This window comes from Eurosta solidaginis, chromosome 1 (genome assembly GCF_040869045.1).
Source record: "Eurosta solidaginis isolate ZX-2024a chromosome 1, ASM4086904v1, whole genome shotgun sequence".
NCBI classification, from domain to species: Eukaryota; Metazoa; Arthropoda; class Insecta; order Diptera; family Tephritidae; genus Eurosta; species Eurosta solidaginis.
Window position 1 is genome coordinate 113,595,581 of NC_090319.1, and position 144,179 is coordinate 113,739,759.

The 144,179-nt window shown below is 38.0% G+C and overlaps 3 protein-coding genes, 1 long non-coding RNA gene and 1 pseudogene across 6 annotated transcripts; 1 reads left to right on the forward strand and 4 right to left on the reverse strand.

Moving 5' to 3' along the window:
- The first annotated feature begins 6,257 nt into the window (after positions 1 to 6,257).
- Positions 6,258 to 43,883, forward strand: LOC137236739 (uncharacterized). Its single transcript, XR_010948604.1, has 3 exons — positions 6,258 to 6,556; positions 6,638 to 6,801; positions 43,754 to 43,883. It is a non-coding gene; the product is annotated as an uncharacterized lncRNA (long non-coding RNA).
- LOC137238610 (zinc finger protein 879-like) lies at positions 6,938 to 8,053 on the reverse strand (annotated as a pseudogene).
- On the reverse strand, positions 40,009 to 72,490 carry Ipo9 (Importin 9). Its single transcript, XM_067759706.1, has 7 exons — positions 72,268 to 72,490; positions 42,816 to 43,436; positions 42,332 to 42,750; positions 41,881 to 42,266; positions 41,659 to 41,824; positions 40,816 to 41,601; positions 40,009 to 40,749 (listed from the first exon to the last, which is right to left on the reverse strand). Exons 1-7 carry the CDS (start codon positions 72,398 to 72,400, stop codon positions 40,207 to 40,209), a joined length of 3,054 nt encoding a protein of 1,017 aa, XP_067615807.1. The 5' UTR covers positions 72,401 to 72,490; the 3' UTR covers positions 40,009 to 40,206.
- Positions 72,491 to 83,066: 10,576 nt separating this feature from the next.
- LOC137237522 (uncharacterized) lies at positions 83,067 to 89,734 on the reverse strand. Of its 3 annotated transcripts, XM_067761242.1 has the most exons (8): positions 89,649 to 89,664; positions 89,458 to 89,578; positions 88,926 to 89,380; positions 87,613 to 88,856; positions 85,762 to 86,117; positions 85,461 to 85,702; positions 84,362 to 84,696; positions 83,067 to 84,302 (listed from the first exon to the last, which is right to left on the reverse strand). In XM_067761242.1, exons 2-4 carry the CDS (start codon positions 89,460 to 89,462, stop codon positions 87,796 to 87,798), a joined length of 1,521 nt encoding a protein of 506 aa, XP_067617343.1. In that variant the 5' UTR covers positions 89,463 to 89,578; positions 89,649 to 89,664; the 3' UTR covers positions 83,067 to 84,302; positions 84,362 to 84,696; positions 85,461 to 85,702; positions 85,762 to 86,117; positions 87,613 to 87,795. The 3 variants fall into 3 exon arrangements, with proteins under 3 accessions (XP_067617343.1, XP_067617350.1, XP_067617360.1); XM_067761249.1 differs by having other exon boundaries at positions 84,362 to 84,667; positions 89,458 to 89,734; XM_067761259.1 differs by having other exon boundaries at positions 84,369 to 84,696; positions 89,458 to 89,734.
- A 24,455-nt stretch (positions 89,735 to 114,189) lies between these two features.
- Positions 114,190 to 118,370, reverse strand: LOC137237537 (uncharacterized). Its single transcript, XM_067761285.1, has 3 exons — positions 118,152 to 118,370; positions 116,474 to 116,601; positions 114,190 to 114,772 (listed from the first exon to the last, which is right to left on the reverse strand). The coding sequence occupies exons 1-3, from the start codon at positions 118,367 to 118,369 to the stop codon at positions 114,513 to 114,515; spliced, it is 606 nt and encodes a 201-aa protein (XP_067617386.1). The 5' UTR covers position 118,370; the 3' UTR covers positions 114,190 to 114,512.
- Positions 118,371 to 144,179: the final 25,809 nt, after the last annotated feature.

Sequence of the window (144,179 nt, forward strand, 5' to 3'; positions counted from 1 at the left end):
AAATATCGACCAAAATGTGGATCAGCGTAACCCACAACATCATCTGTTGGATACCGCTAATTTATTTATATATGTATATAATACCACGAACAGTATTCCTGCCAAGATTTCAAGGGTTTTTTATTTCGCCCTGCAGAACTTTTTCATTTCATTTTACTTAATATGGTAGGTGTCACACCCATTTTACAAAGTTTTTTCCAAAGTTAAATATTGCGTCAATAAACCAATCCAAATACCATGTTTCATCCCTTTTTTCGTATTTGGTATAGAATTATGGCATTTTTTTCGTTTTTGGTAATATTAGATATCGAAAAGTGGGCGTGGTCATAGTCGGATTTCGGCCATTTTTTGTACCAATACAAAGTGAGTTCAGATAAGCACGTGAACTGAATTTAGTAAAGATATATCGATTTTTGCTCAAGTTATCGTGTTAACGGCCGAGCGGAAGGACAGACGGTCGACTGTGTATAAAAACTGGGTGTGGCTTCAACCGATTTCGCCCTTTTTCACAAGGATTGGTAAATTTTTGTTCGACTTATGGCATTAAAAGTATCCTAGACAAATTAAATGAAAAAGGGCGGAGCCACGCCCATTTTGAAATTTTCTTTTATTTTTGCATTTTGTTGCACCATATCATTACTGGAGTTGAATGTTGACATAATTTACTTATATACTGTAAAGATATTAATTTTTTTTTTAAATTTGACTTTAAAAAATTTTTTTTTAAAGTGGGCGTGATCGTCTCCGATTTTGCTAATTTTTATTAAGCATACATACAGTAATAGGAGTAATGTTCCTGCCAAATTTAATTATGATATCTTCAACGACTGCCAAATTACAGCTAGCAAAAGTTTTAAATTACCTTCTTTTAAAAGTGGCCGGTGCCATGCCCATTTTCCAAAATTTTACTAATTTTCTATTCTGCGTCATAAGTTCAACTCACCTACCAAGTTGCATCGCTTTATCCGTCTTTGGTAATGAATTATCGCACTTTTTCGGTTTTTCGAAATTTTCGATATCGAAAAAGTGGGCGTGGTTATAGTCCGATATTGTTCATTTTAAATAGCGATCTGAGATGAGTGCTCAGGAACCTACATACCAAATTTCATCAAGAAACCTCAAAATTTACTCAAGTTATCGTGTTAACGGACGGACGGACGGACATGGCTCAATGAAATTTTTTTTCGATCCTGATGATTTTGATATATGTAAGTCTATATCTATCTCGATTCCTTTATACCTGTACAACCAACCGTTATCCAATCAAAGTTAATATACTCTGTGAGCTCTGCTCAACTGAGTATAAAAAAGAAAAAAATATAGAAAGTAATAATCTAGAAAAAAATAAACATGTGCAAATGGTGTCAGATCAAACAGAATCAATGTGAAGTTGGCCTTTAAGCTAAGGCCACACTGAGCTGCACTACACTGCGCTGCAAAATATTCTTCGCATGTATTCTTATGGAAAAATTCACACCTAGCGGCAGCAGCACTGCGCGACGCGGCCATGAGCGGCAATGTTGATCAAATAGGCAAAAAAGTGAAGCGCCGCTGCCGCTACATGTCGCGCCGCTTAGTGTGCACGCACCTTTAAGCTGCAGACATTGGTGCTTTATCGGTAACCGTATCGGTAACCTTATAACAGCTGATTCGACAAAACTTATGGGAATCAATGCAATCGATTATTGGTGCCGCTAAGGTCGTAACCGTATCGTAGCCAACCAATTGGTTTTTGGTTTACCGTCGTAACGATAAACAGCTGATTACGTTAGGGATACGACTACAGCGATACGACATACGGCACCAATGACTCCCGCTTTAAGATCAATGATTAAGTTGTAGTGCGAAAGGAGATCAGCACCTATAATAGCATATGGTACAGCGGCGATACAAAATGTCCCCTCGATTTGCCGACGAAGTCCGAGATCAAGTACAAGACGCTTGTCACCGTACGTAGGAATTGTAGTATTATTAGCTGCATAAAGTTTGAAATTGATTTGAGTTCTGTTGACTGAGTATGAAGCTGGAAGAAGAGAAAGTTCAGCGCCGGTATCTATAAGAAACGTTGAGCCGGACCGTTTGCCAGTTATTATCAGACGGTTTTGTACATTGCGAATTCATACAAGTGAAGAATCTTTCTATTCCTCCATTGCCATACCTATAAAAAAAAAAGAAAAATGTAAGGCGCGATAACCTCCGAAGAGATCTAAGGCCGAGCTTCTCTTCCAATTTGCGTCGTGCTCCTCTTGATTTTTCCCTACAAATTGGCCGGACGGGACCTACATGTTTTATGCCGACTCCGAACGGCATCTTGAAGGCAGATGAGTTTTCACTGAGAGCTTTTCATGGCAGAAATACAATCGGAGCGCTTGCCAGACACTGCCGAGGGGCGACCCCGCTTAGAAAAATTTTCTTCTAATTGAAAAATCTTATTTCTAAAATTTTGATGTTGCTTTGCCCGGGAGTTGAACCCAGGGCATACGGTGTGATAGGCGGAGCACGCTACCATCATTAATTTATTTAATAATTTGGGAAAAATTTAAACAACGTGACATCAGGACGGACAAGGCGACAGCTGTTTCGATTATACCTTGTAAATCTCTTCAAAGCCTTTTCTCCCGGGAGTGGGAGTCGAACTCGCACTCCTACGATAGTTGAAATGGTTATAAACGCATTCAGCTACGTCATGCCTGTTGTAAAGTTTTTCCCAATTGCCTTCTTTTTGCATATTTTAATCTTTTACACATTGCATACTTCGTATGAAATTATGTGTTAAAGCTATGCTTGGTACGGCGGTTTTCAAAGAAACTTTGGTTTTTGTTGCTGTTTTCGTTCTATTTATAGAACTACAACGATTAACCAATTTTGTCTGTTTGTATGATTTTAATAATCGGGGATTGCCCATATTGCTTTTTTTCAAATGTATGAAAACATTTATTTGAAGCAATTTTTTAAAACTTTACAACAGGCATGACGTAGCTGAATGCGTTTATAACCATTTCAACTATCGTAGGAGTGCGAGTTCGACTCCCACTCCCGGGAGAAAAGGCTTTGAAGAGATTTACAAGGTATAATCGAAACAGCTGTCGCCTTGTCCGTCCTGATGTCACGTTGTTTAAATTTTTCCCAAATTATTAAATAAATTATAAAATTAAAAAATTGCTTCAAATAAATGTTTTCATACATTTGAAAAAAAGCAATATGGGCAATCCCCGATTATTAAAATCATACAAACAGCAAAATTGGTTAATCGTTGTAGTTCTATAAATAGAACGAAAACAGCAACAAAAACCAAAGTTTTTTTGAAAACCGCCGTACCAAGCATAGCTTTAACACATAATTGCATACGAAGTATGCAATGTGTAAAAGATTAAAATATGCAAAAAGAAGGCAATTGGGAAAAACTTTACAACAGGCATGACGTAGCTGAATGCGTTTATAACCATTTCAACTATCGTAGGAGTGCGAGTTCGACTCCCACTCCCGGGAGAAAAGGCTTTGAAGAGATTTACAAGGTATAATCGAAACAGCTGTCGCCTTCCCTACAAGAATACTGACTATCATATGACTATCATCTGATTGTCAGCAATGTCAACCTAACGATCAGCGCCTCATACAAACTTTCTATCACAAACTTAAGGGGACTTGCGCAAATGTGATGTAAACAACTGGTTACGTGTGAGTTTTTGTCTCCTTCTTATACACTAACATGGCCTACTGATTAAGTATATAGCAGTACTGCTCACTCTCATTCATTTTCCTGAATCAGTGCTGACACTCTAACTATCAAAAAGTGTCATAAATGATAGTTTACTGTAGATATCAGGTTTGACTGTTATACTATCATAAATGACCCTTGATATATTCCGCCAAAAATGAAACAATGCTTTTTGCTTTTTATTTACTTTTGTTACGGTCTGCTGCTACGGTCTACTGCTACGATCCACTTGGGAGCATGTTCACGCGAACACACCTAGCAATGTGGCGAAAGTAGCGATACAAAAATATCGAAAAACAAGGAAAACACAGACCGGCCATCACTAGCGAAAAAAGATGGAATTGAGTTTCCGGCAAGATAAGTGTGTGGAGGTACGTAAAAATTTTAAGAATCGAAAAACATCCTCGCCGGCTGTGCACTTACCCAAGGAACTGTCTAAAAACGAGGAAAGAGTCAATAGCGCAAAGCACCGAAACAGTTCTTTGCGATAAATCTCGCTTTACGCGGCTATTTTGGGTGATAATAAACGCTGTATAGGTTATGTTTTGTGGACACAAGGTCCAGTTGAAGTAGGTCGGCATTCGCAGTCATACATAGCGAGATAAACCTCTTCCTCTACGTTTACTAAGAACACTACCACCTGCGGAAAAGCGTTCGACACCACCAACGGCGCCTACTATTATCACGGGCGTCACCATCAGTAGTGTTTACGTGTAGTTTGGGACGATGGGGATTCGTTCGCACGTAACACCAAAAAGAAAGACAAAAAGTAACTAGTTAGTGTCTTAAGGAAAAACCAACACTTTCACTAATCTAATTAATAACAAACTTTCTTTATTCAATAATTCAAAAGTAAGTGCAAAATTTAAATTTGAAAGTATTTGATTAATCATACTAGCTTAACTTTATCGAATTTTACACTTGAAAAAAAAGGAATTCTTACCTTCGGTTTGGTTGCTGGAGCTCACTTGCAGACGTTCAGAAAGAAAGTGAATTGAAAAGAAAAAGAAAGAGTTCATGGCACCCGCCGATTACTAACTTTCGTCGAGTTTTCCCCTACTCAATTAGTTCTCGGCTGTGCAAGGACAGTTACCGGTAATAGTTAAGTATACGGACCGCATTAGGGTGAACTAAAAGTGATTTTAAAAAATATTTAGGCTGGTGGCCTAAACATGCCGGCCCCCTTGCGACGAGCAAGCTGAGAACAAACAACCAGTCCGAATTGACATCTAAGATTATGCATGTAGCGATATATGGGGCGTACAGGATATGAAAAAAAGTAGGTGTAGTACGTTGTTCTCCATCGCCTTGTGGTGATGGCTCCCATTTCTCGATAAATGCTGTGGATGAGAGAAAAAATGGTTAATACATAAATACGTGGTTCTATTTAGTTCAATGCACCTTATAAGATTAAAATGTGGATTTGGAGGTATCTGTAGATATGTTGTAGAGATAAATGTATTCTGGGATTGGCTTATTGTTGGTAGGCCCCCGAGATGACCAGGCCAAAGATGGTGGCCTGAGCGAGTAGCCCGTTAATCGTGGATGGTGGCGTGCCGCTGATCATAAGACTAGCATAAACATCAGCGCCGAGTGTAAGTCGCACTGGTGCGGCGCGGTAAAAATCGGGGTCTGCCAACCGCATAAACTGGAAAGGCGTTGCGATTGTGGAGTCTACGCTAGCGATCGGGTTGAGACGGTTATGGCGTGTTATTACTGTAGCTTGGGTGATTACCCTCCCTGCTACCCCATACTTCCCGCGCAATATGAGTGTACATCTCGTTGGTGACGTGGAATCCATGCGCTCCAGATGGAGTTCGTTCGCCAGATTGAAAGGAAAGGACGTGTTTCAGAGCCACCGACGTGTGATTTCTGCTTGCTCCCAGTTGGTCGTACAGCTTCGGTTTATAATTGCCGTTGTTGTTCGTGCCGTAATAGCGGTCGGAAAGGACGTGTTTCAGAGCCGCTCTGTTGTTTAGGAAGGGTAGCCAATGCCGCTAATCTTGCTGCTTCTTCTTCTTCGGCATTCTGATCATCCATTTGTTGCGCCCAAGACTTGGTTCTTTCGGTGAGGGCCAGGGATAAGGCCCCGTCTGAGCTTTCTCCGTCATCGAGAAGGTCGCTTGTGGTTTGCTTCCATTCCTTGGTTTCGTCCAGGTGAAGGGTAGTATGATGGTGCTCGTTGCATCGATAGCACTTGTCCTTACTTGTGCATACCTCGTGACTGTGGAAAGGGGACAAACAGTTGATGCAGTAGTTATGTTTGCGAACCGCCTGCCACCTCTCTTCAGCGGACATCCTGCGGTATTGTGCGCAGAATCGTACGCCGTGATTTGCAGCGCAAAGGCGGCATGCTACGGAGAAATTTCTGGAGCGCTCCTCTGTCTTGACGCGAGTTGCCGTGAAACGAGTCATTCTAAAAACATAATCGAGCGTTATTACATTGATTTCGTCTACATGGATGGCTAGTGGGTTTATGTATGAGGACGTTTTTTAATATTTGCTATTATTATTTAATTCCCTAATTTTGTAGGTCTGAAACACATTTGTCGTATTGGTATCTGTATCGACTCGCTTATTTATCCACCCTAACTTAGGTTCGGAGTTATGATTTGACGAGTCACGAAAATCGCGTGACGACAATTTTGCTTACCGTACCGTAAGTGTGTTTATTTGTCACTAATGTGCGGTTAAAATGTATTCGCTCCTTAAGGGAAAAAATAAGACGTTAGTGGCAACACTGCTCGCTTTGACAATTCATTGAGCTCCTTGTCATCAATGGAAAAAATCGTATACCTACAAATGGCTGAGGAAATGCCATTTTTCGAAAAAACGTGGGTAAGTTAGCAGGAAATATTAGTAAAGATAGTAAAAATTCCTTTATTGTTCATTTTTTAACTCTTCTTTTTTTCTTTTCAGGTCGATGCAACTTTTGATCCCTCGCGGCACAACCCGGTTACTAACAAAGCAAAACTGTAGTTACCAAGCCTAAACACAAAACAGCGGAGCGGCTGGAACCTCACAAAAATATTGAACCCCATGGCGTGGCCCACGGACAACAATCAGTGACAGAATTGGTTGGGGTAAAGGAAGATTTATTTTATTTTTCTTCACTATGTGTTATTGTAGGTAGGCAATTGACTTTTTGCATCTTGTCATATATGTTTGTATGTAACTACTATTAGTTGTTAATAATTATTGTATAGCACAATTCCTATTTTATACATTTTTGCTTAAACACTGAGTCCTAACATGATTAATGAGTGTACCCTTCTGTCGGAATTGCTTAGGGCAATAGTAACAACTATGTATATGGCTTTTCACCAGTATGTGTTTTCATGTGGTTATTCAAGGTGGACAACTGTCGGAAATTCGATTCGCATACTTTGCACTTTAAGGTTTTTCACCGGTGTGCTTCTGATTATGATTAGCTAAAGTACTTTGTTTCGAAAAAGCCTTACGGCAAATTAGGCATGGAAATGGGTGGTCTGGACTCTCCAACATTAAACTATCTGCTTCGTTTTTGAACGTAGACTAATTGTAGGATTAAATGGCTCCTTCGTAACAAGACTGTTACAGTTGTATTACTATCGAGAAAATGCACTAATGGATGATATGTTTGTAATTGCTGATGTACCATATTATTGAGTTGGGATGTTCTCCTCCTTGTCACACGAGTGTAGTTGTAGTCATGGGATTTATGCCTTGCGGTGGTGCCATTGCTGTTGTTGTGGAAATTGCGTTTGCATGGCAGGCGACTGGGGTGTGTGTCTTCATGTGCTTGGTTAAAGTTGCCTGCTGTCGAAATTGCATCGAACAAAAGGAACACATGCGAATAATATTCACCAGAATGTATCTTTTTGTGGTTGGTTAATATGGCAATTTGACTAAATGATTTTTCGCATATTTCGCATTTATACGGTTTGTGATCAATATAAGTTCGTTCCTGATTTTGTAGTGTACTTAGCTGCGGAAAACGTCTTGTACAAACATTGCATTGATAGGGGTTAACTAGCTCATTTGCCTGCGGTGAACTATAGCTGCCAGTGTAAAGATTTTTCGTTATAGAACGATTTTGATACTCAATAGTTTGATTTGGAGGCAACTTCTGGTTGCGATTATTCAGTTTAGTACCTGGTTGATAGTTCAGCGGTGTGTTGGGGTGCTTGATTCTTTATGTGTTTTAATATGATTAATTAATGTACTCTGTTGGCGAACTTGTCTGCGCATTAGGATTGGCTGCTGTGGTGTATGCGGAAAAGGTTGTTTCACTATCTCATCATGATCAGCCCAAGCTGCTAAATACGATGGAGTCGAAACACCTATGTCAGGCATATCTGGTGCAGCGTTGTGAGCCAGTAGCAGTCGAACAATGTTATTATGACCGTTAAGGCCTGCATAATACAGTGGCGTACAACCGTTGACATCTTGGCTGTGTATGCCTGGACTTCGACGAAAGCTTGCAAGTGGTCCACTACTTCGCTTTGAAATTTGTTCTAGTGCTTTTCCGCAACAGCAATATTACCAATGCGTGCCGCTGCCAGTAGATCTTGATCTTTGCCCATTGCATTGCACGGTTTGCGGGGCACGCCTTAAATCAGATAAGTTTTACAAATTAACAGGCTAAAGAGTATCTCCTATGTTATTCAGGTGTACAATGAATAAATAAATAAAATTTTTCCCTGCCCAAAAACAACAAATCTAATTCATCGTAAAGTCGTTGATATTTGGGAACGTTTAGGTGATCTGCGGCTGAAGGGGGCTTGCAAGGCGTTGATTAGAAACGCAATGCCATGTTATGTTATGCATAGGCAGGTTTAATTGACAAATTGGTCATCGCTTGCCATAAACTAACAACGATAGAGCATCAAATAGCAATTACAAGCCAAGCACAGTTGAGTTGCAAAGGGAGTTGGTGGAAATCGTCATGTTAATGAGTAAATCTGTCGAACAGCAGGATGCGCTTGCAGCCTCTTTAGGTTATATATTTTGCATTGGGCTCTGCTAATAATGAATGTGTGTGTGGGGGGGGGGGGGGGCGGGCTTGGTGGACAAATGGTTTTGGGGTAAGCGTTAGTAGATTTTCACTACTCACACTGTGGTAGTTCGATAATTAATCAAACAAATTGGGAGCAAGTTGTTACGGTCTGCTGCTACGGTCTACGGCTACGATCCACTTGGGAGCGTGTTCACGCGAACACACCTAGCGATGTGGCGAAAGTTGCGATAAAAAGATATCGAAAAAACAAGAAAAAGACAGACCGGCCATCACTACGAAAAAAATCGGCCCCTTTTGAAGATTGAGTTTCCGCCGTATACACATAAGGAAAGAAAAAAATTGGTAAGGGAAACTAAATCAAGAAAAATCGCCGAGTTGCCGGCCAAATCGACACCAAATTAGATGATGGTGGTAAAACGTATTCACCGATGGTGTTTTTAAATGATTATTGGGACTTACAACGTGAACATTTTCCCATCAATGAAACAACGCCAGAATTAGATCTGCATTTGAACCTATCAACCATTAGGCATGTTCAAGTGGAAATTGTATGCGGCGCAGAAATAAAAAAAAAAAAGGGAAATTGGGTGGTAATATATCTTAACCTAGGAGGGCACCACCACCGGCGTAAAGGCCAGCACGAAGCTTTATCGCCACCTGGGTCTTTTGTTCACCTCGGACCACCGCGCCAACCACCACCAACGGTGCCTACTATTACCACGGGCATCACCATCGGTAGTACCTCCCCCAACTCCTTCATAAGCGCAACCACGAGCGCAACAACCATCAGACGTACCGCCACACCAGTTGCAACGCACGTAGCGGGGCCACGTACATAGGCTTGAGGCCATTAAGGTTAACACCAACAACAGGCGGTTCCACCGACCCCAAGACCAGCGCACCTTTATTAACTGCGCTCATACCGGCAATAATACCAGCCGCATCCTTACTAGCCGCGCTCATGCCGGCAATAACACTACTAGCGCATCTTTATTAACTGCGTCCATACCGGCACTAACACTACTAGCGCAACCCTTACCAACTACGACCAGATTGGGCTACAATAAACCTGCTACAATGACAATCACAGGACAGCGAATATAGGCCTGCGGGCATTCCAATTGCGATAACGAACATCAGCGGTTAAAGCGGTGAGTTCGTTCCACTACTGAACTAAAATTATGTATTTGTAGCCTTAACCTTTTTTTTTTAAATTATATTTTTGACTCCGTATTCGACTCCATATTCGAGTATATATCTCTGTAATGTTTAAGTCATAGTAAATTGCCTTTTTTCTACAAGAAAAAATTTTAACCAACAAAAAAACAAAGCATATTTTAATGGTCATGGGTGTGCAATTTATACTGCCTGTGAAACAAAGAAAAAGGTGTTTCAGGTATTAAAATCTGCTTTGCGTTGTGGTAAAATTTTACTAATACATTTTTTTTATTGATGCCATCGTGGCGAATATGATTTTGGAGTGAGCAAAAGTGTTGATATTGTTTCGGTAAGGAATAAAGTTTTATTGGTAATTCAAGCTCAGTTGCATTATCAGTAAAATGCATTAACTCTATATTAAGAGACGCAAATAACAAGTAATGCGGGTTGGCTTGCGCTAGCAAAACAAAACTTTTTGTTGTATACATTTTTTTTGGGGTGACTGAGTCGAACTAAACCCGAAACAATACCAACCCTAACACTTACTTCTAAAACAGTTTACGTTTCACTTGAACAAGTAAAACGATTTCAGTAATTGTACTATAAGTTTAAAAGGTTCATGTTTTACCTGAACAGGTGAATGACTTCGGTAATTTTTCCATGAAGCTAAAAGCTTACGTTTTGCTTGAGCTTGTGAAACAATATTTTTTGAGGGGTAGGATTTACCCCAAGTTTAGTCCTAGTTGCGTTTATGACTAATTTCTCAGCGCATAGTACATATTGCTGTCATTATACTATGTGTAATACCGAATTGATGTTTAGTTAAACTCAAAGTAATTTTAATACAACAACTATTAATTTTGTAAGGGGCCCCAATTAGCAGAAGTTGTATCCAAACTGTACAGCCCTAAGATAGAAAAAAGGGCATTTGACCAAAGTTCTACAAAAAAAAAAGATTTTCTTTCATTACATATATAGTATATTTTTATTTTAGTACATATATAGCCTTTTTGATTGCTATAAAATTTTTTTCAAAAAAAATTTGTTTATAAGCTTAAATAGGTTCCAAAACCCTTGTAGTAAGAAGTAAGAGAAAACAAAAGAGAAATCTATGTTAGTAGTAATAATGGGTCCTCATGGACCGGCCAGTTCAACCTACCTACCTAGTAGTAATAATGAGCATTGAATAAATTTGTTGACAATATGGGAATGCTGACTTCCTTACTTGTTTAGAAGGCACTTAGGGCACACAGGTAAAGGGCCACCGGAATTTTAGATGCGACGGTGGCCATGGTTATTTGAGGGTGGGACTAAGCACCGGGCGTCGCAACAACACCCGCGGCGCCCCTCTATATATTCGGCCCTTTTTGGTTATTTTCCTTTTGGTTCTTTTATTTTATTTTCAGCAGTTTTTTTTGAATTTTGATTTCAGAGTAGCAACCGGTCATGTCCGGTTCGGTAATTTTTTTTGCGTCAGTTTTTTTTTGAATTTTTTGAATTTAGATTTTGAATGCCAACGGTCTGTCCGTGACATCCGGTTCGGCCGGATGTTGTTTTATTTTGAATTTCAAGCGTTTTGAGTCGGTCTCTGCGCTTTTTGACAGCGTTTTGAGTCGGTCTCTGCGCTTTTTGACAGCTAGTTTTGATAGGCATGATAGGAACTTTTTTTCTGTTTATGGCGCAGGAACAGTAAGGTTGGCAAGGACCCGCCCCAGCCGACAATGACTAGCCAATGTGCACCAACACATCATGCCGACCGCCTTCCTTACTGCTTCCACCGTAGATGCGATTCCATAACAAAGTAAACCTTTTTTTGGGGAAAATTTGCCTGGAAATACACATGTCGCCGCTTCAATGCCGCGCTTTACTACGAGTTCAGGGATTATCCATACAAATCATTAACCGGCGAGATGGGTGTCTGTATGTGTTTGGATGACATCCTTTTGTCACCTCGAGATTATAATAAATTGTTTTTAATTAGGTCACATCACGAGTCTCTGGGGTCCGGAAACCATAGTTGATTTAGTTTGAGCTTCTCTTTGTATTGGTAATAATTTCTCCTAAAACTTGTTTGTGATTAGTTCTTCACTTGCAATAGTTTCCATTAATCATTTTTTATACCAAACCGTAAAGGTTTCCTTTTGCCCACTGGGTAATTTTGTTTTTTTGAAATAAAAGTTAAAATAAAAAATGATTGGAAACTTTTTGTGCTCCACGCACGTGAGAAAAAAACTTTGTGCACCAAGCTATCAGCTTTTAAATTTTAGGGAAAAACCTTTTTTGTCAGCCATGAAAGTCTCAGAGGAGCATCTTGAAGATATGCTATTATTATGAGTAAAATTTTGGGAACGTGTTGGTTTGGCCTCCATTTTTTTGTTTGTATGAATGTGACTCCGCCGCCAGATAGGAGGTGTGTGAATGGCTCCGCTAAACATAGGAGCGTACATTTCACTCATGCTAAAACATAGGCAGTTGTATGAATGTGACTCCGCCAAATAGGAGGTGTGTGAATGGCTCCGCTAAACATAGGAGCGTACATTTCACTCATGCCCAAAGCAAGGCCATGGGCGTATGAAAGCAAGTCTTGCGCCGAGGTGAATTAGTTAAGTTATATATATATAGATATGGCCTAACCAACGCGTTCCCACTTGAGCTCATATTCACCTTTATAACTAAACATTAGGCAATCTTAACCCAATGCCATCTGCAAAGGTGTACTATTGTTTAGATAAAATATAGGTTTGCAGACAGGAAATTTTCCTGTTGTATAATAATTTCATGGCTGATAGGAAAAAGCTTTTAAACCCAGACCTATTTTAAAGAGCAATGCAATTGGCCAACCGCATCGTTGTTTTGAAATTGATTCCTAAGGAGTGTTGCATGAAGGGTTTGCTGGTCTTGGATAATTTGTAATAGGTTAATAAGAATTATAGACAAGCTTCAGATCCCTAATTCGGTATCACACCCTGACTAGAAAAGAAGTGGAATTAGGGATAATGAGAAGTGGGATATTAAAGATCTCCGACCCTCTCCTCGCAAGGAGGAAGCAAGACCAACTCGAATGTCGGCTCCATAATGGAGTTTGGTTATTCGTCCTAATCTCCATTCGTTCGGAGGTAAATTTTCTTCTTTTATGACTACCAGGTCCCCTTGTTTCAGATTGGCTTGTGGGTGTTTCCACTTGGTGCGTTTTTGCAATTCGGTGAGATATTCGGACTTCCACCGTTTGCAAAACGTTTGATGTAATGCCTTCAGCTTCTCCCAGCGGTTGACAAGTGAGGCACGATTCTCACTGACGTCAATCTCTGGTTGGGCTAGTAGATGACCGCCAATGAGGAAGTGTCCCGGAGTGAGTGGTTCCAAGCTGGACGGGTCGTTGGAGGAGGGGCTCAGAGGTCTCGAGTTGAGACAAGACTCAACTCTGCAAAGAAGGGTACTGAACTCCTCCATAGTAAATTTGTAGTCCAACGCTATCTTTTTGAAGTGGTTTTTAAAACTTTTGACTCCAGCTTCCCACAGTCCGCCCATATGAGGGGCGGCTGCAGGTATGAAGTGCCATTGAAGGGTTTGGTGATAATACTTCGATAGGGTTTGGTTACGCGCATCGGCGAGGAAAGCTTTGAGTTCGGATCGAAGTGCTCGAGAGGCACCGACGAAGTTTGTTCCGTTGTCGGAGTATATGTTCTTCGGACATCCTCGCCTGGCGACAAACCGATTGAAAGCTGCTAAAAAGGCGGCGGTACTGAGGTCACTCGCGACTTCTAAATGAATCGCCTTGGGGGCAAAGCAGACAACGAGGCAGACGTAACCCTTTGATATGCGGCATCCTCTTCCGCTATAAGATTTGATGTCAAACGGTCCGGCAAAATCTACCCCCGTATTGGTGAAAGCCCGGGAAAAGGTGGTTCGCTCTGGAGGTAGATCTCCCATCAGTTGGGTTTGAGTTCGTTTGCGGAATATGGTGCAGGTTTTGCAATTATGTATGACCGATCGGATCATATTTTTTACCCTAGGTATCCAATATTTTGTGCGTAGGCGACGAAACATCAGTTGGTTCTCACCATGCAGGGTATCTTTGTGGATGAACTGGAAAAGAAGTCGTGTGAGCCGGCAGTCATACGGCAGAATGATCGGGTGCCGTTCACTGTAGGGAAGATCCTTGGCCCCTGAAAGACGACCGCCCACCCTCAATATGCCCCTTTCATCGACAAGGGGGGTAAGAGGCAGGATCTCACTCTTTGATCCGATGAGTTTCCCGGATTTTAAACTCGAAAGTTCCTCCGAATAATGCTTCCGTTGGTAGAGAGTTATTAAACGATTTGTCGTGGCCTGAATTTCATTGGGTGAAATGAAGTACGATTCCGCTTTAAAGGAAGATTTTGTTTTAGTATTGGTTCTTTGCGAAAACCTTATAATATATGATATGACCCGCAAGGCTCTTGAAAGTTCTGAAAACCTTTCTAGGATATCCTCATTTCCACTTATTTTTGATGTGGTAAAGGCTTTTACGCGCTTTTGCTCAATATTTGTTTGATACTCCTTTTCTTGATTTGGCCACTTTGAATTGTCTTCTTGTAACCAAGAAGGTCCCTGCCACCACAAGGAGCTTGCGGTTAGGTCTTTTGCTGACATCCCTCTGCTGGCCAAATCTGCTGGGTTTGATGCAGACTCTATGTGGTGCCAGGCACTGTTCCCTACCTTTTCTACGATTTTGGTTACTCGATGAGCAACAAATGTTGACCAAGAGCAGGGAGGTTTTTTAATCCACGCTAAAACGATCGTTGAGTCAGTCCATAGATGTGTATGGAATTTTCCCACGTTCAGGTTTTCGCGCACTGATTCTAAAGTTTCGGCTAACAAGACTGCTCCACACAGTTCTAATCTGGGTAGCGAAATTGTTTTTACGGGAGCTACTCTTGTTTTCGCAATTAGTAGGCTGACGTGGACCTCCTCATTAACCCTTGCCCTAAGAAATATTGTAGCCGCATAGGCTTTTTCGGATGCGTCGCAGAATCCATGTAATTCAACGTCCGCATTTAGTGTAAAATTTACCCATCTTGGTATCTGAATATTGTTAATATCCGGGTAGTCCTCCATAAAGGTTTGCCATTTATCTAGGGTACGCGTGGACACTGTCTCGTCCCAGTCAGTTCCTTCCAGCCAGATGTTTTGCATTATGATCTTCGCTACTATGATGACTGGCGCGAGCCATCCCAAAGGATCGAAGAGTTTGGCGATCGCTGAAAGTATTGCCCTTTTTGTCAGGGCCTCACGATTTTCGATAGGTTTTGCGGTAAAATAGAAATAATCAGAATTCGCGTTCCATCTGATGCCTAATGTTTTGACTGTACTCGCATCCTCGAATTCCCGAAAATCTTCGTTTAGCAAGTGGGATTTTGGGATTCTTTTCAGTATTCGGCTGCAGTTCGAAGTCCACTTTCGCAAAGAAAAACCTGCTGACCGTAGTACGTGGGTGACTTCCTCCCGAGCTTTAATTGTAGACTCGATGCTGTGGCCTCCTGCTAGCACGTCATCGACGTACATGCTTGTACGCAGAATGCTGGCTGCTATGGGTGATGACGTCTCTACATCATCTGCTAGTTGGTGCAGTGTCCTTATTGCCAAATACGGAGCACAGTTAACTCCAAACGTTACTGTCTTTAATTCATAGATGTTGATAGGATCCCCTGGATTATTGCGAAAAACTATTCTTTGAAACTGGGTTTGGTTGGGCATTACCCATATTTGGCGATACATCTTCTCTATGTCGCCATTAAAGACATATTTGAAGAATCGCCAACGAAGGAGCAGAATTGTTAGGTCGGCCTGCAGTACGGGGCCGGTGTATAACACGTAATTCAAACTAGTGCCATTGGCAGTGGGAAACGATGCGTTAAAAACTACTCTTACTTTTGTAGTCGTGCTCTCCTCTTTTATTACCGCATGATGAGGCAAAAAATAGCAATTTGTTGCATGGGGAGGGGTAATTGTGGGAACTTTTGTCATATGCTCTAGTGTTTCGTGTTCCGCTAATACTCTGTTGTATTCAGTTTGTAGGGCTGGCGTTTTCGATAGACGCGTCTCGTTTCGGTAAAACTTAGAGCAAGCGCTTTTCAGAGAGGGCCCTAATGTGATGCTGTTTGGAAACCCCTGCTTGAATGGTAGGGCTACGATGTATTTCCCATCGGTATTCCTTTTTGTTGTCGCTTTGTAAAGTGTCTCGCAATAGACATTATCCTCAGTGAGGGACCTTTTCTTAGGGATATCTTCTAGCTCCCAAAAGGCAGTCAATTGTTTCTCGATGCTGATTTCATTAAAAAAAGATACTCGGTTATTAATTGGCTGAGTTGCTTCTGTGCGACCGGTTAATATCCAACCGAAGACGGTTTCTTGGGCGAGAAGCGTATTTAAGACGTTCTTCCGTATGCCGTCTAGAATTACTTGAGGATAAATGTCGCCTCCTAGGATTAGGTCAACTGGTTCGTTAACGAAGAACCTTTTATCCGCCAGAACAAGATCAGGGAACTCTTGTCGAGTCATTGCGTCAACTTGACATGTTGGAAGATCCCCTGTTAACTGAGGTAGAACCAGAACGACTGTATCAATGCATACTAAGGGGTCTATGAGGGAACCCAGTCTTATGAAGCAGGATTCTTTCACCTGCGCAGATGGTGTATTATTAATGCCTGAAACTTGGACGTGCAATCGTTTCGATGGCAGATGTATTCTGTTTTTGAGTCTTTCTGTTATAAACGAACATTCAGACCCAGAGTCTATAAGTGCTCTCGCGGAGAAATCCACTCCATTATAGTTTATTTTCACTCGTGCTGTGCCTAGTAATACCCCCTTTGTTGTATGTGCATGACAGGAAGAGACGCTATTAATATTCTCTTTTCTCTTTTCAGAGTCCATCCTTGCCCTTGCCTGTTGTGAAGTGGAGGGTACGTTATCATTGTTATGTTGGTTGCCCCTTTGGGGCGTTGTTGATGTTGTTTTTGGATTAGCTGTCGGAAGGTGGAGCAAGGTGTTGTGCCTTGAGTGATATGAGTTGCAGTTGAATGGACTCGTGCATCTTGTCACTGTGTGCCCAGCCGACAAGCAGTTCAGACAACAGTTGTTGCTTTTCACATAAGCTATTTTGTCTGCCGTGGACAGCTTACGGAATTTTTGGCAGTTTCGTAATTTGTGCTCCTTATTGTTGCACATCTTACATGCCGTTTTTGGAACGCTGGCTTGGTAAACTCCAAGTTTTGTAGGCATTTCCTTTGAACTATTCGTGTGAGTTTTGGGCGGCTTGGATGTTTTGCTACCCTTTATGTCAGACACAGTTTCTAGAGTCTGAAAACGGCTTGACAAGAATTTATCCATATCTTCCCATTTTAGGATGTCCGTTTTCTTCTCTACGGTTTGTTCCCATAGCGCCAAGGTGGATTCCGGGAGCTTTGTGGAACATAAGTATGTTATAATTGCATCCCAGTTTGTAATGTCGATTTTGTGACATTGAAGCGCCGATATGCAATTATTTATTTCGCGTTGTAATTTTTTTATTGCTGTTCCGCATTCGTATTCGACTGCCGTAAGATTAAACAAAAGCTTCAATTGCGTGTTCACTAGGACACGCTTATTCTCATACCTGTCTTTTAAGTTTTTCCAGGCTGTTTCAAACCCTTCATTCGTCAGGGAGCACCTTTCTACTATTTCTTTTGCTTCCCCTTGAGTTTTCTGCCTTAGATAGTAAATTTTTTCAACATCTTGCAGATCCTTGTTGAGAATATATAAGGCCGTGAACATATCTCTAAAAGCCGGCCAAGAAAGGTAATCACCTTTAAATACATCGGTATCGCAAGGGGGCAGCCGGATTTTATGTCCATGATTCGGATTGGTTTCCACTTTTGTGGCAGGGGCATTTGCAGGTGGTGCTAATTTTTCCACTTCAGCAGCGATTGTAGCCATGCATTTCATATAGCATGCGAAATAGCTTTTATTTTTCTGCTTAATGCATTGCAGGTCCTCTTTCGTTATATCTGTAGAGTTGAGGAGACCTTCATAAAGTGACTTTGTCTTCTTCCATAGTGATTTCAGCTCCTCTTGCTCTATTGCAAGGGTGTGTTTGTTTTGTTCAGCGATTGGCTTCGCATTGAACTCCTGCTCAAACTCCACTATGGAGTCTGTCATTCTTATGTAGGTCTCCATTTTTTTATTATTTTAAATATCTTGTCTCTTTTAAGGAACGAGAGCGGAAGTAATGACTCTGGAGTATTGTGCTTGCAACGAAAGCGAAACTATAAGAATTGACACAGATAGAAATCTGTTTCAAGATTTAATGTGCCTAATTATGTGTGTATTGTTGTTGAAGTTTCTAAGAGTGACACAGATAGAAATTTGGATGCAAATTTAATGTGTCAAAATTGTTATTTGATGAAAAAATGAAGTGGGCTAATTGTGCAAAACCAAATTAGTATTCCAAGAAAAAAGAAATTGAATGCAATTGTGTACTTCTTCGACCGTGAAAAGCGTAATAAACTTATTTATTTTGATTTGTTTTCTTGTTTGATACACAATTTTGAAAATAACTTTATATGGACTGTAAGTAAATAGTGTCTGCTACCAGCCACTAGCCATCCAATGGTGTATATAAGTCGCAGTGGCTTGGATATTGTGTACAAGTGTATAAACTGAAGTGAATCTGTGACAAGTCTATAAAAAGCATCAACCAGGTGGAAATAAAGGTGTCGTGTACTTCTTATCGAAATTTCGAATGAAAGGAGACTATCCCTAAGTCTTATGTTGCACAGTGCAGTGGAGGTGAGGAGAAAAAAAAAAACAATTTTTTTGTATCACTGCCTGTCTGCCTTGAGCTGTGTCGGAGGACTCTTACTACTGGTGGGGGAGTCAACCGATAGTCAAAAGGCGATTGGTGTGTTTAAAAAACACGAAATTTCCACCTACTTTGAATTACAAACCTATCACAAGTTCACTTCTATACGTTCACGTATTGCAAAAAAAATGGTGGTGCATGAACTAATAAAACCAACGTACCTTGTGTCACTTAAGTGATGATGTGTTTTATGATATGTGGGTAGATGTGCGGACTGTACGAAGTGTTGAATGTATGATGTGCGGAATGTATGAAGTGTTGACTGTATGATGCGATGACTATATGATGTGCGGACTGTATGATGTGATGACTGTATGATGCGATGATAATGTGATGTGCGGACTTTATGATGTGATGGCTGTGTATATAGAATGCTCGCTATTACCACTCGTCGCTAATTAATGGCTGATCGCTGGTATTTCTTTTAATTCCCACTTATTTTCTTGCAAGTTTTCACCGTCGATTCTAAATAATTTGTTGAAAAATTTTTCGCTTTAAATTTTAATGCGCTGGCTGAATATTGTGTTCACTTCGATTTTCCTGGCGCGATAGGATCAATGTTTACGTGTAGGTCGGGACGATGGGGATTCGTTCGCACGTAACACCAAAAAGAAAGATAACAAGTAAGGAAGGTTAAGTTCGGGTGTAACCGAACATTACATACTCAGTTGAGAGCTATGGTGACAACATAAGGGAAAATAACCATGTAGGAAAATGAACCGAGGGAAACCCTGGAATGTGTTTGTATGACATGTGTATCAAATGAAAGGCATTAAAGAGTATTTTATGAGGGAGTGGGCCATAGTTCTATAGGTGGACGCCATTTAGGGATATAGCCATAAAGGTGGATCAGGGTTGACTCTAGAATGCGTTTGTACGATATGGGTATCAAATGAAAGGTATTAATGAGTATTTTAAAAGGGCGTGGACCTAAGTTCTATAGATGGACGCCTTTTCGAGATATCGTCGTAAAGATGGACCAGGGGTGACTCTAGAATGCGTTTGTACGATATGGGTATCAAATGAAAGGAGTTAATGAGTATTTTAAGAGGGAGTGGGCCTTAGTTCTATAGGTGGACGCATTTTAGAGGTATCGCAATAAAGGTGGACCAGGGGTTACTCTAGACTTTGTTTGTACGATATGGGTATCAAATGAAAGGTGTTAATGAGTATTTTTAAAAGGGAGTGGGCCTTCGTTTTATAGGTGTTCGCCTTTTCGAGATATCGCCATAAAGGTGGACCAGGGGTGACTTTAGAATTTGTTTGTATGATATGGGTATCAAATGAAAGGTGTTAATGATTATTTTAAAAGGGCGTGGGGCTTAGTTCTATAGGTGGACCCCTTTTCGAGATATCGCCATAAAGGTGAACCAGGGGTGACTCTAGAATTCGTTTGTGCAATATGGGTATCAAACGAAAGGAGTTAATGAGTATTTTAAGAGGGAGTGGGCGTTAGTTCTATAGGTAAACGCCTTTTCGAGATATCGCCATAAAGATGGGCCAGGTGTGACTCTAGAATGCGTTTGTACGATATGGGTATCAAATGAAAGGTGTTAATGAGTATTTTAAAAGGGAGTAATCCTTAGTTCCATAGGTGGACGCCGTTTCGAGATATCGCCATAAAGGTGGGCCAGGGGTGACTCTAGAATTCGTTTGTGCAATATGGGTATCAAACGAAAGGAGTTAATGAGTATTTTAAGAGGGAGTGGGCATTTCTGGACCAGGGGTGATTCTAGACTTTGTTTGTACGATATGGGTATCAAATGAAAGGTGTTAATGAGTATTTTTAAAAGGGAGTGGGCCTTCGTTCTATAGGTGTTCGCCTTTTCGAAATATCGCCATAAAGGTGGACAGGGGTGACTCTAGAATGAGTTTGTACGATATGGGTATAAAATTAAAGGTACTAATGAGAGTTTTAAAAGGGAGTGGTGGTAGTTGTATATGTGAAGGCGTTTTCCAGATATCGACCAAAATGTGGACCAGGGTGACCCAGAACATCAACTGTTGGATACCGCTAATTTATTTATATATGTAATACCTGCCAAGATTTTAAGGGTTTTTTATTTCGCCCTGCAGAACTTTTTCATTTTCTTCTACTTAATATGGTAGGTGTCACAACCATTTTATAAAGTTTTTTCTAAAGTTATATTTCGCGTCAATAAAACAATCCAATTACCTTAACATATTTCATCCCTTTTTTCGTATTTGGTATAGAATTATGGCATTTTTTTCATTTTTCGTAATTTTCGATATCGAAAAAGTGGGCGTGGTCATAGTCGGATTTCGTTCATTTTTCATACCAAGATAAAGTGAGTTCAGATAAGTACGTGAATTGAGTTTAGTAAAGATATATCGATTTTTGCTCAAGTTATCGTGTTAACGGCCATGCGGAAGGACAGACGGACGACTGTGTATAAAAACTGGGCGTGACATCAACCGATTTCGCCCATTTTCACAGAAAATAGTTAACGCCATAAAATCTATGCCCCTACCAAATTTCAAAAGGATTGGTTAATTTTTGTTCGACTTATGGCGTTAAAAGTATCCTAGACAAATTAAATGAAAAAGGGCGGAGCCACGCCCATTTTTAAATTTTCTTTTATTTTTGTATTTTGTTGCACCATATCATTACTGGACTTGAATCTTGACATAATTTACTTATATACTGTAAAGATATTAAATTTTTTGTTAAAATTTTACTTTAAAAAAAATTTTTTTTTAAAAGTGGGCGTGGTCCTTCTCCGATTTTGCTAATTTTTATTAAGCGTACATATAGTAATAGGAGTAACGTTCCTGCCAAATTTCATCATGATATCTTCAACGACTGCCAAATTACAGCTTGCAAAATTTTAAATTACCTTCTTTTAAAAGTGGGCGGTGCCATGCCCATTGTCCAAAATTTTACTAATTTTCTATTTTGCGTCATAACTTCAACTCATCTACCAAGTTTCGTCGCTTTATCGGTCTTTTGTAATGAATTATCGCACTTTTTCGGTTTTTCGAAATTTTCGATATCGAAAAAGTGGGCGTGGTTATAGTCCGATATCGTTCATTTTAAATAGCGATCTGAGATAAGTGCTCAGGAACCTACATACAAATTTACTCAAGTTATCGTGTTAACGGACGGACGAACGGACATGGCTCAATCAAATTTTTTTTCGATCCTGATTATTTTGATATATGGAAGTCTATATCTATCTCGATTCCTTTATATATGTACAACCAACCGTTATCCAATCAAACTTAATATACTCTGTGAGCTCTGCTCAACTGAGTATAAAAAGTAACTAGTTAGTGTCTTAAGGAAAAACCAACACTTTCACTAATCTAATTAATAACAAACTTTCTTTATTCAATAATTCAAAAGTAAGTGCAAAATTTAAATTTGAAAGTATTTGATTAATCACACTAGCTTAACTTTATCGAATTTTACACTTGAAAAAAAAGGAATTCTTACCTTCGGTTTGGTTGCTGGAGCTCACTTGCAGACGTTCAGAAAGAAAGTGAATTGAAAAGAAAAAGAAAGAGTTCATGGCACCCGCCGATTACTAACTTTCGTCGAGTTTTCCCCTACTCAATTAGTTATCGGCTGTGCAAGGACAGTTACCGGTAATAGTTAAGTATACGGACCGCATTAGGGTGAACTAAAAGTGATTTTAAAAAATATTTAGGCTGGTGGCCTAAACAAGTAGTATCTCCCCCAACCCATCCATTAGCGCCAACGTACCGCCACCGCCAGCTGCAACGCACACCGCGGAGCTGCGAGCATAGGCCTGCGGCCACTAATGTAACACCTACAACAGGCGGTACCACCGACAGCAATACTAGCCGCACCTTTATCATCTACGTCCATATCGGCTATAATAATACTAGCGCAATCCTATCAGCTACGACTGTAACGGCTACAACAATATAGCCGAATCTTTATCAGCTACGACCATACGGGCTACAATATATCGGCTACAGTGACAACCACCGGGCAGCGAACCTAGGCCTGCGGCCAGGCCAATATGTAAAGGCTCGTAGAATGTACCCAGCCAGCATTTTTTGAAAATTTTGATCAAAAAATATTCAAATATCATACCCTAAGATGATTAAAAACGTTCAAATTTAAAAGCATTTTCTGTTCGAATATTAGCGTATCGTCGGGAGAAAAATGTACCATAAATGTGATTATTCTTGAATAATCATTTATGATTCATATTTTGAAACGCTTTTTATTCATATTTGATATCATTGTAAAATTGAGCTTTAATTGTTTTAGAGTAATATTTGACTGCTTTTCACAGTCATTTTCTGGTGATATTCGTGAATACATATATTTCAATCGTTTTGGGTTAGATTTTTGACTCATTATTTCATCAGGGGAAGAAAGCATGCGGAAGTGAGCTATTTGAACCACAGGTCACTCGCAAACAAACTTTACCGATATTCACCTGCGACTACAACATCCAACATCAGCTATGATCGTCAATATCTTAAATTACGATACGGTACGGGATGTTGAAGACATATCCAGGTACATATGTCAAGAGAGTTTCGCTTACCTGGTCAAATAGCTCACAACTTTTGTATTGTACAACTATTATGTATTATCTGGGAAGGTGGAGAAATGGTTGGGGAAATCTTCGGGCATGAGCAGCATTTGCATTAAATTGTCTTGAAGAATGTCTTAATAATACAAATTTTATATACATATGTACATATTTTTTCTGAACTTCATGATTGAAAAAATGTGTGTATGTGAAAAAAATAAGTTTTTCAATGAAAAGTAAAATTTTAACAAGTATAAAACTCATTATTCAGTTAACAAATATAGTCAGAAAAGATTCAGAAAGCTGAATTAAAAATGATTATAAATGTTTGATCACCTAAAGTAAACACATTTGATTCAAATATGATTCCAAAATGTGATTGAAAAACTATATTCAGTTTTTGTTCATCGAAAGGTGAGCATATTTGATTATTCTTTTTGTTGACTTTTTTGAAATATTAAAATTTAATCATCAAAGGACTTCAAAAATTATTCAAAAACGTGATAGAAAAATGATTTTCAGTTTTTGATCATCAAAGGTATTCATATTTGATTATTTCTTTTGTTCAATTGTATGATAACTCATTATTTAGTCAGAAAGAAGAATCAAATTGTATTTATATGTAGGGAAATTCAAAATTTAATCATCTAAATGCCGTGTGGGTAGGATGTCGTACATACACCTGCGAGCAATAAAATTGCAGCAAAAATGATACGCAATTTTTATCATTTTCAAAGCAAAATTCTCATTGTTGTATGGAACGAAATTATATATATGATAGTTAATCATTAACCTTGGAAATCTCGTAAATTAGATGGGTTTCAACGTATTTTTACGAGCTTTATACGGTTAACTAGATTTGGGACTTTTCATTAGCTATTTTATTATTATCTCTATATATTTAGGTCTAAAATAAATTTTAAGAATAACGCAAAAAGAGCACTAGCCGCTATGGCTATCAGCTCGGCATTATTATATTAAAGTAATATACCAGTTGGATAAAAAGTTTTGACTGTTGTAAAGAATAAAAAAAAGTGTAGCTTCGGTGATCACTACTATAAATTTGAATGTACAGAACAAGAGTGCTAGTTTAGTGAGCATCACTGTAAATTTTAATATCTAATTTTGTATTAATAAGTCTTGCACATATCCTTAAATGAAACAAAAGTTAACAATGACCTTACTAGTTTAGTTGTTGAATGAAATTTCTTTTTTTCTGCCTCCATTACGAAATTTTATTAAGGAGGGAATTTAAAAATAAAAACAATGATATTCTACATATGCCCACAACGAAGTGAGCAAGTATAAGGAAGCTTCCATTTATATACATGCATACATTTAAGTTGTGATGGTCTAATCATTCTTGAATTTAGTACACAAATAAATATTACCTTGATTTAAAACAAGTTTTACGCCAACAGAAAGAAATATAAATATATGTGTTTATTTTACTAATCACTCCTGGTGAATCTCTTTTTTTTGTACGGCATCATTTCATTCACTTTTAACGTACCTACCTTTAAACTTATGTAAACTTAATCGTAATCATAAGGAATAAGCAGTAATTGCCATGAATTATATATAAATTTTATTTAAAATGGGAATGCTGACTTCCTTATTTGTTTAGAAGGCACTTAGGGCATACAGGTAAGGGGCCACCGAAATTTAGGTGCGTCGGTGGCCATAGTTTTTGAGGGTGGGCTAAGCACCGGGCGTCGCAACAACACCCGCGGCGCCCCTCTGTATATTCGGCCCATTTCTTTTTCATTTTAATTTTCAGCTTTTTTTTTTTGCAATTTTATTTTTCAGAAGTTTTTTTTTGAATTTGATTTTCAGCGTTAGTAACCGGCCATGTCTGGTTCGGTAGTTTTTTTTGCGTCAGTTTTTTTTTGAATTTGAATTAAAATTTTTGAATGTTAACGGTCTGTCCGTGACATCCGGTTCGTCTGGATGTTGTTTTATTTTGTATTGATAAGCGTTTTGAGTCGGTCTCTGCGCTTCTGTCAGGGTTTTTGATTTTGACAGCTTTCAGTTTTGATAGGCATGATAGGAACTTTTTTCTGCTTATGGCGCAGGAACAGTAAGGTTGGCAAGGACCCGCCCCAGCCAACAATGACTAGCCACTGTGCACCAACACATCATGCCGACCGCCTTCCTTACTGCTTCCATTGAAAATGCGATATCCATAACAGATGGCGCCCAACGTGGCGCCTGAGGCGCTGGCCGCGGGGGTCAGTCGGGTCAACCTGTGAAGTTGACCATCCCACCAGTCCGAGTGAGCAGCCACAGAAGCTGCCACCTACGTTGCGGTGGGATGGTTGGACGGATCAGGTTGTCGGCCGTTAGTCGGCATTGGAAAATGAATGTCCGCTAATTGGGATTTTTTTCTTTTAATGTTTAAAATATTTTTTGCCGAATTTGTGTCGTTGGTGTGAGTGCGTGTGTGTATGTATTGAAAGAACCCCAGCTCATCCCACGTCCCAGGTGGTAGTTTAGAATACCACCTGGACTGTGACGGGTTGAGCTGGGATTCAAAGTGGCACCCTTTTCTGCCCCACCAGACTGGGGGAGCGGCTCCGAAACCGCTCCACCCATTGCGGCGGAGGCAGGAGGGGTGTCCGGTAAGAATGGACGGGCGGCCTCAACACCCCCAACCAGTCCCAGGGGCGAGCCCCTGGAGACTGCCCCTGCGTTGCGGCTGGGCGTGTTGAGACCGACCCGTGTGTGCCTGGAGCGGACCCTAGTGGCCCAACCAGTCTCGGAGGGGGCCTTAAGCCCCCTCGCATTGCGGTTGGGAGCACTAGGGACATGTATGAATGTATCTGTGTGTGTTTTTTTTCTGTAGCCCTGCTGCCTTCTAATGATGGGATGTCAGCATTCCCATCACCACCTATATTGTATATTTTACTAACTACTTTTTTTTCCCAGCTTTGAATTTCCTTGTCGATACGATAGTCGAACAAAGGACAATATTACTTGTTCGCGCGATTTTTTTTCCGCTCAAAAAAATTTTTTTTTCGCATATATATATATACACATTTTTTTTTTTGACAAATCATTGTCTAAAATATAGGGTGGAAGGGGGTGAGTTCAGACCTTTTACCTAACCCCTAACGGCCTTACGTTTGGCAGTAAATGAAAGTCTTTTTCCGAATACTAGGATTTAACAAACTACGACCTAACAAATAAAATTTTTTTTATTATTATGTCACGCGAGCAGTCGGACGGCCAACCGGGCCGAACTACTCCGTTTGGGAGTGCGGGAAGCTTTCGTGGGAGCCAGAACCGGGGCGGTAGTAATAGGGGGGGCTTTCCCCAAGGCTAGGCGTCCCTTGGTGGTGCACACCCCAGTAGGTGGACCATATGTAGATCCCGCGGGGCCGAATATGGGCCAGGACCTGACTGACCCTCGCGAAAAATTGGACAGACCGGGAAGCAACAGTCAATTGAACGCGCCCCTATTAAACGCGCATGATATCTCGGGGCTAATGACCAATGTGTCGACCTACGCTCCAGATGGAGCTGGTGCTTTACCACCTAATTATGGAATGGGAAATATAAGAGAAGCTGCAAGTGACCGGACGAATACTCCAGGGATCCAGAACGAAGCTACTCGTGGAGGCTCGTGGGTGGACGTGCTACACCAGCTGTTCCAGGCTTCGCAGGAGGAAATGCGGAGAGAGATGGGGTCAATTAGAACCAATATGGACCAGCTCAACGCCGCTCTCGAATCCGAGCAGCAATCAAACCAGCAAAACAGGAACGCAAGTAGGATGGACCGTAACCCATTGCCAACGGTAGTACCACCAATGTACCCGACACCAAGCAGCATAGCAGTGAAACCGCAGGAGTGGAAAATCTCGTTCGACGGCACTGGGAGCGTGGCCGATTTCCTTTTTAAACTGAACACCTTGTGTGAGCGCACACAATGCACGGACGAACAAATAATGGTTATTTTCACCTGTTTCTTTCCGGGCGGGTCGAAGAATGGTACTGGCTTTTCACGAAACAAAACCCAAACGCGACTTATGCCTTTTTGTGCTACTCATTGAAAAGAGAGTTTAGCACTTTGAAAACTGACCACGAGATCATGATGGAGATCTCCATGCGAAAGCAGAAAGCAAGTGAGTGCTATGACGTGTTTCACACGGACATAATCTCCTTGAACGCGCGCTTAAGAGAGCCAATGTCGGAGCTTCTACTGATTGACATAATAAAAAGAAACGTCAACAGCAGCCTTAAGCTGATGCTTTTCAACGCAGATGTAAGGACCCTTCATGATCTACGCGATGTAGCACGCAGAGGTGAACAAGTGCTGAAAGAAAGCAAGCTGTTGGGAGCCGCTTACCCAGGACGGCATGTAAACGAAGCACGCGCGACAACCCCAGACATGAGGAGGGAAAGCGAGGACGGCGAAATGGATTCACAAATAGAGGCGCTGGAATATCGACGCCACAGAAGACCGGACTATTCGGGAATCCAATGCTGGAATTGCCAGGCAATGGGGCACTCCTATATATATTGTGAGGAACCCATAAAAAATCCCTTTTGTTTTAAATGTGGGTATAAGGGTGTATTTACTCCTAAATGCCCTAGGGACCATCGCAGGCAGGGAAACCAGTACCCGAGCGAGAAGGCGGGGGAACCTCGTTCGGCTTCATAGCTCCCACACCAGCCAGTGCTCGAGGCGTCATCCCGTGCACTGAACCAGAGGGTGAATCTCTGCATGGAGGTGGTGAGCTTCCGAGGTGCAGTAGTATCCTGGCAGAAGAACCCTCAAATGTGATAATAACTTACCCTGACAGTACGGACAATTCGAATAGTTCTGAATCCGAGAGTCAAACGTCCTCATCCGCTATGGGCGAACCGACCCGAATTCTGCAACGCCAGCATAGGGATGTCGCTTGTCAAACGCAATTTCCACCAAACCTAGAAGACAGGGAACATAGGTATGAACAAATAAGACATACCATTTTCGAACAATACCCGGTATCGGGCAATATTTTGAAGTGTAGGAAGAGATACCACAGGAGAGCACAGGAGCGTAGACTGCTGCAAGCCACCACGTTAACGCTTACAGAGGATGAAAGGCCTCTAGTAAAGGCTAAAATTAGAGATAGCTTTCTTGTAGGGCTGTTGAACTCGGGAAAAATGGATTAGAATTCCTAGAGGATAACGGCTTCGAATATCAGCCCTTACACGCGTTCGTATGTACCGCGGGCGGCAACAAGCAAAAAATTTTAGGCTCAGTATCCCTACCAGTCACCTTCAAAAATATCACAAGGGTTTTTCGTTTTTACCTTGTTCCCTCATTGCTCCAAGAAGCGTACTTCGGGGTAGATTTTTGGAGAGCATTTGCGTTAGCTCCCGAAATATTCCCAAGCGTAGAGTGCATAGATATCAGACTTGAAAAGGAAGAGGAACTCAACCTCCATGACTTGTCACCAGACCGGAAATTAGAATTACAAAAGGTCATCGAGACGTTTCCTTCGTACGAGAAGTTAGGCCTAGGGCAAACTAAATTAGTGGAGCATCACATCGACACCGGTGATGCCGTACCCATAAAAAGCAAACATTTCCCTCTTTCGCCACCAAGGCAAGCCGAAGCTTTTAGAGAACTAGACAGGTTACTCGAATTAGGAGTTATAGAAGAATCAAACTCCCCGTGGTGTAGTCCTGTAGTACTGGTCCGGAAACCAGGTAAAGTTAGGCTGTGCATAGATTCCAGGAAGGTCAACGCGGTGACTAAGAAAGACTCGTACTGCCTGCCTCATATCAACGGCTTATTGAGCAGACTGAAAGATACGCATTTTATTAGTGGCATTGATCTGAAGGACGCGTTCTTCCAGATCAAATTGACAGAGTCCTCTAAGGAAAAAAACAGCATTCGCAGTTCCGGGGAGGCCTCTGTACCACTTCAAAGTAATGCCATTTGGTCTGTGCAGTGGACCGCAGACTATGATTAGGCTGATGGACAAGGCAATCCCTTCGCGTTTGCGAGAGAACGTCTTTGTCTATCTGGACGACCTGATGGTATGCAGCACTAATTTTGAAGACTACCTGAAATTGCTAGCGGAAGTGGCCCAATGTTTGAGACACGCAGGGCTGACAATAAACGTGAAGAAGAGTAAATTTTGTCAGAAGGAAATACGCTACTTAGGGTACTTGATAGGCAGCGGGTGTCTGAAAGTGGATCCGGGAAAAATAGAAGCAATGCAAAACTTCCCGATCCCTAAATACCCTCGGCAAGTGCGTAGGTTTGTGGGCATGGCGAATTGGTACAGGGCGTTTATTACCAATTTTGCTTACTTGGCAGGTCCCTTGACCGACTGTCTCCGCAAGTCAGCAGGCCCATTTAAGCTTACCCCTGAAGCTATAGAGGCATTCGAAAAACTAAAAGTAGCCTTGAGTTCGGCGCCTGTCTTGGCCCAACCAGACTTTTCCAAAGAATTCGTAATACAATGCGACGCTTCCAAAATAGGTGTTGGCGGAGTGTTGTTCCAGGTCGATGATGAGGGCGCTGAGCATCTAATCGCGTTCGTGTCGAAAAAGCTGAATAATGCTCAACGCAATTATACAGTAACCGAGCTGGAATATCTTGCAGCCATAATCAGCGTGAAGCGTTTCCGACCCTATGTCGAAGGATTACCTTTTCGGATTATTACGGACCACTCCAGTCTCAAGTGGTTGATGACACAAAAAGACTTGAGCGGGAGGTTGGCGAGATGGTCACTCTTGCTGCAAAGACGCGACTTTAGAATGGAACATCGTAAGGGCACCCTGAATGTAGTACCAGACGCGCTGTCGCGTTTTGATGCTGACGAGTTAACTTTCACTACCACACCCGGAGAAATAGATTTAGTCTCTCCCGAATTTAGCAGCAACGAGTATTTAGACTTGATTCGGACCATCGCCGAAAACGAGGAATCACTGCCGGATTTACGAGTTGGACGTGGCTATATTCTCCCCAAGCGAACGCATCCGAACGCGTCAATAGAGAAATTGTTTCTAAGATTAGGATTTTCCTGAAAGATAAGCCTGACCACACCGATTGGGATAAGCATATACCCGAAATTTTATCAGTTTTGAGAAGTGATTTTCATACGGCGATTCAGTGTTCTCCATACTTTGCATTATATGGCCAAAATATGGTCCAACATGCCGCAACGTACAAAATTTTAGCGAAGCTCGGCAGCCTTCGGGAAGACCAAGTTACGATAGTAAGCAGAACTGACAAGTTGACTAATATCCGTGAGCAGATCCGTAGAAATTTAGATCAGGCCAAGGATAGGGGAGTAACCACCTATAACAAGCGCTCTAGGCAAGTCAACTACAAGGAAGGTCAGGAAGTTTTCCGAAGAAACTTTGCCTTAAGTAACTTTAAACAGGGTATTAACGCCAAATTCCTGCCGAAATACCTTAAGTGTCGTGTGCTCCGAAAAATAGGCAATGCATTGTATGATCTCGAGGACCTAAACGGGAAATTGATAGGTCGCTTCCATGCTTCGGATATTCGTCCGCAATGAACCAACAAGGGCGTTTCTTTTGCTAAATTACAATTGGATCTTTTTTTTTATCTACCAATCGGACTTTTTTTTGTCTGGGCGTTTTGGCGGTCGGGGACATCTCGCCCAGTATTCTCCCCGAGCAATGACCTCATAGGTTGTTCACACGCGTACTCACCGAGGACCGTGAACACCCTGGTTTGGACGAGTTCTCCAGATCAAAAAGTCTACACTTTTTTGTTTTGCATTCCTGTGGGAGCGATGCCCACTAGAAATCATCTTTCGGAGTTTTGACGAGTTCTCCATAACAGATGTCTAATTGCCGCAAAGCCCTTTTAAACTAGGAAACAGAATTAATTCCCAACTTGACTTAGTTTTTTTGATGGACCTATGTTGCCCGGCTAGCTTCGTAGTAGGACTTTGAGACTCTTATCTCAGGGGTGAGTCGTGCCCCACGTTGCTTGTCGTCGGAGATCCCTGGCCGTAGCTTCCCACAGATGATCCGGTTTCCTGTTCGCTTCATCGTCAGGTCTTCAAAGCGAAGCAGGTTTGTTACGGTCTGCTGCTACGGTCTACGGCTACGATCCACTTGGGAGCGTGTTCACGCGAACACACCTAGCGATGTGGCGAAAGTAGCGATAAAAAAATATCGAAAAACAAGGAAAAGACAGACCGGCCATCACTAGCGAAAAAAGATGGAATTGAGTTTCCGGCAAGATAAGTGTGTGGAGGTACGTAAAAATGTTAAGAATCGAAAAACATCCTCGCCGGCTGTTCACTTACCCAAGGAACTGTCTAAAAACGAGGAAAGAGTCAATAGCGCAAAGCACCGAAACAGTTCTTTGCGATAAATCTCGCTTTACGCGGCTATTTTGGGTAATAATAAACGCTGTACAGGTTATGTTGTGTGGACACAAGGTCCAGTTGAAGTAGGTCGGCGTTCGCAGTCATACTTAGCGAGATAAACCTCTTCCTCTACGTTTACTAAGAACACTACCACCTGCGGAAAAGCGTTCGACACCACCTACGGCGCCTACTATTATCTCGGGCGTCACCATCAGTAGTATCTCCCCCAACCCATCCATTAGCGCCAACCACAAGCGCACAACCACCAGACGTACCGCCACCGCCAGCTGCAACGCAAACCGCGAGCATAGGCCTGCGGCCACTAATGTAACACCTACAACAGGCGGTACCACCGACAGCAATACTAGCCGCACCTTTATCATCTACGTCCATATCGGCTATAATAATACTAGCGCAATCCTATCAGCTACGACTGTAACGGCTACAACAATATAACCGAATCTTTATCAGCTACGACCATACGGGCTACAATATATCGGCTACCGTGACAACAACCGGGCAGCGAACCTAGGCCTGCGGCCAGGCCAACTGCGACAGTGAATATCAGCGGGTAAAGCGGTGAGTCCGTTCCTTTATATTTTACCTACGTTTGAGTGAATTTATGAATAGCTCTACAAGTTTTTTTTAAAAACCAAGAAGGTTTGCCACCGGCACCAGGTCGATGAGGAATAACCAAAGCATACACACCACCCTATATGAAATGGTCATATAGCTAAAGCAAGCACAACTATGCACAACATTTAGATAATTCGCTTGTAAATGTTTTGATTTTGTATTCGACATATTTTACCAAGTTAAAAGGTTAGATAAATTGTTTTGAACCGTGGGTTAGATTATAATATGTAAAGGCTCGTAGAATGTAGGATGTCGTACATACACCTGCGAGCAATAAAATTGCAGCAAAAATGATACGCAATTTTTATCATTTTCAAAGCAAAATTCTCATTGTTGTATGGAACGAAATTATATATATGATAGTTAATCAGTAACCTTGGAAATCTCGTAAATTAGATGGGTTTCAACGTATTTTTACGAGCTTTATACGGTTAACTAAATTTGGGACTTTTCATTAGCTATTTTATTATTATCTCTATATATTTAGGTCTAAAATAAATTTTAAGAATAACGCAAAAAGAGCACTAGCCGCTATGGCTATCAGCTCGGCATTATTATATTAAAGTAATATACCAGTTGGATAAAAAGTTTTGACTGTTGTAAAGAATAAAAAAAAAGTGTAGCTTCGGTGATCACTACTATAAATTTGAATGTACAGAACAAGAGTGCTAGTTTAGTGAGCATCACTGTAAATTTTAACATCTAATTTTGTATTAATAAGTCTTGCACATATCCTTAAATGAAACAAAAGTTAACAATGACCTTACTAGTTTAGTTGTCGAATGAAATTTCTTTTTTTCTGCCTCCATTACGAAATTTTATTAAGGAGGGAATTTAAAAATAAAAACAATGATATTCTACATATGCCCACAACGAAGTGAGGAAGTATAAGGAAGCTTCCATTTATATACATTCATACATTTAAGTTGTGATGGTCTAATCATTCTTGAATTTAGTACACAAGTAAATATTACCTTGATTTAAAACAAGTTTTACGCCAACAGAAAGAAATATAAATATAATTTTTTCCCAAATTATTAAATAAATTATAAAATTAAAAAATTGCTTCAAATAAATGTTTTCATACATTTAAAAAAAAAAGCAATACGGGCAATCCCCGATTATTAAAATCATACAAACAGACAAAATTGGTTAATTCGTTGTAGTTCTATAAATAGAACAAAAACAGCAACAAAAAACCAAAGTTTCTTTGAAAACCGCCGTACCAAGCATAGCTTTAACACATAATTGCATACGAAATATGTAATGTGTAAAAGATTAAAATATGCAAAAAGAAGGCAATTGGGAAAAACTTTACAACAACTAAGGCATGACGTAGCTGAATGCGTTTATAACCATTTCAACTATCGTAGGAGTGCGGGTTCGACTCCCACTCCCGGGAGAAAAGGCTTTGAAGAGATTTACAAGGTATAATCGAAACAGCTGTCGCCTTGTCCGTCCTGATGTCACGTTGTTTAAATTTTTCCCAAATTATTAAATAAATTATAAAATTAAAAAATTGCTTCAAATAAATGTTTTCATACATTTAAAAAAAAGCAATACGGGCAATCCCCGATTATTAAAATCATACAAACAGACAAAATTGGTTAATTCGTTGTAGTTCTATAAATAGAACAAAAACAGCAACAAAAAACCAAAGTTTCTTTGAAAACCGCCGTACCAAGCATAGCTTTAACACATAATTGCATACGAAGTATGTAATGTGTAAAACATTAAAATATGCAAAAAGAAGGCAATTGGGAAAAACTTTACAACAACTAAGGCATGACGTAGCTGAATGCGTTTATAACCATTTCAACTATCGTAGGAGTGCGGGTTCGACTCCCACTCCCGGGAGAAAAGGCTTTGAAGAGATTTACAAGGTATAATCGAAACAGCTGTCGCCTTGTCCGTCCTGATGTCACGTTGTTTAAATTTTTCCCAAATTATTAAATAAATTATAAAATTAAAAAATTGCTTCAAATAAATGTTTTCATACATTTAAAAAAAAGCAATACGGGCATTCCCCGATTATTAAAATCATACAAACAGACAAAATTGGTTAATTCGTTGTAGTTCTATAAATAGAACAAAAACAGCAACAAAAAACGAAAGTTTCTTTGAAAACCGCCGTACCAAGCATAGCTTTAACACATAATTGCATACGAAGTATGTAATGTGTAAAAGATTAAAATATGCAAAAAGAAGGCAATTGGGAAAAACTTTACAACAACTAAGGCATGACGTAGCTGAATGCGTTTATAACCATTTCAACTATCGTAGGAGTGCGGGTTCGACTCCCACTCCCAGGAGAAAAGGCTTTGAAGAGATTTACAAGGTATAATCGAAACAGCTGTCGCCTTGTCCGTCCTGATGCCACGTTGTTTAAATTTTTCCCAAATTATTAAATAAATTAAAAAATTGCTTCAAATAAATGTTTTCATACATTTAAAAAAAAGCAATACGGGCAATCCCCGATTATTAAAATCATAAATATATGTGTTTATTTTACTAATCACTCCTGGTGAATCTCTTTTTTTTGTATGGCATCATTTCATTCACTTTTAACGTACCTACCTTTAAACTTATGTAAACTTAATCGTAATCATAAGGAATAAGCAGTAATTGCCATGAATTATAAATAAATTGTATTTAAAATGGGAATGCTGACTTACTTATTTGTTTAGAAGGCACTTAGGGCATACAGGTAAGGGGCCACCGAAATTTAGGTGCGTCGGTGGCCATGGTTTTTGAGGGTGGGCTAAGCACCGGGCGTCGCAACAACACCCGCGGCGCCCCTCTGTATATTCGGCCCATTTCTTTTTCATTTTAATTTTCAGCTTTTTTTTTGCAATTTTATTTTTCAGCAGTTTTTTTTTGAATTTGATTTTCAGCGTTAGTAACCGGCCATGTCCGGTTCGGTAGTTTTTTCTGCGTCAGTTTTTTTTTGAATTTGAATTTAAATTTTTGAATGTTAACGGTCTGTCCGTGACATCCGGTTCGGCCGGATGTTGTTTTATTTTGTATTGATAAGCGTTTTGAGTCGGTCTCTGCGCTTCTGTCAGGGTTTTTGATTTTGACAGCTTTCAGTTTTGATAGGCATGATAGGAACTTTTTTCTGCTTATGGCGCAGGAACAGTAAGGTTGGCAAGGACCCGCCCCAGCCGACAATGACTAGCCACTGTGCACCAACACATCATGCCGACCGCCTTCCTTACTGCTTCCATTGAAAATACGATATCCATAACACTTTATTTCATTACGTTTTTAATTTTGTACGTGATAAAAGCATACGTGTTTGTTATTTGTTTAAAATAAATAGTTTTATAAGAATTCGAGTTCAGAATGTTCAATTTAAATTCAGAAAATAACAAAACAACAGAAGAGCGCTTTCCTCATGCGGAAACACATTTAAAAATGAATCACCATTAACCACTATTATTTTTCCCGTATCAATTTTTTGATTGCGCCCCATACATTCCGACAGCTTTTGGTATTTTTTAATATTATTTTCGATTTTTTTTCTTTTAGCATGGAGCTTTGAAATGCTATCTTTTTTATTTTTTAAACTTATTTTTTATATGGTTTTCGTCGGTTGAAAATGGCGGAATTTAAAAAATAACAAAACAACCGTGATAATCATTTGATTGTCACATGACAGTCACTAGTGACAACATGATTATATCGGATAAACTGTTCTCGCATACATAAAATTCCGTTGAAAATTATGTATCTGTCTCACATGCATAATGGTATCTGCTGTATGTTCTTTTGTTCTGTACCAGGTGTCCGAGGCTTTCCCAGTTTGAGTCCTTTTTCATGATTATAGGCTGTCGTTGGGAACATGCTGACATGCGTTAGCGAACAAAGGAACATACATAAATTTGAGTATCAATGTTTACGTCATCGCAGGATCAGCATTGTCAATTACAAGTTTGAGTGTATTAGTAAAACTATCAGCGTTTCTTGTAGGGTTGTCCGTCCTGATGTCACGTTGTTTAAATTTTTCCCAAATTATTAAATAAATTATAAAATTAAAAAATTGCTTCAAATAAATGTTTTCATACATTTGAAAAAAAGCAATATGGGCAATCCCCGATTATTAAAATCATTCATTTCTAAAATCCAGCTAATAGATTAAATTTGAGCAGCCCGTTAAGCAAACATTTAAAAAAATACAAATAATGCAATATACCAGTCGTCTACAAAAATGTTTGAAAAATACTATTGAACAAATGATTTTAGTAATCGAACAGCGATTGAACAGGTGATCGAGGCTGTTTTCTATTGTGAACGTTTTTATCAGACATTCGCCACTTGTATGAATTCACAATGGTTTTGTAGCTTTCCACCAAGTGCCGCCTGAACGCGTGATGATTTCTTTAGTTTTCCGATCATAGATGAATGGATTTGCAACCATAGTGAATGATGACAAAGTGTGTTATCTTATCTGTCAACTGCCTGACAGGCTGTTCAATATGGCTACTTTTCAGCGTTTTGACAGGCTGTTCAATGTGGCGGCGCCTATCTTCAGCGGGTGATAGAAAAGATACAGAATGAGACAGCGATAGTCAAATACGAATCAGGTGATCCAATCACTTTGGAATTTTGACGTCTATGCAGAAGAGATCACACTTTGTCATCATTCACAATGTTTGCAACTCTTTGTTTCGAGAGAGCGCTGTCAAAATGCACATTTTTTATAACATTTGTCAATGATGCCACTCCAAATAAAATTGAATAGATCTGAAAATGGGAATTTTTGACATACATTTCGGCGATTATAGTTTCAATCATTTAATAAAATGATAGTCGTAAAATATTTATTTCTTTAAACTTATTTTACAATAATACGACTAGTTAGAGTTAAATATAAACAAATCGAAATAAAATTTACATTTTGATTAAATTAACGAAATTGTAACGAATTTAACACGCAGTGAAAACCATATATTCTTTTGAAATTTGGACCTATGATATAATAGTTAACATAATTTAATGGATAGGGCTTTTCCTACATGTCTGACGTTCCAGGTTCTGTGATCAAAATGAACTGGTTGCATCGGGACTTCATATTTACAAAACCTGTTTTTAGTGATAAGTTTTGAATGGGAAATAATATTTACCCTCCGCCTTCGAATTAATAATATTTACACTAAAACAAGTATTTTTATCCTTTTTCCCATAATTTTTGAGCGCTATTCTACAGTTGTAGGCCAAACTAAAGTTTACCGAAATTTTTGGCCCGTTTTTTGTTTTAGCTGGCACATTTTTTGTTCTGGCACCCGCTTCAGCTGGCGCGAGGGATTTATCTGTGATTGTTGCCAGCATAAATTTGAGATAAATCCCTCGTGAGAGCGCAAAAATTGAGAGTTTCGTATCAAGTCATCTTTGTTTCCGATTACTTCCTCAGCCATTAGACATGGATTGATACCATTGTTTACTATATAGTTTGGCAGCTTAAGTAGAGGTTATGTTGCGAATAGAGTGGAAGGCAGTGGACTAGGCAGTCGAATGTCATATAATGAAGGAATGGTGTTCGGAGATTTTTCGAAGTTAAAAAAAAAAATGATAAAAGCTTTAATATAAATAAAACTATTGTTTTAATAACAACAAAAACGCCATATATATTCTGTATACATAAATATGTAAGGATTATCTCACTTTAAAATTTGAATTAAATAATCTAAAGTTTTGTTTTGAAACTGAGTCGAGAACTGTGCGTGTGAATGTGCGAAGTTTCACCGATCAGCTGTTAGTTGCGCTACTTGGTAAAATTTACAATGATTGATACACTGTTTTGCTTTGCTGCCAAACTTGTTGGGAAAGAAACAGATGGATGGGTTATGTCTTCGTGATGTAGCAGTATCCTTTCCTTGCTTATTATCACTGCTCCTACTGCGGGCTCTTGAACTTTTATGATAGCTTTGAATGGATTTGTTTGAAGAAGCAAATTCATCAACATTGATGGTTAAAGCCGATACATCTTCAACCAATTTGTTTAATGTATTAGGCGATGACGCACTGTGGCCTTGTTTTATTTCAAAAACGTTTGATGGGGTTTGATTTTCCATAATTTTGTCGGCTATTAATGCCAACCTGTCTATGTCTTCAGATGGGCTAACAGCGAGAATGGCTCGTACGGAATCTGGCAGGTGTTCTTGTATAGAATTATCCCAACTTCAACTGCAAATATCTCCGGACAGAGATAAAACTTTTATTTTCCGGTTTCGGATTATTGTTGTCGAGATTAATACGCGTCTTTTGACACCTCTTTCGATATTTTTGGACGCGTATTAGCAGTGTCCTGCTGTCGTATAGAATTACCAGATACAATTTTAAACATAGTGTTTATAAAACTTTCGAACTTGTTGAAAAAATAACCATAACTGACATGTTTTTAAGTGACGAGTTGTAAGATTACGGATATTAAGACTGAACCCCTACTTAGATGAATTATAAATGGAAGCCGATTACGATACAAGCAATAGGACCACGTATTTTATAATCTGAAAATCATGTTCTATGTTACGATTTGCAGCTTACCATAAGTCCAAACATTTGCCCTATCAAACCATGACCCATATGAATAAAGAACTCCCTTTCCTGCTGAATATCTGACACCTGTATGTGTTTGTGTTTTAATTATTTATTTTGTATTCTGATGTTCAACATTAGCCGTGTTTTTTAACACGCGTATATCCGTTTACGCTTAAACTTTATATTGACTGCTAAGAGACAAACTATAAATACACCTCTGAAATTGCTGCGCATAAATTTTGTCCTACTAAATTTCAATACGCATTATACTCAGATGTAACTGAAATATGTGTCTTTGTTTCACCCTGTACACTAATTCTATGTATTATATGTGTGTCCACAATTCATCGCAACTGATTCAGCTATATGTTATACCCTATGGCCATCAGAGCGTTGCGTCTCCGCTTTTCGGTACACCCTGTTGCTGTAGCTAGTTGTTTTACCACAGCCGCTAGATGGGTCTCCTAAGCATTATCTAAGCGAAGATAGGCGTTTTTTAACATGCGCAAACGAAACGTATACGCGCGTGTTAAAAAACACGGCTATTAACAAACTAATAATGTGGCAGTTACTCACGAACGTACGTACCAAAAACGTGTCAGCTGACACAACCTATCTTATGAGTGTGCAATGTAAACGAACACCGACGTGCAACGCCCGTACGTACGTAGCCCGGAACGTAGAAATCAAAACAGTTTTGATTTTTTCTGTAAGAACGTGTCAGCTGATCGCTCTCTCAATAGACAGAGTTTTGTGCGCTAATTTTTGACCGTTTGTTGTTTTATGCGAAAACACCTAATTAAAGTTTGAAAAATTGTGAAAATAATTCGAAATAATTATGTAAAAGTGCAGATTGTAAATATGCAATCTATTTATCTTTATTTAGTATTAATTCCAGCCTTTTCCAACATCAAAAATTAAATTGAAAAAAGTTGATGTTTCCATTAGCATGCATGCAAAATGGTCAATGGCAGCAGTGCTTATCTGTAAACAATACACACGCAAATATGTTATGTACACGTACACAGCCGCACACATTGATTCCTACGGGCTTGAGGGTTCGGTCAAACGTGTTTCGTACGACAAACGTCCATACGTACGGCACACGTCGGTGGGTAATTGCCGCTGAAGTCACTCAAACGTTTACGTGTGGATATTTGGTATCGCGAGAAATGAACAATAACATCAAAATCTGCTAACATAACGAGAAATATATCTTCTTAGTATTTATATGAAGAGCACAACGAGTAAAGGCTTTTTAACAGAAACATATAAATAAGAATCTTGTATCTTTAAATATAATCAGTATAAAAATGTTTTATGTGAATGATTATCGGTTTCTATCAATGATGAATGGGTACATAAATTTGGTTTGCTTGGCAATGTTTTTTTCAGGCGACATCGATTTGTATGGACTTCAGCACCTGTTTTTCAGAATCATTTAAATGGCTTACGAACATTCCAAAATGCGCATTACTAGAAAAATTTTGTAAAAATTTACTTAAACTTTCCTCCATATTTGTCTGAAATAATGGATTTTTCATAAGTTCTTGAGTGAGTTGATCATCATCGGTATTTTCATCATCATCTTCATTAAAAAGCAAGTCAGATACAAAACGTGGTTTAGGTGGTGAGGTTGCAGAAGGCTTGTCGCCAGTTCCCTCACTTGAGGGATCATCATCTTCATCAGATTCTTCATCACAATCAGCTAGATTTGCTTCCTTCAAATGAGCCAGCTCATTTACAAGCAGTTTAAAGATTTTAACCAGTGCAGGTATAGTAACCCATTGAGTAGCGGCTGCTTGTGATCGGGTTTTCACCCGTGTGCCACTGGAATCTGATATGACTTGTTCTTTAACTGTGATCGAAGTGATGCGGTTATCTTGTGTGGTAACACCATATTCAAACAGCTTACAAAGTGCCATAGTTGTCACCTAGAAACAAAAAACACATTTTATGAAAACGTGATAAGTGCATACATATATTGAATGATTTCAAACCTTTCTTTCAAAAGTTCCAAAAAATGAAGTTTGCTTTGCTAACCAATTACTAAACACGAATTGCATAGCTGGTTCGCCCGTCGGGCCGGGGACGGTTGATAGAAAATTTAGTACTGCTTCCATTTGTGTAAGAAAGAGATGAGCAAATATAACAACTAAGCTCATTATCACTTTAAGACATTCCGCAAGTTGCATTTTACTGATAACTGCTTTAAGAAGCAAATCTACATTTTCTCCCAACATATTACCCATTTTGGTAATGATTGTTAGAACCAAACGATCAATTTGCCCAGCAGTCATTTCATTATTCATTGGATTTAGCAACATTGTGGTTAGTTGCATAATAAAGTTAATACCCTCTCCATTTTTATATGAGCAAATTTGTTCAGGTGAAACAAATATAAATGCGCGAAGACATTCTCCCCCCGATACCATTACAGCATTATCATCAGAACCTAGTACACATTGCACCATTGCTGGGAAAGCATTATCTACAAGCGCGGTTGAAAGTGGAGCTTTGGAATATCTTACAATTGTAGTCAAAACATCTAATGCAATATCCTGTTTTGCCGAATTTGCTTGTTCACCTTGAAGGGAAAGTATACTGACTATAGTTGGAATGAATTTTTCCTGCAATGGCTGCAAACACATCGGATTTTGTAAAAGAGCCTTAATTAGATCCTGAACGATTTCCAAAATATAGGGATCCTCTGGATATTTTAGAAACACTGCGATAGTCAAAGGGATCAATTTCGATTGAGATTGAACAGCAAATGAAGGGTCGAACTGTATTGAAAACTGTTTTAAAAATGCATTGACAAATGTGATTATAAATTACAATACCGTTATTATTGTGGTCAAACATTCCAAAACAAGTGTTAACAGTGATGATTTGCAGGTAGGTATAATTTCTAAGATTCCACTAACAAAAGCTGGTAGCTTGGCTTGAATCAAAGCACGTTTATCGCCTTCAGATTTTTCGTGTGCTTGCACAAAACCGTGTATGGCTCTAAAAAGTATATAAGACTGAATATTTCAGCTTGTATATATCACATACAAATATACCTGACTGCACTGATTTTCAAAAGGATTGATTTTTCTGGTGATAAACTCTGTATTGTTACTTGCAGAATTTCCTCAAGCATCTGTGGATTGTAAAGCTTTGATTTCGAATATGTACTTAGGGTCCATAAGGCCCGTCCGACCAAATGAGCACTGTCATGATAGTTCAACAAATTGCGCACGAGTGTGAGGTAGTTTAATAAATCAAATTGACTCTCAGTTTCGAGAATAAGCTCCCTATATACATGTACTGCTACCATACATGCTTCCTGTATCTTCCACCAATTTGGATTTCGTGCAGACTTTTCAGCTTCCGCAACGTTCATATGCCGACCGAGTGCTTCTTGAAGTGCCGGCAACACTTTGGCACCAATTTCATCGCAAAGAGCCTGATTAAAAAGACACCCAATTTTATTTGATTTAAAGAATATAAATGTATACTTTTCAGACTCACGGTCAAAACATCTTGGCCGGACAGTCTTATTGTTAGTTCAACACCTCCCTCTTCTTCATCAATCACAAACTTCTCAGGATCGTCGTTCCAGTCTTCGATTTGTTCCTCAGCCACTTGTATATACACAATTACAATATAAATTAAATCTGTAAGTACATTTTTGATGATGGAACGGAATTTCCCAGCGCAAATAATACATTGAATAAATTCAAAAATTTGTACGATCATGGTAGAAAAGTTTGTAAGTTCATCATCTTCTTCAACTTCTGAGGCAGGGAATGGATTGGGCTCGATTTGATTGACAGTAACTTTAACATAAACATCTGCTATTTGTGTGAGAAGCTGCCATATAATAGGAAGTATGCGATCCATATAGGGATGGATATATTTGGGCATCTCTGTCACCAGAAACGTTAGTACTAAAATATATATTTATTTGAAAGGTCTTTGTCGTTATAATTATTATTAAATTAAATATGCTTACTTTTAACAATTTCTGTCCTCAACATGAAATTTGATGTAGATCCACTGTTCATAGAAAGGAAATGCATTAGTTTCCCCATAAACGTGTTTAAAATCGAGTTCATCATTGTTGCCTGCTCATGTTTTTCACCAATATTTATACTAATAGATAAAAATAATGATTTCAATATCTTTATGGCCGAAGTACGCGTCTTAATGCTGTAATTTTGTTCAGATTCAAAAATACGATAAACCTCGGATATAACGACAGGCCCCAGCTCCTTAACTTGTTTCTCATCATAAGAGAAGTCTTGTAAAATTTGCATAGCACCATGTATGGAGTCTTCATTGCCACCCAAACATTTTATAATAATATCGAATAACTCTGTCCAAACCGTGGGCCAATCGGTCATGGCAATTGCTGAAATTGTATGAGCCACCGATGACCGTATCTTTGAATTGGGATCGTATAATCCATTCGGCAGAATGTTTCGTATTGTACGTTTAGCTTGCTCTGTAGCAACATCATCCGCTTCACCCCAGTGATTCTCTACATAGCGCGTGAGCATAATACAAGCAATTTGACGCAATGGTAAGTCAAATGATTGATTCATAATAAGCTCGGATAAGTAAACGCCATATCCTGTCATAGAGAATATGAAAAATAATATTAAAGTAAATTTATAAAGACATGTTCGGAAAATTTCAACATTCATAATTAATTCTAACCCTAATAATTCAAGTACACCAAGCTACAAATGTAACAGGGTTTCTTTTAAATGTGGTCATGGCACACCTACAATTTCAAAATTATTGTTCAAAAAAGGATTTGAAAATAATTTTGTTATTTTAAGAACAAATTTTCAGTTTGAAATGTGAAATGAACAAATTTTTCTTAGCGTTGCGCATATTTATAACATTTCTAATACTTCAATATTTTTCTTCAAAATACATTTTCAGAAAACATAACATTTTTATCAAGTAACAAATATTAAAGTATGTTAGATATTCAATAGTACTTTAACAATGTGTACAAAAGATGGGACTTATACCATAGTGGAATGATTAAATAAGTGATAAACAAAAAGAATCTTTATGATTCATATATAACACCTCCCTCCGAAGATGCGTTCCAACTATGGAAATATTTATAAGTCACAACTTTTTCACACGATCTTTACAATAAAAGTAATTATATTTAAAACTGAAATTGAAATTAATGAATTCTATTAAATTACATAGTTTCTTAAATAATTAGTATCAGTAGTTTTTGTAATATTATCAACATATAATATAATAATTCAATTCATTTATATACATGTTTGCATATTTATATGTAGATTAACTTCATATTAAAATCTTATTTATTTTATAAAGCTAAATATTTGTACGTATAAAGGAATTTTTAAAATTTTATTATACATAGTATTTATATGTTTATGTTGATTTGTTGTTAGGTAAAACCTTTGGTTTCAATTTCGTTAGTATTATTTTTTAGTTTTACACTCCCCTTGCACTAGTTCTTTGTCGAAATAGTTTGTCCAATATTTTTCTTAAAAATATTTTAACCTCACTTATCATTTATTAATTGTGTTTAAATTGTTAAAAAATTTGTTATGCTATCGAGCCTCGATTTACAATATTAGATTCATTGTCATCATTATTTCCAACATCACCTATAGATTTTGTAGAAGTATTTTGATACCTATTCAGTTTTCTGAACTGATCTTTGTAAAATTTAGTAGGTTTTGCATGTCTAGAAGTTTTAACTTTATATTGTCTATCCTGTTTTTCTATTACCTTAGCTTCCAAATATCTAGGGGCAACTTTATTTGCAGTGCGCGCTTTATAATCGATTACTATTGTTTCATCAATAGGTTTGTCTGCCCTATTTTGCTTCTCATTAATTTTGTTAATTACTTGATCCTTTTTATTTTCTAATCTTTGATAAATAACTTCATTATTCACAAGTCCGTGATGAATATTAATTGGTTTTTCTTTGGTAGATAAATGGATTAAGTTATTATAATCTGCTAGTGCTTTGTAAACATTGTTTGTTTTTAAAATGATGTCATTGATTGATTCTCTATGTTTCAAAATTCGAATATTTTCATTTAAGGTATTATGAAATCGCTCTATGTCGGAATTACCGGTATGTCGATTAGGAGTTGTAAAGTGATATTGAATATTAAGATTCTCAAGAAATTCTAAAAATGGTAGTGTTTTAAATGTTGTTTCATTATCGAGAGTAATCAAGTTGGGTTTATTCATATAAGAGAACATTTTAGTCATGACATTGATTAAATTTATGAAACTGTTTTCATCGTAAGGCTCTATAACCACAAATTTAGAAAATTTATTTATTATAGTAATATATTTTTCGTTATTATTAAGGTACCAAATGTCCATGTGATAGTGTTGAAATGGTTGTGTAGGAGTGGGTGTTTTCTCATATGGTAACTTAATTGGATTTCTTTCAATTTTCTTTGAACATATTTTGCAATTGTTAACAATTTTAGTGATTTTTTCTTTTAGATTTGGAAAATAAATTTCCCTTCTTAATTCTTCATATGTTTTATATATACCTGGACGATTATATGTTTCCCTGTGTTTTTGAAGAATTATTTAATATATTTTTTTCTTCTGAATATTGTGGTAATACCTTTGAACACCTACATATTTTATTTGGGCAGGATTTTAGATCATTATATAAATTTTGAAAATCTCTGAATACATCATCGTTATCAAAGTATATGCCTGTGTTGTTTGTTCCACAATTTTTCAATATTTCCTTCAACTGGTTTCTAGAGTATGTAGGTTGTTTAAATATAACTGTATCGCGGAGCGATAAATCTTCTGTGGTTAATACTAAAATTCGTTTTTTAAACATACTGAGCGGCTTTTCACTTATTCTAATCCCTTTTATAGAATCATCCTGTGCGCTATGAACAGTTTCTAATTCTTTGGTTTCTTGTCTATTGCTCTGATAATGTACTCGTATCATATGTTGTCTAAGTGTATCTATGCGCTTATAACGCTTATTACATAAAAAGCATATATTGTTACGACTTTCACATTCTTTTTCATGTCGAACTTTACTTTCATCATTTTTAAGCTTGGCTCTGCAATACTGGCATTGGTATAATTTTTTTTGTGCAAGATTATGTTGATATTTAAACTATGCCTATCTATAAAAGATTTACTACATTGTTCACATTCGAATACATTTACTTCATTTAAACTAATTTTTACTCTAGACAATGCATCTGCTACCTTATTCTCTTTACCTTCTAAGTATGTAATATCAAAATCATATTCACTAAATAAGATTTTCCATCTCTGAATTTTAGAATTTGGCTCTTTCAAATTAGTTAACCAAATTAATGGCCTATGATCAGTTTTTAACTGAAACTTTCTTCCCCAAAGATAATGTCTAAACTGCTTAGTCGCCCAAACAATTGCCAATAATTCTTTTTCAATAGTAGAGTAATTAATTTCATGTTGATTCAAAGTCCTAGATATAAAAGCTATTGGTCCATAGATAACACAGCTCCTATCGCAAATTCACTTGCATCTGTAGTAAGTGTAAACTCCTTTTGAAAATTGGGATATTGTATCACTAAATCGCTGGATAAGAGACATTTTAATTTTTCAAATGCTTAAAATCTTTATCGTTAATATTAATTTTTGTTCCTTTTTTTAATCGCAAAGTGGCTTTGCTATTTTAGCATAATCTTGTATAAATTTTCTATAATAGCCTGTGAGCCCAAGAAAGGATTGTATTTCCTTAATGTTTTTGGGAATAGGAAACCTTTTTATACATTCAATTTTATCGCTATTTGGTTTTATACCATCCTGAGTTATTACATGACCTAAGAATTTTGTCTCGTGTTTTAAAAACTCGCTTTTATTTAAGGATACCTTCAAATTTGCGTTTTGAAGGGTCTTTAGTATTTCTGCTAGACTTTTTATATGTTCTTCCAAGGTTGTAGAAAATATAATTATATCATCCAAATACACATAGCAAATTTTTCCGATAAATTCTTGTAAAACATTATTCATCAACCTTTGAAATGTAGCTGGTGCATTTTTAAGTCCAAACGGCATACGATTGAATTCATAGTGTCCGTCTAGACTCTAGAGTACTAAATGCTGTTTTTTCACGATCTTCTGGCTTTACCTCTATTTGGTAAAAAAAAATTACTGCTGTTAATGATATAACAACCATTAATAATGACAATGCTGCTTCCAGCTCCACCTACACTGGTGGTGATTCTACCTCCGCCGCTGTGCGTTTGCCAAATGTTGACAATGCGCAACCGAGGCAGGTGACTGCCGTGCCGCCTCGCAGGACAATTTTTGTATCTCGTCTTCATTCTTCGCTTATGGAAAATGATATTATTAAGTATATAGAAGATAAGCTAGACCTTTCACAACCTATTAAAATAGGCGTTTATAAATTTAATTTTAGATATGATAGGGATATTTCATCATTTAAAATATCAGTGCCAGACGCTTATTTTGATAGAGTTCTTGAACATACATTCTGGCCGGAACATTCAGTTGTGCATTTGTTTACAAAAAACCTAACGCCGCAGGAGCTTCAAAAAACTCAAAAATCCCTGCGGAAACAGTGAAAAAATAACCATCACGTACCAAAATGTTCGTGGCCTAAGATCGAAATTAAGTACCTTTTATCTGAATTGTTTTATTTTTACTTCTCAAGTTATAGCTTTTACTGAAACCTGGTTAAAAGCTGACAATTTTAACTCTGAACTCTTTTCACGTAAATATGTAGTTTATCGGCGTGATCGTGAATCTAGAGCAGGTGGTGTCCTTATTGCTGTTAACTCGACGCTTCCATCTGAGTTGCTGCTATTGGACACCACAAATGACATTGAATTTATAGCAGTAAAGCTTGCCTTGCACAATTTTAGTTTGTTTATCTGCTGCTCGTATATACCGCCACGATCGGATATACACGTTTATACATGTCATAGCACTGTTATTTGTAGTTTGTACTCGCAATTGCGAGACAAAGACCGCCTAGTAGTTCTTGGTGATTTCAATTTATCATCAGTAAATTGGATCAATACCATCGACTCAAATTTCAAACTCCCACTACTCAGCACGAGTTTTTAAATAGCCTGCTAGATACATCTCTTCTCCAAATTAATAATGTTTTAAATTCCAAAAGGAAAATCTTAGACTTAGTTTTTACAGATGACTCTGCGGGTATTACTCTAACCCGAACTCCCCCATTATCCCTTCCTGAAGACCCTCTTCATCCTACGCTTGAGATAGTACTGGATGTTGTTCAACCTGTGATGCTCGATGTTTCTAAGCCCAATTCCCGACCCCGGTCGAGATGTTTTTCAAAGACGAATTTTAGTGAGCTCAATAATTTGATTTCTGCCCATGACTGGTCGAGTCTTTATGCGTGTACAGACGTTGAAACAGCGACTTCCTTGTTTTATAGTTCTCTTGATGCTTTGTTTGAAAGCTCTGTCCCCCTTCGTTATTCCAGTACCTCCACGGGTAAACCACCTTGGTTCTCAAAGCAACTATTAAGACTTGATAATATTAAATCTAGACTCTATAAGCGTTTCAAAAGATCTGGTAAAGCTATTGATTTATCTAAATATTTAGTGGCGCGCTCCAATTTTCATCGTCTTAACCAGCAGTGTTATAACGGTTACTTATCATGTTGCAAATTCCAATTTACTAATAATCCGAAACGTTTCTACAGATTTGTTAATTCCAAAAGGAAAATTTCTGGTTTCCCATCTACTTTTATTTATGGGTGCAAAAACGCAAATTCTGATCACGAAATCGCTGATTTATTTGCTGAATTCTTTAAATCAACCTATTCATCCCAATGTGTCCAGTCTAATCTTTATCCATATTGCTTGGAAAGTTCTAATAATATTTTAAACCCATTTATTGATAAAGATACTGTTCTTAATAAACTTCTTGCATTGAAACCGATATCTTCGCCGGGTCCAGATGGTGTTCCTAGTTGTGTACTTAAGTACTGTGCTGTCAGCTTATCAGAGCCTATCTTTAAATTATTTAAACTGTCTCTGGAATCCGCATCATTCCCATCTATTTGGAAACAATCGTTTATTATACCTTTGCATAAAAAAGGTAGTAGGTCTAATATTGAGAACTACAGAGGCATAGCTAAGCTCTCAGCTATCCCTAAAACTTTTGAGCAGATAATTACATACCAGCTTCAATACTTGTGTAGCTCTTTAATATCGCCTTGTCAACATGGTTTTGTTCATCGGAGATCAACTACTACCAACTTGCTTGAATTTACGTCTTTTGTTATGAATGGTTTTTTAGTTTGCAAACAAACAGATGTAATTTACACCGACTTTAGTAAAGCATTTGACTCTGTTAATCACGAGCTCTTAGTTACCAAACTTGATCTTCTGGGTTTTCCAGCGCCTTTATTAAGTTGGATTTCAAGTTATCTTGAAAATAGGACTCAGCGAGTTTTCTTTAACAACAATCTTTCAAAGTCGTTTGATGTAACTTCTGGCGTGCCCCAGGGTAGCCATTTGGGTCCATTACTCTTTAACCTGTTCATTAACGACTTACCAAAGGTTATATTACATTCTAGAGTTTTTATGTATGCAGATGATGTAAAACTTTGTTACACATATCTGCCTTCGAACTTGTTCTGTTTTAATCAGCTTCAGGCCGATCTTGACTCATTTCAAAGCTGGTGTACTGCAAATTTACTTTTTTTGAATTACTCTAAATGTAAGCAAATGACTTTTCACCGTGTGAAGCCGGTCCTATCATCTTATACACTTAACGGCGACCCCTTGGAGTGGATATCTATTGTAACTGATCTAGGAGTTATTTTTGATCCGAAATTAAGTTTTACCACACATATTTCAACCGCTATAAACAAAGCAACTGGTGTATTAGGTTTTATCAAACGTTGGGCTAAAGAGTTTGATGACCCTTATTTCACAAAGATCCTTTATACCTCGCTGGTACGTCCTATTCTCGAGTACTGTTCATGTGTCTGGTCTCCGATCTATCAAATCCATGTTGATCGGATTGAGTCGGTTTTTAATTTTTGCATTACGAGGTCTCAACTGGGAATCAAGTACTCATCTTCCACCATACAGGAATAGACTTCTTCTAATTAATTTGCCATCTCTAGAGAATCGTAGAGTATTACTTGGCGTTATGTTCATTCACAAGCTCATCATTGGTGTGATTGACTCCCCTGACCTAATCAGTCAACTAAATTTTGCGGTTCCTGCTAGGGCGTCCAGGCATTTTGTGCCTTTTCATTTACCTCTATGCCGGCAAAATTTTGCTAGAAACAGTCCCCTGCGCCATTGGTGCTCGCGGTACAATGATTTGTATAACTGCATTGGCTTTGAATGTTCGTTTGCTGCTTTACATACTGCTATACTCTTATGTTTAGCCTGATATTTTAATTTTATTTTTTTTCTTATACAATGCGATGTCAAATGTTTATAACATACAAATTTTCTATGTACCTTTTTTGAATTTTTTAATTTTAAGAATGGCTCTGTATTTTACATATATATGTGGGATTAACGTGCGCGACTAACTTGACAAGTAGATACCGAGCCTTACGAATGCAACCCTTACGCATGCCGAGTAGAATGCACTGAACACCGCCAATTTACTTTGACAAGACGAACGAAGGACGATCGAATTCATTGTTAATAAAACCGCCATCAAGCGAAGTTGTCTAAAAACTGTTTCATGTAAAACCGTGTTGTGAGCCAATTAAATATATTTAAACTAATGTAATTTTGATCATGTACAATCAAACGAATTTGTGAACATTAAAAATGTCAAAGAACTACAAGCTGCGTTTTAATTAAAGATCCCACATATATCTGTCAATTAGTCGACCGCTTTGTGTTTGCGTCGACTTTAAATAAATAAATAAATAAATTTCCTATCAGTCCGTCAAATTTGGAATGAAAATCATAAATATGAAAGATGCAATCATTTTTTATGGGCAAAGTTATACGCCCTTGTGGTATTATTGCATCTTGAAAAATTATAATATTTCCTGAAGCACTTTTTATATTTAATGGTACCATACGATCCTTTATTGTACAAGGTGGACAATTTCGCCTATTTAGTAAACTGTCTGTACTACCTGTATCAATTAAAAGTTTCGTTTTGAAATTATTTTTAATTAGTCGAATATAGGGTAAACTTGATTCATTTCCGAGGCTGTTAATTGAAAATCCTGACTAGTTTCGCTAAAGTTAGTTTGTGGTTTTCTTGTTTGACCAGAAATATCCACATCCATGGGTTCAGTAGTATTTCTAGGTTGATTGCAAATTTGATTAAGTGATGTGTTATGCCTAAAATTGTTGTTTCTAAAACTACTGTTTTGGTGATTATGACTATATGTTCTAGGTTGCCATGTCGTATGTTGAAGAGTATTCCTAAAATGTTGTGTTTGTTTTGTGATCTGTGTACTATTCTGTCTGACATCATTTCTAAAACTTCTATCGTTTTTACCACCTTGGTAGTGCGACTTGTCAGGTATCTGCGATTCATTCATAAATCCAGCTGCTGTTAATTCATGTAAAGCTTCTTATATGGTCGAAGGTTTTAATGCATATAATATTGTTCTCATATGAACAGGCAATTTTTCCTTGAATATTTTTAAAGCTGCCTCAATGTTTCTAGGAATATCGGCATTATTATTTTCTTGTAAACATTTTTGATTTAAAATCGTTAATGCCTTCTGAATATTTGAATAAAAATTAAAGACGTCGCCTCTATACTGTACAGATCGCAAATCTTCATACAGTTGTGAACTTGTTTTGAAACTACTAAAATTTTGTATAAGCATTTCTCTTATGCTTGACCACGTACACAAATGGCTATGTATTTCAATTACTTGCCTAGCACGACCTACTAGCTTGCTCTTAATCACATTAATGCACATTCGTTGTGACTGCTCATTGTATAGACTAAGCGTCGGAATAATATCATCGATATTTGATAAAAAAATTGGCAAATCCTGTTTCTTTCCATAACAATTTTGTAATCTTTCTATATATTTAAACGGATTTAAATCTAAATTTCTCAAACTACTGTTACAATCATGTGTATTAGCTCCTTCATTTGCTGCTGCTCCTGGAATATTATCTGCTGGTTGAAAACTCATTTTGATGGAAGTGCTCCTCTATGGATGTTCACAATATGGAACGATATTCAGGCTTTCTGATTGCTGCGTGCTTCAAACGTTAATGAGTGAATGATATTTGAATGTAATACGTATTGATTGTGATACTGCCGCTTTATTGCTGCATTCAATTATTGATACTGCCGTTTGATTGTTGCATTCAATTGTTGATACTGCCTTCGATTTTTAAAAAATGTAAATTTTTGTACTAAAAATCGGTTTATGTTGTAAGGATTCTTTGCTTATTTTACAAAGAGTATCCTACCGACTGCGCCAATTTCAAAGTTATTGTTCAAAAAAGGATTTGAAAATAATTTTGTTATTTTAAGAACAAATTTTTTATTCTTGAAGTTTTCAGTGAAATGTGAAATGAACAAATTTTTCTTGGCGTTGCGCATATTTATAACATTTCTAATACTTCAATATTTTTCTTCAAAATACATTTTCAGATAACATAACATTTTTATCAAGTAACAAATATTAAAGTATGTTAGATACTCAATAGTACTTTAACAATGTGTACAAAAGATGGGACTTATACCATAGTGGAATGATTAACTAAGTGATAAACAAAAAGAATCTATAATCTTTTATGATTCATATATAACACCTACTGTGCCAATTTTGAAATAACTGGCGGTACCGAGAAGAAACGAATTGTCTAGCTTTTAACAACCTTGCTAAATCAACTTAAGCGTAAGTCACATGTTGCCACTCGATTGTTCACTCGCTTACTAGCTTTACGGTGAACACGAATGTCGATGATGCTGTGGAGTTATCTACTTTATTTAAATATACTTTATTTTTGTAAATTATTTTTCCAATATATTTGGTGGTTAACCAAATATTTAAATATTTATTTTTAAAAATATTATTTTATTTATTTTTGAGTTTAAATATTTTCCAACTAATTAGAATTTTCTTGTTTTTGCAGTTATTCAAAAATTTTAAGTTAACACGAAAACTCAATTAAAAATTATTTTAAAAATTAAAGTAAAGAGTACAAAGTAGTTAACACTATATTCTATTTAACTTTGATTAATATATTTTAAACTTTATTTTTTTAAAAGATATTTTTGATGACTTAAAATATTTTCATTTTTTGATAATAAAAAATAAATAATATAATAAGAATAAATTTAAAATATAACAAGTATATTTGTTACAAGTAGATAACTCTACAGATGCCACTTACACCAGATATGTATGTGTGGCACTGCTACAAAAAGATATGTGTGGACTATTTGTGAAAAACATCTTTTGTAAGAAACTAATTATTACATTTATTAAACTTGAAAAGTTCATATTTACAATTTGTGTCTGTACTCTTTCAACTTCCTGGATCCTCCGAAATTTGTAACTTTTTTTGAAGTTAATTATACATATGTATATATTAGGCCGGGTCGATTTATGGGGAGGCAAAAAAATCGCCCATTGCTGTGAAAATCGTATTCTAGGGATCAAAATAAGAAACTTTGCCGAAGGAACCATACCTCTAAAACGAATTCTGATGTCCCCCCTTTGGGTCGTAGGGGCAAATTTTGAAAAATCCCACTTTGAAATGCCTATGTTTTTTCTTTTTGGAGTTTATTTTTCTCTTTAGAAATTTATTTAGTCAGAACATATGTAAATGAAAAAATGAATTTAACTTAGTAATAGAAAAGAAATTTAAAAAAATTATTAGAAATTAGCGTTTTTACAACCCCCTTTTAAAACCAAGGCATCACTGTGATGCATTTGCATGTCCTAAACATAGTTGTGTGGGTTTTTTATTCAACCGTTTTAAAAAATGAAGGTATCACTGTGACACAATTGCAGATCGTAAAATTGCTTGTGTTGTTTTTTTTAAGCCACCACAAGACACAGCAGGTAGAATTGAAATTGCCCCTACCCAAAAGTTCGACCCAAAGGGGGGGAGGGGGCATCAGAATTCGTTTGAGAGGTATGGTTCCTTCGGCAAAGTTTCGATTTTCACAGAGCAGTGAGCGATTTTTAAATCGACCCGCCCTAGTATATACATTTATTAACCTATTTATTCATAACACATTTAAATATACCTACACAAAGCATTGCTGCATACGCACCCCCATCTATACTTGTTGACTTTTTTCGTGGGTGTGAGCAGCAGTGAACAAATATGCTTGAAAACAAGTAAGGAAAGCTAAGTTCGGGTGTAACCGAACATTACATACTCAGCTGAGAGCTTTGGAGACAAAATAAGGGAAAATCACCATTTAGCAAAATGAACCTATGGTAACCCTGGAATGTGTTTGTATGACATGTATATCAAATGAAAGGTATTAAAGAGTATTTTAAAGAGGAGCGGGACATAGTTCTACAGGTGGACGCCATTTCGGGATATCGCCATAAAGGTGGAGCAGGGGTGACTCTAGAATGTGTTTGTACGTTATGGGTACCAAATGAAAGGTGTTACTGAGTATTTTAAAACGTAGTGGGCTTTAGTTCTATAGGTGGACGCCTTTTAGAGATATCGCAATAAGGGTGGACCAGGGGTGACTCTAGAATGTGTTTGTACGATATGGGTATCAAATTAAAAGTATTAACAAGTAAGGAAGGTTAAGTTCGGGTGTAACTGAACATTACATACTCAGTTGAGAGCTATGGTGACAACATAAGGGAAAATCACCATGTAGGAAAATGAACCGAGGGAAACCCTGGAATGTGTTTGTATGACATGTGTATCAAATGAAAGGCATTAAAGAGTATTTTATGAGGGAGTGGGCCATAGTTGTATAGGTGGACGCCATTTAGGGATATAGCCATAAAGGTGGATCAGGGTTGACTCTAGAATGCGTTTGTGCGTTATGGGTATCAAATTAAAGGTATTAATGAGGGTTTTAAAAGGGAGTGGTGGTTGTTGTATAGGTGGTCGCCTTTTCGAGATATCGCCATAAAGGTGGGCCAGGGGTGACTCTAGAATGCGTTTGTACGATATGGGTATCAAATGAAAGGTGTTAATGAGTATTGTTACGGTCTGCTGCTACGGTCTACGGCTACGACCCACTTGGGAGCGTGTTCACGCGAACACACCTAGCGATGTGGCGAAAGTTGCGATAAGAAATTATCGAAAACAAGAAAAAGACAGACCGGCCATCACTAGAAAAAAAAAGAAAGCAATTAAGTTTCCGGCAAGAACAGGTGGAGGTACGAAAAATTTTTAAGAAGGATCGGAAAACATCCTCACCGGCGGTGCATTTACCCGAGGATCGGTAAAAAAAGCGAGGAAAGAGTCAGTAGCGCAAAGCACCGAAACAGTTCTTTGCGAAAAATCTCGCTGTGCAAGGCTATTTTGGGGTGATGATAAACGCATACAGGTTATGTTGAATGGACACAAGATCCAGTGGAAGTAGGTCGGCGTTTGCGGCATACTTAGCGAGATAAACCTCTTCCTCTACGTTTACTACGGACACTACCACCGGCGTAAAGGCCAGCACGAAGCTTTATCGCCACCCGGGTCATTTGGTTACCTCGGACCACAGCGCCAACCACCACCAACGGTGCCTACTATTACTACGGGCATCACCATCGGTAGTACCTCCCCCAATTCATTCATAAGCGCCAACCACGAGCGCAACAACCACCAGACGTACTGCCACACCAGTTGCAACGCACGTAGCGGGGCCACGTACATGGGCTTGCGGCCATTAATGTTAACACCAACAACAGGCGGTACCACCGACCCCAATACTAGCGCATCTTTATTAGCTGCGTTCATACCGGCGATAATACCAGCCGCATCTTTATTAGCTGCGTTCATACCGGCAATAATACCACTAGCGCATCTTCATTAGCTGCGTTCATAGCGGCAATAATACTACTAGCGCATCCTTATTAGCTGCGTCCATACCGGCAATAACACTACTAGCGCATCCTTATTGGCTGCGTCCATACCGGCTGTAACAATACTAGCGCAAGCCTTATCAACTACGACCAGATTGGGCTGCAATAAACCTGCTACAATGACAATCACAGGGCAGCGAATATAGGCCTGTGGCCATTCCAATTGCGATAACGAACATCAGCGGTTAAAGCGGTGAGTTCGTTCCACTACTGAACTAAAATTATGTATTTGTAGCCTTAACCTTTTCTTTTAAAATTATACGTTTGACTCCGCAACATTATACAATGTTAATATACCAACATACTCCAATTTAAGGCTATCACCCTAGTGTAGAATTAAAGCGAATGTGAATACGAATGCAATATGCACATTGACCGAAGGAAATGATAAGTTAAAAAGAAAAAAAGCAATTCTTGTTGTACGTTCAAAATTGTGGCATACTGGAAAAAAAGAAAAATTACCCAACAAAAAACGAAAACATATTTTAATGGTCATAGGTGTGCAATTTATACGGCCTATAAAACAAAAAAAAAAGTTTTTCAGTTATTAAAATTTGCTTTGCGTTACGGTAGAATCTTACTATTACATTTTTTTTATTGATGCAATCGTTGCGAATAAGATTATGGAATGAGCAAAAGTGTTGATATTGTTTCGGTAAGGAATAAAGTTTTATTGGTAATTCAAGTTCCGTTGCATTATCAGTTAAAATGCATTAAATCTATATTAAGAGACGCAAATAACAAGTAATGCGGGTTAGCTTGCATTATCAAAACAAGACTTTCTTTTGAATACATTTTTTTTGGTGACTGAGTTGAACTAGACCCGACACAATACCAACCCTGACTGTGACATGTAAAACAGTTTACGTTTCACTTGAACAAGTAAAACGATTTCAGTAATTGTACTATAAGTTTAAAAAGTTCATGCTTTACCTGAACCTGTAAAACAATTTCGTTGAGTTTACAATAAATTTAAAGCTTACGTTTTACTTGAACTTGTGAAACAATATTTTTTGAGGGGTAGGATTTACCCCAAGTTTAGTCCTAGTTGCATTTATAACAAATTTCTTAGTGCATAGTACATATTAGTGTCATTAGACTATGTGTAATACCAAATTGATGTTCTGTTAAACTCAAAGTAAGTCTAATACAACAACCAATTAATTTTGTAAGGGGGCCCCAATTATCAGAAGTTGTATCCAAACTGTACAGCCCTAAGATAGATCTGTGAAAAAAAAAAGAGAAAAGGGCATTTGACCAAAGTTCTACAAAAAAAAAAGATTTTTTTTTATTACATATATAGTATACTAGATTATAAAACAAACCGATTATTATTACTTTCAATGAATTTATAAACATAAACATATTCAAAAACCTTGTAGTAGAACAGAAAAAGAAAGCTTTAGTAATAATGAACATTGAATCAACTTGTAAATAATATGGGAATGCTGGCGTCGCCATTTATTTAGAAGGCACGTAGGGTTACCAGGTAAGGGGCCACCGGAATTTTAGGTGCGACGGTGGCCATGGATTTTGAGGGTGGGCATAGTACCGGGCGTCGCAACACCACCCGCGGCGCCCCTATATATATTCGGCCATTTTGTTTATTTTCCTTTTGGTTCTTTTATTTTATTTTCAGCAATTTTTTTTGAATTTTGATTTCAGAGTAGTAACCGGTCATGTCCGGTTCGGTAATTTTTTTTGCGTCAGTTTTTTTTGAAATTTTTGAATTTAGATTTTGAATGCCAACGGTCTGTCCGTGACATCCGGTTCGGCCGGATGTTGTTTTATTTTGAATTTCAAGCGTTTTGAGTCGGTCTCTGCGCTTTTTGACAGCTAGTTTTGATAGGCATGATAGGAACTTTTTTCTGTTTATGGCGCAGGAACAGTTGGCAAGGACCCGCCCCAGCCGACAATGACTAGCCACTGTGCACCACCACATCATGCCGACCGCCTTCCTTACTGATCCCATAGTAAATGCGTAAACCATAACAGATGGCGCCCAACGTGGCGCCTGAGGCGCTGGCCGCGAGGGTCAGTCGGGTCAACCTGTGAAGTTGACCATTCCACCAGTCCGAGTGAGCAGCCACAGAAGCTGCCACCTACGTTGCGGTGGGATGGTTGGACGGATCAGGTTGTCCGGGCTGGTCATCGGGGGCAGTGGCCAAAGGGGTCACGGGACTTCACGTCAGTTATCGGGATTTTGTATTCACCCGATGAGGCAGTGCTGCACGCACTTTATTTTTTTTTGTAAGTGGGGTTTTATGTTGCCGGAATGTTGTCCGTTAGTCGGCTTAGGAGAATATATGTCCGCTAATTGGGATTTTTTATAATTTTTTTTCTGTAACATTAAAATTTTTTTTTATATATATCAATTCTCTTTTGCCGAATTTGTGGTCGTTTAGTACGAATGGTATGTGTGAGTTGTAGGACCCCAGTTCATCCCACGTCTCAGGTGGCAACATATAGTACCACCTGGATTGTGACGGGTTGAGCTGGGATTCAAAGTGACACCCTTCCCTGTCCCACCAGTCTGGGAAGCGGCCATTGAAGCCGCTCCAACCATAGCGGCGGAGGCAGGAGGGGCGTCCCGGGTGAATGGACGGGAGGCCTCAGCACCCCCAGCCAGTCCCACTAGCGCGTCCCCAGAGACCGCCTCTGCGTTGCGGCTGGGTGTGTTGGGACCAACCTGTGTGTGTAGGCCATTGACCCTAGTGGCCTCAACCAGTCCCAGAGGCAGGTCCTTAAGACCCCTCATGCGTTGCGGTTGGGAGCACTAGGGACGAGTATGAATGAGTTTGTGTTGTTTTTGGTTTTTTTGTCTATAGCCCTACTGCCTTTGAAGGGGATGCCAGCATTCCCATCACACCCCTTCCGGGAGTAATGGTAATTTTTTTAAATTTTTTTTACCAAGATTTTTAAATTGATTTTTTCTTTAAACTTACAATTTTTTTTTTGTCTGGGCGTTTTGGCGGTCGGGGACATCTCGCCCAGTATTCTCCCCGAGCACTGACCTCATAGGATGTTCACGCGCGTACTCACCGAGGACCGTGAACACCCTGGCAGTCCACACTTAGGTCGGACTAGCCTTTCGGAGTTTTGACGAGTGCTCCAGATCAAAATGTCTACACTTTTTTGTTTTGCATTCCTGTGGGAGCGATACCCACTAGAAATCATCTTTCGGAGTTTTGACGAGTTCCCCATAACAAATGTCTAATTGCCGCAAAGCCCTTTTAACTAGGAAACAGAAATTATTCCCAACTTGACTTAATTTTTTTGAGGGACCTATGTTGCCCGGCTAGCTTCGTAGTAGGACTTTGAGACTCTTATCTCAGGGGTGAGTCGTGCCCCACGTTGCTTGTCGTCGGAGATACCTGGCAGTAGCTTCCCACAGATGATCCGGTCTCCTGTTCGCTTCATCGTCAGGTCTTCAAAGCGAAGCAGGTTTGTTACGGTCTGCTGCTACGGTCTACGGCTACGACCCACTTGGGAGCGTGTTCACGCGAACACGCCTAGCGATGTGGCGAAAGTTGCGATAAGAAATTATCGGCAAGAAAAAGACAGACACTAGAAAAAAAAAAAAGAAAGCAATTAAATTTCCGGCAAGAACAGGTGGAGGTACGAAACATTTTTAAGAAGGATCGGAAAACATCCTCACCGGCGGTGCATTTACCCGAGGATCAGTAAAAAAAAGCGAGGAAAGAGTCAGTAGCGCAAAGCACCGAAACAGTTCTTTGCGACAAATCTCGCTGTGCAAGGCTATTTTGGGGTGATGATAAACGCATACAGGTTATGTTGAGTGGACACAAGATCCAGTGGAAGTAGGTCGGCGTTTGCGGCATACTTAGCGAGATAAACCTCTTCCTCTACGTTTACTACGGACACTACCACCGGCGTAAAGGCCAGCACGAAGCTTTATCGCCACCCGGGTCATTTGGTTACCTCGGACCACAGCGCCAACCACCACCAACGGTGCCTACTATTACTACGGGCATCACCATCGGTAGTACCTCCCCCAATTCCTTCATAAGCGCCAACCACGAGCGCAACAACCACCAGACGTACTGCCACACCAGTTGCAACGCACGTAGCGGGGCCACGTACATAGGCTTGCAGCCATTAATGTTAACACCAACAACAGGCGGTACCACCGACCCCAATACTAGCGCATCTTTATTAGCTGCGTTCATACCGGCGATAATACCAGCCGCATCTTTATTAGCTGCGTTCATACCGGCAATAATACCACTAGCGCATCTTCATTAGCTGCGTTCATACCGGCAATAATACTACTAGCGCATCCTTATTAGCTGCGTCCATACCGGCAATAACACTACTAGCGCATCCTTGTTGGCTGCGTCCATACCGGCTGTAACAATACTAGCGCAACCCTTATCAACTACGACCAGATTGGGCTACAATAAACCTGCTACAATGACAATCACAGGGCAGCGAATATAGGCCTGTGGCCATTCCAATTGCGATAACGAACATCAGCGGTTAAAGCGGTGAGTTCGTTCCACTACTGAACTAAAATTATGTATTTGTAGCCTTAACCTTTTCTTTTAAAATTATATGTTTGACTCCGCAACATTATACAATGTTAATACATACTCCAATTTAAGGCTATCACCCTAGTGTAGACTTAAAGCGAATGTGAATACGAATGCAATATGCACATTGACCGAAGGAAATGATAAGTTAAAAAGAAAAAAAGCAATTCTTGTTGTACGTTCAAAATTGTTGCATACTGAAAAAAAAGAAAAATTACCCAACAAAAAACCAAAGCATATTTTAATGGTCATAGGTGTGCAATATATACGGCCTGTAAAACAAAAAAAAAGTGTTTCAGTTATTAAAATTTGCTTTGCGTTACGGTAGAATCTTACTATTACATTTTTTTGATTGATGCAATCGTTGCGAATAAGATTTTGGAATGAGCAAAAGTGTTGATATTGTTTCGGTAAGGAATAAAGTTTTATTGGTAGTTCAAGTTCCGTTGCATTATCAGTTAAAATGCATTAAATCTATATTAAGAGACGCAAATAACAAGTAATGCGGGTTAGCTTGCATTATCAAAACAAGACTTTCTTTTGAATACATTTTTTTTGGTGACTGAGTTGAACTAGACCCGACACAATACCAACCCTGACTGTTACATGTAAAACAGTTTACGTTTCACTTGAACAAGTAAAACGATTTCAGTAATTGTACTATAAGTTTAAAAAGTTCATGCTTTACCTGAACCTGTAAAACAATTTCGTTGAGTTTACAATAAATTTAAAGCTTACGTTTTACTTGAACTTGTGAAACAATATTTTTTGAGGGGTAGGATTTACCCCAAGTTTAGTCCTAGTTGCATTTATAACAAATTTTTTAGTGCATAGTACATATTAGTGTCATTAGACTATGTGTAATACCAAATTGATGTTCTGTTAAACTCAAAGTAAGTCTAATACAACAACCAATTAACCAAGGGGGCCCCAATTATAAGAAGTTGTATCCAAACTGTACAGCCCTAAGATAGATCTGTGAAAAAAAAAAGAGAAAAGGGCATTCGACCAAAGTTCTACAAAAAAAAAAGATTTTTTTTTATTACATATATAGTATATTAGATTATAAAACAAACCGATTATTATTACTTTCAATGAATTTATAAACATAAACATAATCAATCCAGGGGTGACTCTAGAATGCCTTTGTACGATATGGGTATCAAATGAAAGGTGTTAATGAGTATTTTAAAAGGGAGTAATCCTTAGTTCCATAGGTGGACGCCGTTTCGAGATATCGCCATAAAGGTGGACCAGGGGTGACCCTAGAATTTGTTTGTACAATATGGGCATCAAACGAAAGGTGTTAATGAGTATTTTAAAAGGGAGTGGGCCTTAGTTCCATAGGTGGACGCCGTTTCGAAATATCGCCATAAAGGTGGACCAGGGGTGACTCTAGAACGTGTTTGTACGATATGGGTATCAAATTAAAGGTATTAATGAGGGTTTTAAAAGGGAGTGGTGGTTGTTGTATAGGTGGTCGCATTTTCGAGATATCGCCATAAAGGTGGACCGGGGCTGACCCTAGAACTTGTTTGTATAATATGGGTATCAAAAGAAAGGTGTTAATGAGTATTTTAAAAGGGAGTAATCCTTAGTTCCATAGGTGGACGCCGTTTCGAGATATCGCCATAAAGGTGGAGCAGGGATGGCCCTAGAATTTGTTTGTACAATATGAGTATCAAAATAAAGGTGTTAATGAGTATTTTAAAAGGGAGTAATCCATAGTTCCATAGGTGGACGCCGTTTCGAGATATTGCCATAAAGGTGGGCCAGGGGTGACTCTAGAATTCGTTTGTGCAATATGGGTATCAAACGAAAGGAGTTAATGAGTATTTTAAAAGGGAGTGGGCCTTAGTTCTATAGGTGGACGCCTTTTCGAGGTATCGCAATAAAAGTGGACCAGGGGTGACTCTAGATTTTGTTTGTACGATATGGGTATCAAATGAAAGGTGCTAATGAGTATTTTTAAAAGGGAGTGGGCCTTCGTTCTATAGGTGTTCGCCTTTTCGAGATATCGCCATAAAGGTGGACCAAGGGTGACTTTAGAATATGTTTGTACGATATGGGTATCAAATGAAAGGTGTTAGTGAGTATTTTAAAAGGGTGTGGGGCTTAGTTCTATAGGTGGCCGCCTTTTCGAGATATCGCCATAAAGGTGGACCAGGGGTGACTCTAGAATGAGTTTGTACGATATGGGTATCAAATTAAAGGTATTAATGAGAGTTTTAAAAGGGAGTGGTGTGAAGGCGTTTTCCAGAAATCGACCAAAATGTGGACCAGGGTGACCCAGAACATCATCTGTTGGATACCGCTAATTTATTTATATATGTAATACCTGCCAAGATTTTAAGGGTTTTTTATTTCGCCCTGCAGAACTTTTTCATTTTCTTCTACTTAATATGGTAGGTGTTACAAACATTTTATAAAGTTTTTTCCAAAGTTATATTTCGCGTCAATAAAACAATCCAATTACCTTACCATGTTTCATCCATTTTTTCGTATTTGGAATAGAATTATGGCATTTTTTTCATTTTTCGTAATTTTCGATATCGAAAAAGTGGGCGTGGTCATAGTCGGATTTCGTTCGTTTTTCATACCAAGATAAAGTGAGTTCAAGTAAGCACGTGAACTAAGTTCATTAAAGATATGTCGATTTTTGCTCAAGTTATCGTGTTAACGGCCATGCGGAAGGACAGACGGACGACTGTGTATAAAAACTGGGCGTGGCATCAACCGATTTTGCCCATTTTCACAGAAAACAGTTAACGTCAATCTATGCCCCTACCAAATTTGAAAAGGATTGGTTAATTTTTGTTCGACTTATGGCGTTAAAAGTATCCTAGACAAATTAAATGAAAAAGGGCGGAGCCACGCCCATTTTGAAAATTTCTTTTATTTTTGTATTTTGTTGCACCATATCATTACTGGAGTTGAATGTTGACATAATTTACTTATATACTGTAAAGATATTAAATTTTTTGTTAAAATTTGACTTTCAAAAAAATTTTTTTTTTAAAGTGGGCGTGGTCCTTCTCCGATTTTGCAAATTTTTATTAAGCGTACATATAGTAATAGGTGTAACGTTCCTGCCAAATTTCATCATGATATCTGCAACGACTGCCAAATTACAGCTTGCAGAACTTCTAAATTACCTTCTTTTAAAAGTGGGCGTTGCCACGCCCAATGTCCAAAATTTTACCAATTTTCTATTCTGCGTCATAAGTTCAACTCATCTACCAAGTTTCGTCGCTTTAGCTGTCTTTTGTAATGAATTATCGCACTTTTTCGGTTTTTCGAAATTTTCGATATCGAAAAAGTGGGCGTGGTTATAGTCCGATATCGTTCATTTTAAATAGCTATCTGAGATGAGTGCTCAGGAACCTACATACCAAATTTCATCAAGATACCTCAAAATTTACTCAAGTTATCGTGTTAACGGACGGACGGACGGGAGGACGGACGGACGGACATGGCTTAATCAAATTTTTTTTCCATCCTGATTATTTTGATATATGGAAGTCTATATCTATCTCGATTCCTTTATATATGTACAACCAACCGTTATCCAATCAAACTTAATATACTCTGTGAGCTCTGCTCAACTGAGTATAATGAGGGTTTTAAAAGGGAGTAGCCCTTAGTTGTATATGTGAAGACGTTTTCGAGATATCGACCAAAATGTGGACCAGCGGTGACCCAGAACATCTTCTGTCGGGTACCGCTAATTTATTTATATATGTCATACCACGAACAGTATTCCTGCCAAGATTCCAAGGGCTTTTCATTTCGCCCTGCAGAACTTTTTCATTTTCTTCTACTTAATATGGTAGGTGTCACACCCATTTTACAAAGTATTGTTACGAATATTAGCAAAACTAAGGAGTGCTGCCATCTCCAGGCCGATGCTAAGCAGTGACGTGAATTCACATCAATAATTCAATCATTATGTATCTACATAAACGAATCAATAATTGCGTCTACACATATGTACACATTCCGACGAGCAACATTTACATACAAGGCAGCGAGAGATGAGATGTCACACACAGATGAATTTACTTATACGCTTATGTGTGTGCGGGAGACTGTAAACTACAAACTCACATATGAAAATCTGAGAAGCGCTAAAAAGTAGCCAATTGTAAACAAGTAGAAACTATATGAGAACTTTACGCACACGAATATAGTTGGTAAGTTCTGGAAATCGAAGAGCCTAGAAGTATGCAGCGTAAACTATAAAAGCGGGGCAAGCGAGTAAGAAGTAATTCAGTTTGATTTGAGTTGTCAAGCAGTTGCGATTAAGACGATATCTAGCGAGCAATAGCAGTATTATTTTGAATAGTAGAGTTTCATTGAGCTATCAATCAGCGTGGTTATTAAGCAAGCTATTCGTTGCACAGTTTGAGTGTATTGTGAAGTACTTTAATAAAGGCCATTTTGCATTATTACAAATTGGAGTTATTTATTCAACAGTTTAGTGATTCGAACTTAGCAGAGGATTGCAAATAAGAGGATTTGCAAGTAAATTCGTTACAATTGGTGTCAGAAGAGGAATTGTTGAATAAATTCCAGAGGACAACAAGGACATGGCAAAGTTCAGTGAATTGAAGATCCAGCAACTAAAGGAGTTGGAAGCCCGTGGATTGAATACAAGCGGCGTTAAACTTGAACTTCAGGCACGGCTACGAGAGGCAATGGAAGTAGAAGGAATTGACTTGGAAGAGTATGACTTTCATCTTGATGGCGAGGAAACAACAAAAATGGAAGAGACAGTTACGCAGACAGTTACGAGCACAGACTTGAACATGATTTTGGCTGCAATATCTGCTCAAACATCGACAATGTCATCTCAACTAGAAGAACAGAAAACGTATATGTCATCACAGATGGAATCCCAAGAGACACGAATAACATCGAAGATGGAAGAACAGAAAACACACATGGCGTCACAAATTGCAGAACAATTAAAAGAACAAGAGGCACGTATAACGTTACAGCTCGAAGCACAAGAAGAGCGTATCTCAACAAAGCTGGAGGCACAGGAAACAAAATTCTCATCGCAGCTGGAGGCTGTTAGTGAACGACAAAATAAAGTGGAGGCCGAGATGGATGCTTTGAAAGATCGGATTCAGGAGTTACAATTGAACCGTCCAATCACTTCAACGTCTACTCTGAAGGTAAAATCCCCAACGTTTGATGGTTCTGTTCCATTCCAGGTATTTAAGCTCCAATTTGAGAAGACGTCGGCAGCGAATAATTGGAATGCTGAAGATAAAGTTGCAGCTCTGTTCGTGGCATTGAAAGGGTCAGCAGCCGAAATCCTACAGACGATTCCCGAAGGAGAGCGGAACAACTATGAAGCATTGATGGCCGCTGTCGAGAGACGTTATGGAAGCGAGCATAGAAAACAGATATTCCAAATTGAGTTGCAAAACCGCTACCAAAAAGCAAATGAGACATTGCAAGAGTTTGCTTCAGATGTTGAAAGGTTGGCTCATCTCGCAAATGCGGACGCACCCGTGGATTACACCGAGAGGGTAAAAATCCCGAGTTTTATAAATGGCATACGAGACGTGGAAACGAAGCGAGCTACATACGCAAACCCAAAACTGACATTTGCTGAAACGGTATCACATGCATTGACTCAGGAAACGGCCTCACTATTTAGTAAACCAGCATACAAAGCTCATCGTGTGGAAGTAGAAAGGCCAGAGTGGGTAGACGCAATATTGGAGGCACTGAAAGGATCGCAAAAGCGAAGTGAAAAAGTTATCAAATGCTTCATATGCGGGAAGTCCGATCACATAGCACGTCATTGCGATCTTGGTCTTAATAGTTCCAACAATGTGGGTGGCCGTAAACGCAAAGCTGGAGGAGATAAGCAAGAGCGAGTAAGAGGTAGAGAGCTAGATCCAGCTATTGAATGCCCTGTGATATCTGTGTTGCAAATTGGTAGAAAATCGAGCAGTCTTACCGTCAGAGGGAATGTGGATGGCAAAGAACGAGTACTGACTGTAGATACGGGCGCATCTCATTCCTTGATCCGATCTGACTTGGTCAACAGGAGAGTAAAACCGTTACCTGGAGCAAAGTTGCGTACGGTCACTGGCGAGTATAACCAAGTTCAGGGAGAAGTGATATGTGAAGTATTGATTGGGAAGGTCATGGTTCTACACAAATTTGTTGTGGCGAAGATTGTTGATGAAGTTATATTGGGAGTGGATTTCTTGGTTGACCATGACATCAAGATCGATATGCAGAGAAGGGTGATGTGTTATGAGAACCAAGATGTGCTACTTAACTTTAGTTTGAAAAAGGGTTCAGCAGTAATCGGGTACTGGTGGAGAATACTCGACGAAGGCCACGAAATTCAAAGGTAAAGGTTGATAGATCGAATGGGCCAAATAAACCAAAATCAAAAGTACCTGCGAGAGAAACACTGGCATTGACAAAACCTAAAAGACGCAGGAAAACGAAGCAACGAATTTCCGAGAAAGAATGCGAGGGTAGTTTCAAGCCGGAGCGCACTACTGTTGTAAAATGTGGGAACGATACCGATTATGCAAAGAAAATTCGTCCAGCGCAAGCTCTACGAAGTGGTTCATTGACCAAACAACAGAGTGTGAAGGAACGGCCCAGGGTAATGAGTAGTAAGATGAAAGACTGGCATGACAAGAACTTTAATTCGGAAGGTTTCTTGGCGGGAGATCTGGTACTGTTAAACAGCCCTCACCGGCGGAAAGGTGTTCCAGCTAAATTTCGGTGCAGTTGGGAAGGCCCGTACAAAGTTGTGAAGAAGATCAGTGATACCATCTACCGCATACAAAGCATTGAGAAACCACGGAGTAGAAGAGTGGTACATATCGCGATGCTAGCGGCGTTTAGATTGGGAGATTTGTCTGATCGGGACGATCAGACTTAGGTGGAGGGCAGTGTTACGAATATTAGCAAAACTAAGGAGTGCTGCCATCTCCAGGCCGATGCTAAGCAGTGACGTGAATTCACATCAATAATTCAATCATTATGTATCTACATAATCGAATCAATAATTGCGTCTACACATATGTACACATTCCGACGAGCAACATTTACATACAAGGCAGCGAGAGATGAGATGTCACACACAGATGAATTTACTTATACGCTTATGTGTGTGCGGGAGACTGTAAACTACAAACTCACATATGAAAATCTGAGAAGCGCTAAAAAGTAGCCAATTGTAAACAAGTAGAAACTATATGAGAACTTTACGCACACGAATATAGTTGGTAAGTTCTGGAAATCGAAGAGCCTAGAAGTATGCAGCGTAAACTATAAAAGCGGGGCAAGCGAGTAAGAAGTAATTCAGTTTGATTTGAGTTGTCAAGCAGTTGCGATTAAGACGATATCTAGCGAGCAATAGCAGTATTATTTTGAATAGTAGAGTTTCATTGAGCTATAAATCAGCGTGGTTATTAAGCAAGCTATTCGTTGCACAGTTTGAGTGTATTGTGAAGTACTTTAATAAAGGCCATTTTGCATTATTACAAATTGGAGTTATTTATTCAACAGTTTAGTGATTCGAACTTAGCAGAGGATTGCAAATAAGAGGATTTGCAAGTAAATTCGTTACCAGTATTTTCCAAAGTTATATTTTGCGTCAAAAAACCAATCCAATTAACATGTTTCATCTCTTTTTTCATATTTGGTACAGCATTATGGCATTTTTTTCATTTTTCGTAATTTTCGATATCGGAAAAGTGGGCCTGGTCGGATTTCGGCCATATTTTATACCAGATAAGTACGTGAACTATGTTTAGTTAAGATATATCGTTTTTTGCCCAAGTTATCGTATTAACGGCCGAGAGGAAGGACAGACGGTCGACTGTGTATAAAAACCGGGCGTGGCTTCAACCGATTTCGCCCATTTTTACAGAAAATAGTTATCGTCATAGAATCTATGTCCCTACCAAGGATTTGTAAATTTTTGTTCGACTTATGGCATTAAAAGTATTCTAGACGAATGAAATGAAAAAGGGCGGAGTTACGCCCATTTTTAAATTTTCTTTTATCTTTGTATTTGTTGCGCCATATCATTACTGGAGTCGAATTTTAACATAATTTACTTTTATACTGTAAAGATATTAAATTTTTTTGTTAAAATTTGACTTAAAAAAAAATTTTTTTTTTTTTTGGCGTGTTCGTCATCCGATTTCGCTAATTTTTATTTAGCACACATATAGTAATAGGAGTAACGTGCCTACCAAATTTTATCATGATATCTTCAACGACTACCAAATTACAGCTTCCAAAACTTTTAAATTACCTTCTTTTAAAAGTGGGCGGTGCCACGCACATTGTCCAAAATTTTTCTGATTTTCTTTTTTGCGTCATAAGGTCAACGCACCTACCAAGTTTCACCGCTTTATCCGTCTTTGGTAATAATTATCGCACTTTTTCGGTTTTTCGAAATTTTCGATATCGAAAAAGTGGGCGTGGTTGTAGTCCGATTTCGTTCATTTTAAATAGCGATCTGAGATGAGCGCCCAGGATCCTACATCAAGATACCTCAAAATTTACTCAAGTTATCGTGTTTACAGACGGACGGACGGACGGACATGGCTAAATGAATTTCTTTTTTCACCCAGATAATGTTGATATATAGAAGTCTATATCTATCTCGATTAATTTATGCCGTTACGGATTACCGTTATGCGAACAAAGTTAATATACTCTGTGAGCTCTGCTGAGCTGAGTATAAAAAAGGAACAGATGAACAAAAAGAACAACTTGTTCGTTCGTCAGAAAAAGAACGAAAGAAAGAAATGAATGGTTTTTTGCCGGAAAAGAATTTATTTAAAATAGTCAAACTCTTATCAGTGTGTAACGTGCAAATAATGTTTGCATCGTTTGGAATTTTATGGGCTAGATCGCGAAATATTTATACGACTTTTGTGGCTCCCTGCTGTACAAGGACGTTTAGCGGTTCTAGCTTAAGCGTACCTTCGCACCAACGCTGCTCAATAGGCCACACCAGCTGCCTGATGTTATGTGTGTCGCGGTTTGTTCTGGATAGATAAGAGTTTATCCTGTCATCGTATCCAGATCGAAGTTGAGCTAGAGTGACGCGCGTCTCCCTAGGGAGATTGCTTTCCTCTTCTGCGAGTTCAGGGTATTTTTCTTTAAGAGCCTCAGTGAACTCCACAACCAGGCGTCGGACCTCTATGCCAGGAATTGCCCGGTGAATCCTGTACTCGAAGAACAATACCCAAAACTTGCAGAAGATGAACACACACTCACTCGCGAGTTATTCTAGCTCAACTTCGATCTGGATACTGTAACAGGGTAAACTCTTCACTATCCAGAATCGACCCCGACATACAAAACATATGTCCTGCTTGTAAGTTGTCCCCAAATGATACCAACCGTCTCTTTAACTGTATTGTGGAACCAACGCCTCTATTACCCCTTCATGAAGGTACACCCCTGTTGAAACGGCAAGTTTCCTTGGACTCCCGTTAGAGAATATTGATGACAATTTGTGATCGGTCGAACTTATTGGATGGGGCGAATCACTGCTACAACACAACAACAACAGCGGGCTTCGCCGGACATATCCTGGTATAGAGGTCCGACGCCTTTCTGTGGATATAACTACTACGGATAGAAGCAATACCCCTGCCCCCGTCTCCACCCTCCTTTTCCGGAACACACACTCTCGAAAGGCAAAGTTATCAACTCCTGGTCCCAGACACCAAGTGCCTTGTATGCCAGCTTTGAATATTTATATATTATACTGCGATATATGTTCACTCCAACATCAGCCGAAGGGAGAAAACCGTAGAATCAGATAGGAGGGAGCCACAGGCTGGTATCCACGTGGAAGATGACGAAGATAGTCGACTTCTCGAAGCGGCATAAGCTCCGAATAGATGCAACACAAGCGGCTAAGCTTACCGCAAAATCTGCTTTGCAGACTGGGTTCGGCTACAACGTCCATAGAAAATATCGCACTAGAAGAAATGGTGTGATGAGTGCTCTGTGCCATATAATCTTATATAACACTACTTCGGGCAAAAGCGTACTTAATACCTACGCTACTCTATGGTTGTGAGACTTACTCAAACTGTGAATATGTGTGCAAGAACAAACTAAATGTTGTTTACAACAACATTGTAGATATGTTTATGGGTTGAAAAGACTTCATCACGTATCATATCTAGGTGAAAGGTTGCTAAACATCTCTTTCGAAAATCTTTTAAAAGTCAAAACACTTCCCTTCCTTCATAAATTGCTACCTTCATAAATTGAAACCTATCTATATCGTAAGCTTATTTTTCTGCAATCATCAAGATCAGTGCTTCTTCTTACGCACATTAGATACCGCACGCTAACCTCTGAATGCCAATTCTTTGTTACTGTAATACGTCTTTGGAACCGCCTACCTACAAGTCTCCGACTCTTAAGTAATGCTCTGCATTTCAAAAAAGAGCTAACATCATTTTTTAACGACTCTTAAACTGGAACTCAACTTAAAATATTCATTTCTAACTCCCTTTTTCTTTCTCTGCGTCTTCTTTGCTTCTTTATTTGTTAAATACTATATATCTATAATCAGCCAATGGTTATTATCACTATTGCTGTCTTTTAATAATTAATTAATTAATTTTCTTTAGTTTTTAGATTTTTATCTAAAAATACTTAAATATTTAATTATTATTTGTTATATTTAATTAATTTAATTTATTATTATTAATGTTAAATTTTTATAGCTCATGCATTAAATAATTTGTGGAATTGTTGTGCTAGGAACGAATTTTCAAATAAATACAAATACAAATCTGTTCGAGTTCGGCACTGTCGCCGACAAAATCTTGGGTTACCTTATTTACGACGTAAACGTAAAAATTTCGGCAATATTGGACATCCACGTCGATGACATAGGACTACCGACTATCCGACATCCAAATATACCGGGTATGACGTTTGATCATGACCGGAATTTGGGTGAACATGTGGCCGCCTTGGGTCCCTCGCTGGCAGCACTTGTAGCAAAGACAGAGAAACGATGTTGTTGTTGTTGAGAGAAACGATCGTAGTAACCTGTAAAGCAATTGGTCAACCGTTAGTATGCTACGCACTGGAAGAAACTGCAGGACTGTCACAACACCGCGCTCAGAAATGCCACCGGAATGCCTCCGTATGTCACCGGAACTCCATTTACACAACGAGGCGAGAATACTCTTCATGCTGTTGTTGTTTGTTAACAGTGCTTCGCACCATTCAATGGGTATGACCACTCAAATTGCCATCAAATTCCTCTAACGGGAGTCAAGAGGCTAGCAATTTCAACGGGGGTAAACAATAGGGAAGCTGGTGTTGGGGGCCCTTTTATTTAGTTCTTCAATTAGCTGTTAATTAGGATGCCCAGGTGTCTGAGTATTCAACAGAAACTGTTTGTTAAGCATTTCATTTCTCACATTTATTCGACGTCCATGTCGACGGCGACACCCTACCGACTGTTAGTTACAACGCACATGCCACAGAAATTGTATTTGAAGTACAAATCTAGGTTGTTGTAGTGATAAGGACACCCTCGAAGGCCTTGGGAAGTTTTATCGATGTTGATGGTCCTTTGCCGGATGCAGATCAGGTACGTTCCCGTAACAAGCACCATTAAGGTACTAGCCCGACCATCTCGGGAACTATTTAGTACGACCACAGGAAACCTTCAAGGCCTTACCGCCCTCCCACCCCCTAAAACCAAGACGAACTTGGGTCACCAGGTTAAAGATCCAAGATTAGCCACGAGTAGGTTAAGTTGACAATTGGGTTGGATAAGCTATATATTGCTATATTAAACTTACCTTCAGTGTATTCCAAATGCTTAATTTTCTGTTCAGCCAACTGCAATACACACGTCTCTGAACTGAGCAAATTTTGTAACTCTTCGAAAAGTGCTTGTTTAACAGAATCCGCATTTTGAAACGCCAGCGACATTTTTACAGTATAGAATATCTATTAAACTGAATTGCCTTAAAAATAGCAATGGCTGAGTAAAAATTCAGATTATTTAGTGTCAAATTAATTAACATTGTTTACTATATAGTTTGGCAGCTTAAGTAGAGGTTATGTTGCGAATAGAGTGGAAGGCAGTGGACTAGGCAGTCGAATGTCATATAATGAAGGAATGGTGTTCGGAGTTTTTTCAAAGTTAAAAAAAAAAATGATAAAAGATTTAATATAAATAAAACTATTGTTTTAATAACAACAAAAACGCCATATATATTCTGTATACATAAATTTTTAAGGATTATCTCACTTTAAAATTTGAATTAAATAATCTAAAGTTTTTTTTGAAACTGAGTCGAGAACTGTGCGTGTGAATGTGCGAATTTTCACCGATCAGCTGTTAGTTGCGCTACTTGGTAAAATTTACAATGTTAATTAACGTGTGCAAATTGTTAAACAGTGTGTTTTTTAGTGATGGTACGACATTTCGCTTTTGGTGATTGCTTCGCCGTGAATGAAAAATCGCTAATAGCGATAGCTATTGCTATCCAAATATATCAGTGATTGGCGATTTTCCTTCAGCATGAAATTCTAATACTAATTGCTATTATAGCGTTTTCTTTCATGAAATAAATTGTTGCCTAAGTAAAGGCGGTGACACAATGACATTTTTCATATAGATGCGTTTAACAGAAAGCTTATGCATTCCAATAACATCGCCACAATCAACCAAGATGTCGGGTTTGTAAATATGAAGGAACTTCAGACTTGGCAATTGAAGTTTATTACGCCTTGCCCATTCACATACAAAATTTCGCGAAGCACTTGTGTAAACATTCGCCCTATACAACAAAAATACTTGCTAACATGTTTTGTGTCGTATTCGATTGTTATATTGCAGTTTTTAATTGTGAAAAATGTTAGAAAATTTACCAACCAGTGGGAAAAATAATTTTACAAAGGTGCCAACACCCTTAGCCAAAGCAAATGTCAAATCCTTCTTCTTATGATTTTCTTGGAACAAAATTGGGGAGTTGGCTACTTTTCAGTATCAGATGGCGCCAGTGTCGCTCATTCTACCGTTGTCCATAAAAATACGTGCAATCTACTCATAATGCATAAGCTTCCCTGCAAAATTTGTTGGATTACCTGTTCCATTTTCTTCATGTACTCTAACAATAGTCCTATGCAATGCGTTTGCGGACCACCATCAGCCGATCGTTGCTCGTTTTTTAACGACCGTGATCACGACCGATGACGATCGAACAGAGTTGCCAAAAGTAAAATATTGCGAACAAATAACTGATAATAAAATTTTTCTACGGAAACTCTGATAAAATGCAACCGCGCACTGGTTTTATGTATACATACTATAGTATAGAGAAATATTAGTTTCTTTATTCACGCAAATGCTAAATAACATAAGAATATTCCTACTATAAAATATAAAAGATGTATTGCCCCTCTTCATTTGCTTTCATTTTAAATTAAATTCACTCCGAAAATTCTTTCCGACACAATTCCTCTTTAGTACTTTGGCATATGATCCTCTGTGGGTGCTCCATGGAGTACTACAGTGAAAGTACTTTGGAAAGTACTCTCATATATGTACTCTATGGAATACTCACAAACAAAGCAAGAGTGGGATCACCTACTCCTCTCCTAGTACATCGCAAAGTTAATTGGAGCACATTTTTTGTATGAATACAGATTAGGTTTGGAACACTCCTATACTCCTAAAGGAGTATTCCTTACACTATTTATGAAGTACTCGCGTTTTTTGAAGGGTTGTGTTAAACTCATTTGTTATATTTTTCCTCATTAAAAATTAATTCACTTTACTATAAAAACTTTAGTATAAAAATATTAGTTTTATCTCAATGAGTGTATTACGAGACTGAGCATAATGTGGTCAGCCAGTTAATAATATATATCATAATATCTCAGAAAATTAGAATTTCACATTATATCAGTATACATTAAAAGGTACATGTTTTTTTCTTTTTATTCCAATTTTGGTTCATATATTCTGTATACTAAATCAAATTAATGTATAACATTCAATCTACTCCGCTAAATAAACTTAAACATTAATTTTTTATATCCAAGTATACAAATTGCAGATTCGCTTATTAAAAATAAATTAAAGCGATCGCTATAGCTGTAAAAAATATTTATTTTCACTGATAACTCAAAATCGCTGTATCGCCCATCATATCTTCTGTATAGATTCGCTTGTTAAAAATAAATTTAAGTGATCGCTATACCTATAAATATAGCAGTGATTCAAAAATAGCCATATCTATTTTCAATGATAGCTCAAAATCGCTGCATCGTCCAACACTAGTATTTTTGCATGGGGCGAATTGCCCTCCTTGTAAGCAGCTGTTTCAAATGTCAAACATGGTTCAACTATATGGTTGGCTCATCTCTACAGCAACAACATACCCTTGTTCAGATTGTCACAATCTTCGTGTTGCTGTTAATGTTAATGCACATTATACGACGCGACAAGTAGCTACAAAATATATTTTGCATGTATTCCTATGGAGCCATGCACATCTAGCGATAGTCAACCGACACGACACGACCAAGTTGACCAATTAGGCAAAAATGCCGCGAATATTTTGTCGGAACGTGTCACTACATGTCGCATCGTATAATGTGCGTGAACTTTAGGCATTGTGAATTATGACTAAGTGTGATATCTTCTGCATAAACGTCAAAATTCCAAAGTGATTGGATCACCTGATTTGTAAATGACTATCGCTGTCTAATTCTGTATTTCTTTCTATCACCCGCTGAAGATAGGCGCCGCCATATTGAACAGCCTGTCAAAACGCTGAAAAGTAGCCATATTGAACAGCCTGTCAGGCAGTTGACAGATAAGATAACACACTTAGTCACCATTCACAATACCTTTAGGCGTATTGCCTAAAGGCCGTGACACAATGACATTTTTCATAAAGATGTGCTAAACACAAGCCAATAATATCGCCACAATCAACCAAGATGGTGCGTTTGTAAATATGAAAGAACTTCAGACGTGGCCATTGAAGTTTATTTCGCCTTGCCCATTCACATAAAAAATTTCGCAAAGCACTGGTATAAACATTATCCCTATACAACAACGATACTTGCTAACGTATTTTGTGTCGTATTCATTTGTTATATTACAGTTTTTACTTGCGAAAAATGTTAGAAAATTTATCAACCAGTGGGAAAAATAATTTCACTTGCAAATTGTGTCAACACCCTTAACCAAAAAAAATTTCACATTCTTCTTCTTATGATTTGCTTGTAGCAAAATTTGGGAGATGGCTAGTTTTCAATATCAGATGGCGCCAGTGTCGCTCATTCTACCGTTCTCCATAAAAATGCGTGCAATCTACTCATAATGCATAAGCTTGTGTTAAACTCATCTATATGAAAAGCTGCTTATGTGTCGGGCCTATAACGTTGCATCGTTACTAAAGAGGATAGATATAATAAGAGCCGTCACTCGTTATTTTGTGACGAGTATCTCGCTGGAAATCAAAAAATTGATGCCGAATATTTTCTATGAGGGACATTTTTGATTTTTGGAAAGATAATTAAATGATTAATTAAATACAGTCGGAAAAATAAACACAAATACTCCATGAAAATGTATAGAAGACATTTATAAACATCTCGCCCAAAAAAAGTAGCTACTACCTCACAGTGTGCATCCAGTAAATGCCTAAAAAATAACGAGTGAGGGTTCTTATTATATCTATCCTCTTTATCGTAACGTCAATTTAAACGTTTACCAAAAAAAAAAAAACAATCGTTTCTCTTGAAACGATTCAGATTTTTAACGTCAAGGTAATAAACGAAAAATCTCTCACACCACTGTATCCACTAGCAACGGCTTATATGGCATACACGCCATAGCGGAACGATACAAGGTGGCAGCATGGTGACATAACTACAAACATAAATAAAAATATCATGTACTTTGTTTTTGTAAATTCGATGGACAAATGTCAAAATCGTACTGCGCCCTAATTTGATGTATCAAATCAAATAAAAAAAGCTTAAAATCAGCTGTCCCATGCTGCCACCTTGTATCGTTGCGCCATGATACACGCGCAAACACATACGAACGCTGCATACATACAACAGCAACCAACACAGAGATTTATTTCTTTGACTCATTTTGTTTTCTGTAAATTTAGTTCATAAACGAATCTATTTGAATAAGTTATTTATGTCTTTTAACGAAACGAAATATAAGATCGCGAGTTTGAATCGAGCTCAAGGCCTAACAATAATTATTTTATCATTATTATTGTTTTAATATATATTTTCTTAATTGAAAAAATTTTAAATTAGAATAGAAGAAAGAAAAAATTTAGACAACTGCCAAAGCGCGTTGTATAAATCCATTTCAGGAACTGCTAAATTCCTTCATCGGCAACGTTTAGGCGCCGCTGCTATAACCATTCAGCCATCACAGCGGTTTTTTGTTTGTCTTCATTATTCCTACTTCAATTCTGTTTCTTGTCAATTGATATTCACAGCACTGCGGCATCTGTTACAGAATAGTTGTGAAAAATGGACTTTGTTTTTATGGCGATGATGCCATAGTGTCATATTTTATTGACACATTTTCCCCGTGGCCTGGGATGTATTAACAATTTTCGTTGTTATATCGGCCCACTGATTTGTAAGATCGAGAGTTTGAATCGAGCTCAAGGCGTAACAATAATTATTTTATCATTATTATTGTTGTAATATATTTTTTCTTAATTGAAAGAAATTTAAATTAGAATAGAAGAAAGAAAAAATTTAGACAACTGCCAAAGCTCGTTGTATAGATCCATTTCGGGAACTGCTAAATTCCTTCATCGGCAACGTTTAGGCGCCGCTGCTATAACCATTCAGCCATCACTGTGGTTTTTTGTTTGTCTTCATTATTCCTACTTCAGTTCTGGTTCTTGCCAATTGATATTCACAGCACTGCGACATCTGTTTCAGAATAGTTGTGAAAATTGGACTTTGTTTTTATGGCGATGATGCCATAGTGTCATATTTTATTGACATTTTTTCCCCGCGCTCTGGGATGTATTAACACTTTTTGTTGTTATATCGGCCTACTGATTTGTAAGATCGCGAGTTTGAATCGAGCTCAAGGCCTAACCAGAATTGAAGTAGGAATAATGAAGACAAACAAAAAACCGCTGTGTTGGCTGAATGGTTATAGCAGCGGCGCCTAAACGTTGCCGATGAAGGAATTTAGCAGTTCCCGAAATGGATCTATACAACGAGCTTTGGCAGTTGTCTAAATTTTTTCTTTCTTCTATTCTAATTTAAATTTCTTTCAATTAAGAAAAAATATATTACAACAATAATAATGATAAAATAATTATTGTTACGCCTTGAGCTCGATTCAAACTCTCGATCTTACAAATCAGTGGGCCGATATAACAACGAAAATTGTTAATACATCCCAGGGCACGGGGAAAAAGTGTTAATAAAATATGACACTATGGCATCATCGCCATAAAAACAAAGTCCAATTTTCACAACTATTCTGTAACAGATGTCGCAGTGCTGTGAATATCAATTGGCAAGAACCAGAATTGAAGTAGGAATAATGAAGACAAACAAAAAACCGCTGTGATGGCTTAGTGGTTATAGCAGCGGTGCCTAAACGTTGCCGATGAAGGAATTTTGCAGTTCCTGAAATGGATCTATACAACGAGCTTTGGCAGTTGTCTAAATTTTTTCTTTCTTCTATTCAAATTTAAAATTTTCAATTAAGAAAAAATATATTACAACAATAATAATGATAAAATAATTATTGTTAGGCCTTGAGCTCGATTCAAACTCTCGTTCTTACAAATCAGTAGGCCGATATAACAACAAAAATTGTTGAAACGAAATATATTTGAGTAATTTGTAAAGGATGTCTGCAATTCTTAAGTTCTGCGGGAAAATAATGCGCTAAATTAGTTGGATTTACTAAAAAAAAAAATTACTTATAGCGATATGAAGCTATTTTTAATAAAAAATTTAGCACCGCGGCAGTAAATAATTGTCAATGTGTTGCTTACAATTTGCATTTTCCATATACTTTTGACTGTCCCTATAGGGCTCCGGCGATTAACAACGAGAATGACTGAATTTTGTGCGTGTTAGTGCAGTCGGGTGGCTTCGTGACATTGTCGGCTACACGTTGATGAACAATTTTTGATTTTTTCATTTGACGCTTGCTTATTTGATAGTCGCGGGGTGTAATTGACAAAACAGCAGTGTTGTATTTAGTTTGTGTCGACATTCAAAATGAACAAGTGCGCGGAAGGAGAGAAATTCATATGAACATGACATTTTCAATTCGTTTAAGAGATGTACATGTGTAAACCTATTACGTTTTGCGTACAAGCTTTTCATCCACACTTTTTTTTATCACTCTTTTTCTTTTTATTTAATAAAAATGCTGTAGTTGCAAGTAAAAACAAATCACCATCCGAGACGCTATATTCACGTCCGAACGCTACGGTTTCTCAATGCAAATGTTGATTGATGGCTTTTTATTTGATAGTCGCGGGGCAAGCGTCAAAAACCTGACGCGCACACATACAAAAATTCATTAAATCTCGTTGTTAATCGCCAGAGCCCTTATGCCAGCTGTTGAGATGAGCCCACCATATATGATTCCCTGCAAAAACGCTCCACGTCATTTCACTAGTCATTTTGAGGTCATTGTAACTGTCTGCAGCGGTTATATTCATAGTCACGTTTGCATGGGCGTGATGAACTTTGGTGACCAAATTATCCGTTTCGTTCCTATTAATGTGATCGTGCATTCCGCTCCCACTTATAGGATGTGAGCATAGCACTGTTCTGCTCACACCAAAGAGGATAAATACAATCGTGGAAACTGTTTCAACAGACGAATATATTTAAGTATTACAGATGCATGATACTGTTTTTTATAAATCAACGATGATAGCCAGCCTGGGGAGGTTTTTGCTGCTGCTATCGTGGCATTGCATTACCTGGTTGCTGTTGTGGTATATACCTTGGTATAACTGGATGTGGCGTCATTGCCCCACCTGGTCCAGTTGATGCGGACCACGAACAACAGCCACCACGACCTACACTGTTTGGGTTCACTTTGCTGCTGCAAACACTATAGTGTTAACTACTTTGTACTCTTTACTTTAATTTTTAAAATAATTTTAATTGACTTTTCGTGTTAACTTAAAATTTTTGAATAACTTCAAAAAAAGAAAATTCTAATTAGTTTGACAATATATGAACTCAAAAATAAACAAAATATAAATTTTTAAAAATAAAATAAATATTGAGTTTACTACCAAATATATTGGCGATTCTACCAACGGACCTAAACTTTTATATAAGTCTATATGTGATACAATCACTGAATTTGACGCTTTACGTATTGCAAAACTGACCAATACAATACCGCAAATAAAAGTGCAAATAAGTGACGTGCTACCAAAGAAAATTTGTTTAAAGTTACCTGGACCAATTAAAAACTATCTACCGGTTTCAGCAAATGTGCACACGGTCCTGCTCCGAATCATCACATCCTTGAATGCTGTTTAATATAAATTTTAAAAGTATATTCAATGCATTTTCATACAACAGGAACAACCATTAAAATTTAAATAAAAAATCAAAAATTGAAATTAACAGGATAAAATACACATCTATCTACCCTCAACATTTGCGCGGTACATCTGTTAACGCTAGTGAAAAGAAATCAACAATTAAAACAAATATCGAACCAAAGAGGATAAATACAATAAGAGCCGTCACTCGTTATTTTTTAGGCATTTACTCGATGTATACTGAGAGGTAGTCGCTACTTTTTTTTTGGGCGAGATGTTTATAAATGTCTTCTATACATTTTCGTGTGGTATTTGTCTTTATTTTTCCGACTGTATTTAACTAAATTATTTAATTCTCTTTCCAAAAATCACAGTTGCCCAAAGGACCTACACGGCATGGATAAATGCGAGACAATTAAAAATGTCCCTCTCAGAAAACATTCGGCATCAATTTTTTCAATTTCCAGCGAAATACTCGCCACAAAATAACGAGTGACGGCTCTTATTGTATTTATCCTCTTTAATCGAACAAGATGAGTGCCGTTATGTGATATAGAAGAAAGAATCAAAAAAAAAAAAAAAATCTTTAAAACAACAGCCGCTGGAACTAAACAAAAATAACTTAATTAATTGTTAAAACTTTGATAGAAATAAAATAGTTAAAAATGCAACAAAAAAATTGTGAAATAATTAAAAAAATTTAATTTTTGAGTAATTTTTCGCAACACATTGCAACATATTTTTAAGTTACGCAATATAAAACGCTTAAAACGAGAAGTGTAAATACGCTAAAACTCATTTTTAAAAATAAATGCCAGATCAAAACAATACTGCCACTGTTTCAAATACAACCACAGCTGTTGAAAATTGATCCAGCACTACTCAGGAAGTTTCATCTACAAATTAGTACCACTAACCTCTCCCTACATTTCATTCGTATTTTAACATTCAACAAGCAACATCGTCATATAGTGTACCGTTTATTGGAACCATTCATGATCTTTAACGTCCTCTACACAAATAAGAGCATCATTATATTTTAAAGCCATTGCATATTTAAATTTATCAATCAACTGTTCCATAGTAATAAATCGTAAATATAAATTTTAAATAATTTTAACTTTTTCTAAATACAATTTTTATTTTAATATTAAATTAAAATTTCAAATTTATTTTAAGATTATTTTTATATCTTAAAAATTTTAATATAAGTTATTTAAATTTACTTATTTTTTTATATAAAATTAAATATTGTATTTAAATTGTTAACTCCCTTTCCAAAAAATTCTTAAATATTTTCTTATTTTCAAATATTTCATTTAAATATGTTTTCATATGGTTCTACGTTCACCAATACGAACTCGTAATTTTACAAATTCAGAAAATCAAAATAACAACTATACAAATAACACAATGACTCACAATCCAACTCAAGATACTCAAGATACTTCAACACAAGATAACTTTACAAATTTTCCTTCTACTAAATTTATTAAATTGCCACAATTTTGGCAAGATTGTCCTGATGCCTGGTTTTTACTTGTTGAAGGACAATTTGAATTTAATAATATCACTGATGATAATTTAAAATTTCAAAATGTTCTAGTTACCCTTCAACGATATACTATTTCAAAAATTTTTGACGTTATTAACCCTCCTCCCCTTTTCAATAAATATGATACAATCAAAAAAATTTTATGTGAAAGATTTTCTCTTAGTGAAGAAAAACGGTTAGAACAATTATTTTCAAAAACTGAATTTGGTGATCGTTCACCATCTGAATTATTCAGATTTATGAAATCACTTATAGGTTCTGACTCCATAGTTAGCCAAGAATTACTCTTTAAATTGTGGATTCGCAAATTACCACAAGAAATACAAATTCATTTGACTTCCAATAATAATCAAAACAGAGAAGAAATTATTATTTTAGCTGACAAACTTTTTGATTTAATCAATAAACCCCATTTTTCCAAATCTCCTGTAGTCTCAAGTATAAATAATAATATTTTAGAACAATGCGTTAAAAATTTAACTGAATTAACTACGGCTATTTATCAGAATTTAAATAAAATGTCTAATGATATTAATCAATTACAAATCCGTTCAAGATCTAAAGATAGAAATAGATCTAAATCTCGAAATTTTTCAAGATCAAGAAATTTTTCAAACAATCGTAATTTTAATTCACAAACAACTATTTGTTGGTATCACAAAAAATTTAAGAATAACGCTCTTAAATGTATACCCCCTGCAATTTTAATCAAAATCATGATTCAAATTACGAACAAAATTTAAACTGAAACGATCCATTATGACGGTGACGGATAATGGAACTATTATTAAACCTACTCGACGCCTATTCATATTTGATAAATTCAATAAACTTAATTTTCTTATCGATACCGGCGCAGTTGTATCAGTTATTCCTTTTTCTAAATTTAAAATTTATAAAAGAAATTCGAATCTTACTTTGACTGTAGCAAACGGTTCTTCAATTGAAACTTTCGGTACAAAACTACTTAAAATTGATTTAGGTTTAAGCAAAGAGGATAAATACAATAAGAGCCGTCACTCGTTATTTTTTTGGCATTTACTCGATGTATACTGAGAGGTAGTCGCTACTTTTTTTTTTGGCGAGATGTTTATAAATGTCTTCTATACATTTTCGTGGGGTATTTGTGTTTATTTTTCGACTGTATTTAATTAATTTATTTAATTCTCTTTCCAAAAATCACAGTTGGACAAGGGGCCTATACGGCATGGATAAATGCGACACAATTAAAAATGTCCCTCTCAGAAAACATTCGGCATCAATTTTTTCAATTTCCAGCGAGATACTCGCCACAAAATAACGAGTGACGGCTCTTATTGTATTTATCCTCTTTGCTCACACACGGCACAATGCTCTTCAAATGGCGGTCATTTATTCAGTCATTTCACTCTACATTTTCGAGTTTGTGACAATAAAGTTTACTGCGGTTTTACCATTTATATAACCGCCATATAACTTGAATTTTACCTGCCGATTTACTTTACCTGGAGCAGCCACATGAATAAAATATCAACCAAAAAATTTAATTTTCAATATTTATTTTTAATTATAACAACCAAACATAACATATAATATAAGCATTTATCTGGTTTTGCATCTTGGAGCCTCTATGTACATGAAATTGCAACTTAAATTAATACATTTAATATAAAAGAGAAGTAAGTACTTTAATAATAACATAAAAAATATATTAATTGCTTTGAGCTATATTGCTGCAACAGCTAACTTTATATTTGGACAATTCAGAAGTGTGTTATATTCATGTAAAATTTGAGTTGTTTCCATGGTTGTTTACTCTTTTTTCAGATCAAGAATATTCAAAGGTTTCGTGGAATCCGATTGCTGTCGTAATTGATGAACTTAAAAATGTACGACTAGTAATTGAGTCAGACTTATTATTGTTCTAAATCTAATCATTCAATCAATAATTCTGCAACCCTTAGCAGGAGTATTGATTGGTTTCAAATCTAATTCCAACAGCAATCGTATCACGTCATACCTTATTATATATGTACATGAAATTGTAACTTAAATTAATACAGTTGATATAAAGAAAAGTAAGTATTTCAATAATAAATAAACTCTCTTAATTGGTTTTTGTTTTCCAATTGAAATCTTTTCTAAGCGAGCAGAAAATAATTTTAAGCTTTAGAAAAAACTCCAATTATTTGATTAATCCACAACTTAAAGCTTAGTAGAAATTCAGATTAGGTTTACTCTTTTTTCAGATCAAGAATATTCAAAGGTGTCGTGGAATCCGATTGCTGTCGTAATTGATAAACTTAAAAATGTACGACTAGTAATTGAGTCAGACTTATTATTGTTCTAAATCTAATCTGCAACCCATAACAGGAGTATTGGTTGATTTCAAATCTAATTCTGACAGCAATCGTATCATATCCTTTATTATATATGTACATGAAATTGCAAATTAAATTAATACTGTTGATATAAAGAAAAGTAAGTACTTTAATAATAAATAAACTCTCTTAATTGGGTTCAATTGAAATCTTTTCCTGTGCAAGCACATCGCTAACCTCTGTTGGCAAAAAATATGATTATACTGTCTTCGATAGATAGTCGGACGAGCCGCTACTCGGCGATGTAGAGATGACCGTTGTGTCGGTGGCAGTAGTTTCTTACTTTGCACCATCCGTACAGTGTGATGAATGCTTCACTGCCATTTCCAATTGCTTGACGCCAGCAATTTTTGCTGTTTGTAAAGCTTTAGCTGTAATGCAAATATATAGATGGGTTAAAGTGGTTTTCGTATGGTATTCAACAACTCACCCTTTACCATCATCACAGCCTTCTCATCGATTTTGAATATGTGTACTGTTTCAGTATACAGACCTAGTTCGTTTGGAGCAATATTTTCGATTTAATTATGTATACTATCCGTTAGGCAGACAATTAGGTGCGTTCGATTCATTCATATACTGTGGGTATTTGAGCCGTAGACGCAATGGCAGATATTTTGATTCTTTTTGAAGTGTAAAATTTATAAACAGTTGGGTTTCTCTGCTGTCACCATCACCACTAGAGAGCTATTGAAGAGACACTCCGAGTCACGCTGTGGCCACCTTGTCACAGTTACTGATGGAAATAATGCGAAGCCATCTTTACTTTATATTTGGACAATTCAGAAGTGTGTTATATTCATGTAAAATTTGAGTTGTTTCCATGGTTGTTTACTCTTTTTTTAGATCAAGAATATTCAAAGGTTTCGTGGAATCCGATTGCTGTCGTAATTGATGAACTTAAAAATGTACGACTAGTAATTGAGTCAGACTTATTATTGTTCTAAATCTAATCATTCAAGCAATAATTCTGCAACCCTTAGCAGGAGTATTGATTGGTTTCAAATCTAATTCCAACAGTAATCGTATCACGTCATACCTTATTATATATGTACATGAAATTGTAACTTAAATTAATACAGTTGATATAAAGAAAAGTAAGTATTTCAATAATAAATAAACTCTCTTAATTGGTTTTTGTTTTCCAATTGAAATCTTTTCTAAGCGAGCAGAAAATAATTTTAAGCTTTAGAAAAAACTCCAATTATTTGAATAATCCACAACTTAAAGCTAAGTAGAAATTCAGATTAGGTTTACTCTTTTTTCAGATCAAGAATATTCAAAGGTGCCGTGGAATCCGATTGCTGTCGTAATTGATGAACTTAAAAATGTACGACTAGTAATTGAGTCAGACTTATTATTGTTCTAAATCTAATCTGCAACCCATAGCAGGAGTATTGATTGGTTTCAAATCTAATTCTGACAGCAATCGTATCACATCCTTTATTATATATGTACATGAAATTGCAACTTAAATTAATACTGTTGATATAAAGAAAAGTAAGTACTTTAATAATAAATAAACTCACTTAATTGGGTTCAATTGAAATCTTTTCTTGTGCAAGCACATCGCTAACCTCTGTTGGCAAAAAATATGATTATACTGTCTTCGATAGATAGTCGGACAAGCCGCTACTCGGCGATGTAGAGATGACCGTTGTGTCGGTGGCAGCAGTTTCTTACTTTGCACCATCCGTACAGTGTGATGAATGCTTCACTGCCTTTTCCAATTGCTTGACGCCAGCAATTTTTGCTGTTTGTAAAGCTTTAGCTGTAATGCAAATATATAGATGGGTTAAAGTGGTTTTCGTATGGTATTCAACAACTCACCCTTTACCATCATCACAGCCTTCTCATCGATTTTGAATATGTGTACTGTTTCAGTATTCAGACCTAGTTCGTTTGGAGCAATATTTTCGATTTAATTATGTATACTATCCGTTAGGCAGACAATTAGGTGCGTTCGATTCATTCATATACTGTGGGTATTTGAGCCGTAGACGCAATGGCAGATATTTTGATTGTTTTTCAAGTGTAAAATTTATAAACAGTTGGGTTTCTCTGCTGTCACCATCACCACTAGAGAGCTATTGAAGAGACGCTCCGAGTCACGCTGTGGCCACCTTGTCATAGATACTGATGGAGATAATGCGAAGCCATCTTTACCATCTAATAAGTAAATTGAACTGCAGAGGAAGAAACATTTTATAAAATTTAATAAAATCAAAAAATGATAGTTGTGTCAAAATGGGGTAAATTATTGTATGTTAAAGTATAGCGAAGTTTGAATAGGTTTTATTCTTCATTCTTAGAAACATGTACGAAGGTACCTGATAAGATATTAAAAATCCTCAACGATTTTTTTTGCAATAACTTAAAAAAAACTCATATTCAAACTTCTCCTTAACTTCTACATATCAATAGCTACCTTTACCACCAGGAGTCACTATTGCTTCTACGCCTATGCTATTGTTTCCTACACCGATGAGCTTTGTAATAAAATAAACAGCTATCTCCCCAATCTCTCCAGTTTTGTCGCCTCGCGAAACCTGATATTGTAACCAACCAAATCATCGGTGATCTTATTTAAAACATGGCCGCGCCAAATGTCGACCATATGACATTACCCTACCGACTGTCTTACACCTTAAAATTTTGGGTGTGACTAGCACGAATACTAGTAACGAAAATCCAGAGCTGTAACAAACATTTAATATAATTTGATAAATCGGCAGTACTTGGGGTAAATATAAATAGACGTTTGCATGGTACGCGTCTCCGATATGGTCGCCAAGCCTAAAGGTTACTCACTGGAAGAAAATACAGGCCTGCCAAAATGCTGCCCCACAAACAGGCGTCGGACCTTTATGGTAGGAATTGCCCGGTGAATCCAGTACTCAAAGAACAGTACCCAAAACTTGCGGAAGATCGCGTACTCCCCAGAGAAAAGCGAGTCACTCTAGCTCAACTTCGTTAAACTCTTACCTATCCAGAATAAACCCCGACATACAAAATGTATGCCCCGCTTGCAATGTGTCCCCACATGACACCAACCATCTCTTTAATTGTAATGTGGAACCAACGCCTCTAACACCCCTTTCCTTATGGTCCACCCCTGTTGAAACAGCAAGTTTCCTTGGACTCCCGTTAGAGGATATTGATGAAAATTTGTGCTAAAGTTGATTTTATTTTAATTACTTGCAGTTGGGGTATGCCCTCATTCTCTACTGTGCTCAAAACTATCGCCTCCAAATAGCAATCCAATCAAGATGAGCTAACAGTAACAGACAAACATGTTATAGCAGAAACCTTCAAGGCCATTCCGCCCTCTCACCCCAAAAGCTATAAGCTCCCCAGAGATCCAGTTGTTAAAGAAACAGCATGCACCATGCTTAGGGGAAGTAGACAATTGGGTTGTAGTATCTATATTTGCGCTGGCAACCCCTTGAATCAATTTGGTATTTTAGTCGCCTCCTCCAACAGGCACACCTGCCGCGTCTATATTCTAAGCCCCCTAATGCACTGGGGATAATAGTGCTTGTTACCGGAGTGTACGCATCTATATCCGAAAAAGGACCATCTACAACATCAACATCTTTAATGAGATATGGTATGACTTCACAAGGTCTTTAGGATTATTCCAACAAATGATTATAAAAATAAAAACTCTTGCCTGCATACCTTTAGTGCCTGTTTTAACAGCTGTAGGTTTTCCATTGATAAACTTTTTAGGGCGGCCCCCACTCCGTTGGAAGGACCAGGTGGAAAACGATTTAAACTCCCTTGGTGTGACTAATTGGCGCCGGTTGGCGGAGCGACTGGCGCGCCTTGTTGGACGGCCATAACCGTTTAGACGGTTAAGCGCTAATTAAGTAAGTAAGTAAACTTTTTAGCTGGCGAGCCACAGTTGCTTTTAGCTTTTTTCGGCGAATACGTAAATGTTTTTTCACGTTCCTGTAATGGTTTCACCACCATTTGGGTTTCATTTACGGTTGGCGATAGATTACCCAGTTTTGTTGTAGGTTCAGCGGCTTGCATATACTGCATACCTTTTTTCATCATGTACTCAACTTCTTCCATGGTATCATTGAAGTGCAATGATTTTTCGGTACTCTCATTGAACAAACTGCGATTTTCTTTATCATTTTCAAATGATTCTTCAAAGTCAATAGAGCTTTTGTTATGGTAACTACTGAGCATGCTTTCCGCATTTCGTGCTATTGTCTCTATTGTAATTTCCTTCTGTTGTTGTTCTTTCTCCTCTTTAATAAAGACACTTTTGTTTAAAAATCCGCCCGTTTCATCTGACTCATCATCCGAAAACTCAATTACTCCTAAAGAATCATCAAAGGACGCGCTGGAAGATAGTTTTTCACTGCCATGGATATTTTTATTATAATTGGTGATAAGTTCAGTCACGGTTGCATGCTCCTTTGCTGGCGGCTCTAGTGTGTTATATAGGTTTATCAATATTATACTTTTTTCCAGTTCATGCGATTCTTCGGAGGACTCGCTTTGGGTATAATGTGAAACTTTCCTGGGTGCACTTGCGCCTGTGGTGTCAAGTGCTGTTTCATAACAGCTTGTTGTCGCTGAAGTTTCACTGCCTTTTTGCGCGCTTTGAAAGCTTATGTGTGATGATACATCATCACCACCCAAAGAACTATTAGACTGATCTTCGCAATTTTCCTCTAGCATAGTAGATGGTCTGAGAAGTCTCACCATTTTCAAAGGTGAAGTTTGTAAAGTGGTATCGCCCACTATTGTGGGGTCCCACATTTTAGATGGCACTTCAATATCTTCTAGGAGTGTTACATCAATACTTTTTAAAGGAGTTTCATTATCCAATTGATGCTGCTCCTGTACACATAAGTCATGCAATAGACGTTGCAATGATTGTGCTACTTCATCTATTTCTTGTAGTTCTAAAATTATATTATTAAATTTAAACCACACAATATTATCAACTTCCAATATGTTGTATATTCACTTACCTTGTTTACAAGGGGTTTTAAAATAGTTTCCATCGGCGCTGCGCTTTTTAGCATCTTCTATAACCATATCCTTGTTCTCGCTATGTATGTACTTAAATAGTGTGCTGTCAGGATCGGATGCTGTTTTATCACACATTTTTTCCAAAGCCATAAAACTTTCATCAGACGTACGTTGCTGTTGGCATTCGAATATAGTTTCGTCACAAGATGCCTTCGTTGAAAAATTATAAGGAATCCTCTTTATAGTGTTTGCATTGTTGGATTTATTTTCATCGTCCTCCATTTCAAATATTTTGTTCATTGCATTTCCGCTAATAGCAACGTTACTTTCGTGTTGATCCATATTCGCTGCACGAGGAGCTGCGCGTGCTTCTAGCAAAGTTTGTAGATCCTCCTCTAATTCCAAGCTAAAGCGTTGGCAAGATACCGGCTCTTTAGCAGGCGTTGTAGCCTTTCTACATGTGTGCGTAAATCGAGAAAAAAATGTTGAAAATATTGTTTGTATTAATTTTTAATAATAGATATATATTACCGCATATATACCGCATTTTACTTCCGCATTGCCTTTATCTGAGATCTTGCTTTTAACAATACCCATAGGCTGTAGCGTATAGGTATCACAACCAGTGCATTGAAATATCATTGATTGTTTGCTGTGTTCATAATATAAAGATATGGTACGTAATTGGATTGTGGTAAAAGGCCAAAATGCTGTATACCAACCTCATGCTATATTTACACTTCGCTTGACTACTATGCACACGCACAAATACGCGTATATAAACATCGGCAGAAATGCTCAAAAGTGGCTCAATATATTTTCCATAGCAGGCTTCAAGCGTATTGCCAGCCCGCACAGCCATATCAGTCGCAGTTACAAGTAATAAACCCCCACTCGTCAGTGATTGTATAGCGCCATCCAGAAAGCGATTCGGACAACCATAAGGATCTAGGTCTATAACATCGAAACGCTTCTCATATGAAGTTGAAAGGTACATGGGAGTCCTATTGCGAATTTTATTATTATTACAGTTAAATCACTAGCTATTGATTCGTATATCAAAGCTACATTGCATACCCTTCGCTTGGCACAATTAAATGTTCCACTCCATTGTGTCGCATATTTACGCTAGTGGAATCTACTGCCACATTAGATAGATCATTTGCAACAATTTTACGCACGCCTGCTACTTCTTTTGCATAACGTATGCTACGTAAACCTGTTGCAGCAAGCGCTTCCAATATTCGCAGTCCATCGTCGTATTTTACACCAGCCGTGTATGGTTTCTTGTCATTAGCATTGTTTTCGTTTGTATTTTGTACATTTTTATGCGCCGCCGCTTCCCGCTCTCTTATCAACCGCTTTGAGTATACATTAAGTACTCAAATACTTAAATCACGATTAAATTCTTGTAGTGGATTGTAGAATACGGCCCCGCCGGCAATAATTTCTGTAGTGCTTTCTTTGATCACACGTTCGGGTGCTTTGTCGTTCGTAGCGATCTGTTAATTCATAAAATTTAGGGCGATTTTGTTAATAACGCGAAACATATATTTACCTTATTTTCAGCTATTTCCCCAACTTCCATTTTGGCCTTAAACTGCTGTGCATCCACGTTTTTGTTATCAGCTGTTCGGTGGTGGCATACGCTGAGCTTCTGCTTTCGTTGAACAGTGAATCGTGGAAACTGTTTCAACAGACGAATATATTTAAGTATTACAGATGCAAGATACTGTTTTTTTTTATAAATCAACGATGATAGCCAGCCTGGGGAGGTTTTTGCTGCTGCTATCGTGGCATTGCCTTACCTGGTTGCTGTTGTGGTATATACCTTGGTATAACTGGATGTGGCGTCATTGCCCCACCTGGTCCAGTTGATGCGGACCACGAACAACAACCACCACGACCTACACTGTTTGGGTTCACTTTGCTGCTGCCAACACTATAGTGTTAACTACTTTGTACTCTTTACTTTAATTTTTAAAATAATTTTAATTGAGTTTTCGTGTTAACTTAAAATTTTTGAATAACTTCAAAAAAAGAAAATTCTAATTAGTTTGAAAATATATGAACTCAAAAATAAACAAAATATATTTTTTTAAAAATAAAATAAATATTGAGTTTACTACCAAATATATTGGCGATTCTACCAACGGACCCAAACTTTTATATAAGTCTATATGTGATACAATCACTGAATTTGACGCTTTACGTATTGCAAAACTGACCAATACAATACCGCAAATAAAAGTGCAAATAAGTGACGTGCTACCAAAGAAAATTTGTTTAAAGTTACCTGAACCAATTAAAAACTATCTACCGGTTTCAGCAAATGTGCACACGGTCCTGCTCCGAATCATCACATCCTTGAATGCTGTTTAATATAAATTTTAAAAGTATATTCAGTGCATTTTCATACAACAAGAACAACCATTAAAATTTAAATAAAAAATCAAAAATTGAAATTAACAGGATAAAATACACATCTATCTACCCTCAACATTTGTGCGGTACATCTGTTAACGCTAGTGAAAAGAAATCAACAATTAAAACAAATATCGAACAAGATGAGTGCCGTTATGTGATATAGAAGAAAGAATCAAAAAAAAAAAAAAAATCTTTAAAACAACAGCCGCTGGAACTAAACAAAAATAACTTAATTAATTCTTAAAACTTTAATAGAAATAATAAAATAGTTAAAAATGCAACAAAAAAATTGTGAAATAATTAAAAAAATTAAATTTTTGAGTAATTTTTCGCAACACATTGCAACATATTTTTAAGTTACGCAATATAAAACGCTTAAAACGAGAAGTGTAAATACGCTAAAACTCATTTTTAAAAATAAATGCCAGATCAAAACAATACTGCCACTGTTTCAAATACAACCACAGCTGTTGAAAATTGATCCAGCACTACTCAGGAAGTTTCATCTACAAATTAGTACCACTAACCTCTCCCTACATTTCATTCGTATTTTAACATTCAACAAGCAACATCGTCATATAGTGTACCGTTTATTGGAACCATTCATGATCTTTAACGTCCTCTACACAAATAAGAGCATCATTATATTTTAAAGCCATTGCATATTTAAATTTATCAATCAACTGTTCCATAGTAATAAATCGTAAATATAAATTTTAAATAATTTTAACTTTTTCTAAATACAATTTTTATTTTAATATTAAATTAAAAATTCAAATTTATTTTAAGATTATTTTTATATCTTAAAAATTTTAACATAAGTTATTTAAATTTACTAATTTTTTTATATAAAATTAAATATTGTGTTTAAATTGTTAACTCCCTTTCCAAAAAATTCTTAAATATTTTCTTATTTTCAAATATTTCATTTAAATTTGTTTTCATATGGTTCTACATTCACCAATACGAACTCGTAATTTTACAAATTCAGAAAATGAAAATAACAACTATACAAATAACACAATGACTCACAATCCAACTCAAGATACTCAAGATACTTCAACACAAGATAACTTTACAAATTTTCCTTCTACTAAATTTATTAAATTGCTACAATTTTGGCAAGATTGTCCTGATGCCTGGTTTTTACTTGTTGAAGGACAATTTGAATTTAATAATATCACTGATGATAATTTAAAATTTCAAAGTGTTCTAGTTACCCTTCAACGATATACTATTTCAAAAATTTTTGACGTTATTAACCCTCCTCCCCTTTTCAATAAATATGATACAATCAAAAAAATTTTATGTGAAAGATTTTCTCTTAGTGAAGAAAAACGGTTAGAACAATTATTTTCAAAAACTGAATTTGGTGATCGTTCACCGTATGAATTATTCAGATTTATGAAATCACTTATAGGTTCTGACTCCATAGTTAGCCAAGAATTACTCTTTAAATTGTGGATTCGTAAATTACCACAAGAAATACAAATTCATTTGACTTCCAATAATAATCAAAACAGAGAAGAAATTATTATTTTAGCTGACAAACTTTTTGATTTAATCAATAAACCCCATTTTTCCAAATCTCCTGTAGTCTCAAGTATAAATAATAATATTTTAGAACAATGCGTTAAAAATTTAACTGAATTAACTACGGCTATTTATCAGAATTTAAATAAAATGTCTAATGATATTAATCAATAACAAATCCGTTCAAGATCTAAAGATAGAAATAGATCTAAATCTCGAAATTTTTCAAGATCAAGAAATTTTTCAAACAATCGTAATTTTAATTCACAAACAACTATTTGTTGGTATCACAAAAAATTTAAGAATAACGCTCTTAAATGTATACCCCCCTGCAATTTTAATCAAAATCATGATTCAAATTACGAACAAAATTTAAACTGAAACGATCCATTATGACGGTGACGGATAATGGAACTATTATTAAACCTACTCGTCGCCTATTCATATTTGATAAATTCGATAAACTTAATTTTCTTATCGATACCGGCGCAGTTGTATCAGTTATTCCTTTTTCTAAATTTAAAATTTATAAAAGAAATTCGGATCTTACTTTGACTGCAGCAAACGGTTCTTCAATTGAAACTTTCGGTACAAAACTACTTAAAATTGATTTAGGTTTAAGAAGAGATTTTGAATTTCCATTCATTATTGCGAACATTGATACACCAATTTTAGGAGCAAACTTTTTAGAAAAATTCGGAATTATTGTCAATATTAAAAATAAATAAATAATAGATTCTACTACAAAAATTAAAGTTGCTGGATCTTCTGGATTTTCTGATATTTTCCCACTCAAAATTCCTATTGTCGAAAATAAGTTTTCAAAATTACTTAAAGAATTTCCATCTATTACCTGCGAACCAGATTATACTAAAAAAGTTAAACACCATACGGTTCACAGGATAGAAACAAAAGGTATTTTACCATTTTCGAAACCCAGACGCCTTGATCCAATCAAACTTAAAATTGCTAAAACTGAATTTCAATTTTTAGTTAAAACTGGTACACGCAGACCCTCAAATTCTCCTATTGCATCTCCACTTCATCTCGTTCCTAAAAAAGAACCAAATGATTGGAGACCTTGCGGAGACTATCGAAGACTTAATTTTATTAGTACACCAGATCGGTATCCTTTACCACATATTCACGATTTAACAATTGATTTAAAAAACAATTTTTTTCCAAATAAGATCTTGTGCGTGCTTACCACCAAATTCCAATGGCAGAAGAAGACATTCATAAAACTGCAATAACTACCCCTTTTGGAATGTTTGAATTCGTAAGAATGCCTTTCGGTTTACGAAACAGTGCTCAAACTTTCCAACGCTTTATTAATGAAGTATTTTCTGATTTCGATTTTGTATTTACATACATTGATGACATTCTTATTGCCAGTGATAATGAAGATCAACATATAAATCATTTAAAATCAGTTTTCAAAAGACTTGAAGAATATAATTTAAATATTAAACCTTCAAAATGTACTCTCGGTGTAAATAAATTAAATTTCTTAAGTTACGAAATTTCAGGCGAAGGTATTAAACCATATTTAGATAGAATTGAAATCATAACAAATTTTGAAAAACCAATTTCTATAAATAAATTACAAAAATTTTTAGGTATGATAAATTACTATCACAGATATATTAAAATGTTAGCAACAGAACTTAGTCCTCTTCATGAAATGTTAACACATGCAATTAAAAACAAACTCAAATAATTAAATTGGACAAATGAAACCACAACAGCTTTCGAAAATGTTAAAAAACTGTTTGCTAAAAATACTTTACTTACACATTTCGACAAAAATGGTACTTTATCATTAGCAGTAGATGCATCAAATTTTGCTATTGGAGCAGTTCTTCAACAAACTAGCAATAATATACTAGAACCCTTAGCTTATTTTTCAAGAAAATTAACTACAACAGAAACTAAATATTCAACATTTGATCGTGAACTTTTGGCAATTTATAATTCAATTAAACATTTTAAACATTTTCTTGAAGGTAGAACTTTTACAATTTATACTGATCATAAACCTTTAATTCATGTTCTAAATTCTAAAGTAGATAGATCTCCTCGTCAACTACGTCATCTTGAATATATTGCTCAATTTACAAATGATAATCAATATATACGTGGAAAAGACAACATAGTTGCTGACACACTTTCCCGTATTCCAGAAATAAATGCAATTTCAACTCAAGATATAAATTTAGAAACATTATATAAAGAACAACAAACTGATACATTTTTACAAAAAACCATTTCTAACCAAATTCTAAAAATAATTTAAAAGAAACTCATATTCCAGTTATTAATTTAAACATATGGTGTGATGTTTCTCTACAACCTTTTCGACCTTATGTTCCACATTCTATGAGAAGAATTATATTTGACAAAATTCACTCATTATCTCATCCAAGTATAAGAACAACTAGAAATTTAATTCAAAATAAATATTATTGGCCTAACATGCGTAAAGAAATTAACGATTGGACTTCATCTTGCATCAATTGTCAAAAATCCAAAATTTCAAGACATACTAAATCTCCTATCCAAAAAATTCAAATACCATCAGGCCGTTTCGAACATATTCATATGGATATTGTTGGACCTCTTCTAGTTTCAAAGGAAAATTGTTATATTTTAACAATTATTGACAGATTTTCACGTTGGCCTGAGGCTTATCCGCTTAAAGATATTTCAACAAATACTATAGTAAAAACTTTCATTCAAAATTATATACCACGATTTGGTATACCATTAAATATTACAGTAGATCAAGGTTCACAATTCACTTCAAAATTTTTTACGGAATTAACTAAACTTTTAGGTTCTCATAAAATTCATACATCTCCTTACCATCCCCAAGCAAATGGCATGATAGAGAGATTTCATCGAACTTTAAAAGCAGCAATTATAGCATCAAATGACTCGGTTCATTGGTCTGACATTTTACCATTCATTCTACTTGGTTTACGAACTTCTATTAAAGAAGATTTAAAGTGTTCATCTGCTGAACTTGTTTATGGCCAAACACTTAGAATACCTGGTGAATTAATTATTTCAAATAGCAATAAAGAACACGATTTTTCTAATGACGCTCTTCATAAAATAAGAGAATATTTTTCGCTTGTTCGTTCTAAAGTTTTTCATCATAACAAAGAAAACTTTTTCGTTCCTAAAAAATTAGAAAATTGTGAGTATGTTTTTGTTAAAGTTCTTCGTAAATCTAATTTAGAATCACCTTATGAAGGACCTTTTAAAGTTATCTCTAAGAAACAGAAAACATTTACAATTCAATACAAAAATACTATTAAAAATATTTCAATTGATTTACTTAAACCAGCAAACATACGTATTAACACTAATTTAAATACAAACACAAATACATTAAACAACAAAAAACAAAAAAAGGTTACATTTAATATTAATTAATAATTTGTTTGTTTCAAATTTTCTTGGAGGGGGAGTAAATATAGTGTTAACTACTTTGTACTCTTTACTTTAATTTTTAAAATAATTTTAATTGAGTTTTCGTGTTAACTTAAAATTTTTGGATAACTTCAAAAAAAGAAAATTCTAATTAGTTTGAAAATATATGAACTCAAAAATAAACAAAATATAAATTTTTAAAAATAAAATAAATATTGAGTTTACTACCAAAAACACACCTCCGTCACAATAATTAATGGAGACCATGGATGGGTACCTCAACAAGAGAGGCTATTTTATTGCACACATAGCCGTTTTTTACACCGAATTTTCTAATCATTTTTTTCAATTTTGGATAGTAAATCTTAATGGTATGTATTTTATAAGTAGATCCATATAAGCACTGTAACAAGAATTTTTTTCTTGTATGTATGTGGAAATCAAAATTTACTATTCTGCATTAGAATTGCTCACGATTATTTATACTATGCAATTACATATTTCACTTTCTTTCTTTATAAACATGCACACATTGATATGAGTTTTTTTGCTAAAACACAATTCAATTAATTTCTGCAAAATGTAGTAAATACAGGTTGAAAAAATTAACCAAAAAATCGATTTGTCTTGCTGTCTCTGCTGAATCAAAGAGGATAAATACAATAAGAGCCGTCACTCGTTATTTTGTGGCGAGCATCTCGCTGAAAATTGAAAAAATTGATGCCGAATGTTTTGTGAGAGGGACATTTTTAATTGTCTCGCATTTATCCATGCCGTGTAGGCCCCTTGTCCAACTGTGATTTTTGGAAAGAGAATTAAATAAATTAATTAAATACGGTCGAAAAATAAACACAAATACCCCACGAAAATGTATAGAATACCTTTATAAACGTCTCGCCCAAAAAAAAAGTAGCGACTACCTCTCAGTATACATCGAGTAAATGCCAAAAAAAATAACGAGTGACGGCTCTTATTGTATTTATCCTATTTGCCAAAGGAAAATTACGTAAAAATTGTCCTTAAAAAACAGCTGATCTTTTGGGTGTGTGATTTGTGATGCCAAATCACAAATAACACAAGAGAAAATTGCGCATTGCGCATGTAAACATTAGATCAGCTGTTTTTTAAGGGCAATTTTTACGTAATTTTCCTTTACCACTTGTTTTTTCTCTCTTTCTTTCATTCGCTCAAGCAGTCGAGTGTGACGTAAATGCGCAGAACGAAGCAATTTTGAACTCGTGAATGCGCTATCTGGGTATGTGATGCCATATATTTGACGCGTGATATAAAATTCGCGCAAGCAATGCTACCATCTCAGCTAAATCGTTTCAGTTGAGGAATTTCAGATGTTAAAAGTAAAGCTAAGACCACAGTAAGCTGCACTACGCAGCACTGCGCTTCACGGGAAAATATTCTTTGCATGTATGGTTATGGGAATATCATATTTAGCGTCAGCTGCACTGCGCGACCCGGCACAGTTAGTCAAATTTGAACAATTAAGCTAAGAACATACTAAGCTGCAATACACTGCGCTCCACTTTTTTGCCTATTTGATCAACATGTCCGCGCCGCGGTGCTGCCGCTAGGTGTGAATTGCTTCATAAGAATACATGCGAAGAATATTTTGCAGCGCAGTTTAGTCCAGCTCAATGTGACCTTAGCTTTAGGAAAAAAGTTCGCATAAAAAAGTGTCGCGCAGTGCTCCTGTCGCTAGATGAGAATTATTTGATTGCATTAAATGCCAACCCATGAAGGAATTATAGAAGGTAGCGCATTGCGTATGTAAACATTAGTTCAGCTGTTTTTTATGGGCAATTTTTACGTTATTTTCCTTTAGATCTTGTTTTTTCTCTCTTTCTTTCATTCGCTGCAGCAGTCAAGGGTGACGTATATGCGCAGAACGAAGCAATTTTGAACTCGTTAATGCAGAATCTTCTGTGTGTGATTTGTGGGTGTTGACAAAGAGGATAAATACAATAAGAGCCGTCACTCGTTATTTTGTGGCGAGTATCTCGCTGGAAATTAAAAAAATTGATGCCGAATGTTTTCTGAGAGGGACATTTTTAATTGTCTCGCATTTATCCATGCCGTGTAGGCCCCTTGTCCAACTGTGATTTTTGGAAAGAGAATTAAATAAATTAATTAAATACAGTCGAAAAATAAACACAAATACCCCACGAAAATGTATAGAAGACATTTATAAACATCTCGCCAAAAAAAAAGTAGCGACTACCTCTCAGTATACATCGAGTAAATGCCAAAAAAATAACGAGTGACGGCTCTTATTGTATTTATCCTCTTTGGTGTTGATACAGAACCAATCGATTCTGGTACAATTGCCACTTTTGTGCGAAAATGATAGATCACAATTAAAATCACAAATTCAATCCATTAAGCATGAAATTGAAAGACTTATAATTTAAAGGTGGGCCAGGAGTGACTCTAGACTTTGTGTTGTACGATACGGGTATCAAATGAAAGGTGTTAATGAGTATTGTTATGGTCCGCCTGGGATAGTCACCTTTGGAACGCACCTAGTGGCTAGTGATGGCAAATAAAAGGTGCCATGGCAATTTTCATCGAAATGAACACTAAAGGTCGTCACGGGGGTGGAAGTGCTGATCTAGAGGAAAAAAACACGCTGTTTCCGGAAAAAAGGAAGAAAAAATTGACAGATCCGGCAGGCAGAGAGAAAAAAAAATCGCGGCAAAGAAAAATTAAACATTCCTGCCAAAAAAATTATATATTCTCATTTCGCATGTGCTATGGATACTGAAAATATTATATTCGTGTTTGCAGCTGTTATTGGATACAATCCTTCAATCAAATCTGAAGGAATATAATTTGGTCTGAAGTGTATTCAGATGTACGGACAATTTTTGTGATTTTATTATATTCACGATTCCCTTTTCGTATAAAAAATTAACTAATTGGGTGCTGGCAGCAGATTTTATAAGCCAAATTAACGAAAACAAACAAGCACTAAGTTATTAGTGAACCGGCTTGGTACTACTGTAGTTTTGGTCTTTTTACGCTAAACGACTTGTATTGCGCAGTCCCAACAAGTAACACGACCGCGAGAAAAATAAAAATCAACCACTTTGTATATGCTTGGAATTGTCTGGAGAAATGTTTAATAGAGGAAATTGGCAATTGGTATAAATGGTTGTCCAATCGTGTTGAGGTACCACTTTCACGATTGAGTGTATACGGATGTAGGTAATCCCTGTGAACTGCACCCGCTTTGCGCCCTCTACACGGCATACAGTATCCTTGTTAACCTATGAATACATATATGGGCACTCTTGTAGTCAGTGTTATAATACCTAAACAACGGAGGGGAACATGATAGGTGTTCCACGTTGAAACTCATACCAGCAAGACGTCGTATCGAGCACGACAGCAATTGAGCATAAACAACTTAAGATACCCATACTGCTGCGCTCACCACCCTAGAGCGCAACCACCACCAACCGCGCGTTAACACCACCATTGCGTGCAACACCGCGCGCAACCACCAGCGATAGCACTAGCCAACCAAGCCCGCCAACACCAGCTATAGCGCCAACGAAAGCACCGGACGTAGCACCAATAACATATACTTTGGTAGCAACCACCAGCAGGGCCGACGCATTTGGCCGGCCGTAACAGCCACTGGGGCAACAGCAACCAGCAGACCCAGCCGTGACACCAAGACTGCACCAAAGCGGTGAGTTCGTTCCGATTACGGCAAACCAATTCTTTTACCTACCTTTAAATTCAATAAACTTATGTTAGATTCAATAAATAATACTATTTAAAATATGCTTAAGATTACGTATATACATGAGCTGTAAAGGGGGGATTACTTGCCAGTTATACCCAGCCAGCATTTTGGAAGAGTATCGGAAAGTTACTAGAAAACGCTCAAATTCGAAACTCAAAGTATCGTCGGGAGAAGGGTGTACCCTGGATGGGATTATTCTTGAGTAATCATTTGCAAGCCACATTTTCTTTTCCGCTTTATTCGTTTTATCATCATATTTGATATGACATTTTATTAGCTTTCACAATTTTTTTTTATCGTATTTAACAACAATTATCAATCATATGAAATAATGTTTTGGAATCATTTGTGAATATGATTACGATTCATTTTTCCATCATATTTAGTGCGTAATTCAATATTATATTATAAACATATTTCATCAGCGGATGGAAGTATCCGGAAGCTCGAAGGTGAGCTAATTAAAACCTCAGGTAATTGCCGATAGTTAACTTGAACGAGGTGCACATGACTACAACATCCAACATTAGCCGTGTTTTTTAACACACGTATATCCCTTTACGCTTAAACTTTATATGGACTGCAAAGCGTCAAACTATAAAAACACCTCTGAAATTGCTGCGCATAAATTTTGTCCTACTAAATTTCAATACGCATTATACTCAGATGTAACTGAAATATTGTCTTTGTTCCACCCTCTACACTGATTCTATGTATTCTATGTGTGTCCACAATTCTTCGCAACTGATTCAGCTATATGTTATACCATATGGGCATAGAGCGTTGTGTCTCCGCTTTTCGATACACCCTGTTGCTGTAGCTAGTTGTTTAACCACAGCCGCTAGATGGGTCTCCTAAGCCTTATCTAAGCGAGGATAAGCGTTTTTTTTTCACGCGCAAATCAAACGTATACGCGTGTAAAAAAAAAAAACACGGCTATTATCTATGGTCATCATTTTAAATAATGGTAGTGTGATGTTTTGACAAGCGTAAACCATGTAGGATGTTGAAGCCGGAACATATCGAGCTTAAATTACCAGCGGTTCAACCACATCGGAGCTTCCGTACCACGGTTTCATACACTGTAACCTTTTTTTTTTCTTTTTTTGGAAGACGTGTCGGCATAAATGCTATCGGGCATCGTAGTCTAGGAACAGCATCCGCATTTCTTTAAGTCTAAACATATTTTTGGTATAGCCATAATTTTTTTTTGAACTCATTTATTGAGAAGTGTGAGCATAGGAAGGCAGTCGGATTTTCAGTGAATAGTTGGTTCAATTGTTTAACAAAATCGATATTTAGTTGCAAGGAATAATCAAGGCGTATTGATATGGAAGTAAATTCGTCATCCAGATGCTGGGTGGGTATGAACTCCATTTAAGATTTTTCATGCATAAAGTTTAAAGGCGTGAACTAGGGTCATTATAGAAGCGTAAATAATTACGGCATACCCAATTTGAAATCTCGGATTATTCAATTTTAAACTAAGGTTAACATAGTTAAAGAATTAATGTCAACAGCTGAAGCATGATAAGCCTATTAGTACGTAAATACATACGAACTTCAAACGTAAATTATGAATAAAAAGAGTACTTAAATGTTTTTGAGAAACGTAAGAAGCGTTAAATCTATAGCAGTTACGTTGTTCACATAGATACGGATATGAATACATTCATGAAATTACATATATAAACGTGCATATATTCATAGACATGCAAACCTTATTATACATAATAGTAAAAGTAGGCAATTTAAAGACAGTTTCTGAACTTCCAGACACAGATACCACTATATATTACAATCAAAATAAATTAGTCATATATGTTCCGACACATTATTTTTAGAGGCGAATAAAATAAGATAAAATAACCTAAACAAAATTAGATTAAATCAAAAGGAAATAAAATGTAATTAAATTAAATAAAACTAAGATAATATAACATACCACAAAGTACACTAAAATTAAACCAAATATACCCAAAAATCACAGAATCGATAGTAAACCACAATATAATGGGATCACTAAGACTATGAATAACAATAATAAAACCTTTATGTCTTGGCTTACCAATTACACTGAACCACGAATTTCAACTTTTCTCTTTACCAGAAACGCTGTTATGAAATTCGTATGTAAAATCACCCCCTGATTTCGAAAACTGAGTTCATTTTTGATTCTATGGTACCGTTTTTGAGATATTTGCAATTTATCGTTATTCGAAAAAACCAAAAAGATGGCTCCCTTTAATTACGTATATCTCACGAACGGGTCAAGCATTTGCAAATCGGAAAGACGATAAAATTTCCTATAAATGCATCGTACATTGTTTTTTCTCAGCCAGATAGTTTTCGAGATATTAGCTTATCATTTCAGATTTTTGTTTTTTTTTTAAGAAAAAGTATGAAAATAATTACTATTTGCGAGGGCAGCATTCCAAAACCACAACTTTTTTTCAGATATTTTTTCTTTACATAAACCTCTGTTTAATTAGAAAAAAGATAAGCTATCATGGAAGAAAATCGATGCAAAACTACGTAAGTTATAAGAAATAAAAGTACCCAGGTTGCGCAACTTCAATGTATGTATACATACATATATTAAAGGTATAAAGTGCAAATGGGATATTATCCGGATAAACGAATAACACCATAACAATGATAATACTTTTTCTTTAAATAAATCAAATAGTACTTTTAATACTCGAATTGTTTTATAGTAGGTAGAGTGATTGCATCGAAAGGAAGAGTGGTTGGGTTCGAAACCTGCTGTAGGCATGTAGTTATACACATTTCCGTCACTTATGGGTAAGTATGCAGGTAGATTTTCAAAATTATAAGACACAGAAAATTTTTAAAGCCTACATCTAAAGCAGGTAGTATTTTCTTTTCCCGGCTTCGTATAAAAAGGAACCTTTCTGTCTAGGTAAGATTTGATTTTTTTCAATTTTATTCTTGTTCCGAGTATAAATATAAGTTAATGCGCCTTGAAACTTCATAACATCTGTTACGGTCTGCTGTTATGGTCTACGGTAACGGTCCACTTGGGAGCGTTTTCGTGCGAACACACCTAGTGACTGGAGATGGGGCGAAAGTTGCCATACAAAAGTATCGAAAAACAAGAACGAAAGACCGGCGATTACTAGCGAAAAATTGCCATGAGTTTCCGGCCATGGAAAGTAGAAGAACGTGAAAAAATTTGAAAAACAAAAAAAAAAGCAAACTAGCCATGTGTTTCCGGGCTTAAAACAAAGAGAAACATTAAATTATAAAGAGAAAAGCGGCATTCACCGAAAAAGGGACGAGAAGCGACACATAAAGGCGACAGTAGTGAAAAACCATCAATACGGAATTGTAAAAGTGCTCCTACTAATTGCACACTGCTTGCCGTTTAACTGAGCCCCCACATGCTTATCAACCAACTACCCGGTCAGCACATTGGCAAAATAATTTTTGCGAATACTTTTTCGCCTCCTAATTGTGGCGAAGCTTTTAGCTAGTATCTAACCGTTTGGAATCTTCCGTCTTTTGTTGCAATTTCCTCCGAACCAAAAAGGACATTTGAGAAACATTTAACGAATCTTGCTGATACGACAGCATCGACAAGTCCGAATTCAAATACCCATTGTTATAATAGTACCAGCGCAAGCGAAATTGCTGGAAGACTCTTAAACCAAGACCTCCGCCTCCAGGGCCAGCGGTACGCTGCAGCGTAATACAACGAACGCCAAATTAGTACCAAATCATCCAGGTCATAAAAGTCAACACGAAGTTTTATTGCCACCAGGTTCACTCGATCACATCGGACCAGAGCGCAACAACCACCAACAGTACCAACACAGCGCGCCCAAGACCGGGCACCACAACCAACAACAGCGCCATCTTTACCAGCAAAATCAACATCACCAGTAACCACGCCGGCAGAGGCCCACGGTACGTACTCTGGCGGCCATGTAAGTACCAGCCATGTATGAACTTCAAAATAAATACCCTACAAAAAAATTTGGTCATAAAACTTACCCACGCCCATGCAAATGTGACTATGAATATAACCTATGACTGTAAAATAGCTAGTCAAATGACGTGGAATGACGAGAGCAGGGTAGTTAAAGAAACTTCTAAGTGGTACTTAGAGGGTTTTATACAGTTCGGTTGAACTATTTAACAAGGGTCGATTTTTTTGTCAAATTGTATTATTGAATACTCAAAATTGTTAGCTATACAACAAGGAGCATACATTTCCTTTTTTTCATTTTAATGATATTTTTCTTGCTTCAAAATGATTGAAGTTAGCTCGATAAATTTTTAGTCATAAGAAAAGCGGTCTGTATCATTTGAAAAGTTTTAGCGTTCCATTTTTGGAGCTCAACCATAAATTTAAAGAAACATTTTTTGCGACAGCAGCCATTCCTCGATTATGCACGAATTGGCTAAAAGGATTTCAACTTTTTTTCTTATATCATACAGATACAATATATATATATATATACATATGAATCCCTATTGCGGGCAATATCTTTCGAACAACAAGACGAAAGTAATATACGTGCACGTAATACATATTGCTATCGCAATGTCATCCTTATTGCTTTTGTAACCACTTTTCTTAGTACATATTACATATTAGTATCATTATACTATGCGCATTATACCAAATTGATATTTTGTTACACTCAAAATTAAAAATTTTTTAAGAGAGCCCCAAATATTGAAATTTGTATCCAAACTTTATAGTCTTAAAATATGTTTTGTGAATGTGAATGAAAAAGAAAAAAATTCAACCAAATTCTTACTTTGTAGGTAGTATATTTACAATACATAAGTACATTTAATTACATATTTTTCTCACACATAGCGTTTATAACGATTATCAAAAAAAAGGAGAGACATAAATAATTGTATAATTTGAAATATTACGAGCAAAAGTAAGAGAAAAGAAAAGAACCCCCAACAGAACAAGCTTAGCCAGACTTAAGTATTCATGTTAGATTTCGTTTCGATTTCGGCCCAATAAAGGGTGAACGGTTGGACCATTTTTTTTCTCTCACTTTATACACTACACACTCTTTTTATAGTGTAAATAGCTATTCGTAGTTCAACAATGCTGTAGCCCTGGTTAAGAAACCTGCACTATCTTATTTTTTTTGTTGCATACATGCGCTAATAGAAATGAATTATAAATAAATAAGTATTTAAAATGGGAATGCTGGCGTCGCCATTTATTTAGAGGGCACTTAGGGAATCAGGTAAGGGGCCACCGAAATATAGGCGCGTCGGTGGCCATGGTTTTTGAGGGAGGGTATAATCACCGGGCGTCGCAACACCACCCGCGGTGCCCCCAAGATATATTCGGCCCTTTTATTTGTATTTTTATTTTTCAGCAGTTTTTTTTGATTTTTGATTTTAGGGATAGTAACCGGTCATGTCCGGTTCGGTAATTTCCGTTGCGTTTAGTTTTTTTTTCTTTTTGAATTTAAATTTTGGAATGTTAACGGTCTGTCCATAGCATCCGGTTCGACCGGATGTCGTTTTAATTTGAATTATAAACGTTTTGAGTCGGCTCTGCGCTTCTGTCGGTTTTTTTTTGAATTTGACAGCTGCTAGTTTTGATAGGAATGATATGACTTTTTTTCTGTTTATAGCGTAGGAACAGTAAGGTTGGCAAGGACCCGCCCCAGCCGACAATGACTAGCCACTGTGCACCACCACATCATGCCGACCGCCTTCCTTACTGCTTCCATCATAGATGCGATTCCATAACAGATGGTGCCCAACGTGGCGCCTGAGGCGCTGGTCGCTAGGGTCAGTCGGGTCAACCTGTGAAGTTGACCATCCCACCAGTCCGAGTGAGTAGCCACAGGAGCTGCCACCTACGTTGCGGTAGGATGGTTGGACGGATCAGGTTGTCCGGGCTGGTCATCGCGGGCAGTGGCCGAAGGAGCCACGTGACTGAACGTCAAGTCTCCGGATTTTTATATTCACCCGGTGAGGCAGTGCTGCACGCACTTTATTTTTTTGTAGTTGGGATTTTCGCTGCCGGAATGTTGTCCGTAGTCGGCGTTGGTAATAATGTGTCCGCTAATTGGGATTTTTTCTTTTAATGTAAAATAAATTTTTTTTTTTGCCGAATTTGTGTTGTTGGTATGAGTGTGTGAGTGAGTGAGTTGTAGGACCCCAGCTCATCCCACGTCTCAGGTGGCAACACATAGTGCCACCTGGATTGTGACGGGTTGAGCTGGGATTCAAAGTGGCACTACTTCTTGTCCCACAAGACGGCGGAGGCAGGAGGGGTGTCCAGTGAGAATGGAGGGGAGGCCTCAACACCCCCAACCAGTCCCAGGGGCGAGCCCCTGGAGACTGCCCCTGCGTTGCGGCTGGGCGTGTTGAGACCAACCCGTATGTGCCTGGAGTGACCCTAGTGGCCCAAACCAGTCTCGCAGGGGGGCCTTAAGACCCCCTCGCATTGCGGTTGGGAGCACTAGGGACAAGTATGAATGAATTTGTGTGATTTTTTTTTAACTGTAGCCCGAGTGCCTTCGGGAAAGGGATGCGTCAGCATTCCCATTGATTACATCATATATTTAACTTAACTAACCGCTTTTCTTTTTCGAGCTTTTGGAATTATTTTTTTTTTTGCATATAAATATATATATATAAACCTTTTTTTTTTTGACCCCTAACTGCGTTACGCGGCTAAAGTTTTTTTTTCCAAAACTACCACGTAACAAATTACATTTTTTTTGTTATTCTCTTTACCTAATTATGTCACGCGAGCAGTCGTACGCCAACCGGGCCGAAATACTCCGTTCGGGAGTGCGGGAAGCTTTCGGGGGAGCCAGAACCGGGGTTGTAATAATAGGGGGGCTTTCCCCAAGGCCAGGCGCCCCTTGGGGGTGCGCACCCCAGTAGGTGGACCATATGGAGATCCCACGGGGCCGAATATGGGCTCGGACCTGAATCACCCTCGCAATAAACTGGAAAGACCTGCACCTGTAATCCGAATGCGCCCCTATTGAACGCGCATGATATCTCGGGGCTAATGACCAATGTGTCGACCTACGCACCGGATGGAGCAGGTGTCTTACCCTTACAGCAAAGAACGGAAAATATAAGAGAAGCTGCAGGTGATCGGGCGACTACCCCAGGAATGCAGGACGAAGCTACTCGTGGAGGCTCGTGGGTGGACGTGCTACACCAGCTGTTCCAGGCTTCGCAGGAGGAAATGCGGAGAGAGATGGGGTCAATCAGAAACAATATGGACCAGCTCAACGCCGCTCTCGAATCTGTGCAGCAATCAATTCATCAGAATCGGAACGCAAATAGGATGGACCGTAACCCACTTCCAACCGTAGTACCACCAATGTACCCGGCTCCGAGCAGCATAATAGTGAAACCGCAGTAGTGGAAAATCGCGTTCGACGGCAAGGGAAGCGTAGCAGATTTCCTTTTTAAGCTGGACACCTTGTGTGATCGCACACAATGCACGGACGAACAAATAATGGCTAGTTTCCACCTGTTTCATTCCGGGCGGGCCGAAAAATGGTACTGGATGTTCACGAAACAAAACCCAAATGCGACATATGCCTTTCTGTGCTACTCATTGAAAAGAGAGTTTGGCACTTTGAAAACGGACCACGAGATCATGATTTAGATCTCCATGCGTAAGCAGAAAGCAAGCGAGTTCTATGACGTGTTCCACACAGACATTATTTCCTTGAACGCGCGCTTAAGAGAACCCATGTCGGAGGTTCTACTGATTGACATAATAAAAAGAAACGTCAACAATAGCCTTAAGCTGATGCTTTTCAACGCAGGTGTAAGGACCTTTCATGATCTACGCGATATAGCACGCAGAGGTGAACAAGTGCCGAAAGAAAGCAAGCTGTTGGGAGCCACTTACGCAGGACGGCATGTAAACGAAGCACGCGTGACACCCCCGGACATGAGGATGGAAGGCGAGGATTGCGAATTGGATCCGCAGATAGAGGCGCTGGAATATCGACGCAACAGGAGACCGGACTATTCGGGAATCCAATGCTGGAATTGCCAGGCAATGGACCACTTATACATATACTGCGAGGAACCCATTAGGAATCCTTTTTGTTTCAAATGCGGCCATAGGGGAGTATTAACTCCAAAATGCTCTAGGGACCATCGCAGGGAGGGAAACCAGTACCCGAGCGAGAAGGCGGGGGAACCTCGTTCGGCTTCATAGCTCCCACACCAGCCGGTGCTCGAGATGTCGTCCCGTGCACCGAACCAGAGGGTGAATCTCTGCATGGAGGTGGTGAGCTTCCGAGGTGCAGTAGTACCCTGGCAGAAGAACCCTCAAACGTGATAATAACTTACCCTGACAGTACGGACAATTCGAATAGTTCTGAATCCGAGAGTCAAACGTCCTCATCCGCGATGGGCGAACCGACCAGGATTCTGCAACGCCAGCATAGGGATGTCGCTTGCCAAACGCAATTTCCACCAAACTTAGAAGAAAGGGAACATAGGTATGAACAAATAAGACATACCATTTTCGAACAATACCCGGTATCGGACAATATTTTGAAGTGCAGGAAGAGATACCACAGGAGAGTACAGGAGCGAAGACTGCTGCAAGCCACCACGTTAACGCTTACAGAGGATGAAAGGCCTCTCGTAAAGGCTAAAATTAAAGATAGTTTTCTTGTAGGGTTGTTGGACTCGGGAGCCAACGTCTCCATCTTAGGAAAAAATGGATTAGATTTCCTAAGGGATAACGGCTTCGATTATCAGCCCTTACATGCATTCGTATATACTGCGGGTGGCGGCAAACAAAAAATTTTAGGCTCAGTGTCTCTACCGGTCACCTTCAAGAATACCACAAAGGTCATTCGTTTTTACCTTGTTCCTTCACTTCTCCAAGAAGCGTACCTCGAGGTAGATTTTTGGAGAGCATTTGCGTTAGCTCCCGAAATATTCCCAAGCGTAGAGTGCATAGAGATTAGACCTGAAAAGGAAGAAGAACTTAACCTCCATGAATTGTCACTAGACCGGAAATTAGAATTACAAAAGGTCGTCGAGACGTTTCCTTCGTACGAGAAGTTAGGCCTAGGGCAAACTAAATTAGTGGAGCATCACATTGACACCGGTGATGCAGTTCCCATAAAAAGCAAACACTTCCCTCTGTCGCCACCGAGGCAAGTCGGAGCTATTAGCGAACTGGACAGGTTACTCGAATTAGGAGTCATAGAAGAATCAAACTCCCCGTGGTGTAGTCCTGTGGTACTGATTCGAAACCAGGCAAAGTTAGGCTGTGCATAGATTCCAGGAAGGCCAACGCTGTGACTAAGAAAGACTCGTACCCCCTGCCTCATATCAACGGCTTATTGAGCAGACTGAAAGACACGCATTTTATTAGTGGCATTGATCTGAAGGACGCGTTCTTCCAGATCAAATTGACAGATTCCTCCAAGGAAAAAACAGCATTCACAGTTCCGGGTAGGCCTCAGTACCACTTCAAGGTAATGCCATTTGGTCTGTGCAATGGACCGCAGACTATGAGTAGGCTGATGGACAAGGCAATCCCTTCGCGTCTGCGAGAGAACGTCTTTGTCTACCTGGACGACCTGATGGTATGCAGCACTAATTTTGAAGACCACCTGAAATTGCTAGCGGAAGTGGCCAAATTTTTGAGAGACGCAGGGCTGACAATAAACGTGAAAAGTAAATTTTGTCAGAAGGAAATACGCTACTTAGGGTACTTGATAGGCAGCGGGTGTTTGAAAGTGGATCCGGGAAAAACAGAAGCAATGCAAAACTTCCCGATCCATAAATCCCCTCGGCAAGTGCGTAGGTTTGTGGGCATGGCGATTTGGTACAGGGCGTTTTTTTTTTCAATTTTGCTGACTTGGCAGGTCCCTTGACGGACTGCCTCCGTAAGTCATCAGGTCCGTTCAAGCTTACCCCTGAAGCTATAGAGGCCTTCGAAAAACTAAAAGTAGCCTTGAGTTCCGCTCCTGTCTTGTCACAACCAGACTTTTCTAAGGAATTCGTAATACAATGCGACGCTTCCAAAATAGGTGTTGGCGGAGTGTTGTTCCAGGTCGATGACGAGGGCGCTGAGCATCCGATCGCGTTTGTGTCGAAAAAGCTGAATAATGCTCAGCGCAATTATACGGTAACAGAGCTGGAATGTCTCGCCGCCATAATCAGCGTGAAGCGCTTCCGACCCTATGTTGAGGGATTACCGTTTCGGATTGTCACGGACTACTCCAGTCTCAAGTGGTTAATGACCCAAAAGGACTTGAGCAGGAGGTTGGCGAGGTGGTCGCTCTTACTGCAAAGATACGACTTTAAAATGGAACATCGTAAGGGCACCCTGAATGTAGTACCAGATGCGCTGTCGCGGTTTGATGCTGATGAGTTAACTTTCACTACCACACCCGGGAAAATAGATTTAGTCTCTGCCGAATTCAGCAGTAACGAATATTTAGACTTGATTCGGACCGTCACCGAAAACGAGGAATCGCTTCCGGGTAATTTTCAAACGAGTTAAATTTCGTAAGGGAGTGGAAGGGGAAGAACACTCGCTGTGGCGATTATGGTAAGCGGCGAAATCAATTTCTTTTCATAGTACCAGACCATTTTTCGAAATACGTTTGGCTAAAGCCCATGCAGAGAACCACCACTGTTAACGTTATAAATTACTTCGCTTCAGAAATTTTTCCGGCTGTAGGGGTCCCTGAATTTATTCATAGTGACAATGGTAAACAGTTTATCTCGAAGGAAATGAACCAATTTTTAGCAAATTACGGGGTGACGCACGTGAGGACGGGGTTATATTCTCCTCAAGCGAACGCATCCGAACGCGCTAATAGAGAAATTTTTTCGAAGATTAGGATTTTCCTGAAAGATAAACCTGAACATACCGATTGGGATAAGCATATACCCGAGATTTTATCAGTTTTGAGAAGTGATTTTCTACGGCGATTCAGTGTTCTCCATACTTTGCATTATATGGCCAAAATATGGTCCAACATGCCTCAACGTACAACATTTTAGAGAAACTCGGCAGCCTTCGGGAAGACCAGGTTACGGTAGTAAGCAGAGCTGACAAGTTGACTAATATTCGTGAGCAGATACTATAAGGAAGGTCAGGAAGTTTTTCGGAAAAACTTTGCCGTAAGTAACTTCAAACAGGGCATTAACGCCAAATTCCTGCCAAAATACCTGAAGTGTCGCGTGCTTCGAAAAATAGGCAATGCACTGTATGATCTCGAAGACCTAAATGGGAAATTGATAGGTCGTTTTCACGCTTCGGATATTCGTCAGCAATGAACCAGAAAGAACGATTCTTTGCCAAATTACAATTTGATTTTTTTTATATCTACCTACCAATCAGACTTTTTTTTTGTCTGGGCGTTTTGACGGTCGGGGACATCTCGCCCAGTATTCTCCCCGAGCACTGACCTCATAGGATGTCCACACGCGGACTCACCGAGGATCGTGAACACCCTGGCAGTCCACGCTTAGGTCGGACTAGCCTTTCGGAGTTTGGACGAGTTCTTTTTTTGTTTTGCCTTTATGTGGGGGCGATAGCCACTAGAAATCATTTTTCGGAGTTTTGACGAGTTCTCCATAACATATGTCTAATTGCCGCAAAGCCCTTTTTAACTAGGAAACAGAATTAATTCCCAACTTGACTTAATTTTTTTTTGATGGACCTATGTTGCCCGGCTAGCTTCGTAGTAGGAATTTGAGACTCTTATCTCAAGGGTGAGTCGTGCCCCACGTTGCTTGTAGTCGGAGGTCCCTGGCAGTGGCTTCCCACAGATGATCCGGTTTCCTGTTCGCTTCATCGTCAGGTCTTCAAAGCAAAGCAGGTTTGTTACGGTCTGCTGTTATGGTCTACGGTTACGGTCCACTTGGGAGCGTTTTCGTGCGAACACACCTAGTGACTGGTGATGGGGCGAAAGTTGCTATACAAAAGTATCGAAAAACAAGAACGAAAGAACGGCGATCACTAGCGAAAAATTGCCACGAGTTTCCGGCCATGGAAAGTAGAAGAACGTGAAAAAATTTGCAAAACAAAAAAAAAAAAAGCAAAGTAGCCATGTGTTTCCGGGCTTAAAACAAAGAAAAACTAAAGAGAAACATTAAATCATAAAGAGAAAAGCGGCATTCACCGAAAAAGGGACGAGAAGCGACAGCAGTAAAAAACCACCAATACGGAATTGTAAAAGTGCTCCTACTAATTGCACACTGCTTGCCGTTTAACTGAGCCCCCACATGCTTATCAACCAACTACCCGGTCAGCACATTGGCAAAATAATTTTTGCGAATACTTTTTTCGCCTCCTAATTGTGGTGAAGCTTTTAGCTAGTATCTAACGGTTTGGAATCTTCCGTCTTTTATTGCAATTTCCTGCGGACCAAAAATAACATTTAAGAAACATTTAACGAATCTTGCTGATACGACAGCATCGACAAGTCCGAATTCAAATACCCATTGTTATAATAGTACCAGCACAAGCGAAATTGCTGGAAGACTCTTAAACCAAGACCTCCGCTTCCAGGGCCAGCGGTACGCTGCAGCGTAATACAACGAACGCCAAATTAGTACCAAATCATCCAGGTCGTAAAAGTCAACACGAAGTTTTATTGCCAACAGGTTCACTCGATCACCTCGGACCAGAGCGCAACAACCACCAACAGTACCAACACAGCGCGCCCAAGACCGCGCACCACAACCAACAACAGCGTCAACTTCACCAGCAAAATCAACATCACCAGTAACCACGCCGGCAGATGCCCACGGTACGTACTCTGGCGGCCATGTAAGTACCAGCCATGTATGAACTTCAAAATAAATACCCTACAAAAAAATTTGGTCATAAAACTTACCCACGCCCATGCAAATGTGACTATGAATATAACCTATGACTGTAAAATAGCTAGTCAAATGACGTGGAATGACGAGAGCAGGGTAGTTAAAGAAACTTCTAAGTGGTACTTAGAGGGTTTTATACAGTTCGGTTGAACTATTTAACAAGGGTCGATTTTTTGTCAAATTGTATTATTGAATACTCAAAATTAGCATACATACATACAAGGAGCATACATTTCCTTTTTTTCATTTTACTGATATTTTTCTTGCTTCAAAATAATTGAAGTTAGCTCGATAAGTTTTTAGTAATAAGAAAAGCGGTCTGTATCATTTGAAAAGTTTTAGCGATCCATTTTTGGAGCTCAACCATAAATTTAAAGAAATTTTTTTTTGCGACAGCAGCCATTCCTCGATTATGGACGAATTGGCTAAAAGGATTTCAACTTTTTTTCTTATATCATACAGATACAATATATATATATATATATATATATATATATACATATGAATCCTTATTGCGGGTAATATCTTTCGAACAACAAGACGAAAGTAATATACGTGCACGTAATACATATTGCTATCGCAATGTCATCCTTATATGCTGTTTCCACCAAACCCAAACACCGTGTTTGCCAGTTTTGGGTTTGAAATAGTTGTCAACTGTTTCCACTGCGTGTTTGAGGTAAATTGTGTTCAAACTGTCATTCGCTTGATTGTTTATTTTGTTGTGAAGTTTGAAGTTGAAAAAATTATATTAATTACACTAAAATTAAAAATGGTTCATAAAATTCAATTTATTATGATGATTGTGTCATTATTTTTTAAAATAATAGACAGCGAAGTGACAATGAACTATTTAAAACGAAAAGTTGTTTATAACAAAATGCTATTGACTATAGCTGCATGTTTCAACGAAATTATAATACGCTCGCAAAGTGTATGGAGTTTGGTGTGTTAGCAACTTCAGTATACAATTCAATTTCAGGAACATTCAAGTACCTTTTGGGAGGTGGTCTGCCAGAAGAACGGCCCAAAGTTTTTTAAGGAAAACTTTAGAATGACACGATCCAGCTTCGACAAGTTGTGCATTCGCCTTCAAAAAATAAGAATTTATTTGAGTACATTTCGGCTTAATAGCCCATGGAGGGTCTCGACGGGACTCAAGGCTTTTTATTGAGAAAATTAAAGCTTCCCATGCAACAAACAATTATAGCCAGTTATGAAACATCAATGGGGACTGACAGCTGCGATCGCTACTCAAAACCAATCAACCTTGGGCTTCAAGATGTATTCCCCTTCTCAAATAGGAAGGTTCGTTGGGTTTGTTGCTCTAGTTTGGCACTCTTCCATGCTAGGCAAAATGTGTTTTTTTTTTTTTTTTGTTGTGCTTGAATATAACTGTTTTACGTTAGTAAATGTTTTAAAATTAATTTACTTGCCAATGGCTGTTTTATATTTAAAAACAATCGTTTATGCCAATTGATTATCATAAAAAATATAGCCAGTTATATGTTTGCATTGAATTTGTTTTTCCGAACACTGTATTTAAGTGAACAGCGTTTTTAAATTAGTTCCGCTCCAAGAAGCTAACGACGCTTTGCGACAGCATCTCGATTGCAGCCACCTTCTTTTTCTCAATTTCAATTAGATCAGCAGTCAATTTATTGTTTTCTGCCATAGCTGTTTTGATAGTTTCGTTCAACTCGCTAATTTTTTGATTTTTCTTCATTACAGGTGTGGAGGCTTCGCTGAGAGCTGGAGACGATGGCTCGGGAGACGAAGTGGACGAACCGGCTGTGGATGCCAATGTAACCGACTCGGATCTGGCTAGTAATTAGAAAAAAATTGTATTAATTTATATATATGTGGGAGCCTTAAAGTAATTAAGACATTTTACAACACTGTATGTCATAAAGCGACTGCAGGCGGACAACGGACTAACTGCAGAAACATGAATAAATAAGATAAAATGCAAACAAGCAACAAAGGGATAACGGAACTTTTAAAATAGCGAATAGACAAATTTCAAAGTCATAGTTTTGCGCTTGAGGACAGTTCATATGAAGTTGAGTAGTGAATCGGACGCGCCACGGCAAGTAAAAATAACTTCTTTTTTGTATATGCCGAAGCATAAGTGCAAAGTAAAAATGTTTAACTAAATAAATAAATTTGAACTAAAACATGTGTAAATGTGAACTAAACGTGTCTATGTAACCTAAAATAGTAGCGTACAACGCAAAATAATACGAACTTGAAATGTTAATTGTAAAACCGAAATAAATGAAATACAAACAATTTGACGTAATTTTAAAGAAAAGTGCGTGTTAATACCTTTTGAACCCCACATATATATAAGTGAAAATATGAGTTTTATATATACATCGCAATTGTCTCAAAAATACAAAATCAGAACTCCTGACCATTTTTAAATTTGTCACTTCTAATTAGTGTGCACTCAACCATCGAAATGAAAAAAGCTTAGTGTTACCCTTGGAAAGGTATTTCAAAAACATACATGCCGAAGTTGTTGATTACACTGAAACTTATCTTTTTTCAAATATAAAACTATAAACTAACAAATTTAAATACCTTTCGAACGGTACCAAGACCTTCGAAATTGTTGAAGCCATTCCGAAGTAATAACAGCTTAAAGTACCTATCACCGTCATTTTTCAAAAATTTCGATTTCCGCCCTCTATCTCGAAAAAAATTCGAGATATGAAAAAATGTTAAATACAAAAGTTGCGGAGAATTTAATTCTCTACGTTACTGATAATATAAATAATAACTATCGCAAAACTTCTAGAAATCGAGATATTTACAAAAAAAGGAGAAAGAATAGATTTTTGTGAGCTTTGACCCCTGAATTTAAAACTTGCGGGCATCCAATTATTGTCGAATTTTGAGAATAGTTTCAGGATGCCATAATGCAAGTTTTCAGGCGATAATATTGTGGGTATCTCACATTCGGAGGTGAACGCCCTATAATGACTGGCCTATTAGAGATTTTTGGCGATCGTTTTAGCGACAGCTACTACAAGAAGCGACCGGCGTGGTGTGGTGGTATCGTGCTCCGCCTACCACACCAAAGGTGCTGGGTTCAAGCCCCGGGCAAAGCAACATCAAAAATTTAGAGTTTTTTCAATTATAAAAAATATTTCTAGCGGGGTCGCCCTTCGGCAGTGGTCTGGCAAACAATCAGAGTGTATTTCTGCCATGAAAAGCTTCTCAGTGAAAATTTATCTGCCTAGCAGATGCCGTTCGGTGACGTAAGACAGGCGCACAAAAATTCAATACTGCGTTCATTGCCGTCACCCCCGATAAGTATGTACATCACACACGTAATAATTATGACAAGACTTTAATTTGTCAGCAGACTGTTAAAACCCGTTCAAAAATATGGAAAGAGATTTGTTTAACCCAAGTAAACCAAAAAGCGTTTACGAAAAATGTTATTTCTGGGAAGAGATATTTTTAAAGCATTTTACAAATATTAATGACAATATCTGTCTCGATTAATAAAGTTACCTCGTATACTGTCCATAACAACAGCTTCAACATTGTTAATTCGGTCGTTTCCTATAATGCGATGAACACGTTCGTAGTGCTTCCAAGAAGCAGGAGAACAGCCTGTTCCTTGGCCTCCTTTGCATTTGCTGAAAAAATTTTCCACATAACACTCAAATTAATGGTTATGTGCAAATATGGATAATGTTCTATGACCGTGGCCGAGCCCAAAAAAAAAAATAGCTAAACAATTTTTTTTATTAAAAATCCGAAAGTGGTACCCAGAGATGCATTTTGGCCCCAGGATACCGAACCCGAAGGCGAAAACCTGATATATCTGATACTCCACACAATTTTTTTTGCTATGTAGAACAAAAATACAACAACCACATGAAAACTTCAATTTTGTTTTGCAAATATCCCGAGAAGTATGAGAGATATCGGATATCCGCTTTCGGATTCGAGATCCTGGAGCCAAACAGCGTATCTGGGTATCACTTTCGGATTTTGTGCTATTTTTTAGGGCTCGGCCACGGTCCTAGAACATAACTCAAATATGTACATATATTTAGTAATGGTCTAGGACAGCGGCTGACCTTGAGAAGTTAACTAGAGTGATACCTAGAGTACGGGCGTTTCGGGTCCAGGATATCGAATTCGTTTTATGGAACCCGATATCTGTAATAATTCTCAAGAAATGTGCAAAAGAAGGTTGTAAGTTGTCATGTGCTTGTAGTATTTTTAAAGAGTCAGCGGCAATTCTATACGACAGCATGACAAGCATACCAAAAATATCGAGAGAGGTGTCAAACGACGCGTCTTGACATCAGCATTAATAATCCGAAGGCGGAAAATAAAAATTTTAAGTCGTTCAAAAGATATTAACGAAAAACCGAAAAATTATCCACGGGTCCCTCCGAAGCCGGGGGTGGGATCCACAGTATTTTTGCGCATAATACCTTTCTGCATTGGCGGCCTTTGGCCGCGCTTATAAAAAATTACCCTGGGTGGGTCCAACACCGATTTGGAGACCAAAACTATATCCGCGCAACACACTTATGTTCACAATTTTTTTTGTGGGTACACCAACATTACAATAACCACGTGAAAAACGCTCAATTTCAACTGCAAATAGCTCCGGTAATAGTCTAGTTGAGGGGTCGACTGCTAATACGCTACCAAAAATATTGAGAGAGGTGTCAAACGACGCGTCTTGACATCAGTATTAATAATCCGAAGGCGGAAAATAAAAATTTTAAGTCGTTCAAAAGATATTAACGAAAAACCGAAAAATTATCCACGGGTCCCTCCGAAACCGGGGGTGGGATCCACAGTATTTTTGCGCATAATACCTTTCTGCATTGGCGACCGCGCTTATAAAAAATTACCCTGGGTGGGTCCAACACCAATTTGGAGACCGAAACTATATCCGCGCAACACACTTATGTTCACAATTTTTTTTGTGGGTACCCCAACATTACAATAACCACATGAAAATCGCCAATTTCAATTGCAAATATCTCCGGACAGTTTTTCGGATAAAGTTTTTCTTTTCCGGTTTCGGATTATTAATACTGATGTCAATACGCGTCTTTGGACACCTCTCTCGATATTTTTGGAAGCGTATTAGCAGTGTCATGCTGTCGTATAGAATTACCCAGGCAGCTGCTGTCCTAGATTACTACCCCATATTTCTTACCTGTATCTCATTGTAAAATTGTGGATTTTATATTTTATGTCGGTGGAACGAATGTCGCCAACCAATCCTGCCAATGACTGGGCCATTTCTCCATATATGTGAGAGTTTTTGCGTGGCCCACGCAACTCGCTGGCCTTCTCCTCCCACAGGTCCATAAATGCCTCGTCTGCCGCAGGCGTCCACAGTATTTTAGTTTTTTTATTAATTATGTGTGCCATATTTGTGTTTTTACCGCTCTTTAAATTTTTTGATTGTCACACACTTTTGTCATTTTCACACACATTGACATTGATATTGACATTGACACATTGACAATCGCAAACAATGTTGCCATGACTTCGAGAAGAATGTAAAAACAAAAGAGAAACAATTGACATAAATGAACATTATTGCCATCAGTTAATAATAAAAAGTATGCAAACCCAACACAAACACTCTTTCAAAGATGGGTTTGGAGGAGTTTGGGTTTCGATTTTTGTATGGAATTTGACAAGTGTTTAGACTTGTGTTTGCCCTTAAACACGCTCTTCGAAGGCAAATACGGTGTTTGCATTTGGTGGAAACATGATATTATTGCTTTTGTAACCACTTTTCTTAGTATATATTACATATTAGTATCATTATACTATGCGCATTATACCAAATTGATATTTTGTTACACTCAAAATTAAAAATTTTGTAAGAGAGCCCCAAATATCGAAATTTGTATCCAAACTATATAGTCTTAAAATATGTTTTGTGAATGTGAATGAAAAAGAAAAAAATTCAACCAAATTCTTACTTTGTAGGTAGTATATTTACAATACATAAGTACATTTAATTACATATTTTTCTCACACATAGCGTTTATAACGATTATCAAAAAAAAAAGGGGAGACATAAATAATTGTATAATTTGAAATATTACGAGCAAAAGTAAGAGAAAAGAAAAGAACCCCCAACAGAACAAGCTTAGCCAGACTTAAGTATTCATGTTAGATTCCGTTTCGATTTCGGTCCAATAAAGGGTGAACGGTTGGATCATTTTTTTTTTTTTACTTTATACACTACACACTCTTACCTACATTTTCATAGTGTAAATAGCTATTCGTAGTTCAACAATGCTGTAGCCCTGGTTGAGAAACTTGCACTATCTTATTTTTTTTTGTTGCATACATGCGTTAATAGAAATGAATTATAAATAAATAAGTATTCAAAATGGAAATGCTGGCGTCGCCATTTATTTAGAGGGCACTTAGGGAATCAGGTAAGAGGCCACCGAAATATAGGTGCGTCGGTGGCCATGGTTTGGAGGGTGGGTATAAGTACCGGGCGTCGCAACACCACTCGCGGCGCCCCCAAGATATATTCGGCCCTTTTCTTTGTATTTTTATTTTTCAGCAGTTTTTTTTGATTTTTGATTTTAGAGTTAGTAACCGGTCATGTGCGGTTCGGTAATTTCCGTTGCGTTTAGTTTTTTTTTTCTTTTTGAATTTAAATTTTGGAATGTTAACGGTCTGTCCGTGGCATCCGGTTCGACCGGATGCCGTTTTAATTTGAATTATAAGCGTTTTGAGTCGGCTCTGGGCTTCTGTCGGTTTTTTTTGAATTTGACAGCTGCTAGTTTTGATAGGCATGATATGACTTTTTTTCTGTTTATGGCGTAGGAACAGTAAGGTTGGCAAGGAACCGCCCCAGCCGACAATGACTAGCCACTGTGCACCACCATATCATTCCGACCGCCTTCCTCACTGCTTCCATCATAGATGCGATTCCATAACACATTTGCAAGGCTCGCCGGGGATAGTTCAGTTCATAAGGCAAATTTAACAAGTAAGGAAGGCTAAGTTCGGGTGTAACCGAACATTACATACTCAGTTGAGAGCTATGGAGCCAAACTATTAAAAAAAGGTATCTAGTACAAAGTCAGGTATAATAGATCTATTGATTTAAATGTTTGGTGTGCTATAATTAAATTAAAAAAGTTCGACATTAAATGGCAAATAGGTGTGTTGTACCATTCTCCAAGATCTAGTGATATCGAATTTTTAAATCACTTGGAAGCTATACTTTCTGGGGAACTGGAGAGTGGTACAAACTCTTTGTTAATTGGGGATTTTAACATTAACATGAATGTTAATACCGCAACGAGTTCTAAGCTCAATGAGATAATTTCACGTAGCGCGATGAGGCAAATGGTGAATTTCAATACAAGGATTGCTGAGAGGTCCCAAACGAGAATAGATCTATTATATGCAAATGCTGATGTACTGTCCTGTACTAATTTTAAAAATTACAGAATTTCTGATTACGAAACCATTTCATTTGCTTTCAAAGTGTGTAATTCAAATCCTCTGCGGAGAATGACACCCACAATGTGTTGGAAGAATTATTCTGCTGATAACCTCATTTACTTATTAAGAAACTATGATTTCAGCGTATTAAAAAATATGCATCTCAATGACTCGGTTGAATATATAAATACCTGATTATCACACTGCATGGGTTTATTAACATCAGAACAAGACAGGATAGTGAGGTTGAGAAATAAGTGGTACGATCATGAACTGACCGAAATTAACCAATTAAAAATCCAATTGCACTCACAAGCCAGAAGATCTGGTGAATTTTCGGAATATAATACGGTTGCGAAGTATTATAAGAAACTAATCAAAATTAAAAAGATTAAGTATATGGAGAAAAATATTGCCTTAAATTCTTCTGATAGGAAATTAATGTGGAAACACCTCAAGCAAGCAGTAAACCTAACTGAGGTGCGTGAAAATATCCTGACAGTGATTGTAAATGGTATAAGATATGAAACACCCGAGGATATAGCTCAAGCATTGAATTCCTTCTTTGTTGATAGAATTGGTGACATAAATCAAGAAATCGAAACTTTGGATAGTGGCGACAGTGTGCAATATACTAATTAAAGAACAATCCGGTTTCAGAGAAGGCCACTCTTGTGAAACGGCTTTAAATTATGTAATATCGAGTTGGAAAGAAGAACTAAATCAAAAGAAAAGTATACTTGCGGTTTTTATCGACTTAAAGAGAGCATTTGAAACTATAGACAGAAATATAATGATTAAAAAATTAGAAAAAATTGGAATTAGGGGCAACGAGCTGCAGTGGTTTCAGAGCTTTTTAGGTAACCGAAGACAAAAAACAGCCATTGAGTCGGTTGTCTCGGAAGAGGTATTGACAGGAATTGGATTGCCACAAGGATCGGTTTTGGCACCGGTTCTATTTAACATATATATAAATGATATATCTTCGGCGCTAAAACATAGTAAAATAAGGCTGTTTGCGGATGACGCACTGCTCGAAGTAAGTGAACTTGATATCATGTTAGCTAGGAGCAAAATGGAAAAAGGAAGACTTGAACACCCTATACAGGTGGCTTTGTAACAATAAGCTTAAACTTAATGTTAATAAAACCCATTTTATGGTCATATCTAGAGCGATGAATAAGGAATCTTGTAATATCGAGCTAAAAATAATGAACTCAAACATTAACGAAGTTAAAACTTTCAAGTACTTAGGGGTTCAGATTGATAATAAATTAAAATTTAATGATCATATTGATTATATAGTTGCCAAAATAGGCAAGAAAATTGGTTTTTGGAGAAGTTCATGCAAATTTATCAGTAGAAAATACAAACTGAAAGTGTATAAATCCATCATAGAGCCGCATTTCATATATTGTCCATATTCTTTATGGCTAATGTAACTCAGGTAGATAAGCTACAAGTTATGCAAAATAAAGCTATGAGATTTATATTAAACATGAGGTATGATACTCCCATTAATAACATGATAGAAGCACTAAACTGGTTGAGTATCCCAACATATTTTGAGCTGTGCTGATCGGAAACTTCATGCGTTCCGACAGCGTCTTTACTAAACAAAATTGAGGGGTGATTGGGTACACTTCAATTTCCAATATCCAAAGACATGTTTAGCTGTGTTGATCGGAGACCAATACATTCCGACAGCTTAAAATACAAATATAATTGAAAAATATAAGTTCCAAATTTTGTTGCCTGCTGGGAGCTGGGAGCCCTGGAGGATTGGAAACGCGTCCTTTCCAACCTTCCTTAAATGATTGGCTCCCAGACTTGTCCGTTTGTTACGCCAGTAAATATGCTGATCGGAATCACATGGCATTCCAACAGCATATTCAATAGAAATAAATGATATAATAATGAATTGTACTTAGTAGTTTAAGTTTTAGGCCTAAACAGCCGTAATAATAAATAAATTAAATTAAATAAGGGAAAATCACCATGTAGGAAAATGAACGTAGGGTAACCCTGGAATGTTTTTGTATGACATATGTATCAAATGGCAGGTATTAAAGAGTATTTTAAAAGGGAGTGGGCCTTAGTTCTGTAGGTGGACGGCTTTTCGAGATATCGCCATAAAGGTGTACCATGGGTGACTCTAGAATTTGTTTGTACGATATGGGTATCAAATGAAAGGTGTTAATGAGTATTTTAAAAGGGAGTGGGCCTTAGTTCTATAGGTGGACGCCTTTTCGGGATATCGTTATAAATGTGGACCAGGGGTTACTCTAGAATGCGTTTGTACAATAAGGGTATCAAACGAAAGGTGTTAATGAGTGTTTTAAAAGGGAGTGGGCCTTAGTTCTATGGGTTGACGCCTTTTCGAGATATTGCCATAAAGGTGGACCAGGGGTGACTCTAGAATTTGTTTGTACGATATGGGTATCAAATGAAAGGTGTTAATGAGTATTTGAAAAGGGAGTGGGCCTTAGTTATATAGATGGACGCCTTTTCGGGATATCGTTATAAAGGTGGACCAGGGGTGACTCTAGAATTAGTTTGTACGATATGGGTACCAAATAAAAGGTGTTAATGAGTATTTTAAAAGTGGGTGGGCCTTAGTTCTATGGGTGGACACCTTGTCGGGATATTGCCATAAAGGTGGACCAGGGGTGACTCTAGAATTTGTTTGTACGATATGGGTATCAAATGAAAGGTGTTAATGAGTATTTTAAAAGGGAGTGGGCCTTAGTTATATAGGTGGACGCCTTTTCGGGATATCGTTATAAAGGTGGACCAGGGGTGACTCTAGAATTAGTTTGTACGATATTGGTACCAAATTAAAGGTGTTAATGAGTATTTTAAAAGTGGGTGGGCCTTAGTTCTATGGGTGGACACCTTTTCGGGATATTGCCATAAAGGTGGACCAGGGGTGACTCTGGAATTAATTTGTACGATATGGGTATCAAATGAAAGGTGTTAATGAGTATTTTAAAAGTGGGTGGGCCTTAGTTCTATGGGTGGACGCATTTTCGAGTTATCGCCATAAAGGAAGACCAGGGATGACTCTAGAATGCGTTTGTACAATATGGGTATCTAATGAAAGGTTTTAATGAGTATTTTAAAAGGGAGTGGGCCTTAGTTCTGTGGGTGGACGCCTTTTCGAGATATCGATATAAAAGTGGACCAGGGGTGACTCTAGAATTTGTTTGTACGATATGGGTATCAAATGAAAGGTGTTAATTAGTATTTTAAAAGGGAGTGTGCCTTAGTTCTGTAGGTAGACGCCTTTTCGAGATATCGCCATAAAGGTGGATCAGGGGTGACTTTAGATTTTTTTTACGATATGGGTATCAAACGAAAGGTGTTAACGAGTATTTTAAAAGGGAGTCGGCCTTAATTGTACAGGTGGACGCTTTTTCGGGATATCGTTATAAAGGTGGACCAGGGTTGACTCTAGAATGCGTTTGTACATTATGGGTATCAAACGAAAGGTGATAATGAGTATTTTAAAAGGGAGTGGGCCTTAGTTCTATAGGTGGACGCCTTTTCGATATATCGCCATAAAGGTGGACCAGGGGTGACTCTATAATGTGTTTGTACAATATGGGTGTCAAATTAAAGGTATTAATAAGAATTTTAAAAGGGAGTGGTGGTAGTTGTATATGTGAAGGCGTTTTCGAGATATCGAACAAAATGTGGACCAGGGTGACCCAGAACATCATCTGTCGGGTACCGCTAATTTATTTATATAAGTAATACCACGAAATGTATTCCTGCCATAATTCCAAGGGCTTTTGATTTCGCCCTGCAGAACTTTTTCATTTTCTTCTACTTAATATGGTAAGTGTCACACCTATTTTACAAAGTTTTTTTCTAAAGTTATATTTTGCGTCAATAAACCAATCCAATTACCATGTTTCAACCCTTTTTCGTATTTGGTATAGAATTATGGCACTTTTTTAATTTTTCGTAATTTTCGATATCGAAAAAGTGGGCGTGGTCATAGTCAGATTTCGGCCATTTTTTATAGCAATAGAAAGTGAGTTCAGATAATTATGTGAACTGAGTTTAGTAAAGATATATCGATTTTTGCTCAAGTTATCGTGTTAATGGCCGAGCGCAAAGACAGACGGAAGACTGTGTATAAAAACTGGGCGTGGCTTCAACCGATTTCACCATTTTTCACAGAAAACAGTTATCGTCCTAGAATCTAAGCCGCTACCAAATTTCACAAGGATTGGTAAATTTTTGTTCGACTTATGGCATTAAATGTATCCTAGACAAATCAAATGAAAAAGGGCGGAGCCACGCCCATTTTGAAATTTTCTTTTATTTTTGTATTTTGTTGCACCATATAATTACTGGAGTTGAATGTTGACATAATTTACTTATATACTGTAAAGATATTAAATTTTTTGTAAACATTTCACTTAAAAAAAAAAAATTTTTTTTAAAGTGGGCGTGTTCGTTCTCCGATTTTGCTAATTTTTATTAAGCATACATATAGTAATAGGAGTAACGCTCCTGCCAAATTTCATCATGATATCTTCAACGACTGCCGAATTACAGCTTGCAAAACTTCTAAATTACCTTCTTTTAAAAGTGGGCGGTGCCACGCCCATTGTCCAAAATTTTACTAATTTTATATTCTGCGTCATAAGTTCAACCCGCCTACCAAGTTTCATCGCTTTATCCCTCTTTGGTAATGAATTATCGCAATTTTTCGATTTTTCGAAATTTTCGATATCGAAAAAGTGGGCGTGGTTATGGTCCAATATCGCTCATTTTAAATAGCGATCTGAGATGAGTGCCCAGGAACCTACATACCAAATTTCGTCAAGATATCTCAAAATTTACTCAAGTTATCGTGTTAACGGACAGACGGACGGACGGATGGACATGGCTTAATCAAATTTTTTTTCGATACTGATGATTTTGATATATGGGAGTCTATATCTATCTCGATTCCTTTATACCTGTACAACCAACCGTTATCCAATCAAAGTTAATATACTCTGTGAGCTCTGCTCAACTGAGTGTAAAAACCGTGATTTATTAAAAAAATAAAATGAGTAAAAGGACGCAAGAATTTGAGTGTAATAACGATCCAGATATGTTCTGTTTCATGTGTGGCCAATATACTATCATAAGGCGACGACGAGTGTTCTCAGATCATATCAAAACTTTATACTTCAAGTATTTTGGCATTGAGCCTAAAAATGCTGAAAAACCATGGACACCGAACACTTTGTGTACATCGTGTCAAGTAGAATTGATTTAGTCGGAATCAGGACAACAAATAAAATTTGATACACCAATGATATGGAGAGAACCTACTTGCCATTCAATAGAGTGTTATTTTTGTCAAACAAAAGTACTTGGCGTTGTAAGATCAAGAAGAGTAATCTATGCCAGCGTACCTACAGTGAGATTACCAGTACTACATTCAACGGCAGTTGCGGATCCAGTTCCATTGTCAACAGTAATATCTGAGTGCGGGGAATCAAGTTGTACTGAATTTCGGGAAACGAGAGAAACGTTCTGTCACAAGCACAACTTAATGATTGGATAAGAGATTTGGAACTATCCAAGGAAAGGGCCGAGATCCACACTTCTTGTATGCAACAATTAAAATTTGTGTCATCCGATGTTAAGGTGATATATTGTAGAACTCGTCACGAACCATTTTCCAGACACTATACCAAGAAAGACAGTATATGCTACTGCAACGGCATTCAAAGAGTTTGGTCAAACATATGATTCAAAAGAGTGGCGATTGTTCATAGGCAGCAATAAACTGAGTTTGAAGGCTGTATTATTGCATATTGGTAACAAAAAGCCTTCTATCCCGATCGCACATGCAGTAAATACAAAGGAAACCTACGAGGAAATGCAAAAACTACTCAAATTTATGAAACATGAAGAGCGTGATTGGAAAATATGTTCTGATCTCAAAGTCGTTGCAATGCTATGCGGTCTACAAAGTGGCTACACCAAGCACTGCTGCTTCCTCTGCAAGTGGGATAGCCGAGCTCGTAAGGACCACTGCGTCAGAAAGGATTGGCTGGAAAGAGTCGAGTTTACCGTTGGTGTGGATAACATCAAATACACCCCTCTTGTCAAGAAAGAGAAAATCATACTTCCACCCTTACACATCAAGCTCGGTCTCATTAAAAACTTTGTTAAGGCTTTGGACAAAGAAGGCGAAGCATTCGACTATTTGAAAACAATTTTTCCAGATATTTCTCAAGCCAAGATAAAGGAAGGTATTTTTGTTGGACCACAAATAAAAAAGTTGATCAACACTAATCAATTCAAAGAACTACTCTCATAAGTTGAGGCAGCAGCGTGGGAATCCTTTGAAAAGGTCGTTGCTTCTTTTCTCAGTAGACACAAAAGCCCTAACTACGAGCAGATAGTGAACGACTTAATCAATAATTATGCGAAAATGGGTAAATATTAAAGGCTTATTAAAATTAATTTCCCAAAATTCTATAACTTGTTTACCTAACTAATATTTTCTTTCCAGGCTTAAATATGTCTTTATAAATTCACTTTCTGCACTCACATTTGAGCTTTTTTCTGGCAAATCTTGGCGACGAAAGTGACGAACATGGCGAAAGATTTCATCAGCAAATGAAATTAATTGAGAATGATGGGTGATTGCTGCTGGTTTCTCATAAGAGAAACCGATCCTAAACTGAATAAGCGTCAAAGTAGAATACATAATTATTTCGACTACATAGTAAAATCAAATTAAGATAAAGATTGTTAGAATATAGTATAAACATAAATAAATTAAAAAAAAAGTTAAAAATATGGGAAATTTCATTCATAAATTGAACTTTTACCTAAATAGAAACAGAGCGTAGCTAGATATTTCACTCTTCTTTATACCATACATACGTTTTTAGGTACACGTTGAAATTGCGCAACCTGGGTATTTTTATTTGATCGCTTATAACTTACGTAGTTTTGCATCGATTTTCTTCGATGATAGCTTGTCTTTTTTCCAATTAAACAGAGCTTTACGTAGAGAAAAAATATCTGGAAAAAAAGTTGTGGTTTTGGAATGCTGCCCTCGCAAATAGTAATTTTTTTCATATTTTTTCATAAAAAAAAACAAAAATCTGAAATGATAAGCTAATATCTCGAAAACTATCTAGTTGAACAAAAAACAATGCATGATGCATTTATAGAAAATTTTATCGTCTTTCTGACTCTGTAAACTTTTTTGCAATTGCTTGACACGTTCGTGAGACATACGTAATTAAAGGGAGCCATCTTTTTGGATTTTTCGAATAACGGTAAATTGCAAATATCTCAAAAACGGTACCATAGAATCAAAAATGAACTCGATTTTCGAAATCAGGGGGTGATTTTACATACGAATTTCATAACGGCATCTCTGGTAAATTTTGGCCGTCGACCAGTGTTATCTGTTGGTTATCTACGTATTAAACTATTTTTGAAATTTCACCTTGTTCTCTGTCACGGTTCTGACTATTAATGTAAACTACTTTTGCCAAATTTTTGTGATAGGAAGAATCTAATAAATACAAATACCAATCAAAGGTAAATTAAACTAAAATACCATAAGATAGCTTAATATGCCTCCTAATTGATTATTGCTAGGAATTAAGTCGTACCATAAGTTTTGTAACATTGAATTTTTTTTATAATGAGTTGTAAATAAAATATAGTAATAATGGGAATGCTGACTTCCTTATTCATTTAGAAGGCATAAGGTAAACAGGTAAGGGGCCACCGAAAAATAGGTGCGTCGGTGGCCATGGTTTTGAGGGTGGGAAATGTACCGGGCGTCGCAACAACACACGCGGCGCCCCCTTAATATATTCGGCCTCTCCCTTCCTTTCTATTTTCAGCTTTTTTTTTATTTTAATTTTCAGCGTTTTTTTGTATTTAAAATTTTATCAGTTAGTAACAGGTCATTTCCGGCTCGTCTTCTTTTGCGTTAGATTTTTTTTTAATTTTAAATTTTGAATGTGTAACGGTCTGTCCGTGGCATCCGGTTCTGCCGGATGTCGTTCTAGTTTGAATTTATAAGCGTTTTGAGTCGTCTCTGCGCTTCTGTCAGTTTTTTTGAATTTGACAGCTGTTAGTTTTGAAAGGCATGATAGGAATTTTTTTTGTTATGGCGCAGGAACAGCAAGGTTGGCAAGAACCCAACTCAGCCGATATGACTAGCCACTGTGCTCCACAACATCATGCTGACTGCCTTCCTTGCTGATCCATCAAAGATGCGAAACCATAACAGGTGACGCCCAACGTGGGGCCTGAAGCGCTGGTCACGAGGGCCATTTCGGGTCGACTTGTGAAGTCGACCATCCCACCAGTCCGGGGTGCGCAGCCGCAGGAGCAGCCACTGCGTTGCGGTGGGATGGTTGGACTGTTTGGACGGAGTTGTCATCGGGGGCAGTAGCGGAGGGTTTTCGTAGATTTGGGTTTTTTTTTGTTTTCCCGGAAGTTGTCTGTTAGTCGGCTTAGGTAAAATATATCTCCGCTAATTGGAGGTTTTTTTGTTTGCTTAGAAAATTTTTATTTCTCTTTTTTAGCCGAATTTGTGTCGTTGGTGTGAGTGCGTGAGTGTGTGAGTTGTAGAACCAACCCCAGCTCATCCCACGTCTCAGGTGACAACACATGGTGCCACCTGGATTGTGACGGGCTGAGGTGGGACTCAAAGTGGCACTCCTTCCTGTCCCACCAGATTGGGGGAGCGGCTCCGAAACCGCTCCACCCATTAGGGCGGAGGCAGGAGGGATGTCCAATGAGAATGAACGGGAGGCCTCAACATCCCCAACCAGTCCCAGGGGCGAGCCCCTGGAGACAGCCCCTGCGTTGCGGCTGGGCGTGTTGAGACCAACCCGTGTGTGTCTGGAACTGACCCTAGTGGCCACAACCAGTCTCGGAGGGGGGCCTTAAGACCCCCTCGCATTGCGGTTGGGAGCACTAGGGGCAAGTATGAATGGATTTGTGTTTTTTTTGCCTCTACCCTGCCTTCTATTAAAGGGATGCGTAAGCATTCCCATTGTCATATAAAATTTATATATATAACAAATCACTTTTTTAGGTTCGAACATCTTTCGATACGATTATCGAAGAAGCATCATTGTAGTTATTTGCGCGAATTTTTGTTTCCTAACGCAAAATCTTTTTTATATATATATACATTTTTTTTTGAAAACGAATCATCGTCTAGTATATAAGGTAAGGAGTGAATTATGACCTTTTCCTTAACCCCTAACTGCCTTACGTGTTGTAGTAAATAAAAGTTTTTTTAATACCAATACCAGGATTTGACAAATTACATCTTTTTTCCTGATTATAATGTCGCGTGATCAGTCATTTGGGCACCCGGGCCGGAATACTCCGTTCGGGAGTGTGGGGAACTTTAGAGGGCACCAGAACCGGGGCGGCAATAATAGGGGGCTTTTTCGAAAACGAAGCGTCCCCTGGTGATGCATATTCCAATAGGTGGCCAGTATGGTGACCCCGCTAGGACGAATGCAGGCTCGGATCTTAACGACCCCCGCGAAAAATTGGATAGACCGGGAAGCACCAGTAATTTGAACGCGCCCCTACTAAACGCGCATGATATCTAATGACCAATGTGTCGACCTACGCACAGGAGGGAGCTGGTGCTTTACCACCAAATCATGGAATCGGAAATTTTAGAGAAGTTGCAAGCGACAGGACGAATACCCCAGGGATCTATAACGAAGCTCCTCGTGGGAACTCGTGGGTGGAAGTGTTACACCAGCTGTTCAGGACCTCGCAGGAAGAGATGCGGAGGGAGATGGGGACGATCCGAAGCAATATGGGCCAGCCCAACGCCGCTCTCGAATCTGCACAGCAATCCATGTATTTGAACCGGAACGCGAATAGAACGGAACGCAACCCACTTCCAGCAGTAGTGCCACCAATGAACCCTGCTCTGAGCATCATAGAAGTGAAACCTTAATAGTGGAAGATATCGTTCGACGGCACTGGAAGCGTGGCGGATTTTCTGTTTAAGCTAAATACCCTGTGTGAACGTACACAATGCACCGACGACCAGATAATGGCTAGCTTCCACCTATTCCTTTCTGGGCGGGCCGAAGAGTTGTTCTGGCTGTTCAAGAAACAAAACCCAAATGCGACATATGCCTTTTTGTGCTACTCCTTAAAAAGAGAGTTCGGTACTTTAAAAAGTGACCACGAGATCATGATGGAGATCTCCATGCGGAAGCAAAAAGCAAGTGAGTGCTATGACGTATTCCACATGGACATAATCTCCTTGAACGCGCGCTTAAGAGAACCCATCTCAGAGGTATTGCTGATTGACATCATAAAAAGGAACGTCAACAGTAGCCTTAAGCTAATGCTTTTCAACGCGGATGTAAGAACCCTTCATGATCTACGCGATGTAGCACGCAGAGGTGAACAAGTGCTGAAAGAAAGCAAGCTGTTGGGAGCCACTCATCCAGGACGGCATGTGAACGAAGCCCGTGTGACAACCCCGGACATGAGGATGGAAAGCGAGGACTGCGAAGTGGATCCGCAGATAGAGGCGCTGGAATATCGACGCAACAGGAGACCGGACTATTCGGGAATCCATTGCTGGAATTGTAAGGCAATGGGCCACTTATATATATATTGTGAGGAACCCATTAGGAATCCTTTTTGTTTTAAATGTGGGTATAAGGGAGTACTTACACCTAAATGCCCTAGGGACCATCGCAGGCAGGGAAACCAGTACCCGAGCGAGAAGGCGGGGAAACCTCGTTCGGCATCACAGCTCCCACGCCAGCCGGTGCTCGAGGCGTCATCCCGTGCACCGAACCAGAGGGTGAATCTCTGCATGGAGGTGGTGAGCTTTCGAGGTGCAGTAGTAATCTGGCGAAAGAACACCCAAATGTAATCGTAACCTTCCCGGACAGTACGGATAATACCAACAGTTCTGAATCCGAGAGTCAAACGGCCTCATCCGCGATGGGCGAGCCGATCAAAATTCTGCGACGCCAGCATAGGGATGTCGCTTGCCAGATGTATTTTTCACCAAGTCTAGAAGAAAGGGAACATAGGTACGAACAAATAATAAATGGTATTTTTGAACAATACCCGGTATCAGAAAATATTTTGAAGTGCAGGAAAAGATACCACAGGAGAGTACAGGAGCGTAGACTGCTGCAAGCCACCACGTTAACGCTTACAGAGGATGAAAGGCCTCTCGTAAAGGCTAAAATAAAAGATAGTTTCATTGTAGGGTTGTTGGACTCGGGAGCCAACGTCTCCATCTTGGGAAAAAATGGAGTAGAATTCCTAAGATAACGGCTTCGATTATCAGCCCTTACATGCATTCGTATATACCGCGGGTGACAGCAAACAAAAAATCTTAGGCTCAGTATCCCTACGGGTCACTTTCAAGAATACCACGAAGGTTATTCGTTTTTACCTTGTTCCTTCACTTCTCCAAGAAGCTTACTTCGGCGTTTGCGTTAGCTCCCGAAATATTCCCAAACGTAGAGTAAATAGAGGTTAGACTTGAAAAGGAAGAACTTAACCTCCATGAATTGGCACCAACCCAGAAAATAGAATTGCAAAAGGTCATAGAGACGTTTCCGTCGTACGAAAAGTTAGGCCTGGGGCAAACTAAATTAGTGGAGCATCACATTGGCACCGGTGATGCCGTTCCTATAAAATGCAAACATTTCCCTCTTTCGCCACCGAGGCAAGCCGAAGCTTTTAGCGAGTTAGACAGGTTACTCGAATTGGGAGTTATAGAAGAATCAAACTCTCCGTGGTGTAGTCCTGTGGTCCTAGTCCGGAAACCAGGTAAAGTTAGGCTGTGCATAGATTTCAGGAAGGTCAACGCGGTGACAAAGAATGACTCATACCCCCTGCCTCATATCAACGGCTTGTTGAGCAGACTGAAAGATACGCATTTTATTAGTGGCATTGATCTGAAGTACGCGTTCTTCCAGATCAAATTGACAGATTCCTCCAAGGAAAAAACAGCATTCGCAGTTCCGGGGAGGCCTCTGTACTACTTCAAGGTAATGCCCTTTGGTCTGTGCAATGGACCGCAGACTATGAGTAGGCTGATGGACAAGGCAATCCCCTCGCGCCTGCGGGAGAATGTCTTCGTCTACCTGGACGACCTGATGGTATGTAGTACAAATTTTGACGACCACCTGAATTTGCTGGCGGAAGTGGCAAAATGTTTGACAGACGCAGGTCTGACAATAAACGTAAACAAAAGCAAATTTTGTCAGAAGGAAATTCGTTACTTATGGTACTTGATAGGCAGCGGGTGTTTGAAGGTGGATCCAGGGAAAATAGAAGCGATGCAAAACTTCCCGAATCCTAAATCCCCTCGGCAGGTGCGTAGATTTGTGGGCATGGCGAATTGGTACAGGGCATTTATTACCAATTTTGCTGACTTGGCAGGTCCCTTGATCGACTGTCTCCGTAAATCATCAGGCCCGTTCAAGCTTACCTCCGAAGCTATAGAGGCCTTCGAAATACTAAAAGTAGCCTTGAGTTCCGCTCCTGTCTTGGCCCAACCAGACTTTCCCAAGAATTTGTAATACAATGCGACGCTTCCAAAATAGGTGTTGGCGGATTGTTGTTCCAGGTCGATGATGAGGGCGCTGAGCATCCAATCGCGTTCGTGTCGGAAAAGCTGAATAATGCTCAACGCAATTATACAGCAACCGAGCTGGAATGTCTCGCCGCCATAATCAGCGTGAAGCGTTTCCAACCCTATGTTGAAGGATTACCGTTTAGGATTATCACGGACCACTCCAGCCTCAAGTGGCTGATGACACAAAAGGACTTGAGCGGGAGGTTGGCGAGGTGGTCACTTCTGCTGCAAAGATACGATTTTAAAATGGAACATAGTAAAGGCGCCTTGAATGTAGTACCCGATGCGCTTTCGCGGTTTGATGCTGATGAGTTAACTTTCACTACCACACCCGGTGAAATAGATTTAGTCTCTCCCGAATTTAGCAGTAACGAATATTTAGACTTGATTCGGACCGTCAACGAAAACGAGGAATCACTTCCGGATTTACGAGTGGTGGACGGGGTAATTTTCAAAAGAGTTAAATTTCGTAAGGGGGTGGAAGGGGAAGAAGATTCGCTGTGGCGTTTGTGGTTGTCAAAAGGGTTGACTGAGGAAGCAGTGAGATTAGCACATGACGCTAACCGTAGTTACCATGGCGGATGGCAGAAAACCTTAGAACGTGTTAGGCAGAAGTACTTCTGGCCGCAGCAGGCTAAGGACGTCAGGGACTACGTCCAGCGTTGTGATACCTGCAAAGCTGTAAAACCCACTAATCAACAGTCGAGACCGGCTATAGAAAATACCTTTGCATCCGAGATGCCATTTCAGCGATTATATCGCGATTTCCTAGGGCCGTGTCCGAGATCTAAGCGACGAAATCAGTTTCTTTTTATAGTACTAGACCATCTTTCAAAATACGTTTGGCTAAAGCCCATGCAGAGAGCCACCACTGTTAACGTTATAAATTACTTCGCTTAAGAAATTTTTCCAGCTGTAGGGGTCCCTGAGTTTATTCATAGCGACAATGGTAAACAGTTTATCTGGAAAGAAATGAAACAATTTTTAGTAAATTACGGGGTGACGCGCGTGAGGACAGGGTTTTATTCTCCTCAAGCGAACGCATCCGAACGCGTTAATAGAGAAATTGTTTCGAAGATTAGGATTTTCCTGAAAGATAAACCTGACCATACCGATTGGGATAAGCATATACCGGAGATTTTATCAGTTTTGAGAAGTGATTTTCATACGGCGATTCAGTGTTCTCCATACTTTGCATTATATGGCCAAAATATGGTCCAACATGCCTCAGCGTACAGTATATTAGAGAAACTCGGCAGTCTTCGGGAAGACCAGGTTACGATAGTGAGCAGAACGGACAAGTTGACTAATATTCGCGAGCAGATCCGTAGAAATTTAGATCAGGCCAAGGATAGGGGGATAAACACCTATAACAAGCGCTCTACACAGCGCACTACAAGGAAGGCCATGAAGTTTTCCGGAAAAACTTTGCCTTAAGTAGTTTCAAACAGGGCATTAACGCCAAATTCTTGCCAAAATACCTTAGTGTCGCATGCTCCGAAAAATAGGCAATGCACTGTATGATCTCGAAGACCTAAACGGGAAATTGATAGGTCGCTTCCATGCTACGGATATACGTCCACAATGAACCAACAAGAACATTTTTTTTGCTAAATTACAAATTGACTTTTTTTTATATAAACCTACCAATCGGACTTTTGTTGTCTGGGCGTCTTGGCGGTCGGGGACATCTCGCCCAGTATTCTCCCCGAGCAATGACCTCTTGGGTTGTTCACACGCGTACTCACCGAGAACCGTGAACAGCCTGGCAGTCCAAGCTTGGGTTGGACTAGCCTTTCGGAGTTTGGACGATTTCTCCTTATCAAAATGTCTACACCCATAATTTTTTTTTTGCCTTTCTGTGGGGCCATAACAACTAGAACTATACGGAGTTTTGACGAGTTCTCCATAACAAATGTCTAACTGCCGCAAATCCTTAAACTAAGAAACAAAATTAATTCCCTACTTGACTTAACTACTTTTTTTTTGATGGACCTATGTTGCCCGGCTAGCTTCGCGGTAGAACGTTGAGACTCTTATCTTAGCGGTGAGTTGTGCCTGCCAAACGTTGCTTGTCGTCGGAGGTTTCTGGCAGAGGCTTCCCACAGATGATCCGTTTTCCTGTTCGCTTCATCGTCAGGTCTTCGAAGCGAAGCAGGTTTGTTATGGTACGCTTGGGATAGTCACCTTTGGAACGCACCTAGTGGCTAGTGATGGCAAATAAAAGGTGCCATGGCAATTTTGTTCGAAATGTACACTAGTGGTCGCCACGGGGGTGGAAGTGCTGATCTAGAGGAAAAAACACGCTGTTTCCGGAAAAAATGAAGAAAAAAATTGACAGATCCGGCAGGCAGAGAGAAAAAAAAATCGCGGCAAGTAAAAATTAAACATTCCTGGCAAAAAAATCATATATTCTCATTTCACATGTGGTACGAATACTGAAAATATTAGATTCGTGTTTGCAGCTGTTAAGGATACAATCCTTCAATCAAATCTGAAGGACTATAATTTGGGCTGAAGTGTATTCAGATGTAAGGACAATTTTTGTGATTTTATTATATTCACGATTCCCTTTTCGTATAAAAAATTAACTAATTGAGTGCTGGCAGCAGACCTTATGACCCAAATTAACGAAAACAAACAAGCACTAAGTTATTAGTGAACCGGCTTGGTACTGCTGTGGTTTTGGTCTTTTTACGCTAAACGACTTGTATTGCGCAGTCCCATTCCGACGCAGGAAAAGTTGAGAATCAGTCATAAGAAGACAACAGCAAACCGAAGTAGCTAACAAATAACACGACCGAGAGAAAATTAAAAATCAAGCACTCTGTATATGCTTGGAATTGTCTGGAGCAAAGTTTAATCGAGGAAATCGGCAATTGGAATAAATGTTTGTCCAATCGTGTTGAGGTACCACTTTCACGATTGAGTGTATACGGATGTAGGTAATCCCTGTGAACTGCGCCCGCTTTGCGCCCTCTACACGGCATACAGCAGGCATGCTTAACCAACGAACCGATATCATTTCGTTACGATAATTAACGTTAATAAACGCAACGAAGTCATTTCGTTTTGTTTATTAACGTTAAGAACGTCAAATTAAAGAAATGATTTTGTTTCGTTTTCTGCCATATCAAAACGAGATCAAATCGTTTATGTTGATTATTAATTTCAAACTATGCTGGAAAAGCTGATTGATGGCGGAGTCATTAAAGGTGAAAGCATTAGCCAACTGATTGCAACTTTTCTCATGAATTTTGATAGTACGAACATTTCTCAGAGTATTTTTGACATTACCACCAACGAATTTTACAAACAAATTACATGGAGCTTGTGTGTATGTCCGCTCGCTGTTACCACCTTACGGCTTCACCATGGCTATATCATTGTCAGCACATTTCAAACATAAATTATCACGTTTTTGTTAACGTTTTCAACGTTAACGAAAGCTTTTCGTTTCGGTTAAAAACGAGATAAAATTTATCTTGATAATTTCTTTATCGATAATATTTCGAAGTGTTTCAACGGAAACGGTGGAAATTTTTTGATAAACGATTAGCTTAACGTTAAGGTGCATCCCTGGCATACAGTATCCTTGTTAACCTATGAATACATATATGGGCACTCTTGTAGTCAGTGTTATAATACCTAAACAACGGTGGGGAACATGATAGGTGTTCCACGTTGAAACTCATACCAGCAAGACGTCGTATCGAGCACGACAGCAATTGAGCATAAACAACTTAAGATACCCATACTGCTGCACTCACCACCCTAGAGCGCAACCACCACCAACCGCGCGTTAACACCACCATTGCGTGCAACACCGCACGCAACCGCCAGCGATAGCACTAGCCAACCAAGCGCGTCACCACCAGCTATAGCGCCAACGAAAGCACCGGACATAACATCTACTTTGGTAGCAACCACCAGCAGGGCCGACAGCAACCAGCAGACCCAGCCGTGACACCAAGACCAGCACGAAAGCGGTGAGTTCGTTCCGGTTACGGAAAACCAATTCTTTTACCTACCTTTAAATTCAATAAACTTATGTTAGATTCAATAAATAATACTATTTAAAATATGCTTAAGATTACCTATATACATGAGCTGTAAAGGGGGGGGGGGGGGATTACTTGCCAGTTATACCCAGCCAGCATTTTGGAAGAGTATCGGAAAGTTACTAGAAAACGCTTAAATTCGCACTCAGTGTATCGTCGGGAGAAGGGTGTACCCTGGATGGGATTATTCTTGACTAATCATTTGCAAGCCACATTTTCTTTTCCGCTTTATTCGTTTTATAATCATATTTGATATGACATTTTATTAGCTTTCACAATTTTTTTATCGTATGTTATATAACTGACTGTTGGAGTAAGGCGGAGGTGGCATGTGGCATGGTGGCAGGCCCCTGCTAGCTCGTCGGGTGGGGTGAGTTTTTGCTCACCAGCCTTACCTCCAGTTATATAAACAAGCTTGAGTTCATGCCTAGGAGAGAAACATGGGGGGTAAAGAGGACAGCTGGAAGGGAAGGCCTGCCGTGTCAGGTGGAGTCATCCCTCCCACTCTACGTAAAACCTCGACGCAGCCTTTAGCGTTGCACTGACTCCGAAACTTTAGCAACGCCCCCTTAGCCTGACATGTGTCCGTCCGTCAATGTCCCATGTCCCTAATCTGTCTAGTCTGTCACGGTAACCTCACATCTACGTCTCCTCTAATACTCCCGTGCAACGCACACACCAAATTGATGCCTAATTAGCCTGACATTTTTGAAATGAATTCAACCCATAAAATAAGTTTTAAATAAAAAAAAAGGACTGGTAAATTCAACTTGTAGATCAATAAGGGTTATTTAACAAAACGAAATTAATTGGCAATAAAATTAAAAAAAAGAACAAGGTGGAAACCCACTCGAAAAATATATTAAAAAAGGTATTTACAATCCACAAAAAAATAACTATTTTATCAATAAATTTTATTTCTAATACTTAATTCAATTTCAACAAATTTAAACCAACTAATTCAAATAATTAATAAAAAGGAAAATAATTAGACTAGGCCAATTTATATATACATATATATACGTATATAGATTAGTATATGTATGTACTTATATACCGCTTCATACTTTTATAAATGAAAAAAAAACTTCAAGATGAAAATATGAAAAAAGCCAAAACGATAAAAATAAAGAGGGTAAGATAATAAAAATCCAAGAGTAAATGATTAATGAGAAAAAAGGGAACTTTTAAAGTCACGGTCCGCGAGGGACAAAAAAATTGTCAAAGCACCAAAATCAAAAGTCGGAAATATCGTACCGCCACTGTTATGCATACGCTCAATTGTATGGTATATATATATGTTTATGTATATACATAGTATAAGAAAACGTTAACATAACTTAATAACTAGCACTCACCGATCTATCCAGCAACGAAGGCGCCTGCGTCGAAGAGAGAGGGGTCGGCTGAAATGTTAAAAGTGCATACATAAACTGACATATACCTATGAGTGGATTCTATGTTGGAAGTTTTTCCAACCTACCGACGTTAGTGGGAGAGGAGATATTTTCTGATTTGACTTTATTCGGACATGCGGTCGCGGTCCGAATCGAAGTAAGATATTTCCTCCCTTTTCTTATGCCAAAAAAAATGTTAATAACTAAATAAAAAGGTAATCAAATAGAAAAAAAATAAAAAAAAACTATGGATAAAAATCAAGATTGATATAGTGCAAAAGAGGTGGCTAACGTGAACTTTGTGAAGATAAAAAAACTCTATTGACCTGACGGAATATAAGTACAAAAGAAAAAAACTAAGAAAGAAAGGAAAACAAAAAAAAAAAAAATGGTCAAAAGCGAATATGCGAAAAAGAATTATGTGATAGAAGGAAAAAATTTACTGAGAAGATAGGCAAAGCAAAGGTAGGAAATTAAAAGAGAATGAAGTGGTTTTGACCAAAAAAAAAAATAAAAACAAAAAAATAAAAACGCCATTACCTACAAAAAGGAAAAATAGCCGAATTGGGGCTTGGTGACATACATATATGTGTCTATATACACATATATTCACATATGTACTTAAAATTTAACAAGAATTTTACGAAATTGAAAGCGAGATATTAATATTAGGGTGCAAAAAAAGATAAAAAAATTAAAAATTAAAAATGAAACCAAACAAAAATTATTAAATTAATTACTCTACGGCTAACTCAATAGTATTCAATAGAACAGACTAATAAAAAAAATAAACGCAATTAAAAAAAAAAAAATGCCCACAAGAAAATAGATAAGTAATTTTTGATCTCTGCTCGGCAGTAGCTCGAGACTTGCCCCTCCTCCCCTCTTCGATATTCTCCTCTGCTGAAATAAATGTATCATCCAAAATCCTCCTTGGTGCCGGGACAGGCGCAAATGGAGGCTCTACCTGTCTCTTCGTGATTTCCGGCACCGTACTGATGTTTCTTCTTCTTCTTCTCACTTAATATTAGTCTGTTAAGTTGTGTCTTTGTGCTGTTATGCTCTTCAGCCTGGCTTCCTAATCAGAGGGGAAACAAAATAACTTAGGGACCACAATATAAAGGACTAAGAAAAAAAATTAAAAAAATTATTCAAATATTATTCAAATATTATTTTTATTTTATTTATTTAATTTCACTTTATTTTTACTTCATTTTATTAAAATTTTTGTTATTTTGTATATATATTTTTTTCATTTTACTTTAATTTAATTTTATTTTATTTTAATTTTATTTTATCTTATTTTATTTTATTTTAATTTTATGTTATTTTATTTTAATTTTATTTAAACTTTATTTTAATTTTATTAAAATTTTATTTTAACTGAATTTTATTTTCATTTTAGGGAAATTATTTTAAATATGCACATTATCATTAGAAATTTGGTATTTTATTTATTTCACAGTTCTATTTTATAGTATCATTTTATATGATTATTTTGTATTATTTTATTAATTTTTTTAAATTTTATTTTTTATTTATTTTCACTATTTAATTCACATGCACAGGGGTTTAGAAAAAGCGCCTTCACTGGACTCACCTATTAAGCTGCTGGACAGGGTACGGGATCTTGGTTCCTTATTTGGGGCCGCTACTTGTAGGCCCGTTACCACGGCAAACGGGAAAAGAAAAAAACCAAACTTAAAAAAGACTTTTGGCACTTTAAAATAAACTTCACACACTTCCGTTTATGTTCAAGTCACTTTTGATATTGCAAGAAGCCGTTTGCTCGTTTCGTAAGCAATCCCCACAAGCTGAAAGTTTCCTGTTTTCCTTTTTCACTCAAAGACGAAGGACCCAATACACACAATCTCACATTGGCGGGATACGGTATCTACAAATTTACACGAACTATCTCCACATATACTAACAGATACATATTCGTACATCTCTATACATGTGTTTGCTTTCTACCAGTTACTAACACATGTATATATAACCCTGTTGGCGTAAGCACACAGATACCTACGTAGATGTGCGGATATGATTAACCCTGCATTAACCAACAGGCTGCCGCTACAGGCTCGCATCCGCCGATGTTGCTTGCAACATGGAGCGTGGGCGTAAAAAAACTCAAAGCGCAGTCTGTAATCCCTTTCCCTTGATGGGCCTAATGTGTGGCCTTGTCTCACGACCTAAAGCCGGACTATCCCCTATTCTCTCGATTATTCAGGGTCTAGGTTAAACTCGTATAGGGGCAGCACGCAGAATTATTAAATTTTCTACTACTAAACTAATATCACGGATGTATGCTTATTTTACGGACTAGAAGGACATGCGGGTTAAATCTAAAGTTATATCACTGGTAAGTATCTAATCACATATCACAGTTATGCATCTAAATCTATACCACAGTTTTTAGTCAGTTAGTAGGAGAAAATATCACAGAGTAAAAGAATTAAAATAAATAGAAAGGATATATAAATAATAAAAAAAATGAAATAAATCAGTAAGTCAGTAAGGTCAAGTATACGAATAGTCATAAATATAAATAATTGCATAAATAATTACTTTGTTGGTCAAGTCAAAAACTAAGCTAGAACACATAACACATATCTACATTTAACATATAACCACAAACTAACGTTCAACATGTAATTACGCAACAAAGATATCCTTAGCGTGGTATACGCCGATTTTCTTGCCACTTGTATCGCCGAGTTCATACATGGAGTCACCAATCACTTTGAGGATTATACACTTTACTTGCTTAGGGGCAAGTTTCGCGTTGTAGTTATTTATTTGTGAACTCTGCTTGAAATTCCGACGATATACCACTTGTCCGATTTGGAATTTCACATCTTTGCTCCGAGTATTGTAAACCTTTTGGCTTCGCTCATGTGATAGCTTCAATTCCATCATAATAGTATTTCTTATTGCTTGTAGTTTATCTGCTCGCGTATATATCTCTATATCAGAATCTTGAACGGATCCTAGTTTGCGACACACTTCATAGGATGCCCCATGTTGCATCATTGGCATGCCAAACGTGGCATAGTATGGTGCACAACCGATGGAAGTGTGTACCGCACTGCGCAGGGCAAAAGCTGCATGACTGATGCACTTATCCCAATTCTTTTGGTTCTCTTTAATAAATGACCTCACGATTTGTGGCACTGAGCGATTTACTCTCTCCGCTGCATTCCCTTGTGGAGAGTAGAAAGCCGTTCGGATGTGAGTTGTTCCACACTTCTCTAAAAATTTCGCGAAAATATCAGATACAAATTGTTTGCCATTATCAGAATGAACGTATTCCGGAACTCCAAATATGTGAAAAACCTCTTTTTCTAAAATCTTAACTACTTCTACAGACGTGGCCTTACGCATAGGTTTTAAAAAGACGAACTTAGAAAAATGGTCAAGACACACAAATACATAAACATTTCCATCACACGTACGTGGGTATGGGTCCCTAAAGTCAATAAACAATCGTTGGAAAGGTCGTTCAGTTACGTGCTGCTTGCCCATGGGTGGTCGGCGGAAAGAATTTTGGGTCTTATTTCCTTTACAGACTTCACAATCTCTAACATATCTCTGCACATCGATTACCATACCAGGCCAGTAATATTTCTCACGTATACGGGCTAACGTCTTATGGATGCCTCCGTGCCCCGCTGAAGGTGAGCTGTGAGAAGCATCCACCAATCCTGCACGCAGCTCCGATCGTCCCCCCCCCCCCCCCCCCCCCCCCCCTCTCAAACTGTGTCCGTCTATAGACATATCCGTCCGACATGCATAAGTCCGGAAGTTTGTCTTGGTTCTGTGTCACGGTCTTTGTAAGTTCGTCATACTCTTCAGTTTTAAAGTAGGGTGAGTCTAAGTCAATGTCCATTAGTCTGTCTGATAGCGTAATTTCCTCCATGTGAGCCCGCGACAGCGTATCTGGGACAACGTTAAGTGCTCCTTTCCGGTGTTCAATTTGGAAGTCGAAGGCCTACAATTTAAATTCCACCGCGCGAGTCTTCCAGACAGATCTTTCTGGTTCATCAACCATTTCAGACTCGCGTGATCAGTTATAATTGTGAACGGCAAACCTTCAACTTACGGCCTAAATCTTTTTACATTTATCACCGCCGCGTAACACTCCAGCTCGGTAATGCTATAATTTCGCTGGGCTTTATTTAGTTTGGCGGAAATGTAAGCTATCGGTCGTTCGTTGTTCTCGTCGTCTAACTGAAAGAGTACCCCGCCCACTCCGTATGTAGAAGCATCGCACTGGATGTAAAATCGTCTGTCAAAATCAGGGTGTACCAGTACGGGAGCAGAAATAAGGCTCTGCTTTAGCCGCTCGAACGACTTCCCCGCTTCGTCTGTCATATTTCTTGATTTTATCTTTAGTGAGACAGTCGTGCAGCGGCGCTGCAATGGTCGCGTAGTCTTGGATAAAACGACGGTACTAGCCTGACATCCCTAGAAACCGTCGGAGGTGCTTTGGTGTTTTCGGTTCGGGAAAATCCCTCACAGCAGCAACCTTGTTCGCATCGGTACGGATGCATCCATCGCCCACTACATAGCCTAGGTATCTAACTTCTTTAAAACAAAATTTACTCTTTTCCACGTTAATGGTAAGGTTAGCCTCACCTAAACAGCTAGCGACCTTTTCCAACAAACATAAATGGGACGAAAAATCTACGGAGCATACCAACAAATCATCCAAATACACAAACACGGAATCACGTAAATAATTGGGTATAACCTTGTTTTTGCGCTGCGTTACACAGTCCAAACGGCATGACTGTGTATTGGTATAGGGGACGCCCTGGCACCGTAAAAGCTGTCTTTTCTCTAGATTTATTTTCGAGCGGTATTTGCCAAAAAGCATCCTTTAGGTCGATGGCCGAAATAAACCTAGTGTTTTGAAGCCGGCTGAGAATCCCGTCAATGTTCGGAAGTGGATAACCGTCCTTTATAGTCCGCTCATTGACCTTCCTCGCGTCGAGGCAGAGACGCTTCTTTTCACCTTTTATCACCAGCGATACGGGAGAGCTCCAGCTACTATTGCTCTCCTCAATTAGCCCTAAACTCAGCATCCTGTCTAGTTCTTCAAAGACAAGTTTTTGAATCGCTGGTGATATTGGATAGTGCCTCTGTTTGACTGGGAGATTCTCATCCAAAACTTCGATTACATGTTCTTCTACGTTGGTTTTCCCTAACCCCAAAACAGCAAATGATGGGAACGGCGCCTTGATCCCTTCTAAAGCCACAGTTTGTTCTCTCGTAAGGACATGCTGCACGGCATCAAAAGATAAATCGCCCTCGGCGGGTACAAGTTCTGCCACGGCAGTGTGGGTTGAACGCGTGCTAACCCCCTGACTAACAACATTTAGATCGAAAGCCTGCCAAACGTCTACCCCTAAATAAACCTCTTGCTGGAGGCCTGGCACGATAAGGAACTCAAGGTCCTTATACACTCCATCCTAAAAGACAGACAGAGTAATAGCACCAACCACCGGCGTTTCGCCGCCATTCGCTGTACGTATGTTGTGATTATTTAATGGGATGATGCTACCCTCTCTGCCTTCTATCACCTTTTCATAATTTTTCCCTACGTAACTCGCGCCAGCACCTGAACCCAGCAAGGCTAATACATC

Excerpts from the sequence above, each read along its gene's own strand:
- LOC137237522 (XM_067761249.1), bottom strand. Across the intron at positions 88,857-88,925 it reads TAAAACCCCTTGTAAACAAG|AACTACAAGAAATAGATGAA; the intron begins GTAAGTGAATAT and ends ATATAATTTTAG.
- LOC137237537 (XM_067761285.1), bottom strand. The coding sequence starts at position 118,369 with ATGGCACACATAATTAATAAAAAAACTAAAATACTGTGGACGCCTGCG. Across the intron at positions 116,602-118,151 it reads AATTTTACAATGAGATACAG|CAAATGCAAAGGAGGCCAAG; the intron begins GTAAGAAATATG and ends AAATTTTTTCAG. Across the intron at positions 114,773-116,473 it reads TGTTATGGACAGTATACGAG|CCAGATCCGAGTCGGTTACA; the intron begins GTAACTTTATTA and ends TCTAATTACTAG.
- Ipo9 (XM_067759706.1), bottom strand. The coding sequence starts at position 72,400 with ATGTCGCTGGCGTTTCAAAATGCGGATTCTGTTAAACAAGCACTTTTC. Across the intron at positions 43,437-72,267 it reads GCATTTGGAATACACTGAAG|GATATGGCGTTTACTTATCC; the intron begins GTAAGTTTAATA and ends TCTCTATGACAG. Across the intron at positions 41,602-41,658 it reads GTTTGACCACAATAATAACG|TTCGACCCTTCATTTGCTGT; the intron begins GTATTGTAATTT and ends TTTTCAATACAG.